At 35.5% G+C, this 140,365-nt stretch overlaps 11 protein-coding genes and 1 long non-coding RNA gene across 22 annotated transcripts in view; 6 read left to right on the top strand and 6 right to left on the bottom strand.

The window, feature by feature from the left end:
* Positions 1 to 5,163, bottom strand: part of LOC136813999 (bifunctional 3'-5' exonuclease/ATP-dependent helicase WRN-like) — a 13,318-nt gene extending 8,155 nt beyond the window's left edge. The window contains exons 1-9 of the mRNA XM_067070507.1: positions 4,736 to 5,163; positions 4,387 to 4,506; positions 4,107 to 4,173; positions 3,923 to 3,990; positions 3,724 to 3,832; positions 2,741 to 3,365; positions 2,359 to 2,540; positions 1,509 to 1,688; positions 1,147 to 1,261 (exon numbers count right to left, since the gene is read on the bottom strand). Of these exons, the coding sequence (XP_066926608.1) occupies positions 1,147 to 1,261; positions 1,509 to 1,688; positions 2,359 to 2,540; positions 2,741 to 3,365; positions 3,724 to 3,832; positions 3,923 to 3,990; positions 4,107 to 4,173; positions 4,387 to 4,506; positions 4,736 to 4,970 (1,701 nt within the window). The 5' untranslated portion in view covers positions 4,971 to 5,163. The remainder of the gene's footprint in view (positions 1 to 1,146; positions 1,262 to 1,508; positions 1,689 to 2,358; positions 2,541 to 2,740; positions 3,366 to 3,723; positions 3,833 to 3,922; positions 3,991 to 4,106; positions 4,174 to 4,386; positions 4,507 to 4,735) is intronic.
* A 6,872-nt stretch (positions 5,164 to 12,035) lies between these two features.
* Positions 12,036 to 21,446, top strand: LOC136813982 (uncharacterized). 2 transcript variants are annotated; one of them, XM_067070499.1, is made up of 5 exons: positions 12,036 to 12,290; positions 16,945 to 17,187; positions 17,650 to 18,199; positions 18,375 to 18,859; positions 19,588 to 21,446. In XM_067070499.1, exons 1-5 carry the CDS (start codon positions 12,243 to 12,245, stop codon positions 20,026 to 20,028), a joined length of 1,767 nt encoding a protein of 588 aa, XP_066926600.1. In that variant the 5' UTR covers positions 12,036 to 12,242; the 3' UTR covers positions 20,029 to 21,446. The 2 variants fall into 2 exon arrangements, with proteins under 2 accessions (XP_066926600.1, XP_066926594.1); XM_067070493.1 differs by lacking the exon at positions 12,036 to 12,290 and adding an exon at positions 16,626 to 16,821.
* A 1,548-nt stretch (positions 21,447 to 22,994) lies between these two features.
* Positions 22,995 to 71,156, bottom strand: LOC136813945 (exocyst complex component 1-like). 4 transcript variants are annotated; one of them, XM_067070460.1, is made up of 26 exons: positions 70,977 to 71,156; positions 60,380 to 60,504; positions 59,731 to 59,826; positions 59,360 to 59,429; positions 51,199 to 51,264; positions 50,785 to 50,915; positions 50,302 to 50,427; positions 49,833 to 49,934; positions 49,024 to 49,156; positions 48,600 to 48,709; positions 46,744 to 46,890; positions 46,223 to 46,313; positions 45,836 to 46,020; positions 45,069 to 45,170; positions 44,932 to 44,990; positions 44,648 to 44,668; positions 44,079 to 44,099; positions 42,866 to 42,946; positions 42,383 to 42,527; positions 41,815 to 41,898; positions 41,432 to 41,585; positions 40,806 to 40,826; positions 40,193 to 40,317; positions 39,686 to 39,808; positions 23,836 to 23,904; positions 23,301 to 23,536 (listed from the first exon to the last, which is right to left on the bottom strand). In XM_067070460.1, exons 1-26 carry the CDS (start codon positions 71,110 to 71,112, stop codon positions 23,384 to 23,386), a joined length of 2,676 nt encoding a protein of 891 aa, XP_066926561.1. In that variant the 5' UTR covers positions 71,113 to 71,156; the 3' UTR covers positions 23,301 to 23,383. The 4 variants fall into 4 exon arrangements, with proteins under 4 accessions (XP_066926578.1, XP_066926561.1, XP_066926572.1 ...); XM_067070471.1 differs by lacking the exon at positions 44,079 to 44,099; XM_067070464.1 differs by lacking the exon at positions 44,648 to 44,668 and having other exon boundaries at positions 70,977 to 71,155.
* On the top strand, positions 27,438 to 36,546 carry LOC136813937 (uncharacterized). Its single transcript, XR_010847571.1, has 2 exons — positions 27,438 to 27,512; positions 34,494 to 36,546. It is a non-coding gene; the product is annotated as an uncharacterized lncRNA (long non-coding RNA).
* On the bottom strand, positions 51,622 to 54,149 carry LOC136813970 (extracellular calcium-sensing receptor-like). The gene has a single exon (XM_067070487.1). The coding sequence runs from the start codon at positions 54,088 to 54,090 to the stop codon at positions 51,637 to 51,639; it is 2,454 nt and encodes an 817-aa protein (XP_066926588.1). The 5' UTR covers positions 54,091 to 54,149; the 3' UTR covers positions 51,622 to 51,636.
* LOC136813784 (G-protein coupled receptor family C group 6 member A-like) lies at positions 56,631 to 59,167 on the bottom strand. The gene has a single exon (XM_067070280.1). The coding sequence runs from the start codon at positions 59,130 to 59,132 to the stop codon at positions 56,637 to 56,639; it is 2,496 nt and encodes an 831-aa protein (XP_066926381.1). The 5' UTR covers positions 59,133 to 59,167; the 3' UTR covers positions 56,631 to 56,636.
* Positions 71,157 to 71,355: 199 nt separating the features above from the next.
* On the top strand, positions 71,356 to 87,042 carry LOC136813926 (protein SGT1 homolog). The gene is made up of 12 exons (XM_067070444.1): positions 71,356 to 71,460; positions 77,141 to 77,189; positions 77,687 to 77,777; positions 77,927 to 77,996; positions 78,190 to 78,260; positions 78,383 to 78,436; positions 78,690 to 78,721; positions 78,812 to 78,927; positions 79,078 to 79,174; positions 79,715 to 79,822; positions 85,932 to 86,019; positions 86,627 to 87,042. The coding sequence occupies exons 1-12, from the start codon at positions 71,411 to 71,413 to the stop codon at positions 86,959 to 86,961; spliced, it is 1,161 nt and encodes a 386-aa protein (XP_066926545.1). The 5' UTR covers positions 71,356 to 71,410; the 3' UTR covers positions 86,962 to 87,042.
* LOC136813899 (uncharacterized) lies at positions 81,611 to 84,931 on the bottom strand. Of its 5 annotated transcripts, XM_067070399.1 has the most exons (10): positions 84,792 to 84,930; positions 84,078 to 84,221; positions 83,843 to 83,986; positions 83,602 to 83,745; positions 83,361 to 83,504; positions 83,126 to 83,269; positions 82,891 to 83,034; positions 82,656 to 82,799; positions 82,283 to 82,381; positions 81,612 to 81,772 (listed from the first exon to the last, which is right to left on the bottom strand). In XM_067070399.1, exons 1-10 carry the CDS (start codon positions 84,879 to 84,881, stop codon positions 81,677 to 81,679), a joined length of 1,293 nt encoding a protein of 430 aa, XP_066926500.1. In that variant the 5' UTR covers positions 84,882 to 84,930; the 3' UTR covers positions 81,612 to 81,676. The 5 variants fall into 5 exon arrangements, with proteins under 5 accessions (XP_066926527.1, XP_066926534.1, XP_066926518.1 ...); XM_067070426.1 differs by lacking the exon at positions 82,656 to 82,799 and having other exon boundaries at positions 81,611 to 81,772; positions 84,792 to 84,931; XM_067070433.1 differs by lacking the exon at positions 82,891 to 83,034 and having other exon boundaries at positions 81,611 to 81,772; positions 84,792 to 84,931.
* Positions 87,043 to 102,397: 15,355 nt separating the features above from the next.
* LOC136813877 (protein phosphatase methylesterase 1-like) lies at positions 102,398 to 108,219 on the top strand. Its single transcript, XM_067070376.1, has 16 exons — positions 102,398 to 102,527; positions 102,689 to 102,776; positions 103,178 to 103,270; positions 103,522 to 103,579; positions 104,126 to 104,177; positions 104,275 to 104,343; positions 105,373 to 105,458; positions 105,830 to 105,920; positions 106,124 to 106,189; positions 106,311 to 106,422; positions 106,529 to 106,586; positions 106,678 to 106,743; positions 107,174 to 107,218; positions 107,482 to 107,546; positions 107,945 to 108,012; positions 108,103 to 108,219. Exons 1-16 carry the CDS (start codon positions 102,439 to 102,441, stop codon positions 108,119 to 108,121), a joined length of 1,125 nt encoding a protein of 374 aa, XP_066926477.1. The 5' UTR covers positions 102,398 to 102,438; the 3' UTR covers positions 108,122 to 108,219.
* Positions 108,220 to 108,318: 99 nt separating this feature from the next.
* On the top strand, positions 108,319 to 109,981 carry LOC136813888 (uncharacterized). The gene is made up of 2 exons (XM_067070388.1): positions 108,319 to 108,693; positions 109,034 to 109,981. Exons 1-2 carry the CDS (start codon positions 108,357 to 108,359, stop codon positions 109,564 to 109,566), a joined length of 870 nt encoding a protein of 289 aa, XP_066926489.1. The 5' UTR covers positions 108,319 to 108,356; the 3' UTR covers positions 109,567 to 109,981.
* A 348-nt stretch (positions 109,982 to 110,329) lies between these two features.
* Positions 110,330 to 140,365, top strand: part of LOC136813846 (transcription initiation factor TFIID subunit 1-like) — a 43,294-nt gene continuing 13,258 nt past the window's right edge. Inside the window, exons 1-37 of one of the 2 annotated variants that reach the window (XM_067070348.1) lie at positions 110,330 to 110,496; positions 110,942 to 111,050; positions 111,911 to 112,099; positions 112,566 to 112,784; positions 113,101 to 113,363; positions 114,103 to 114,306; positions 114,713 to 114,938; positions 118,830 to 119,197; positions 119,882 to 120,004; positions 120,443 to 120,610; positions 120,903 to 121,076; positions 121,373 to 121,477; positions 121,633 to 121,718; positions 121,901 to 122,015; positions 122,315 to 122,456; positions 122,639 to 122,769; positions 127,021 to 127,248; positions 127,811 to 127,939; positions 128,181 to 128,265; positions 128,582 to 128,678; positions 129,014 to 129,137; positions 129,428 to 129,527; positions 130,026 to 130,063; positions 130,376 to 130,512; positions 130,763 to 130,822; positions 131,137 to 131,290; positions 131,583 to 131,776; positions 132,344 to 132,396; positions 132,602 to 132,681; positions 132,886 to 132,927; positions 133,764 to 133,820; positions 134,112 to 134,204; positions 134,972 to 135,056; positions 135,303 to 135,370; positions 135,518 to 135,580; positions 135,732 to 135,788; positions 136,634 to 136,726. In XM_067070348.1, the coding sequence (XP_066926449.1) occupies positions 110,395 to 110,496; positions 110,942 to 111,050; positions 111,911 to 112,099; positions 112,566 to 112,784; positions 113,101 to 113,363; positions 114,103 to 114,306; positions 114,713 to 114,938; positions 118,830 to 119,197; positions 119,882 to 120,004; positions 120,443 to 120,610; positions 120,903 to 121,076; positions 121,373 to 121,477; positions 121,633 to 121,718; positions 121,901 to 122,015; positions 122,315 to 122,456; positions 122,639 to 122,769; positions 127,021 to 127,248; positions 127,811 to 127,939; positions 128,181 to 128,265; positions 128,582 to 128,678; positions 129,014 to 129,137; positions 129,428 to 129,527; positions 130,026 to 130,063; positions 130,376 to 130,512; positions 130,763 to 130,822; positions 131,137 to 131,290; positions 131,583 to 131,776; positions 132,344 to 132,396; positions 132,602 to 132,681; positions 132,886 to 132,927; positions 133,764 to 133,820; positions 134,112 to 134,204; positions 134,972 to 135,056; positions 135,303 to 135,370; positions 135,518 to 135,580; positions 135,732 to 135,788; positions 136,634 to 136,726 (4,761 nt within the window). In that variant the 5' untranslated portion in view covers positions 110,330 to 110,394. Of the gene's footprint in view, positions 110,497 to 110,941; positions 111,051 to 111,910; positions 112,100 to 112,565; positions 112,785 to 113,100; positions 113,364 to 114,102; positions 114,307 to 114,712; positions 114,939 to 118,829; positions 119,198 to 119,881; positions 120,005 to 120,442; positions 120,611 to 120,902; positions 121,077 to 121,372; positions 121,478 to 121,632; positions 121,719 to 121,900; positions 122,016 to 122,314; positions 122,457 to 122,638; positions 122,770 to 127,020; positions 127,249 to 127,810; positions 127,940 to 128,180; positions 128,266 to 128,581; positions 128,679 to 129,013; positions 129,138 to 129,427; positions 129,528 to 130,022; positions 130,064 to 130,375; positions 130,513 to 130,762; positions 130,823 to 131,136; positions 131,291 to 131,582; positions 131,777 to 132,343; positions 132,397 to 132,601; positions 132,682 to 132,885; positions 132,928 to 133,763; positions 133,821 to 134,111; positions 134,205 to 134,971; positions 135,057 to 135,302; positions 135,371 to 135,517; positions 135,581 to 135,731; positions 135,789 to 136,633; positions 136,727 to 140,365 lie in introns of both variants that reach the window. The other variant, XM_067070340.1, reaches the window with a different exon arrangement.
* On the bottom strand, positions 122,907 to 124,757 carry LOC136813862 (potassium channel subfamily K member 15-like). Of its 2 annotated transcripts, none has more exons than XM_067070358.1 (3): positions 124,495 to 124,757; positions 123,949 to 124,146; positions 122,907 to 123,520 (listed from the first exon to the last, which is right to left on the bottom strand). In XM_067070358.1, the coding sequence occupies exons 1-3, from the start codon at positions 124,676 to 124,678 to the stop codon at positions 122,973 to 122,975; spliced, it is 930 nt and encodes a 309-aa protein (XP_066926459.1). In that variant the 5' UTR covers positions 124,679 to 124,757; the 3' UTR covers positions 122,907 to 122,972. The 2 variants fall into 2 exon arrangements, with proteins under 2 accessions (XP_066926459.1, XP_066926467.1); XM_067070366.1 differs by having other exon boundaries at positions 122,907 to 123,265.

The raw sequence follows: 140,365 nt of genomic DNA, 5'->3' as shown, positions 1-140,365 counted from the left end.
GATGTTTTAAATGGCTTTAGAGCTTGTAAAGCTCCTTTTTTATTAACTTTTGTTTGGCCTGCCCTGGGTTGGCTAGGAAGAGTTTTTGAAACATGGGTTTGCACTTTAATTCTCTAAGGAGACCAAGCTTTCTTTTCTAAACTTACCTCGTTCTAAAACAAAACATTTTTATGATCTAAATACGTCAAGATCATTAGCTTGAAACTTTCAGTGTGAATACACCCTTAAAGCCCGGATCCAGATACGCGAAACATATTAACACTTTAGATCTTTCTCTAAACAAATTAAGATTTGTTACGGACTTAATTGTGCTGTTATAGCAAATTAATACGGAGTTAATTGACTGGAGAATTGATTTAATGTTTTAATGCTCTTTTCTATTTCCCTCTTGTATAATTTCTATGACCTCTAGTGAATTTCGTGTTTTCGATAAAAAGCAATGTAATGTTCTTGAACATTGAGCAATCAAAAATATAACTGTTTTGAACTGTGATGTGCACAGACGCTTGACTGCATTTTCTTGTGTGAGAAGTTTACAGTTTTGGTCATAGCCTGGATATCCAAGCTCAAATTTTAGAAAAAACAAAATTTACCTCAACATACAAAGTTCTAAAATTATAGAGCTTGGTCTCCCTAGAGAATGAAAGTGCAAACCCATGTTTCCTAGCCAACCCAGGGCGCAGCAAAACAGAAATTAATAAAAAGCAGTCTTACAAGATCTAAAACTATTTAAAACATCCAAAGATTACACCAAAGTCCATAAAAAAGTTTGCATGCATTATCATGACCAGCCATGTTTTCTTGGAAAATTAATTTGCCTCTGTTTTCTTCTTTTTCATGTTTTCATGTAACAGAAAGCCCTATCTTCACTAGCAACTAGAGGACTATCCTATTTTTGCTTTAGAATTTATTATTTTTGCTCCACGCCGTAAAGATTGGCCCTTAAGGTTTTAGCGAAGTGAGCGCAAGCAAGCGGACTGCATTCTCTTAAAGAGAATGCAAATCGCTCTAGGGAGACCAGGCTGTAAACCAGAACATGAAATATCAAAAACTAGACTGTGAAATAGTTTACAGCCTGGATATCCAGGCTATTTTGGTCAACGTGGTATTTTTGCTCCTTTGACAAGATTGAATAAAAAATGTAACCTTAACAGCGTTGAGGAGTTTGACGCATTCTTTGCCAACATCGTATTCATCTTCTTCTTCTTTGTCTTTGACTGGTGTTTTGGATCCCACTGCTTTGCTTTTCTTGCTCAACTCCCTGCGAATAAATAGAATAAAAGCATTATCAACCATCATCAGTATTAAAACATATTAAATTTCGCGAGATTTAATTTCGCGTTTTCGCGTAAATAAAACTCGCGAGAGATTGCTGACTCGCGAAGTTAAATCCACGTGAAATATTCAAAACGCTTAATCCGACGAAAGTAAACAGTAAACTTTTTCAGATAACCTCTAAAGAAATATTTTAGCTAACATTTGAAAGATTGTCATAACTTAATACTTACTTCTTTCTACAATTATCACAACAATCTTTATGCCCACCGCAACTCGATCCGACGTTTTCAAAATGTTTCAAAATAGTTTTTCTTCGACATCCAGTGGTCGTCAAAAACTTCTCCAGCTTTGCCAACATCTCAACTTTGTACGTTTTAAAGGTCGTATCACTGATCTCCGCAATGAAATGTCTAGAATGAAGTCAAGATTTTGTACCCAATATATCACTATCAAGAAAAGTTATCTTTCAATCCATCAAACAAAACTTAATTTTTTTTTTAAATGAGTACAATGTAAATGAGTAATGTAAAAAAAAAAATTAGTTTTGTTTGATGGATTGAAAGGTACTTTTCTTGATAATGATATGGCTCTGGTTACCCATCAAGCACTCTGACATCACCGATTCGTCTAATCTTGATTAACCAATATATCAACTAAGCCTTCTCGATCTGATCCCAGCCCCCTTCTTATAGTGAAACCCCAAATCTTAAAGCTCTCTTAAGATTTACACCTTTTTCAAGTTCAGAAAATATGAGCATACACAAATCACTAAAACTGCCTTCAAATAGGAAATTACTTACAAATTGGGATAATTTTCCATAACAATAGAAAATCTCTATTTAGAGACATCTGATGATTGTACGCAAGTGTATGAAACTTTTAGTTATGTTTTTAACATTTTGATTTGTTGGAAAAAAATTATTTAACAATAGGAAATCTCTATTTAGTAGAATTAAGATTTATGTCATTCCCCTCTCCCAAAGGTATCCCCTCTTTTTTGCTAATCTTTCTCTTTAGGAAATTATGGAAAGGTGTCATGGTGAAAATTTATTCATTTTCCACAAAATATCAACATCAAACCTGCTTAGTCCGAAATCTGCAGCATTGAAGAAAGTGATGCAATTGCTTGGGTTGCCATCTCTTCCAGCTCGTCCGATTTCTTGGTAATAACTTTCGATATCTTTTGGCGCTCCGTAATGAATGACTGTTCGGATGTCTGGTTTATCGATCCCCATTCCGAACGCTACGGTGGCTATGATGCACTGAAAAAAATGGATAGGGCCTTACAAACCTTAAGAAAAACAAGCTTTTACAAACTTTAAGAAATAAAATCTTACAAACCTTACGAAGAAAAGGTCTTATAAACGTTAAGAAGACTTCATAGAAGAAGCCTACTATTGAATTTGGTAGGGCAAAAAGAGTAATAATAACAGAAACAAGACACCATGAAAAGCTTTCTTACATCAATTTCATCAGACATGAATTTTCGGTAACATTCTTTACGAGTAGCGAGAGCAAGACCAGCATGATAGATAGCACATTTGACACCAAAAGAAATCAGGACGTCCATGACTTCACTTGTTTTCTTCTTTGTAGGACAGTAAATGATAGTGGAGCCGGTGAACCTCATCTGAGCATTTTTATCCTTCGATAACAGAGGTTTCAAGTCCATATAAATACTAGATTTTCTTTGAACTTCCATATACAGATTTTCACGGTCAAAACTTGTGCACTTCTCTAGTGGACGATACAAGTTCAAATTGGTACATATGTCTTTGCGGACCCTTGGAGTTGCTGTGGCTGTTAGGGCCAGTAAAGGAACATCAGGGACTACTTTTTTAATGAAACTCAGTTGTTGGTATGAGGTGCGAAAATCGTATCCCCACTGCGAGACACAATGTGCTTCGTCGATTGCAACGCAAACTAAATTGGTCTTTTCATTCAACTCTTTTAGAAAATTTTGAGATGCGCAAAGGTATTCAGGTGTGACGTAAACCAGGTTCAATTTTCCTCTCAACACATCGTTCTTGATGGTGGCAGAGTTGGTTTGTGCACTTCCCAAGTAACCAGCAGGGATATTCGATGAACTAAAAAACAAAATTCGGTTGATAAAATCGAGAACATGGAAAGGAAAGGACTGAAAATGATAACAGACAGTCTTGTTGATAATGTCTTTGCCAAACTCTTTAAAACCATTTCTTTACTATGAACCAAACCTTTTTTACGAGGTTTTTAAGGCTGAAAAAAAATAAGTTTGATTGTCAATTTAACATTCTCATAGCTTCCATAGCTGTGCAAAATATTATGCACAATTAGTAAATTGTCATAATAAGTCAACGAAGGTCTTAGAAGGAAAGACATTTTACTGTAAGCATAACGAGTTTTAAGATAATTATGACAAATAGGGGGGGGTAGAGATTTGAGAAGGACACAGTAAACACTCACTTCAGTGCATGAACTTGATCTTCCATAAGAGAGATGAGAGGACAGACCACAACACATACTCCTTTCTTGAACACCGGAGGGAATTGGTAGCACAAACTTTTACCAGCACCTATTTTATTGAGGAAAACAGATAACTTGAACATATTGAGATTCTTGATGATTAGATAAAGATATTAGCAGTAGAATCAACAGTTTTTACCTGTAGCCATCACAAGACAGACATCTTTTCTTTCTTCGATCACTGCTCTGATAATCTCCCATTGAGTCCTATTAAAAAAACAGCACAAATTCAATTGTCCACAAAATAGAATATATTCACTGTAGTGTATATTGCCTAAATCTGGCTAAAAGAGGATCATCATATTTGATATTCTTATACTTACGAACGAAAATTTGAAAACCCAAAGGTAGCTTTTAAAACATCCAAGTGCTCACTTGTTGGTTGGGCAACTAAAAAAATAAGACGGAAAATAATAAATCTTATCCCATATTCTAGACTAATTGTTGAAAATATGGGGGACGGAAGATTCTTTCTCAATTTCTACAGCAATACATTCATCTGCATTCATATAAATCATTTTCAAGAAAAAACTTATAAAAGACTTTCTACGAAAACAAGTACTTTATTATGAGAAAGAAGAAAAGCAGCACCAAAACACTCACTTGAAGTCAAATCAAACAGCTGAACATCATTTAAACTGTCTGTTGTAGAGGATTCGGAATGGTTCCGCATACTGACAGATTCTGGTGATTTTAAACTGGTATTTGTTTGATGTTCTTGTTCTATAATAAAATTCTTTATCATGATGATTGATAATCGTGATGAATACAAGCAAATTATTAGAGGGCAAACCCTTAGGACTCATGACATCTTTCCCCCTACTAAATAGTTTGATAAGCCCTAGACTAATCAGAAGATGAAAAACCCTTTATTTGTAGAGAGGACCTTTTCATTTTGAGTGAAAAGAATTTTAATATGGAAGAACGGAAAAGAAATCGAATCCTGACATACCATGGGTGGAGTTAGAAACATCAGAAACATCAACTTTTAACAAATCGTCATCATCAAAATCATCATCACCCCAAAAATCCTCTTCTTCTTCCTTCTTATCCTTTGCAATGACATCATCAGTGTTGTTATTGTTGTTGTTGGTAAGTTCTACATGTTGTGTATTGCTTATCATGTCTTTGGTAGCAATTTCCAATGGCCTTTGTCCATCAGGACTCTCTTCATTCTCTTCCTCCATCAAAACATCCTGCTCCCTCTTTATCTTAGTCTTGGAAATTTTCAAGGAATTTCTAAAGGATGTGACTGCAGAGGTAAACTTTTCAGCCTCTGAAAATATTTCTTTAGGCAACTTTTCTTCACATTTTGTTGATATATTCTCAATATCTTCATTCAATAGCACCAACTCTTTTTTCAATTTTGTTATTTCCTCCATGTCTAACAAAAGAATATTATAACATTATAAAAAAACATTGCATCGATCGTTCGCAAATTTTATATTGATTGAAGGGGGATAACCAGATAAAAAACGAGATTCAACCAAAAGATTCCTTTCATATTCCTTATCAGAATCTTTTCAAAGTCAATACATTTAGGTTTGTAATTTTTAGTTTCTGTTTGAAAACAATAGACTTTCAACGTGAAGAACGTGATGTGCGAAAATCTAAAATTTGAATTGTCATATATCTTCTTCAAATTGTTTTTTCTTAAAAATATTTGGTGGTTTTACTAAGGACCATTGAAGGAATCTTTGGGATAAGTTTTACTTTTTGTCTAATTATCCCTTAAATAAACTCATCAATAATAAACCACATTCAAACAGCAGCCTCGCTACTGCTCAACATTTTAGAGTAAACATTGCTTTCATATTGAAAGAACAAAGTTTCAACATGCTAAAGAAAAAGCCTTTTCATCCAACCCATACTTTTCTTCGATTTGGATGCACTCAATTGAGCAAGCACACTATTTATATACAGGTTATCAAGATTTGCAAATACATGATTTCATCAGGTAACCTTCCAGAAACAAGTACTCATTCTGAGCATGGACCTTGCCTAATTTCAATCTTCTATCAAAAGTTTCAAGTGTTTACATTATAGTTACAGATTTTTCAACCCACAAAAACAATCAATGTAAATTTTCAGATAAGAAAACGTTCAAAGTTACTTAAATAAACTAAATCTCAAATCTCATTTCTTGGATATTACAAACCTTCACTTGCTGCTAAGCTCATACTATACTTACTCTATATAAAGCACTTGTTATCCCAATTGTGGAGTACTGCTCAGTTCTATGTTTTGACTTATTCAAAGACTTGAAGAAGAGATACAGAAATCTTTTTTAAAGCAGATAAGAGGAACTCAAAATTATTGGAAAGTCTCAAGCAGCTCAAGAAATATTCACTTTAGAGATAAAGAGAGCCCTACAGGATCATATATACTTGAAAAATATTAAAAAGCATAGTACAAAACATTAATGATGGCTTCGTCTAGGACGAATGTGTGTTGACAGGTACATTAGTATAATTCAAAACAGTCGACCGTGCTAACCGCACTGACTCAACTTCAGAATCTTTTAAAATTACTTGTAGGTCCAATTGTAAACATCAAGAGAAAATTTTTGAAATAAATGTTTTGGCTTCGTTTTGGGCTGAGCCTTGTGACCACGTCCTTTAAATGAAAATTTTGAAAAAATGAAAAAAGACACCCCCAAGGATTCACCCAAGGATCAAGTGTGCAAAATTTCAACCAAATCTGACCATTTTTGAAGTCATTTATCTCAAACTCAATCTCATTTAGCTTTACAACTTGTTTTAATCTTAGTCTTTTGTTAGGAAAATTCATTAAAACGTCATTTTTTTTCAAAGGAAAATGAACACCGAGTTGACATCATTTGTCTCATTTTTCATTTTCGACGTCAGAAATTAAAACAATTTTGTATCTCTTTTCACTTAGTTAGCAGATTTTACGAGCTTTCTTATGGCATATACAACCATGTTCTACTCTTGCTTTGGTGCTGAAATCATCTGCATAAGAGTTAGTTCATTATTAGAAAATTTTAGCTTAGCAGATAAAGTTGTAATGGACCGTGCTTTAAGACTTTAAGGTGGTAGTCTTTCAGTTACAGAAAACATTGAAAAGATTTTACCAACGCCAGCAAGTATCCATTCCCTTGCTAGCAATGTAACACTGTTCTTGAATAGTCTTTTCTAATTTTATTTCATTATCATCATTTTGTAAAACATTTTCTGGAATTGTTAACTTATTTTAGAAACGTTTTTTAGTTTGAAAATTGCCAATGTCTCGTTTGAACTTACTAGAAAGTTTAGTAGTTGGTAGCACTCCACTTGATTGCAGGATGTGTGAATTAGCAGCTCACACTAGTGAATTTTGGTTAAAGAAGTCCACTCATATTGATATAATATGTTTTATGTTCCAATTCATCATTTCAGATTTACTTGTTCTCTTTCGGTCGTACAGCCTCTCAGATATGGCATGCCGAACTGGGCTCTAAGACAACTTTTCAAACTTTTCGAAAATGTGTCTTTCTTTCCTCATCTCTTCTCTTCTAGATTGTTCTTGATGAACACTTTTTTCTCTTTTGGTTAAATGGTGGGTGACTTAAGTAGCAGGGCATGTTTACGGATGGCCACCATTTGCTCTTCATCTATCAGCACTATTTCTAAACTTGTTTATATTCACTTACTGTTTTCGTCTACGCTAAATTTGTATTTTTGACAGTTGTCAATTGTGGAATTGTCTAATTGCCAGTTTTATTTTTTTGTTTTTTTGGATTTGTCTTTTTTGTTGACTTAGTTTTGTTGCTGCAGTGCTGCAAATAACGGCCGGTGACCCATAATTACCGGTCATTTCGTAGTTTCTACCGGCCATTCTGAAGCTCAGTTTTTCATTTTGTCCAGTTAAAATTTGAAGATTAGATAAATACTTAATAGCGCTTCTAATTAAAAGAGAAACTGTTTTTAAATTAAAATAGGTGTTTAGTCAATCTAATAATCCAATAGGTCAATCTGTAATAACAGACTACAAAGATGGTTCCGTCAGACCCCCTGCTCGTTGTATTCGAAAAATTACCGGCCAACTGAAATTTCCCTATTTGCAGCACTGTGCTGTGTTGATTTGTTGGTTTGCCACTTTTGTCCTTGTCGCATTGAGTTGGTGATATGATTTCTCTTTTGGTTTGAATATTAGCTTTGATTAGCTTTTTCAGATATATGAAGAATCCCCAGATTAGCAAACATGAAGAAATAGTACAAAAACTAAAAATTTGCCTCCTGAAAAATATTTAGATTGTTTTATTTTGTTTAATCGCAAACACTTGTCAAGTTGGCAAATATTTTTTCATCCAATCATCACAATATCAATTGTTTTATTTTGTTAATTAAAAATTGCGGTGCGATTGTATAAAAAGAAGTACAGTATCCAATCAAATAAAGGTAAAGCATTTTCATCTAATCAGAAAGGGTTTGAAAAAATTGCGCTTGCCTCAAATTCTTGCTTTCGATTGAAAACTGAAGATTTCGATGTAAACATTGCATGGCTGCATAGGGAGTACTTTCTGTATCGTATTGTTGGAATACGACCCTGCCAGTGCACCCCACAGTCAGGTGCTTTGTCGGTTGCTGAAATTTCTAAATTTGCGAAAACACCCGACAATTAGTGCACCCGACAGTCAGGTGCTTAAATTCCTATCTTAGTGAGAACACCCGACGATCAACACCCAACACCGCCTGATGGGCATTTGGCGACTTTACGCCCCCTATACTATTTCCTGCCATCTTCGCCGATGCCGTGGGCGTCAGTCAAATGATATGTAATGTACTTCATCGACCCTTATAGGCGCCGTTTTTTTGTTACTGGCGTAAAAAGGCCAGCGCAAATCGGATCAGCGATCACAACTATCCGGGGTTTTGTAGAAGTTGGGCTGGCAGACCATGTCATGCAACAGGATGCATCCTCTCTTATTTTCCCCCTATTTTAAACTTTCTCATCTTCTATTTGTATTCTGATGTTCTGACTTTCTCAAGTGTTTCTAAACTGTTTTATAAGTATTTTTTTTTATTTGACCGTGTACCGACCAGGTAATAATATATAGCGTCCAGTTGACGAAGTTACTCACTCAGCTCAGACAAATTGAACGTCACTTAAGAATTCAAAGACACACGTTTTTCAGGTAGGTACCGTCAACTGCTCTAACTTGGGACGATTGGTCAAAACATGGGACTGGTTGATATCTGGCCTGTATTTTCACTTACTGTTAAATCTCTTTGACAACAATTTTGTTTTGATAACTCCACCAAGTTTATCAATCACACTTCTTCGTTCCTCTTAGAGTGCACAGGACAGACACTCGCGTGTGTTCCACTACGGATTTTTTCATATTTCGATTTAAAAGCCTACTCGGTGCGAAAGAGAAATCGTGTATTTTTTAATATGCCATTCATCAACTCAAATCAAATGGCTTTGGAGGTTTGGTGAAATGGTGGCCGAATTGCTGTCCCATGTTTTGTCAGACAAACCCAAGTTAGAGCAGTTGACGGTAAAAGTGGGAAAACCTACCTTGGTAATTTTAATACCCAGAATGGTTTCTGCCTATCTAAGTACTAGTGAAGGTTGCGTGTTGATGGCATGGGGACACATTGATGAAATATCATCATATTTGTCTTCGTCGTGTTGTTGTTTTACAGTCGCTCACTCATGAATAAAAAGAATAGAAAAACGTTAATCTGTGTGAACTTCTCCCAAGAACATCAAAACCCAAGAATTGGAAATCACATTGTTTGACCAAAGAGATTAGTTTGACCAGAGAGTAATTTTGTCAAAAACGCCTCGCGCCCACTACAGGGCAGGACGGTAGTAAAAAGAACCTCGTTTTTCCGCCCTTGGGAAATCGCCACCCGCCCGTTACATGTCAGCATCCAAGACATAGCACCCGAAAAAGTGCACCCAACTGTCAGGTGTTAAAATTTCTAACTTCGAACACCCGACAACAGCACAGACTGTCAGGTGCACCGGCAGGGTCGTAAGTTTAGCCTAGCCTGACTGTCAGCTTTCAGGGACATTAAAGAATTAAAAATATGAGACAGTTAGTGTAAGTACTTCGATTTGTGAAGCGTCTTTATGTCACATAGAACAAAAGAAAATAGCAAAAGAACAAGGGAATTACCGCCTTCAATTTTATCAAATATGTTTCCAGTAGTCAGGTAGTAGCAAGCAGCTATAACCACGAAGCGCTGACTTTTAGTTTTATGACTTCTTCTCACTTGTTTCCGTAATAAAAAAAAAGTTGTTATTGTGAACTTTGAACATGCTCAAAATTCAGGTACTTCCACTAAATCAAAAACAAATTAAAAACAAAACACATGCACGGTTTTTCCCAAGCTGGGGGGGGGGGATTTCTTCGTTGATATACTGATGGCGAAATGAATAGCATGGTTTGGGCTGCCAATTCGAATTTTGCTCCTCAAAATGACAGTTGATGAATTAGCCAATGAAAGTTTGTTTTAGTTTCTATGTTCATTCATTTAAAGAAAAATAACTAACATCGCAGCTGATTGGGCCATTCTGAACCCATTTCTATATTATATGCAAGATATTCACTTTTTAAAAAAAAATTTCACCTCAGCTCAAAATTAAAGTGATGAGAGAATCACAAAAAAAATCAAGAATTGAAAAATTGGACACCCATCGGAATCGAACTCGGAGCCCTATGCATATGAGACAGACAATCTAACCACTTGAGCTAACCACGCTTTGAGAGTGGCGAGGGAAAGCATGAACTGATAAGAAAGAAAAAGGAAAGAAAGAAACGAGAAGAAAATTAATTCCCGCTTTGATGTTATTATCGAAACAAAAGGATCAGTCATGCCGATATTCCTTTCCACACGTCAGCAATCTACTTTTTATAAATAGAAAAACTAGATTGTAAGGAAGATTCTAAAAAAAAATAGCTGTTTTCTTAGACGACTACGTTTATATGGGTAACAAGCTTTCCAAAATTTAAGAAAAGTCGGGTTAAGGGGCCTAACCTCAAAATCGGAAAAGATGTGTTTCCTCTTCCACGATTCATATTTCGATTTTTATGTGTTTTTTTTGACTCGTTGTTGGACAAAATTGTTGTCGGAATACTGACGCTTTCGTCAAATCCAACATCGGACATTTTTACTGTCGGACTAGAAAGTGTCGTACTACTGACGACCTCCCCGTTTATATGGAAAAAAGCGCAATTTTTCATTGTTTACTCATTTTTATTTAGTGAGTGAGTCCTGCGCTTTTTCAACTGTAAAAAATGTGAGTCCAAAATTGGACTTACAGCTCGAACCCCTCTAGTGTAACATCAAATTATAAAAAACACTTGATGGGTCTCCTGTCTAGGCACTAGGCACCAAAAATAAAGTTATAATTTAGGCCGATGGAATTTAATGTTATGTTTACCGTAAGCCGCCCGCGTGTTCAAAAACCTGCCGCATCAAGTTGTCATTATTTGCCATTTTCTCGAAAAGTTGTCATTATTTTTCCTCCCACTTGAGCAAAGAACAAAAATTTTTGAAGTTGATATCAAAACAAACGGCCCGTGGCTTTTTTAGATTGTTAACAACCTGAACGGCCCTCTAGTAGTCTTTACCGTGTGAATTTAATTTTGTCATATTGTGGAGATAACATTATATAATTCTCTAGTGGGAAGAAAAAGATTTATGTCTTTAAGCTCGTACAAACGGGAACCAAAAGAATCAATAAAAACACGAGAGTTCAGGAGACACAAGAGGAGATTGTGTATCTATATAAGGAAAAACGAAAAATCTGGTAAAAATAAATGTTTATGGGAAAATAATGAATAATGAAAACTTGGCTGTGCATCGAATTCTGAAAATCGTCATTACGGTAAACATATCATTAATTTCCATCAGCCTTATGCTGCAGTTGAGTTTGATTTTTTTAGGTATCCAACATGACATTTCAATTAGTAGAAGGTCTATGCATAGATCTTAAAAAAGATACTGGCAGACAACACAAATAATACTACTCACCACCATAGTACTGACTTGCACTTGTGCACTTGTGTGTTTTACTGTGAAGCTGACGGTGAAGACTTATTAAAAAGCACATGGGGAAATCGAAAGTTGTTATTTCCCGCCCAAAACTGCCAGCTTAAAACTGCAATCTTTTCAATGGTAGCGCGCCTCGTAAAAACTTCATATATCTTACTGTTCAGTTTTAGCCCGTTTAGCGATACACAGAAGAAAAATTGCTCAGTAAAGTAGGAGGGTCACAATATTCACAACGAAGGAGTTTGACCAAAACAAAACAAAACTTTCAAATCTCCTGTGAATCTACAACTTTTTTTTTTATATTGAACAATCCAGGACAGTTATTAATCTCGAGGATGGGATGGTCGAAAGAAATAATGTAGCTATGATGATAGATTATATTTTCTGGAAAAATGATGTATAATATTGGAAACTGAGTTGTTATTTTATCAGCAGTAAACCAGAAACATGGGTAACTCAGTCAGAAGTACACTTGGTAATCTTTGTGGTGCAGAGGTAAATTTTTTGGTTTTTACTGCCCTTCCATGCAGTAGAAAATAGCTGGTGTGCAATTTTCTAAGTGATGGCTTTCCTTTCTTTTTCTTTTTAGTCAGATTTATTCAACACTATAGACATTCTAGCCAAAAAATCTGTCTCTGAATCTTTTCCTATCTTTTCTGCTACAATACACCTTTCCCGTAATTCGTAAAACTAATGCGCGCGCATTATTTTGATGCTCTCCACCGTTTGGTCTCTGGAGGTAAACAAACCCGTTTTTGCCTGCGTTCCCTTAGGGAAAGTTGGTTTTTTGAGCTTTTCTTAAGTTCTGTTGAACAAAATCCCCTCAAATTTTAGTATGCTCAACCTATTCATGATATTATACCACCCTGAAAATATTTTGCCAAAAGAAGGTCGCTGTCAAAAGTTAGAGGCTCAAATCCCAATTTCCCTAACCCCTCGCAGGCAAAAATGCGTTTTTTACCTCCCAAACAATTTTATACACAACGGTGGAGCGCACATTTTCCCGGGCCATTTCTGAGAAATTTGAATTACGGGAAAGGTGTATCGAATGTAATCGAACGAGATCGAATAATTGGGATTCAATTGTCGAACGCAATCAAATCTCAATCGAACAGCGGATTCTTGGGTAATTTTCGATCGTGTTCGATTGCCTTCAAGTAACGTTTGATTGTAAATTACCTTTGATTGATCTTCGATTATGTTTGTAATGCAATGGCAGTTCAATAGACCTTTTTTAAAGAGGCAGCCCTGTTGAATAATTATGTACTCCAGCATAAAAACAATGATACAGCCATGCATAATTTTTAAGATATGCATGATACAGTAATTATGCATGGCTGTATCATTGTTTTTATGCTGGAGTACATAATTATTCAACATGGCTGCCTCTTTAAAAAAAGGTCTATATATTTTATTTATTAGAAAAATCAAAAAAAAATTACTTTTCATTCTGTGCTTTTTTCAGTCTCTCCTTCTCAGTGTTTTTCAGGTTTTTGTCTTTTGTTATTCACTCCTTTTTTCAGTCCAATGTGTCTTATCTTTTTGTTTCAACTAGTTTATCATATATTTAATTATTGCAATTATCAATAATTATGTCTTATGATTACGATTATGTTCGTAAAGTTTGATTGCGATTAAATAAAACTTGATCACTCTTTTAAAGCTTTTTTAGCATGGACAGCCGAGCTCGTAAGTACGGTACAAGAGTGAATGAAATTGAATACAAATGAATCAATCGAATGTAATCAAACATTATCGTTAAAATCGCAATTATTCGATTGTGTTCGATTGCATTCAATTGATTTGGCGTTCGATTTATTCGATTGACACCATCTGGGTACACCCTCGTAACGTTATGAAAAAGTGTCACAATTATAAACCTTTTGTTGAAAAAATGTGTATCTTTTCATCTCTGAAACATTCTTTGTCTTCGGACATGAACATGATATAGAGAATTCCCAAAAATCATCACGCATAAAATACTTGAGATTTCTGAGCCAATCAAAATATAAGTACAAAAAACTGTATTTGGTCTCTCCTGGCAACGAAAGCTCTTGCTGAAGTCATCGCCATCATCAAAATCAGAAAGATTGGATTTAGCAAACAGGTTTTCATTGCCAGATTTCCAGGCTATAGTCATTCTTGGATACTTTATGCTAATCAGGATACCTACAATGTTAAATAGACCTTTTACTAGTTAGGATACCATTTTAAAATTCCAGTTATAATAGTTGTTTAGGAAATACTATTGAATAACAAATTACTCCAGCATACATTACACTCCTTCAGCCAGTACAAACAGGATCAATTATGTTGTCCCTATTTCTGCCTAGTTAGGTAAAAGCTGTGTTTTAAAAAATAAATCAATTATATATATGACACTATCATTACAAAAATTTATGCTGAAGTTATTAGTTATTCAAAAGACCATCTCCCAAACAACTATTAAAGGGGCGAAATTATTACGTAGTAGCTCCACCCAACTTCTTATCATTTAATTATTATCTATATAGATTTTGCTATACCGGTATCCAAGCGTCAAGCTAGAAATTATATACACAACCACTAGGCCATTTGACGTTTTTTGATTTTGTAACTTACCGTAACTTTATGTAATGCTGACATACCTTGTCTAATTCCTTTACAGCAAATATCTGGTCTGTGAAGTAGTTAGTGGTCTTCCCACGTGACGTCCTACAAAAGTATTAGCTTGAGAGTTAGGGTTTTATTTGCGTAATACAGTCCAGATAATTTCTAGCCTGAAGCAGTGAAGTAATTAATTAAATGCAGAACAGAGTCTATAGGTTGTCTTGTTCTCCCAAACAACTATTAGACAAATGCATTAGGACCAAAATTAAACACATGTAAATTGATTTATTATCAATTTGGAGTCTTTACGAAATGTTTTCACCGCTAATTATAACTGGACTTGAAATGGCATCCTAGGAAGAGGTCTATAATTAAAAACTCTAGCAATAAAACAATGACAAATTAATACATAATATAAGACCTGGTCAATTGAACTCAACCAAACTAATTGAACAACATTGAACGATTAAGGTTCAATAATAATTTAAATCTCATAGTATTCCATGCAGCAGGGGCTAGCGACTTATTCTTGATAAACAAATATCCAGGTGAACCTCAAGTCCAGGAACTGCCAAAGTAGAAACTTTTCAAGAACGATGCATAAGAGGTAAGGATTGGATATAATCGGACTAATTGAACTTTTTACCAACCGAACTAGTCGAACTCATATTACTTCCAAAATGTTGAGTGTTCCATTATTAATTGTTGGATGGAGCTTGATGGAGCTCAATTATTTGGTTCAACAAGTTGCAAACGTTCAATTGATCAGAGTCATTATAAGTGTGACTGTTTCTTTCTTATTATTGTTTTGATGCTTGAGTTTTTAAAAAGGTCTATCAGTAGGCTGTTAAATGCATCAAAGCTTCATTTTTTTGATACTGAGATGGATAGATAGTTTGTTCTAATAAGCATAACTTCTAAAAAATCCATTCAGGACTTAGCAAATCTGTTTAGGGTAAAGAATGATGTTACCTAGTCTCGTCAAATTCTCAAAATTGAACTTTTCTTTTAGCTTTGAAACGTTCATTCTTTCTTCTTCTTAACGATTAAATTATTTTTAATATCTGCAATTAATAAGTCTGAAAGTCCCATAAAAACCACTAAAAAATTGGGTTTGTGTCATTAAAGCGGAGCCTGGAAAGTGTTCATTGAGTTGCAGGCAATCTAAAGTATTTTCCAAACTTTTTGTAGCTGACTTCTATTGTTTTAGGAAGTCAAGTTTGATTTTTTCGAATGTTGAATCTGGATTTTGCTGTTCTAAATAATGTTTTCCACTTTCTAGAAATAGTTTTAATGAAACGCTGGATCGATTCTATATTCCTAAGATGGTGTAACTCGATGTCATTGCTAAATAAGAGAGTTTTCGTTATAATGGCTTTCGTTCATAAGTGGTTGTTAGGTGTTTAACATTTTTAATGAACTTAATAGAAAGCATTATGTTTTGTTTAATGACAATTCTTTGGATTACATAGTATGTCATTACCATGGTTATTTTTCCTCTGCTTTAAGATGTCGTGAGATAGTTTAAAAAGTGAAAGGTTTGACATTTCAGGGAAATGTGAGCATATAACATGGCCTTCTAAATATAACTTCAAAAAGTTGTGTTTTTCCTGTAAGGTTTGCGAATTTTAACTTTTAAATTTGAGTTTGACATAGAAGGGGACGGGTCGAAGTCGTCTTCTACTATTTGTTTACATTTTGGTGGAAAAAAGATTTTAGAAGCAGTTTACTATTTGAAATAATAACACAATCGATGGCCTGATTGTTATCATTTCGAGTTACACGTTTCTGTTATGTTATCAATCAAAAGTCTCTTTGTCATCTCAATATTAGCCATGTTAGATAATCACTTATCTTTGTAGACAAAAATATGTTAAACGGGTTCTGGCTTTTCCTTGATCAAATAAATGAAAAACGCTGTTGTCTGTTAACTTGACCTTGTCCTTTCTATTATACAAATGAGGCCATACCATCGCATTGATTGTGAGGATATTCCCTCAAGTTCATAGTTCCTTGTCATTATCATAACCGCCCAAATTGATTTTTAAAAGAATCTCTTTATTTCCGGGAATCTTTTTGCGAACGGAAGTTTAAAGAAAAAGATGAACATGCTTAATTGCACGTGAACAATATGCACTTTTGCACTTTGATTCATAACAAATAAATGCAAAAACTTTTCCTCTTACATGTCCTTGCCCGAAATAGAATCGATTGTTCATTAAGAAGTGATCAAAGTGCAGAAATCAAAAATAGGTGAAATGCGTTCAAAGTAGCAAGTTCACAACATTTTGTACATTGAAAGAAAAAAATGGACTCTCGGCCTGTGTTGAAGCGGAGAGACTTGAGGGTTGATCAGCAGATCTTGTCTATTATTAATTTGGTCATCTTTTTGTCCTATGGCCTACTCAAGTGTTCCAATATCTTTCCAACATTAAAAGTAAGATAAAAACTCTACACTTAAGTCTTGTCCGGGCATTGTCCAGGGAAAATAAATATTCATATTATATTTTCAATTAGAAATCCAACTTTGGTTATTTAATTAAGTTTGTTTTTATTTTAGGCATCGAAAGAATTACCGGACGAAGATCAAAAACCGGTCGCCAAACCGAAAGAGAAATCTCCAAAAGCCGAAAAGAAAAAGGAGAAAAAACAAAAGAAAAAGAAGAAGAAAAAGAAGGGCAAAGGAGGAGAGTTGGGAAAGATCGATGAAGATGTGGGGGAGAGTGACGTCATCACTGACCCTCCTTCGTCATCGTTCGTCGATGAATCTTCAGAATCAAAAATCGAAAGTTCAACGAAAGAGGTGCGCTATGTTTTTGTTTTGTTTTACGCACTATCTATATATAAATGCATGCTTGTATAACGTACATCATTTAACCCATTCGTCTTTTCATTTCGAGGTCTCGCCTTTCCCAAACAAAAGCTTTGGAATTCTCCAGAAAAAACTTATTTTGCCATTAATTCGATGAGGACCGTTTGAAATTGTTATGATTTTACTTAATTCCCTATAACTTAAAATCTCCTCCATTTTCATAATCTTTAATTTACTTAAACAAGTTAAATTTGTATCCTTACTTCTCCATTAGTTATAAATGGATACTTTAAAATGTCTATTAAAACAAACGATCTCTACACTCATCAAAAGTTTGCACATAAATTGTTAACAATTAAACTGACTTCACTCACCTTGCACTCACTAACCACTAACCTCATGAAGGAATTTTATGGAATGAAATACTTATGCCTAATTATTGGCATTGTTTAGGAATATGGGGCAGATCAAGTGGACGAGGAAAACAACGTCACGTTGGAAAAATTATCGACACTTGTCGGAAATGGTGACGTCATTGCTTCTGGTGGGGAGGAGGACGCTCAAGAAATTCACGTCGAATTCACGGATGATGAACTCGCTGATTCTGAAGGCAGCCAATCAGAAGACGAAAAACAACCAAGTGACCGGCTGAATACCCAATTAGAAAAAAGTCGGGAGAGTGTGTTGGATAGTCTGGATGGTTTCACCAGGAACGATAGTACTGGTAGTCAGTTGAGTGGATTTTCGGTTATGCAAACAGGCCCTGTGTACGAAAACGTTACGCAAGTAGTCCCTGAAGAATTGAACATCCAATATGCGGACGATATATTTCGAAATTGTGCTGCTCGCTATCAAATCTTTGTGGTTAAAACACATGATTTCAAATCGACTGTAGATGCCTTCACAAACATGGTACCTTTACTGAAAGAAAATGCAGAATTGAAAGATTATTTCGAAGCTTATGGAAAGTTGTTGGAGCAAGAAAGTGAAAAAGATAATCAAGGTCAGATTCACCAAAAAGCTCTCTTTCGTAACTAGAAGTTGATAAATGTATTTTTAGATGGTTTATCATCCATTGTTGTCAAGCTCCTCAAAAATTAGTTTAGAGGCTAGTAACAGTAGAAACTTTAGTGAATATTGAGGTTAGTAATATGTTGATATTTTTTGTATTGCTTTAGTTGAGATGTCAGACGTGAACGTTTCGTTGCAAACTCTTCGCGCCAATGGAAACCAGCTCTTAGATATCATCGATAATGTTCGGCCGCACGTAGATCGCTTGATCGATGACGCGTCCAATGTTGACGTCATTGAGTATGTCAAAGGCAAGATGGTAGAAGGTGTACAGTTGGGCATCACATCAAAGTTTTCTGCACCAGGCAAATATCGTCGTAACATGAAGCATTTGCGAAAAGCTTTGTCCAACATTGATGCAGTTCAGGAAGAAGTGAAAGCTATTTTAGAAGATGATGTTTTTCTTGATCGAAATGAGTGTTCAGACAGTGATGAAGAAAACGGGCCAACCACGCCACCACAACCACCATCAGATAATGAATCCGATATCGTTCCCATGGTTCAACAAGAAGACGTCCCAACAAACGATATCTTCCACAAACTTGACAACATGTCTGTGGAAGAATCTCTTGAGTTGAGTGGAGAAACGAAGGTAATCATCCTTCCTTCCTCTACTCTTAATTCTAAATTGATCAGAAATTACTCTCCAGCTGAGCCCTTTCAATGAGTAATCCATTGATTTTATTATTCTGATTAAATGAGGGTTCATTAAAATAATTCTTAATCCCTAATGACTACTAACAACTAATCCACCTACAATTCTGGAGGTCTCTAATAACTGTCACATTAAAATTCTCTTTAACACGCGTGAATTTTGCCTTTCTAGTAATTTTTTTCCTGTACTTGGTCGGAATTTCTTTAAAAAATTGGCAAAATTGGCGCGCATAAATAATCATCCATAATCATGCACGCTACAATATGCACGTTTTAAGTCTAAACAAGATTCTATAAGATCCTGCATCTCAATATGACCACAGTTCAATCTATATAAAACTTTAACCACGTCATTTCACAATGTGCCCGAAAAAGCGAACAAATCTTTATATAAGGTAAATCCCCAAAACTTGTTATCAAAACTGTGCTTAAAATAATTTGAAAGAAGATTACGATTGTTGTTCGATCTAAAGATATTCAATCCCCAAGATGATTGAATAAGTTTTTGAGATTTGAATATTAAGTATACAAGTCATAAAATTTGGCATGAAGTATGAGGATTTTACTTTACATAAAATTTGTCCGTTTTTTGGGACACACTATGTATTTATAAGCTTTTTACAATACCATTTTACTGAATTGAGTTATTATTTTTCTCCTTCGCAGCCGGTGGATGGCAGTCAATCACCATCTTATGAACGTAAATTGATGACGTCAGACAACAAAAAGGCAAACATGACCCTGCTGGAACAATCTATCGAAGCTGAACGTCAAACGTCACCAGAACCTCAAACTATGACGTTCGTTATCGAAAACATTCCGGAAAACGGTAAAAGTCCGGTCAACACCAGTACTCCGACCGATAAAAATGCAATCCAACAGATAATTGTGGAAGAAGAGGAGCACAATACTTTGGACTTTGGTAAATACATATTGGTTGACCCGAACACAGGAGATATTGCCGTGATGAGGAATCGTTCACGGAGTTTAGACAGCCTCGTTTCCATACAATCTAATCGATCAAGTATCTCCAAGTTTGGCAGTTTTGAGTTCGTCACAGACTATGAATTGACAATCGCTGAGAAAAACCAACAATTGAAAAGTTGATTTTTGAGGAGGTATAGTTTTTAAATGGAATCAGTATGGAATTTTGTATGTGAAACATATGCGATGTTTTTCGATAGTGGTGGCGGTGAGTGATTCCACAATGAGAATTGGTGTCTAAATGAAACTTCAAATCTTCTTCAATACAAAACTTGTTGAATGGAATGGGGGAAAGGGGCCGTCATATTTTAGAACTCTAGTTCTTTATTTATCTTTGTATTAAATTTATTCTTTATATTTTCATCTCAAAAGCATTTTTCATGCACCGTTCAAATGTTCACCATACTCACTCACTTTTCAACGTGAATTCACAACACAAAACATTCCTCGAGGATTAAGGTCGGTCTCCACTTGCGCGCGCTGCAATCGCACTTTTTGGCTTCAATCCTTTTTGCTTGGAAAAAAGATTACGTCATAAAAATGTAGCGCGCGCACGAAAAAAAAGTTGAACACATTTCAACTTTTTTCAACCGTTACGTCAGATCGCGCCAATGGAGTTGCTTCATTTTTCTTTTGGCCAATAGCGTGGAAGCTTTTCTCGAAAAGTGCGATTGAAGCGCGCGCAAGTGGAGACCGGCCTTAAGATATTGAGCTTCGCAACCCTTATACAATGAGCTGAAAGATTAAACTCGGTATTATGGGTCACTAGATTAGAGTACGACTAAAGCAGCCATTCAGTTCTTTTCTGATGAGAATGCTTTAAATAGTGTCATCATAGAATAGACTTCCATTTTTCTGTATTTGATATTAGAAACGCACGCCATTATACATACAGCTAGCTTATTAATTAACAATTTATAAACATTTCTACCTTTTTTACTTTCGGTCATAAGAGTTTATATAAAATATATTTTGGGGAATTATTTTCATATTTTGTCTAGTTGCCAAGGGTATGGGATATTAAAACTTTTTATGCAATAGTGAATCGTGAATCAGTCGTTCAATTATTGCGTTCGACGGATAAAGAGAAACCGAAAGGGAAACACAGACCACTACAAAACCGCAGGAGATATAAGGAGCACGAATCCGTTAGTGGATACCAGTAACCTAGGGAAATCTCAAAAGAGAGTATACAGGTACCCTATTTCGCAAAAGACGAATTGTTGCCCCGCTTCTTAGTCTGAATAGCAAAATCGCATACCCCTGTAGATATACTTCCCATAAGAAACTATTTGCTAGAGGATGAACCGAAAGCCTGGTTCTTCTTTGAGGAGTGGTAAAATTATTTCCTTGCTCCAAGATAGATATCTATATTCACAGAAGTGTTTGTCCGAGGAGTTTACTTTTCTTTCAAATGTGGAACCCTTCTAAGGGGCTGCTCATGGGTTACTTGGGAAACTTTTTAACTATTATATGGACATGCATGTACATAGAAAAATAACCTTTATATTTAGAAAATAACGAAACGATTGAATCTTTAACTTTTTGAACTTCTCCTCGTCTGTTTTTTTGTTTACCCAGGTTAAATATTTAAGCTTCATGCATTGTAGGAGATCGAAATTGCTAACTTAACTTGCCCTATTCTAAGAAATGACTTAACCCTTTAAATGCTACGGTTCTTTTTTCCTAAGTTTTTTAAAGAAAATCGCTAGTTCAAACTTTAAAGGCTTACATCTCCGGATCTAGAAGGAGTTAGAAGCTCGTTTATAGCTCGTTGGATAGGTTAGAGTCTTCTTTCTTTTTGGCACATACGGCGACACCCGCTGCTAGGACCTGACTGACGGAAAGGTGCCCAGTGGTAAAACTTCAAATCAATTCGCTCGAGGACAGAATAAAGTAAAGCAGGGTTAAAATTGAAGGTTCTTTGATTACTCGTTGACCAAAAATGGTCAAAAAACTGACAAGATCTCAAAAAAAGAATTTTTGTCAAATTTTTGCATTTCTTTTGACTTTTTGGCTTAAATCTCCCTGGAAAAACTCACTTTTGAATTTTTTTATTTGCTTGACCATGAAGCACAATCAAATTCCTACGAGTTAGATCAAAAGTGACGATTTCTAACTCAAGCTGGTGTAACTATGGCCATCATAATGTTTAGACATAAAAAATTTCACGGCAAAAAATTTAAAAAATGAGACTTACCAATTAGGATCTTAGGATCCAAAAGCTTATGAATGGTCCGACTAGGCTGAGAATATAGACTGAAAGCCGTTATACTCCTCCCAAATCGAAATAAAATAAAGCACCATCGAACTTTCTCTCTGAGTTTCACCAGTTAATATGGAGATATTGTGAAAAACACGTTGCAGGGCATCCCAAAATCTTTGAGAAATCTCATTTAAATCCAACACAACTACTTTTGAATTCTCCATCTTTATTAGGAAACCTGATAACAAAAATAGTTTGTTACACCCCTATGTCACAGACCCGCTGGGACCCTGGGATGTTTAAAAATTGCACTCAAAAACCATCCCCACTGGGTTTTTTAACCTTGGAACAATAGAATTTCTATCCCCATTAGGATTTCAATAGGAATTTTTATCCCCACTGAGGGAAAAGGTTCCACCGGGTTGTGCAGACAGGGGTTTTTTGTTAAATCCAATCCTTTTATAGATCTGATTGACACATCTTAAGACCTCAATAAAAGTTTATGTCACCAGACCTCAAGTACAATGATAGTCAGAATATATTGGCATTTCTGGGTATTTTAGCGTTTTTGCAGAATTTAAAATTCGTGCGAGAAAGACTTTTTCAGGCTTTATACTTTTTTTAATCGGATATTTCGATTTGGGTGGGGAATAACGGGTTCCACGCTATATTCTTAGCCTAGTAGGACCATTCCCACGCTCTCGTAAGTTTTAAGGCTCATGTTAGAACTCAGAGTTTAAACTCTAAATTCAAATTAAGTCAAGGCACTTAAAAACTTCTCGCAGTTTATAAAATTTTGCTGAGAAATCCCCTTTGTGACAAATATTATGGCAAACATTGCAGCAAAGATTTGTTTATGAAAAAACTTCATACTTCTATTCTAAATTAATTTTTTTTATTTCAATAAAAGTTCATATAGATATTTACAAACTCAATTTTATAGTATCAAAAAGTATTAAAAACAAAAGCGTAAGCCCAGGGTGACCAAAAAAAAGCCAACAGGAAGATTTTTGGCAAAAAAAGGAAAACATTTTGTGGGAAAAAATGACATTAATCGAATCAACTTTTCGAGACTTTTCGCCTTTTTCACGAAAATAAATTCATAGATTGGCAATTGTTTTAAAGAATTTTGAAAAATTTTTTTTTTTTTTAATTTTCAGGGTCATTCCAACCCAGTAAATAAGTTGGACCCGTTCTTAATCAAAACAAGAAAATGAAATTTAATAAATTAACCTACTCAGTATATGTAAAATAAGATTATTTTAAAAATATTTAATGTGATTGTGCGATATTTGAGAAGAATTCTAAGATTTGTTTGACAGTAACAGGGAGGATGATACTTGAACCTGGATAACATAATTCCACAAGTTCCTGGTATCGTTCATATTGCCGTACAAATGCTTCTTGGAAATTGTGCCAAAGCACCTGGAAAAGTTATCGAAATTAAGAATTAAGAAAGAGGAGAACCTACTAGAGACTAGAAAAGAATTAAGAAAAGAAACTGAAGTTTGTTTCACAAAAATTGACAGTCCACACATTTGGATAATTTTAGGTAGATGATTATAAAACATTAAAACCTTAGAAACATTTCGAAAATGTTTCATTTTTTCCTTCACAAGCACGCGGACTGCCAATTGTTTCGTAATATGCTTTAGAAGAGAACTGAGAAAAAAGAACTAAAACAGAAAAAGAAACCTAGCAAACCTAGCAAAACCGTATCATACCTGGTGTAAGCCAGCTTCGGTGACGTATTTTTCAATCTTTTTGTACAAAACTTCGAGACCTTTCTTTACCTGTAGAGAGACGAATGAAATAGATTGCATGCATTGATTCGCACTGATATATAGATGCACTGCAGAGTGTTTCAGAAGAAAGACAAACAATGACTTCATTCCTTTCCTTATATATTTTGATTTTCTCTTCTCAATTTTCATCAAAGTTAGAATAAAGAGATAGGAATCGACACAAAAGCCAAAAAGAAGATTGCTTTAATTGGATTGATTTTCGCGAGCCAAAAAATCCTGAAATTTTCTGGATTTATTTCTCCGAATAGCAGCATTTTCAAATATTTTGCGTGGATAATCAGCCAAAAGACAGTTGAAAATGGCCCTGAAAACGCCAATTTTTGTCATAAATAGCAAGTTTACGCAGAGTATTTTGAGCAAATAATCTTTCGCGAGATTTGTTTTCACGAAATAGGCTAAGATTTGCGAATTAAATCCCGCGAAATTCAATCCGATTATATTAACTTAAGAGATACATAGACTTGGGCAGCAAAACCAGTGTTTGATAAATTTCCTTGGGAAATACGAGAAATTGAGTTGTGTAATTATCCTAGGGATTGAATCTGGTTATTTTCCTAAGGAAATGCATAAAGATTATCTGATAATTTTCCTTGGTAAATTCAGGAAAGTGTTTATGTAATTTTTCTTAGGAAAATCAAGACATTATTTATGTAATTTTCATTGGGAATACAAAAATTCTTTCAATATACCTTTTCATAAATTACGTCACGAACATCACTTGCCTCGTTTTGAAATTATTGCCATGGTGATTAACTCTCAGCGGATTTTATTAAAACAAGAAGCCCGTTGAGCGTGAAGGCCCAGCGAAAAGTAACGTGTTGAAAACAAGCGTGCAAAACAACAAGTATGACCCCGTTGACATGGATCAAAGTGAAGACAGGAAAAAAATTTTCAAAATCACCGCGGTACTTCTCATTGGTTAGACGCTTGAAATTTTATTGAATGGTCTCCTACCAACCGTGCCTACACAGGCGCAGGTTCAAATTTCCAATAAAATTCTAGCCTGTGTATCCAGACTCAAAATTTCAGAAAAAAAATCTTACCTGGTGTAACTAAAAATGTCGGGTACAGTTTGTTTGATACTGCCTGTGAGTGAACCTTGTTGACAGACTATTAAAACCCAGGCAGACACACATAATTAACTTACCATATAACCTCTTTTACAAACTCAGAAAACTTTCAAAACTACTCTAAACTACATCAAAACAGCTCCTTTCCAGCGGCCATTTTGTTTAGAAATGAGCCTGTGTTTTCATTTTCATTTGTTCATCTTTTTTCACAAGGTCAGCTTTTTCCATAAATTATGCGCGCCCATAGAAAAATATAAAAAAATTCCCCAAATATTCTGCTTAGTGAGTGGGCACTTTTTAACGAATTAGGTGCACTCACACACATATGCAGGGAGAAATGTCTCTGCAGGCATGTTAGTTGGACCAGACCGTAGACCAGAAAAATGATCTTTAAAGAACTAGACGGTGAAATAGTTTTTATGGTCTGGATATCCAAGCTAATAAAATTCATGTGGTTAATGTGAGTTAACAGTTAATGCGAAGATCCAGAAATGACCATTTTCACTGTTCATGCCTTGCAACCATGAGAAATGTTCAATCTAGTTTGAATTTACCCATGAGCTGCATTTTAGTGTCCATTAACAGATTCCAGAATCAGTTTATATACTTTAAATAATTACCATCAACTGCTCCAACTTGGGACTATCTGAAAGAACATAGGACAGCAATTCGGCCACCATTTCACCGAACTTCCAAAGTCATTTGATTTGAGTTAAGGAAAGGCGTATTTAAAAATACGTGATTTCTCTTTCGATTTTACAGTAAGTGAAAATACAGACCAGATATGCAACAGTCCCATGTTTCGACCAATCGTCCCAAGTTAGAGGAGACAGTTGACGGTATGTGAGTCGAGTTTGAAAAATCAAGCCACCGTCCGTTTAATGCGACAGATCCAGAATTAATCATTTTATTTTCCGTAAGTTGGTCTAATATCGACATCCCTCGTCTAATTCCGGCACCATTTTTTAGAGACAGGAATAATATGAAAGCTTGAATCACTTATTGAAAAAGAATAATTCCACTCTTACCATCAAGCAAAGAAAAACAGTTTTAACCTTTCTATCAGTTTCAGCTGATAAAAAGGGTGTCAAAATTAGACGAGGGATGTCGACATTAGACCAAGTTACGGTAATGTGTAGAATCATGAAAAAAATCTTGCTCAAATTTACACATGAGCTGCATTTTAGTCTCCGCTAACATATTCCATAATCAGCTTGGAATAATTCTGTGTCGAATTTGAAAAATCAAGCCACTGCACCAATCGTCAAACGAGACAGATCCAGAAATAACCGTTTTCACACGCAGCCTCGTGGAAAAAGTACCAATCTTGTTCCAATTTACACATGAGGTCCATTTTAGTGTCCATTACCAAATTCCAGAATCAGTTTACTTTTAATAATCATGTGTTGAGATTGAAAATCATACCACGTCCCACCACTGACCGTTGTTAGCGACAGATCCAGAAGTGACTGTTTTCTTGTGTAGCATCAAGGAAAAAGTTCCAATCTTATTCAAATTAACACATGAGCTGCTGCTCAGTTTATTAATTTCGCTTAGCGAAGTATTACGATAGCCTTTCGCGGTGGCGGCGGCGGTGTCCTCGGAAAAAAAATTAGAAATCGAAAGTACTCAATACGGTGGATGAACTCACTAAGTTTAATTTAAACTTGCACGCTCCGTTTAACCACGGCAATTTTCGCGGTTTTTTTTAAGATTACGTCATATCTTTCATATTAGCTCATACTAGTTTGGTATTGTGGAGGTAATGAGATGATCAGGTTATTCATTTTGTCTATTGTATCATTAGCTCCACAGTCTGACGCGTACGGCACCATACTTCTGGAAGAAGGGAAGGCAAGGGATGCTCTTATATCGGATGGCCAATAGTCACTTTCATTTTCTAATTTTATTTTTTTATCCACGGATCGCTGATAGTCACTTTTCCGGGGGTTAGGTAGGGTCAGGGTTGCTAGTAACGGCTTGTCACTGTGCCGGGTGCATACTCGGCGCCTTGGGCCCCGCAGGGTTGCTAGTAACGGCTCGAATTTCAGTCAGGTTTAAAAAAGGGGTACTGTTACCCATATTATAATAATATTACCCCCGTCTTTTGCCAGTTCGGTATAATATGTTATGAATTGCGTGGTTTTGCTGTGCGGCGATGGCTCAACGGATAGAGCGCTGGCTTCCAAATCTGAAGGTCTTTCTTTGGTGGTGGTTCGAATCCCACTCGGTGCGAAAATTAGACAGGTCGAAATTGATGGACAAATGATTGACAGGTATGAAAACTCAGTCAGAAATGAGAAACTAAGTCTCAGAAGTCAGACAGTCAGAAAAGAGATAAATAGGATAAGAGATAGGAAAGAAAAGAAAAGAAGGTGAGGTGACTTTTGGCCATCCGATATAACATTTTCCGGCTTGGAGGAATTTCAATTTTTAGAAGCGTTTGCAGGTTTGCAGCCATCGATTTTTAGCAAATTCCTTGTGTTTACACTTCTTCTCAAAGCAAAAATTATTAACTAAGAAATAGTAAGTATAGAGTTTCAACTTTGCTTTTCCAGTTCCACATAGAGTTATTTTTCTAGTGGATCTGTTTAAAGCACCTTTTTCGCCTCTTCACCTAAAAAGTGATTGAGGCATCTTTTCTTTTTTTTTTGCCACTTTTTTTCAGATTCATTCACTGCACTGAATCTGATTGTGGTTTTTTTTCCCGCCCTTCAGATTCAAGGTCGAGACTCACCTGTGAATCTGATTGCGGCAACCCGTGGCCAGGACAGGTGTGGATTCTGTGCCTGCGACCGATCGAGCTTGTGCGTATCGACAGCTCATAAAGAATTCAACTGCATTGTCAGTTAAGAAATACACAAAGCTGCGTTGTCAGCTCAAAAATAATTCAACTGCGTTGTCAGTTATCAAATACATAAAGCTGCATTATTGTCAGTAAGTACTAGTATATACTAGAATATTTTATTTTACCAGATATACTTTGTCATATATTTAGTTAGAGTTAGTTTTTCTATCTGTGACTGTACTTTGTACTTAATTGAAGATGATATCTGTTGCATTATATCGTGCACGCATAGGAAGTTTTGCTTTTACAGCTCAGAGAAACGTTAAATGTGTCGCTAAATCTATTATTGTTGGTTCAGACCTTTCCAATATAATGCATTCTCAAAACTTTTTAAACCTGTACGTTTCATAGCACTTTTTACCCTCCTATGTTTTGCAATTCCAAAATCGTTTGAGCTAACAGAGCTTTACACACCTCTAGATTTTCTCAATCTTTCAAGAAATGGAATTTTCGTTCAATATCCCAATGTAGCGGGAGATCCAAACAAACCTTACTTTTTTCAAAGTTAATTACACACTCTTATTATCAGGCGATGTAGAACTTAACCCAGGCCCAACTGTTCAACAGTAAATTTGGCAAGACGGCAGGTATACAATGTTCCTCAAATTGTTTTTTTGCTATTTGCTATGCTCAGTTGAGAAAATTATCGCTATGGAAGACTCATGATTTGGATTATGTTTTAGATCAAGGCGATTTGAATTTCAAAAAGTTGGGAATCACAGGACAGTCTCCATTTGTTGAAGAGTTTTCTAAGACAATTGACATAGGAGGTAGCACTTGTGCACTGAATTTCAACATTTTTGAAGGCTATTTTGAGACTGGTAATATTTCAGTAAATTTTGTTCAGGAGGAACTCTTATTACAACATTCTGGTGCAGTTTTAGTGATAGCTGGAAATTGCTTAGCTGTGATGCACTATAACAAAAATTACTTTTTTTTTGACTCGCATAGCAGAGACTCCGAAGGCCATCAAGTTGAAGGCAGTATTGGAACTTCAGTTCTTTTAAAGTTTGACAACTTACAAGAAATTAAACAGTATATAAGATCTGAGTATAAGAACGTAAATCTTTTCAATATCATTTATCTCAAAACTGATTTTCATGATCAGGAAAGTATAAAAAATACTGTATCAAGGCAAGTATCACGCAGACAAAAAAATTGTTCACATAAGAGATCAGTTGAAAAGATTAAAGGTACTGATCAATATAAAGATTTATTGGAAAAACAAAACGCTTCTAAGAAAAGATCACGTGAAAAAATCCAAGGCACGGATAAGCATGAACAGGTAAAGAAGAACAAACGTAAGCATCGGGAATTAAATAAAGGATCAGAAAAACATGAGCAAGAAAAAGAACTAAAACGTAAGCATCGGGAATTAAATAAAGGATCAGAAAAACATGATCAAGAAAAAGAACTAAAACGTAAGCATCGGGAATTAAATAAAGGATCAGAAAAACATAATCAAGAAAAAGAACGAAAACGTAAGCATTGGGAATTAAATAAAGGATCAGAAAAACATGATCAAGAAAAAGAACTAAAACGTAGACATCGGGAATTAAATAAAGGATCAGAAAAACATAAGAAAGAAAAAGAAAAAAAGCGTAGAGTCTACAAAGCTAACAAGAAACTTAATGTAGGAAAAAGGGTTGACAACTTCAGGCAGAAAAAACAAGAGGGCCCTTCCTACATCTGTGTAATGTGTAACCGCTGTATGTTTAAAAAATCTGTGTTTGGTTTTGATGAACAAAAGTTCTCATTGATCAACTTTGAAGAAATAGCAAATTTTAATCCTGTAACCTCGTTTGATGGTAATTTCTACGTATGCACAACCTGTCATAGAAAATTAATGAAGGGAGAAATCCCATGCCAGTCTGTTACCAACAAGCTTCAAATTTTTGATCTCCCAGATAATCTAAATGATATACGAAAACTGGAAAGAATTTTAGTGGCTCAAAGAATTTTATTTTCTAAAGTTATGATAATGCGTAAAGGAGAATTCCCTAAATTGCAAGGTGCAATATGCAATGTTCCCATTGAAACACCAGGTGTATGCAAAGTACTTCCTAGAGGAAGTGATAGTAGTGGTGTAATAAATGTTGAATTAAAAAGAAAGATATCCTACAAAAACCCTGTTATTTCGCAGCAAGTAAGACGACAAAAAGTTTTTGAAACTTTGGACTTTTTAGTGAATAATAATCCTTTGTATCATGATATACATATTGATATGTCAATCATCGACCAAGTAACTAATGATGAATATGTTGAAAGGGTTTTATCAAATAATGATTCCGTATCAAGCGCTTCTTCCAATGATATAAGATTTGTAGATGATACAACAGTTACTTTAATTAAGCCTTTTGAAGAGCAATTAGAGAATGAATTTGATTCTGATGATCCACTCAGTGCGTATCGGACACCAACATGTGAAACAGTTATTGTATCAGAAGTGCCAAACATTATTTTAGATGATGAAAATGCAATTTTAGCTCCAGGTGAAGGTCAAACCCCCAATTCATTAACACAAGATGAGTTCTGTGAAGAGCTAGCCCATCCTCATCTTTTTCCTACTGGGAAATTTGGTTATAACGTAGAGCGAGATATAAAATTGTCGCCAACAAAGTACTTTAATCAGCGTCTTTTAAATTACACTCAAAAGTTTGCTTCGGATTCAGATTACATTTTTTTTGCTCACAAAACTTTACTACAGCTTAACCTTAGAAGTAAGATCAATATCGCAATGAGAATTTCAAATTCCAACTTGACTGCGGGACTATTAGCAAATAATTTTAATGATACAATTCAAAATTGTGTAGCATCTGATAATGCATACAAGTTTATGAGTACTATAAAAGGAACCCCTGCATACTGGCAACATATGTTATCTGATGTTCTTGCAATGGTTAAACAACTTGGTGTCCCAACATACTTTATGACTCTCTCTTGTGCAGATTTACGGTGGGAGGAATTTGTTACCATTATCAGACAATTAAGCGGGGATGCTGATACTGATCATGAACTTCTTGATTACCAATCTAGATGTGCCCTACTTAATAGCAATCCTATTGTGCTTGTGCGTCAATATCAATATAGAAAAGAGTTGTTTTTCAAAGAGATAATAATGGATGGCCAACTTGGAAAAATTACATACTATGCTCTCAGAGTAGAATTTACTTTCAGGGGTAGTCCACATGATCATTGTTTGCTTTGGGCTAAAGATGTCCCAAAACTTGAAGATGGAAAAGAAAAGTATATTGAACACATAGATAGTGTTATTTCTGCTAATGTTCCTGATAGGAAGAAAGTCCTGAATTATGGAATTTAGTCACTAAGTATCAAATACACTCCCATTCAAGAACGTGTAGTAAATATCGCAAAAATGAATGCCGATTTCAATTTGGAAAACTTTTCTGCAAGCGTACTATTTTGTCTGAACCGCTTCCTGAAGGGTTACCTGAAACTGAAAAACATGATATTTTGGTTGCTAGAAATAATGTGATCCAAACTGTTCAAGAGTATATAGATACAAATTTGCATCCTAAAAAGAGAAACATTCTGGATCCTGATAAGCCTGAGTATATTGAAATTGGATCTATTGATACAATTTTGGATTCTTTAGGGTTAAATTATGAAACGTATGAATATTACTTATCAATCTCACCAGACAAAGATCAGCATTTGTTTCTAAAACGTGACCCATATTCTTGTTTTGTCAACAATTATTTTGCAGAAGGCCTCCTAGCATGGGAGGCCAATATCGATATTCAGCCAGTTTTTAATGCATACAAGGCAGTTACATACATGTGTGCCTATTTTTCAAAAAGTGAAGATAAGTGTTCAACTGCAATGCAAGAAGCATTAAAACAGGCCAAAGATTCAAATGACAGTCAGTTTGAGAAAATGTCTAAAATTGCCAAAGTTTACAACTCTAATAGAGAATGCTCAATCCAGGAAGCAGTTTACTTAACAATGCCTGAACTGTGGCTTAGAAAATGCTTTCCTGCTATTTCATTCGTTAACACTAACTTACCTGATCAAAGGTACAGAATTTTCAAGTCAAAAGAAGAAATTGAGGAATTGCCTGAGGATTCTGATGATCTTTTCAAACGAAATATGTTAAACAGATATATTGACCGCCCAAACACAGGGCAATTCAATACTATGTGTTATGCCACATTCTGTGCAAACTATACATTAGACACAAAAAAAAATACAAATGATGAAAATGATTGGCAGCCTACTGTACTAGATGATCAACAAGTGCAGTGAATCATCAAGAACCCCAAACACTTCCAAAATCAGCCAAATTACTCAACAGTAAGGAAAAACTTAAGCTTCGTAAAGTTCCAAAAGTTTTGAGGTACTACACTCCTAACAAAAACAAACATCCAGAAAAATTTTCCCACCATATTCTAATGTTGTTTTACCCATTTAGATCAGAAGAGAATGATTTGAAACTTGATGGCTCATATGTGTTGAAGCTCAATTTAGATGAAGTCAATGCAGTTGTTAACGAGAACAAGCAAATTTTTGAACCTGATGGTCATCTTGTTGATTTAGTACTTCAAAACTATCGCAATGACCTTATGCATAATCAAGATGCCTTTGCTCAACAAGAAAATGATGAAGTACAAGACCTAATGAGCAACTCATCAGACAGTGAAAATGATGATGAAAGTCATGATATCGAACAAAATTTTGCACCATTTACTCAAACAGTTCATGGCTTGCAAACTGATGACCAAATCAATACCCATATAAGATCTTTAAATTCTAAGCAAAGAGATATTTTTGATATAGTACTAAATTGGGGAAAAATGTATGTGCAAAATTCCAAGTCCAATAATCCTGTACTACTAGAACCATTGAGAATATTTTTAACAGGTGGTGCGGGCGTAGGAAAATCTCACTTAATTAAATGTATTTACAATTGTTTGTCAAAAGTCCTAGCATATAAAAGTGATGAGCTAGAGAAGCCACGTATTATTAAATTGGCCCCAACTGGTATAGCAGCTATCAATATATCTGGCACCACAGTACACACAGGATTGAGTATTCCAGTTGGAAAATTCAGAAATATGGCTGACAAACAAAGGACTGCCATTAGAAATAAATTACATCATGTAAAGTTGATAATAATTGATGAAATATCTATGATTTCGTCGCAACAGCTTTTGAACATCCATACAAGATTATGTGAAATTTTTGGTGTAAATGACAACACACCATTTGCAGGGAAAAGTATCATTGTTTGTGGAGACCTCTTTCAATTACCTCCAATTTTTCAAAGTCCAGTATTTTCAACTGAGGGACCTATTATTGGTGCATTCAAATTATGGCACCTATTCAAACTAGCTGAATTAGATGAGATTATGCGTCAAAAGGATGACTCTGACTTCATTGATCTCTTGAACAATGTAAGAGTAGGTGAATTGAATAGTAATGATGAAAGTATGATTAAATCTAGACTGATAACACGAGAACACCCTGATTATCCAATAGAATCATTGCATTTGTTTGCAGAAAATGCTTCAGTCCATCTTCACAATATTCAAAGATTAGATACTCTGCCCTCGGAAACAATAAATGTAGAAGCTATGGACGTTTATCCAAGGGATTTTACTGAATCTCAAATTACCAAGGTTAAAAACCTGCCACTTAACGATACAGGTGGCTTATCAGTTCTATTTGATTTGAAAATATGTGCAAGAGTAATGCTAATTAGTAATATTGATATAGAGGATAGGTTGATCAATGGTCAACTTGGAACCGTCACTGAGGTAAAATTCAGAAACAATAAAGCAGAGCTAATTTATGTTAAACTAGACGATAAGACGGCTGGAATAAAAGCTCAAAGTAAAGACCAATATGCTAAGGCCACTGAAACTGTTCCCATTGAAAAGAGTGAGGTAAATTTTCCCTTTGACAAAAAAAACCCATACACTTCACCTATCATTTCTCGGACACAATTTCCTCTTAAGCTAGCTTATGCTTGTACAGTGCACAAAGTTCAAGGATTGACTTTGGATTCAGTAGTCGTTAGTTTTGACCTTGCAAGGCAAAGAAAGTTCAATGCTGGTCAAATGTATGTTGCAATGAGCAGAGTGAAAAATTTAAATGGTTTGTACTTTACTGGTCAATATCGACGTAGTGCTTTTGTCTGTAGTGATAAAGTTAGTGAAGAATACACACGATTGCGTCAGAACAAAGTTGAAAGAGTTGCAGATATTATGAGGTGCAGTTCTAATTTAAATGTTTGCCTATTGAATGTAAGATCTTTAAAACGACATGCAGTTGATATTCAAAAGGACAGATTTTTGTATGAAAATGATTTGTTATGTCTGACAGAGACACAGATGAGTTATGAGCATTCTGAGGAAGACAAACAAAGTATTCATGAAAACTTCCTTATTATATTCTTAGTCATAATATTGACCAGCATAAATTCAACAGTGTTACTGTCTGTCATTCTCCTTCTTTTATTGACATTGATGAGTATGATCATTCATCATGCTTTTCTCTTGTAAAATTTAGAAAAGCTGAATTTACTGAAAAGGAATTTTGTGTTTTGGTTCTCTATAAAAGTTCAAGAATTCAACGTGATGTGTTCTGTTACAATCTTGCTCAATTTATTGAAAGATACACAATTGATATCATTTTAGGAGACTTCAACATGGACGGCTTTGAAATGGAGCATGATCAATTGTTGGCTGACATTCTCCAAGATTATGATTTAGTTCCGAACTTTCCAACACATATCGATGGGAAAATGCTTGATCAAATTTGGACACATAAGGAATTGGTGCACGAGTATGGTATTGAAGTTATTCGTAAATGTGTGAACTTATCCGATCATGATGGAATCAAATTATCGCTGACTTTGCTAGCTTAGAATACCCGTCAGAGGCGATTCCCGGCGGGACAAGGGGGGGGGTTGGAAACTGGGGTGGTGGATGATCTCAACTTTCTGATGATTAGTTTTGAGTGGTCAAAATTGCAGGAAGTAAAAAAAATTATCTCAAATAAAAAGGGTATAGTATCCCTTTTCTCCTATAGCAAATTCTACCTAACTTAAAATTAATCATCAGAAAATTAGCCAACGATTCGGATACATTTGCTTATGTTGTCATAGGTGCTTCTTTATGAACAGTTTGAATTGATCGAAGGAAATTTTTTGTGATAGACTGAGTAAACCAGGAATACTCTTTAAAGCAATGATGTTATCGAAAATCTGTTAATATGATATCAGTACATGTTTGATTCTGGATAAAATTAACTTTGTAATTAAGGATTGAAGCTTAACTCTGTTGGAAATATGCAATTAAGGTCATCCCACCACCCCGTCCATTCTTATGTAAGTTTTCTGACGTTTAAAGACTATTCTTAAAAGACATTTATTCTTCTTGGGAGGAAGGCTTTTTTCTGCATTAACCAAAAGGAGGGCTCTGTTGAATTTGACAATTGCAGATGAAGTTGGGGAGGGTCTGAGAAATGGGTCAAATATGTGAGTGTCTTTTATGGATGGTCTATGGTAGAAAAAATCTATAGACAAAGGACAATTAGTTTAAAGATGCCTTTCATTAATTCATTTTTGATTACTATCTCGTCAGGAAACTTACATACCTATGGGTATGGCATTTAATGTATTATTTTATTTATTGTATTATTTATTCCTATTTTTTATATTTATCATTTTTCTTCTGTTTTTCATAATTATTAGTTTTTTTAAAATTATTATATTCAGAACAAAGTAATATTTCTACCATTTTTTAATAGGCTTTTGTTAATTGTTTTATTATTTTCTTGTACTCTTTTTGTTATTCATTTGCCTACTCAAAAATCAAAAAGACTGTCACAGAGTTAAAAAATAGACGATATGGAAAAATATGGAATGAAAAAATATGGAAGTACATTGCAAGTGAATTGATTCATCTATATATGTATGCATTTTGGTTGATATTATAAGGATAATTATTGAAACGTTGAATAGTGGTATAAGTGGATATATATTTCTATTTTGGAATTATTACAATTGATGTAATCGCTTATCCTAATGCAGCTTGAATTCATTGGATCTCAAAATATCCTAAATCGTCGTCATTTTCAGTCTTTATTAACAAAGAGTCGAATGGTTTCGAAAATGTTCATTACAATCACCAACATTCGATACAATCGCCAACATCGATACTGCAAAATATGCGCTTAAAGTCATTGTATCATATTATCGTTTCATCCGATTTCCACAATATGCTGTATTTGCTCATTGGAAACATAAAATTTCATGATTTTCAGCATTTCTATAGTAAATCAACTGTCGCGCTCAGCCACCAACCGACCATTGATAATACAAAAATAACAATTCTTATCGCGATTTCCATGATTCCACTGTGACTTCTTCGACGTACGTATCCTGACTTGACCTCAATCTTCGAAATGTCTGATGATTTGTTCCTGTTGGAAAAAAAACGTTTTGGTATGTAAACTTTGTATGGTTTGATTACTCGAAATGTGACATTTGTGTAAACGAAACACTGAAGACTAATTTTTATTATTTTGGAAGCCGGAAATCCACCGGATGTGAAAAAAAGCCAAATTTGCACAATACTTGTAAATTTGTAAATTGCTAGCTATTTTCTATGAGCTATGTACTATCGAAATTTTGGAATTACGAATACTTGGAAATATAATTTTTAGATTCATGAAATCCAAACTCAAGTTACCCGTTTTGCCCCTGTACTAACCTGTATTCCCCTGTTCATTAAAAAACGAAGGCAGATTTTCGGCTATAATGAAAGAAAACTTTTCTACGAATTGCTTGGAATCTCGAATCTTGTCTTTTCAAGTTCAAAATATTGGATATTTTCGACCGGAAATGACGTAAAATTTTACCTTGCCTTTCGTTCTAAACTCACTCAAATTAATCTTATTAATTTTCCGCATTCCTCTTCAAGTTTTAATTCTGTGTATTGTTCTCCAAGGATTTCAATGTTCTTTTCTTCTTCGTCTTATTTAAGGCGAAATTTTCGACTTCTAGTCGTCTTGTTTATTTCTATATCAGAAGCCATTATTTCCTAAAAATAAAGTCTTTTCGAAAACAATAAACTAAAAATAAAAGTGATTTAAGGTAGAATTTTCACTCATAAAACGTTATGAAAACTTGAGCAAAGACTAAGATATGGCAGAATGTTGAAAAAGGTTTATAAAAGAAAACCATTACAAAATATCTATCTGGTTTGAAAGTCTCTTGACCACTAAAGCAAAGAAAATGTTCAAGAAAGTATGAATCAACCTCCTCGCTTCGACCGCCATCTTGTTTTGTTTTGAAAATTGTTTTTGAAAGAGCGCGGAATCAGAAAATATATCTTTTGTAGCCAGTATCCGACTTGAGCAACCTTTTCCCTCTCCAAACGGCAAAATTAAAAAGTGTGGTACTGGTTTTAAGCGCCGTTTCTACCAAAACGGACGGACAGACAGCGGAAGGACGGACGGAAAGTTGCAAATGAAAGGCCCTATCGCTAGCGCTGGGCCAACTACTTTCTATTTATAAAAAAATCATTTAATGTCTCAAGGGACATAATCACCATGGTAATTGTTTGAATACAAGGCAAGTGATGTTCGTGACGTAATTTATGAAAAGGTCTATTACGTAATTTATGAAAAGGTCTATTGGTTAATGTTTCGGGTTGTTTTTTAACCTCTCAAGGATTCATTAATCCTAACTTTATCATTTGGACTATTAATTGGTCAGCCTAAGCTGAGCATTCAAATAGGTAAAATTTTCTTCCATCATAAGACGGCAAAAAAAAAATCCGATTTTCCGATCTCACTTTGATTTCTAAACTTTCTTCCGATCGGGTTAACTTTTTGGGTACTTTTAGCGTGCGTTGTTTTTACAGATCATAATGTAAGTTTCAAGATGGCGGCTCAAACGATAGTCAGATGTGATAAGTCAGTGTTGTACCAAAGTATTTCCAGTGTAAACCTGTTGCAAGCTTCAATTTCTGTCATTTATTTTTTTAACTCGGCAAATCAAACACATGATTTTCATCAAGGGGATTCTTTTTCTACATCCTTTGAAGGTTTAAAGCCGTTTGCTCAAGTTTTTGTTTATGTTGAATTTTCTGATACTTTTTATTGCTGCTTTTTAATAGTTTTTGCAATAAAAACATATTTTTCTTGTTTGCCTCTAGGGGGATTGATGGTGTCATAATGTTATTGGAATTTGATAAAGTTTACAAAAGTTGAAAGTACAGCTACTGTATAAATTTGATATAAAGATTGGATGCAATCGACTGCAATCGTGCTTTTTTGGACTTGGACGTGTTTGTGATAAAGGCGAATCGCAAAAAACTGTTTGGTTCCCGTCATTTCTACTTTAAAAAGTGGGAGTCGTTCGGCCGGTCAGTCGAAAATATTTTTCTGTTAAGAAGCAGCTACTAGTATACATCTTGTTGAAACTATGAAAGGGAGTTCGTGTAGACTGATATCCGAATTTTAAAATTGAGAAACCGTGGATAAACTGGTGTTTTGGTTTACTCTCCATTAGCATGCGGTTCTCTACTTCGATTTGAAAACTTTTAAACACAGAGCGTGCAGAGGTTGACAGTGGAAATCCAGCAAAGCAGCGGAAAAGCTTTCCGACTCTGCAGCTCTACCTGCTGACCGTAAATCAGATGGCAGGAACCAAATGATGACATCACATCTCCTATTATTGGACGTGCAAAATTATGACAAATGGTCTTTGGATTTGATCATTTATATTAATATTAATATATACAGTTCTAGTTGAAATTGATCAAACTATTTTTCACGCAGTTCCGGACGCAGATTGTGTTTTTCGTTTTTCTAACCTTTTCTAACCTTGGCGCACATTTTGACTGAATGATGGAATGGAATGAATGGCGATAACAGTTTATAGATATCTCTTATCAGACTTGCAGAAAGCGAGCTGCCGTCAAGTTACACAACATGCACACTCTCATCACAACTTGCAAACTCTCGTCACAACTTGCACAGCCATAACAAACAGATCAATCTGGTCTTCGCATTTGACATTGTTTTAAAGTTTAAAAAACACTGCCAGTGCTTGGCACAGAAGAGAGGACTCCCAGTTGAAATTAATTGCTACACCGCTGCCCTGTTGAATTTATTTATTATGGTTGTGTGTTTATTCCGCCAAGGCAGTAAATCAATCGCCCAAATTCATAGACCGATCAAAAGCGAGTTTAAATCAAAACGGGGAAAAATGAGCTTCCCCGCATAGTTATGAATTTTAAGTTTTGCTTTCGATTATCATTTGTACAAAATTTATTTACCCAGACTGGAGGGGCCATCCATATAGTACGTACACAGTGAAGGGGGAGACGGGGTTTAGCAAAAGCGTACATCTATTGTTTAAACAAAGTCATTTCTATTGTTCTCTGCGTACAAGGGGGGAGGGGGTGTCAAATATTTGGAAAATCTTTGCGTACGTACTATATGGACAATGCTAAAGAGAAGTATACTTTGAGCTTCTCCAGGGGGGGGGGGTGTTGGAGGAGCTCTCAGGCTCGTTTTACATAATTTTAAATCAAGTTATCAAATGTTTCACATTTTGTACATTATTCAACATATTTAGTCTACTCTGTTTCAGTGCATCTCTTACATCTGTTAACCCACTTATTAAAGCTATCTAGCTAAGCTCTATTGGCTGACCTTCCAGCCTCGGCTGGTTTATTTTTTTTAAATTAGCCTACTAATTAGGGTGAAGCTTTCGAAGAGTTCAAAATAAACTTTAATTGGAATTCAAATTTAAGAAAGCAACCCGTCTACACTACTACTAAGGATAAAAAGTGAATTTTTCTTGAAGGCTTACTTCTTTTGGGGGATAATCTTTGAGGACAGCACGTAATTCTTGTTGATTTAGTTTAATTTGATATCCAATATCTTCCATTCTGACACCAGAGTTGATGCACGATTCGATACCTTGAAAGAAGCGCTACGGAGAAGAAGTAGAAGTAAATAAAGTGACTTCAATGAGAAAATCTTCATGTAGAGTTTATTTCGATGGAAGAAGCAATGATTTGTTTCATTTAATATCCATACAGGGGGTAGATGAACCTTTTTAAGCCAAAAGTTCTTGGAAATGTGTAGACACCCCCTGGAGAAATGGCTAAATTTGCAAAAAAAACTTTGAAAAATCCTTCTTCATCCCTTAATAACCTTGAGGGTGGACGAGTTTAAAAAACAGTCTTTAACCCCCTAGAACTTTTAGAATAAATTTATGCCCCAAGGAAAAATGAAAAAACTTTCTTTAAACCCCCTGGAAATATTCGTCCACCTCCATGTACATACTTCACAAATAGAAGAAGCAATTTCTTACACTCATCCGTTCAAGAGGTCGACCGAGGCGTGTTGCAATATATTGATTCATGGCGTCTTTGTACATTTGTTCCGCTTGCTTCTTCTCGTCATCTAACGCTTGGTTCTTCAAACCACGGATTGAACCTAAAAGTTCAGTTTTCGGAAATCAGTATAGTCTATACTAGACGTCACCCGCCGGAAACCCAGGCTCTAAACATTCGATTTTTTGACGTCACTTTTAACTTTCGAAGCTCCTGCAGTAGCAAAATAATCGAATTTGCGTCAAAACACTTGAAAGGCTTCTATTTTTCAAAAATCGTCAAAGTGAAACTCACTAAGAAACGAGATGAAAAATCCCGGTTTTTAGTGAGGTGCTCGCTAAAATCAGTACCGCTAAATGTAGTCTGAATCGCAGACATCTACAAAACCGCATAGTCTATAAGGAGCACGAATCCGTTAGTGGATTATATAAATGGTATTTTAAAACAAACTAGAAAACTGTAATAAACAAAATAACTTATAAGGTCAAATAGATATATAAATGGATAGTCTCAAGATATCAGATAAACACCGAATAAAAATATTCTTCTTCATCTTCATTAACTCTTGATGAAACAAAACAACAAACTTACTGTGAAGGTAATGATAATTCTCTGCAAAGGAAAAAAAGAAGAAATTAATGAGTATTTACATTTTCAGGTGCACTTTTTCGAGAAACAAAAATTGGCCTTCTTTTCACGAATCAACCTAATTTGCTTTCATTTTCTCTCAGGGTCATATCATACCTTTGTAGTCCGGAGGGGGTGGGGTACTAAGTTTACGAGATATCAGAGCCAATATTCAAAAATCGACACTGATAAAGCCTGCATTTTCGAAGATTTTGCCCTTTTTTGCCGTTTTTAATCTCCCAATTTTCGAACTTTGATCCAAAGTACGAAAATTTATAACCCTGTGAGGGAGTCAATTTTTTTATATTTCGTAATTTGGAGACCCTGTCAATAGTTGTTTTATTGACCCCGAGTAATTTTCAAAGGTATAAAAAGGGACCCGAAGCAAATACCCGACGCCCATTTTGCTACAGTGCTCCCCCCTCCAGGATTTTTAGTCAATTAAACAAGAAAAAAGAAGGTTCTCTGAAAAGTGTTAGAGGGAAAAAGAGAAAATTAAGGAGGAGACGGCCTCTTATCCGAAAAATATTAGAGAGGCTAGTCTTTGGAAGTTTAATGAAGAGAGACACATCTTTGATAGTTCATCTTACCGAACATGACGATTTCAGGGGGAGGTTTATCATTTTCCTCAGCAACTTCTTCAATTTTGACAAAGAGGACGCGAATAAGTTTACTGTAAGCTTTATCGATTTCACTTCGCCGATCTGACCCTTGAAAAATCTTCTCTGAAGCTTTGAAAAATCGCTATGGAAAATAGAAGAAAAATTAATTAACTTTTTTTCTCAAGCCTTGGCAGATCTTCATATTTTAGGTTAAAACCTGCCTTAAAGGAAGGGATCTTGGCGGAAAGAAATTTAGACAAGCTCATCAAATTGCCTTGAATAGTTAACAATATTCGTCAAAGCTAATCAAAAGCAAATGTGTACCACACATCTGAATGTAAAAGTTCAAAAAGAAATCATGTTTTATGAACCTCGACAGCAAGGACGTCGGGAAGGATCCCTGTCCGTTTCTTCTTTTGAACTTTCTGTTCGTTGATTTGACGACTAAGTCCTTCCTATAAAGAAATGATAGAACTGGATCAAATAAAGAGCATGTGATATTCATTTTTAGTCAGTAGAAACACACGAGAAAAGAAGATTAATAGTTCAAATTACAATCAGGTACGGATACGAAAAAAGTATATCCCCCAGAAAACTTATCTGATATTCCGGCGCGGCGGATTGGCGGACGCCCACGTTAAAGCTAAAGCTCGGGCCAATTTCCCATCGGAGAGGAATGAAAGTCGGCCTTTGATGTGCCGCATCCCCAGTCGGGTTCAACTGCCCTTGCACGTAAAGCTAAAAATATTTCAGTTGGACCCAGCAATCCCGAAAACGAGGGCTGGGTTACCAGACCTCCCGCTACAAAATCCTTGACGCGGTCTTGTAAAATTTCGTAATCTAAACCTTTCAGATGTTGAGAATTCCTTCAGAGACCTTCAGAGCTTTAGCGTGTCGGATGAAAATTTCTGCATTCATACATAAAAATGAACGACGTACCACGTATTTATCAAATAATCTTTTGGTGAAGATGAGCCATCCACCGAAGAGCGTTCCCAAGAATGTGGGCGGTGCACCGGTTGTGTGGCTGGTCACCAAGTGCGACGCTTGGTTTTGGATGCGGTACATGGCGTATAATATATTACTGTAAGAGAAAGAGAGATTTCGGACCTCACCTGTAATAATACCTTAATTGCATTAATTTAGGCGTGGATTTAATTTGGCGATTGGCGATTTAATTTTCTAAAATTAGGTTCTAGTAAACTAAAAATTTCCGTTATATTTTACTAACAAATGCATATTATCTATAGAAATTCTACCCTTAAAAGATCTTTGTTAAATTTGGTGGGGATTTAATTTGGCGTTTTCTGCCTAATTTCGCTAAAATTCGCAACATTTATTCCCCGCCAAAATCAATCCACTTAAAGTACAAACAATTATGAAAGGGAGAGTAGTAAATATTTAAGTTATAAATATGCTTACTGTGGGTGGAGAGCTTCTCCATAAGTGATAAGATTCTGCATTTCAATCTCCATGAAACCAAAGATGTTTTTCATCATGTCCCTGAAAGTAAGAAGCTCTGTTCTCATCTTTTACGTTGAAATTGAAGCGAAAATACTTTAGAGATTATCAGTCAGGAAGAAAAAACATTTTTTTATTCTGCTACTGGCAGTTTCATGCAACTTTGGTGACAACCTTAATTTCTTCCTGACTGACATCGCTCTACTTATGTATCGAACACTGTAAAAAACTGAAGAAATACTTTAGAGATAATCTAATTAGTACAATTAATTTATAAGGGGATGGATAAAAGAAGCTGAGCATGGCGTTGTAAGTCTACAGGCCTAGCAAGCGTGCAGCAACTTCGATATTGCGGCGTCTCATCGTTAGCTTGAAAACAGGGAGAAAAGTCAAAAATAAGATTTTGGCGAGAAAAGTAGCACAAAGAACAAACATTCCGAAATTAGATAACAATGTGTGTTAATATTTATTAAAACTACGGAAGAAAGAACTTGCTCCTCCGGACTTAATTAATGAACATTAAAAGAGTTTTCTTGGATAAATGAGCTGATTCTAAGAAAAAACTGAAATGTATATGAAATGGCTTATAGATTATGATAGTTCAAGTGATTTCAAGCTTTATATTTTAAGAGATAAAAAGATGGTATAATTCTGAAATTCTGAATGCTCATTTTGTTATACAATTTTAGCTCTATATACAATTTTAGCTCTATAAACGATTGTATAAAAAATTATTCCAGCAAAAGAGTTTTCGCTAAATTTCCCCCAAGTGTTCGTCAGTGACGTCCGTGGATTTTTGTGAAAATTTGGAAAGGTTGAGAAGAAAAGATATTTAGGGTCCCACTTATGACAAAGTGTAAGGGAAGAGGGACAGCAATTTTTCAAGAACACATATTGGTGAACAGAGGTTATATAAATACTTTAGGAGGGGATCTAATTTGTATTTGTGTCTGGTACTCAAACCCAGGTTGATGCCGAGGCATGAAAAAGGATAAAGAAACAAAACAAAATCATCAATTTTCTACTAAAATTCTTGCTATGATGTGGTACATTTTGTACTAGCGTCAATGCAACGAAAATTGAGCCCCCAAAAAATCGAAGTCGCTGCACGCTTGCTAGACTCTAGATTTAGAACGCCATGGAGTTGAGCTATTAGTAGATGAGTTAGACATACCGGACTTCATCTTTAGGTGTCCTGCAACGAAAGTGGAGATTAATAGCATTAGATTGAAGGAAAGGTTAGTCTTATGGTTGTACAGTCAGTAAATAAGTGTGATTTGAATGGGTTGTTCCAATGAAAATCCATACAGGAAGGTGGACGAACCTTTTCAAGTCAAAAAAAAATTCTTGAAAATGTGTGGAAACCCCTGGAAAAATTCTTTTCACACCTTAAACGTAACGGTGGACGAACTAAATCTTTACCCCCTAGAATTTTTCCAATAAAAAACAAATTCTTACCCACTGGAAAAATAAAAAACACTCCTTTAGACCCGCTGGAAATTCTTCTCAGATTACCCCCTGGAAATATTTGTCCCCCTTCCTGTAGGGATATAAAATGGAATGGCCCAATGTCAGTAGAGTCAATTATGGTAGTTACTTAAAATTATTATTTATTGTTATTAAGTTTTATGGTTTTATGTGGATGGGCAGTGGTTTCATGATTGGTTTCAAGGAATGTGAGGTTTTTCATCAGTAATAGTGGATATCACAAGCCAAACATAAACAGTCAGATGGTTTGTTTACCTATGCGGTGCTTCCAGTTTGCTAAAAACAAAGAAATGGTACGAAAAAGGATGACAATTTATACTAAAGGGTGTGGTTTGTGTATCGTGTTGTGTGGCGTGTGTTGCGTGTTGTTGCGTGTGAGGGTGTGGTGTTTTGTCGGTGTGTTTTGTCGGTGTTTTTTGAATGGTGTCGATGTAAAATTTTGAGAATTGTTTGACGATATCAGCTATTAAAGGTATTCAAAAACCTTCATAACTGAAAATAACATGATTGAACGTGGAGAGAAGGTGTTGGAGACTTACTGCTCAGCGAAACGTTGTCTGCTCATTAAGGCCCCGTCTACTTCATCTTCTTCTTTAGGCTGGAAAAAATATCATGAGATATTTAAATTTGAATATTGGCTTTTTTTAATGGACAATTCGATGATAAATATGCTTACGTCAGCGTTATCACCAGGCCATCGAAGATGGAAGAACATCTGACAAAATTCTTGCTCTGTCATCACGTAAGGTTCGATCTCTGACAAAACCATATCGAACACCTGCCATGAAGCAAAGGGAATTAGATTAAGGAGTTTCATATCCGAGGAAAGCTCTAAGGTACAATCATTGACAAAACCTATGGCACAAAGCACTAAAATAAGCATCCCCCTCTCCCCCTAAACAATGTTGTTGGGACGAGCTAAGGACCGGCCAAGCAATATTTCTTTCCCACCAACATTGTTCGGAGAGGAAGGGGAGGTTATTGCAATGTATCTAAATTTGACCACCGGAAATGTGCCATAATATATTGGCAACGATGGAGATAATTGGCGATACGTTTCACACCATAACACAGGAAAAAGTATGGAAATCACATGCTTGGTAAAACTGATTTCCGAGCATGTGATCCTGCAAAAAATCACATGCATGTGAAAATGCAATTCACAAGCCATCTTTTCTCAACTTAAATTGAGTGTCTGACTAGATCTAAAATCACAAATAGGATTGTTTGTCTTTCTTAGAGAGAGAGGTTTAATACCCTAAAAGTAACTCACTTCTATTCTATTTAACAAGTGAGAAAAGATGGATTGTGAATTACATTTTCACACGCATGTGATTTTTTTGCAGGATCACATGCTCGGAAATTGGTTTTCACACGCATGTGATTCACGGATTTTTTCCTGTGAAAGTGTTAAAATAAAGACTTAGAAAACTGTTATAATACCTGGTCAAACTGTCCGGAATTGCCAGCAGAAATAAGGGAAGATTCTACAGAAGCGGTGGAATCGATGGACTCTTTGGAAGTGGTTCGTTTTAGTTTGCCTTCTTTCGAACTTTTCAGTAAATGAAGAGATGATTTGCTTCCACCGTGTGATGAGCCAGTTTGCAAAGCTTGAAGAGATCTGTTACCTAAAATCACAAACATTCGATTCAATGTCCACAAAGTCAGGTCATTCACGAAGTTTCGCTTGCTTTGACAGAAAATAAGATTATTTTTTCTTTTTAATTGAAAACAGTACCTCGTGGAAAGTCAAATTCGCGATAATGGACAAAGAAGAACATTCAAAGCTGAATTACTAGAAAATGACAAAAAGAAAACATAGAAATTTACCTTTCACTTTCATAGAGGCTTTCATTTTAGCGAATTCTAAATATTCTCTGAATTCTTTCTCGTAAGTTCGTGTGAAGGATTGTTCATAATGCTGCCAAAAGTGAAAAAAAGCATATTTTGTTAAGCGTGGTTCGAAGTCTGATGAGGTGATTACTCCACAGTGACAGCTTGATTTAGGAGTTCGACGACCCTTGGCTCTTTTCTCTAAGTTCAGTGATTACATGTTTTTGTAAGCATTGTACTTACAAGCATATCAAGGCTCAGACATGGCAAAAATTTGAGCCTACGAAAAATATACTTTCCTGAATTTGACTCAGGTTTTTGGCTGGGATTTTACGGATTTTCAGAATTTTCCTAAAATTTGGCATCGGTTATAAGCATCCTTATAAGCATATTTCAGGCTTGCCAAGCATCCTAAGCATCTCCCCATCTTCGAATTTTTGTATGCTTATAAAAAAATATGTAATTTACTAGTTAGGTCTTCGATTTTTGGTTAGTTTTTAAAGAGAATTTGAGTTTACCGATTTGATTTCCAGGTATTTGCTGTTATCGAGATCTTTGAGCCATTTCATGAGCTCAACGTAAGGTGTGAAGTCGGTGTGAACAGAATCATGAGGTTGTAAGGAGAGGTCGTTTGCTGGTTTGTACGAAACATGGTCAATGTTACTCTGAAAAACGAGAAAGAAGAAAAAATAATTACAGCAATAACAGTTTTCCTCAATTCATGATATGCACCACTGGAGAGTCTTCTGAGAACTTTTTAAATTTTCCAGCCAATAAGTCAATTAAACAATAACAAGCAACATGCTGAATGGACCTACCTGATGATGAAAGTTAGTTAGCAATGCGAAAAGAAAAATGAAAAAAATCAGTCAGAAAATATAGCATTTAGCGAAAATACACAACACAATAAATTCATCATTGATTGTTGATGGGGGGAGAGAGAATGGTTGTAGGGAAAAAATAAATAGGAAGTTCTGGTCGCAAAAATCAGTTTTATTGACAATTGAATCATGCTTGATGGTGAGCATTGTTATCAATAATGTTTTTGTGTGAAAAACATAGAAATACAAGGAAAAAATCCAATGAAAATCTGCAAAAACCGCGATTACCAGCAACCGGAAAAATTCTCAAAAATCGAACTCAGCCATTTTTTGAGCATTGCTAATACGCATCTTTCTGCAAAAAATCTGAAAAAACTAAAAATGAAAATTCGAGAGAAATTCAAAAAATCGGTTTTCCGGCATATTTCCGGTATTTTCGGCCGGAAAAAAATGTTTTTCGAAAATCAGGCTCTGTCACAATTTAGGTATTGTGATTTTGCATCAGTGTGCAAAATTTCATGAAAAAATATAAAGTACAGCTCGAGAAATTCAAGAAATACCGTCTTTCCGGCGAAAAAAGGTTGTTCCGGCGACTTTTAAAATAGTTCCGGCTTCAAAAATCAATTTATCTGAAAATTGAACATTCTTGATGGTGGGCATTGCTATTGATAATGTTTTTGAATGAAAAAACAACCAATTATATGGATAAGTCCAATGAAAATCCAGAAAAACGGCGATTTCCGACATATTTCCGGCATTTTCGGCCGGAATAAATTTTTTCTCAAAAATCGGACTAGACCATGTTTTGACCATTGTTAATAAGCATCTTTGAGCAAAAAATCAGAAAAAACTAATGATGAAATCTCGAGAAAATGCCGAAAAACCAGTTTTTCTGGCAAATTTCCGCCATTTTCGGCCGGGAAAATTTTTTTTTCGAAAATCGGGCTCCGTCACATTTTGGGGCATTGCCATTTTCATCATTGTGCAAAAATTAGAAAAAAACTAATGAGCCAATCCCGAGAAAAGCTGGCAACAGACGAACGAACGAACGAACGAACGAACGAACGAACGAACGAACGAACGAACGAACGAACGAACGAACGAACGAACGAACGAACGAATAACGAACGACGAACGAAACGAACGAACGAACGAACGAACGAACGAACGAACGAACGAACGAACGAAACGAACGAACGAACGAACGAACGAACGAACGAACGAACGAACGAACGAACGAACGAACGAACGAACGAACGAACGAACGAACGAACGGACAAGGGTTAATTTAAAGGACTACCTTAGGTAGGTCCAAAAAGAATAGAATATAAAATTGGTTGGAACAAAAACAGAAAATTTGCATAATTTCGTGAAGTTATTGCAATGGTGCATATCATGAATTCGGGGGTCAGATTCCCTTTTGACTACCGCCATATCGGTAGTAAACTCTTCGCATCCCTATTTTCTCGCGTTTATCATATCTTTTATGAACGATAACATCGTCGAAAAACATCTTCGATGGTCAGTACATGGCTTGATGTGAAACTACTTACATGCTGTGAGATGAATTTATCGAGATGAAGATAGAAGCGTTGTGCAAAGTCTGTTTTTAATGTCATGATGCGAGTTAATTGGTCTTGTACTGCACGAAGATCTGTGATACCTGTCATAGAAAAACAATCAAAAAGTATTTATTTTTCAAGAAACAATTTTCAGAAAGTTGCCATAAGAGAATTGAGAAAACATTATAATTCTGGTGATAACCAATTCTAGTGATTAATGGATTTTTTAATTTTAGCAAGAGCTAATTTCAGCGAATGGCAGGATAAATGGTTCTCTTCTGCGAAAATATGAGAATATGAGCTCTCTAAAGAAAAAATTAGGCGCCATTTTGGAAAATTACGAAAAAAAGGAACATATTTTCGCGAGGTAAGACTAAATTCTAGCGAAGCTATTACTATTAACTAAAATACATACCTGATTTGAAAGGTGTATGAAAAGCTTCTAAAAGAACTTTAGCAGCCGAAATGCATTCTGTAATTCCAAGTGGATTGTACAAGTCTCCTTCTTCCAGGGAACTAATGTGACGCTGAGAAATGTCGAGTTTACCCTAAAATCGACGAAGAAGAAATCCAATTATATTATCCGTTATAATTTGTAAAGCGATTCATAGTTTCTAGTGGGGTCAAGACCCCCCCCCTTAGGTAAGAAGATCCCCCTTAAGTGCAAACCCCCTTAGGAAATTGATTTAAAATTTCACACCCCACCCCTAAGAAAACAGTATAAATGAAAAATTGAAATTTTGCTTAATTCAATGAAGATCCCCCCTTATCAATGAAGATCCCCCTTATCTAAGATGACCCCCTCTTAGGTAAGAAGACCCCCCCTTAACTGGCAACCCCCCTTAGGTAAGAAGACCCCCCCTTAACTGGCAACCCCCCCCTTAGGAAAATCATACTTTTAACACCCCCCTTTCTTTTGGTTCATCAAAACCCTAGACCCCCCCTGAATGTAGGGGTAGAAACTATGCGATTCAGATAACGATTCAGATAACGATTCAGATAAGTAGTGCAATGCAGTCTCTGTACATCGAATCGAATGTATCCTTAACTTGAATAAGTTTTTTGTTCCCCTTAAATTTACAATGCCCTATAAACCTTACTCCATAACTCAAAATTTCCTTAACTGGAACAAATTTACCATGTTTGAGCTATAGAAACTCCACTGTAGTATTCTTTGACAGCAGTGATATATAATAAAGTGCAAAATTTGCGAGGTTATCTTACGACAATATATTTGATTTCTTCTAGTAATTTTTTGTTGTTGATTCTTTCGATTTCCATTCGATTATCTTTGAATTCCATTTGGTCCATCTGCTCGCTGACACGCTGGTAAGAAAAAGAGAAAGTAGTATATAGTATATCATAACCTCCTTCCAAATTTCTACAATCAATTGTTTTATGGAGCAAAGTCGACTAATAAGAGGTTTAGAGAGTAAACGAATTTGTGTATGTATCTCTTGAATTAAATAGATCAATTAGAAATTTTATGAATAGGTCCTGCATCGTCCTATGACAATAATTATGTATCGGATTTAAAAACCATTTAAGCCATTAATTTAAGACATGAAAAAAGAGTCCCACATAGGGTCCCATTTTATCGAACATAAGCGGTACAAAACCGTCGACCTAAAATCTCCACTAAGCTGAAAAGTAAAACAGTTATTTGCAAAGTTGGTTGGAATATCGTTGGTACCTTCAGACAGTCATCATAGCTGGTCAACCGGTTATCAAGGACGTCCAACTCTTCCACGCTTTTGTCGATCAATGATAACAAGTCACGTGCTTGCTGCTCCGATCCCATCAATGACGTAATGTTAATCTAAAAAATAAGAATTCAACGCCTTACTCCCTGGAATTTATTGTTTAATGGCTAATATTAAAGAAAATCAAACTTCTCTGTGAATTTTTGTTCCAAAAAATTGTCTCGTGATTAGGAAATTAGAACTAGTTTAAATTAGAAATTTGAGAGCAAATTAGCCGTTTTGGGTCAAAATATGAACAAACAAAAATGAATCTGCCAAAATTACTGTGGAAAAATATTTTCCCAAAAAGGCTATCTTGGAGTTGCGTGCTGGACCCCAAAATCCCTTTTTAAAGCACTCCCAATGGTCATTTTCCATAGTTTTGAGAAAAAAACTCAATTAGGGGATTTCCAGCATCTTTGAATTTAGCTTACATATTCGAGTTGCTGAAGTTCAGAGGAGAGCTGGTCAGTGAACACTTCAACATTATTCAAGGCATCTTCAACCTTGCTGAGAATGGCGTTTAAATCCTTCTCTTCTTTGGGCGTCAACTTTTGGTAGTCATCTGACAACAGAAAGATGCGAAAACAATAAGAAACTCGAGAAGATGAACATAGGGGTGATAAATGGAAGTTATCGCACAATGGGTTATTTTTCCTTATTTGGCGCCCCTTCAAAGAGAGCAATTAATCGTTAATCCCACTCTCGAAGGAGCGCCAAAAATTGAGTTTTTGCACTCGTTATCATGTGATTACATATTCTTATCGTATAGGAAAAGGTTTTGGGCCTAAAAAATCATGCAGTTTCTATTAAAAAAAAAACAAACTTGGAGGGAATGAAGACCTTACCTTGGCCTTCGTTGCTTCCGATAGTGGAGACTCCTTTTGCTCCGTCGAACAAACGATTCGATAAATCTAGAAAAGACGAATCAAATTAAGATCAAATTCTTTAGCATGGAAAATCAATAAATTATGAATTATGAATTTATGAAGGAAATGCGTAAATAAAATGGTGTTCGAAAAAGCGTCGGAATTTTCGGCCAACATTGTTCCAATCAATGAAATCGTTTAATCAACAGGGTTAAAATAAATAGCGTAATTTTTTTTATTTAACGATTTTAATGTTTTCGGTTAAAAACCGAATTCTACAATTCTACTGCATTCTAAGAGAAGCAAAATATATTCTAGTTCTATAGAAACAACATTTTTTATCCTTTTCACATGAATCGTGTACAAGAAGGTAAAATACTAAAATATAATAAGCATATCAAATGTTTAAAAATTAAATCATTCAATTTTCATTTCAAGAGCTTTGAAAACATTTTGTTGAACATGCAAACGCAATGCTTCTCGATTATCCTTCTCGCTGCTGCATAATAAACTCCACGTTCTCCTGGCAAACATAACCACTAGAACGTACACATTACTCACTTCAAACATCAAAACAACAATGAACAAACGCATGGTGTCACTTATAGCACTGAAAAACAACAAGATAGCGATCACACATGATTTGAGGAGCATGAATATTGCACATGATAAAATGCAGCGAGATTCACCAAACTTGTGCGGTAGATGGCGTCCACGGAAGGCTTGAACAGCACAAAAAATGATTTGGATAAGATACAGTAGAGTCATAGAGCCATGCATTATGCCAGTGTAACATGTTTTCTCTTTGTAAAACTTGTAATCGTTTTTGACTAATCTGAGTTGTTCATAAGGTTCAGTGATGGCTACAAGAACCATAATGATACCTACAGACGTGACAACACTGCCAATGACATAACCAATGCTGATGGACTTTGTGATTAATACCTCCTGTTGACTGATGCGTCTTTTAGATTTGAAGACCTTCACTAAAGCTTCGGCTTTGATTCCCAAAATGGAAACCAGGGCTACAATTAAGGTGATAAGTATAATAGGACGGTACGCACATGCGGCTTTGGTGGGTTGGTGATAATAAAGGATCGGGATGATAAAGAAAATAAGAAGATGTACAACCAACTGTAAAAGAGAAAATTGAAAATTGCTGGCTTTTACCAAGGCATGGTTTCTATTTCGAATCCACGAAATGATTAGAAGCATACAGAAACCACCCAATGCAAATGATGTTATACAAAGTATTTCATAATAAACGTTTCCTTCTAACATGAACAACTGAAATTCAATACACGATGTCCGATTTTGTATAGAGAAACCGTCCGGACATTTGGCACAGGGTTGGTTTCCACGTCCACTTTTCATCCAACCTTGTTGACAGTTTACGCAAATCCAACAGCATTGTTTCCCGATGTCAAACACCGGATAATAACCGGGCTCGCATACCTCGGAACAAATAGATTTGGGAATACTATCAGACCAAATGGTTGTAGAAAACATTCGAAGTCTATTCCCTTTGGACCATTTTCCGATTTTCTTGAAGAAGGTTTTACTGCTTATGTTAATGCTCAAGATTAAGAAATTGTTTGCGACGGAATTTCCAATTTTTGTGAAGCCCACTCGTTTACTGTCCATCAAAAATTGAACATTGGAAAGATGTTTTGTGTAATTGGTATGGTCGTACTCTTCGAGGCTCCCTTCAGAGGAATCGTACTCAAGGAGTGCATGAGCATGCGCGTAGACGGCATTTCGGACGAAAGCAGACACCAGCATTGTAGGGAGGTACATGTCTTTGTGTTTCTTATACCATTTCCACGTCTCAAGGTTTTCTTCGTAGTACTTTTTCATCCAATGACTTCCTTTGTGAGGGCTTTCTTTCCAGAAGAAGTTTTTAAATTCCACAAACGTGCCAGCATTAGGGACGGCTCCGATGGAACCTTGGACCACTCTTGGATTCAATTCATCCAACCATTCTGCTGAACTCGTTAGATCAGAAAAAATCCAAGTCACATCGAAAAATTCAATTTCTTCTGCAATCTTGAGAACTTCTCCTGCGATTTCACTCGAAGCAAAGAGAATAAAAATATTAGAATTTCGCTTGTTCTTCGCGTGGAGAAGTTGTTTTGTGATTTGTTTTTCATTCAAAGGGAAATCGAAGAGCAAATCGAGATCAATACAAATCTTTCTTTCCGGTAAAAGAGTGAGCAGTTCCGTTCTTCCGTACAACCCATACGAATTGTCTGAGGCGATTATGGAGATGTAAGACCATCCGAAATAAACCACCATGTCTACTAACGCCTGTACGAAATAACGATCAGACGCTACTGTCCGGAAGAAATTAGGATATCGGTCACGGTTTTCCAAAACAACACTGGTTGCTAGGTAACTGATAACGGGGACACCTGTGAAAGAAGTCAATTCACTCAAAAACTTAGCACCAGCTGAATTGTCAGGTCCGACGACTCCCGCAGGTAGCTTTCTACGGTTGTGACATGAACATAAATTAGTTGAGTTGTAACCAAGGTTCGGGTGAGGGTCCAGGGTGAACTTCAGGACCCAGGTAGCCAACATTTTTGTGTAGCTTTCACCACAATCGTCGAAAACAGTGGTTTGGATTGACAAATGCGGTGGCAAAAATTCATCATTCACTTTCTTAGTGGTATATAGAATGGCTTCTGCCATGATCAACCCATAAATTCGTCGTGATGTCCTATTCAAAGAGTTTTGAAGCGATGCAAACGCCAATAAATTGAACACTGTGGAATTGGCCTTTTTGGAAGACGCAGTATATTGTCCGCTTGTGCAAACTTCACCGGAACCGAAAACTGAAGGAAGCAAGATTATGAGATAAAGCAAGGCCATAATGACAATCCAAATGTACCGTCTCCTTTACTTCAGTTCGCTCACTTCACGAACATACATTTGGGTTTTGGGTTAAAATAATTCAATTTCTTCTCGAAAAGTGATAGAGAAGGGGTTGCATAACAATAATTTCCATGTTTTCTTTAAATTAATTTTTCTCTTTCAATAGGTACAAAAATAATAGCGATTATCGAATGTTAACGCTAGAAATATGAAGCAATTAGTACCCTGATGTGCCATATTACGATTGAATTAATAACAAAAAGTGAGAATATTGAAAAAGTTGAGCAATTTCAAACAATCCTCTCTCAGGTGCCAAGGGATAATTTCTTTCTCGTTATCTTCGATTTTCGATAAAATGGCAGCTGCCATTAAAAAGTTCTTCAGTGAATTTCATTTAGCTACTCCTTGTTATAAAAGAATCAGGAGTTAAATTCTCCACTCTGGATGTAAACAAGCTAAGAAGAAAGATCCTCCAAATCTTCAAATTTCCGTTAATAATCATACTGTACACACCTTTTTTTAACAAAAACATTAATTGCTAATTTTCTGGATGTTCTTAACTTTTAGTATTTTAAGCCTAAAAATGTTTTGAAGTGTTCCTATTTTTATAAATTATGGAGGCTGCGAATTCTTTAAAATGTTCTTAAGATGTTCTAAAACTTTTGGTCTTCGAAGCCTAATGTTTTTTTATCCGCAATTACCATCGCAATTATACCAAAAAGTGCTATTTTTCTGATATATCTCAGTTATTGTTCACTGTTTTTAGAGGTTAAATACAGTAAGTCATTTCAGGCCTTTTCGGTAATATTCTCCGGCATAAACTCCTAAGGAATTTATATTCCAATTTTTTTCTTCAAATTTCAAGATATTAATATAATCAAAATAATTTCTGAAAATCTGGGGCATTTCTAATCATCATTGACGAAGGTGAAATGGTAATTTCATTCCTTAAGGAAATTTCCATACAACAAGTGATACTTTCATGGACCTACCTGGTTATGTATTTAACACATATATAATTGATATCTACGTGACGTGACCATTAAACAGTCATTCAGAACATAGACAGTGACGATCTATTAAAATTAGCCGTTTGTTTCTTATAAAAAAACGTTTAGAAACCAAAATTTCATGCTCTTGAAATATTCTTTCATATTCAAGACTTCGTGAGCAAAAAAACATCTATCTCATCAAAAAATTGAGTAATTTGGCTAAGAACATTGATGTATGCTTATTTATAGTGATTCTTATAGATAAAGATGCGTTTTTTGAGCTGAAAAATTTGTTTTTCAAAAAATCTGCTTGAGCCATCTTTTACCTACTTTCATGCAAAAAATCAGAAAAAAAACAATGATCCACTATTTTACAAAGAAACCGTTTTTTAGCTGTTTTTTAGCTGTTTTTTTGGCCCAAATTTGCCCAAAAACATTTTTTTTCGAAAATCGGGCTCCATCACATTCGAGGGCTTTAGTTATGTATCTTTGTGCAAAAATTCATAAAGAATGAAAGAGCCAATCTCGAAAAAAGGCAATACCTAAGTAATTGATAATGTGCTGATAAAAAAATATCGAATCTGGCCAGTTTTTCTATAAAAACACGCCAAGCAGCCAAAATTTCATGTCTAAAAACACATATTCTCCAAAAGTAAGCCCTGATGAGTAATTTGACTAAGAACATTGATGTATGCTTATTAATAGTGATTTTTATAGATAAACATGCGTTTTTTGAGCCAACATAATTTTTTTGCAAAGATCTGCTTGAGTCATCTTTTACCTATGATGGTACCCTACTTTCATGCAAAAAATCAGAAAAAATTAATGATCCAATTTTTCACAAAGTCCAAAAAACCCGTTTTTTAGCCGTTTTTTGGCCCAAATTTGCCCAAGAAAATTGTTTTTCGAAAATCGGGCTCCGTCACATTTTGGCCACCACCATTTTGCACCTTTGGACCAAAAATCAAAAGATTCCTATGATTCAATCCTGAGAAAAGTTGGTAACAGACGAACGGACGAACGGACGAACGAACGAACGAACGAACACAGGTTAATTTATAGGACCTCCACCCCACCGAGGTAGGTCCAAAAATGAAAACTTTGCTTTTACTACCCCTTACAAAAGTTGAAAATTACTATTGGAAGCTGTGAGTTTGAAAAAAAATACCCTGATTTTTCTCAAAATATAGTAGTTAAGGCTTCCGAAAATCATAGTTAGGTTTCCTTCATCGAGTGAGCCCTAAAAAGTGTCTTGCTCCTGGGCTTTATAGTTGGTTCTTATATAAAAACAAACGAGTAAACTGTAAAAAAGGTGTTAAAGGAAAGGGAAGGGGAATTCTTTTAACACTTTGAGCTAGGGCAAAGGAAAAATATTTCTCTGCAAACTCGATTCTGAAAGCCATAATCTGAAATGTATAACAGCCCAGAAAATTGCTCACAAATGATTTCGTCAAACGGATAAAATACCAATTCCGTAGCATGTTTCTTCGGTGAATTGTATTTTTTTTGTTGTGCGATTAAAACCAAAAAAAAAAATTTCCGAAATAAATATCAAGTGATCGATTCAACACTTAATGCGTTGACCTGTAATCCTGTATCAAATGCAGCGTTGGCAAATCCAGCGGGTGGGAAGGACACAGTACTCATTTTTTTGTCAACTCTTTTCACTGCATTGTTATAAATGTCGTCCTGAAAACGTTTTTTATCATTCAACTTCTTATCGAATAAAATATCAAAAAGTTTCGGTCCAAACGTGACAACAAAAATAGCGAAGTTGCCAATACAGAGAAAAGTAGCAATGAAAGCAGCAGCTAGCGTTTTCTTTTCGGTGCTGGCCACCAAGAAGAAGAAGATACAGATGAAGAGAAGATTGATGAGGATGGCCAGAATGATGCAACGCGATTCGTTGAATTTGTTGGGCAGATGACGCGCCTGGTATGCTCGTGAACCACACAATATGAAAGCTGCCATGATGAAAATGAGTTGTAAGTAAATAAGAGTTTCATTGGCACATGCCATTTCTTTCTCGAAAGTATTTGGGTGGTGTTTGATGAAGACGTGGAGGTCTTGGAACGAGATGACGATCAGAACGAGGGAGACATTGAAAGCGACTGTGGAGAAGACCATACCATATCGTACCGACTTGATGATCAACACGTCTTGACGGGTTTGTCTGATGGACGCACGAAACGCTTTCACCAAGAGTTCAGCACGAATGGAGAGCAAGGCCACAATCACTAAATACCCATTAGCAGTGATGAGAGGTTTATAAACACATGAATAATCGTCGTTCTCTGTCAATTGCAAAATGGCCGTCGAAACTGGTAATATGAACTGGAAAGATAATTGGGAAATTGAAAGTTTGAAATTGCTGGCTTTGACGACAGGATGTGTCTTCTTGAGAGACCAAACAATCATACAGAAGAGAACGAGGATGATTGTCAACACGACTAAAGGGAAATGAAAATAGTTGGTAATCGTATGATCTGTGGCTTTTAACCATCGAAAGGTTAGACATTCAGTTTTCATTTCGTTGGACGCGCCTTCGGAGCATTTGGAGCAGAGTTGGTTTCCAGTCTCCTCTTTATGGAAGCCGTCCATACAAGGGACACAAATCCAGCAACATTCTTTATTTACATTGTAAACAGGATATAGACCTGCTTCACACGCTTGTGCACAATTGGAGTTGGGTGGACCCGCGCTGGTTGCCCACTCAATGTCCTTTTGAAAGATGAAGCCTTCTCGCTCATACCAATCGCCCACAACTTCTAGAGACTTATTTTTAATCACATTCATGATGACAAAGTGTGTTTCTTTAATGTTTCCAAAAGTGTCAAACTCCACAACTGCCTTATCAATCTGAAATGAGGTCTCTTTCAGAAAGTCATTGACAAATAAAGAGCTATTGAAAGGAGTCAAATCACTAAAACGTTTCACATATTGTTTAATGTTGTGAGCGTAAGTGAAAACTGCCTGTCGAATGAAACCAGGTACATTGAAAACTGATTTAAAGTGAGACGATGGTTTCCATTTTAAATCATTCTCCAAAAAGTATTGTTTGGCCCATTTGCTTTCGAAGATGGTTGTGATATTCCAGAAGTGTTCATAGAAAGGTTTATATTCTCCTGCGTACGCCAGTGCCGTGAAGGAACCTTTTACCACTCTATGGTCAATATCTGTCAACGATTCACTCAAACTGGACCCGTCCGTGAAAAACCATGTTAATGAATACAATTCGATACTCGAAGCCAACTGTAACACTTTCTGTGTTGCTTCATTCGATGCGAATAATATGACAACCTTCGCTTTGTACATACCTTTCACCTTTCGAAGAATGGACAAAATCTCCTCCGTTTGATAAGGAACTGAAAATAAAGCATCAATATCAGTACAAATGTTATTTTCTTTGAATAAACGGTGAAGTTCATTACGGCCGTGCCAGCCATAAGAGTTATCTGAAGCGATTAGCGATACATAAGTCCAGTTGTGTTTCTGTAAAAAGTTTACAATCATACTGGCGAATTTCCCATCATCTGGTATGGTGCGAAAAAATGTTGGGTAATGTTCCTGGTTATTTAGCTCGATACTTGTGGCCTGGTAACTAATCATAGGGATATTTAACGATGAGGAGATTTCGGCAAACAGTTTGGAGCTTGCAGAACTGTACGGTCCCACTGTGCCAAGCGGCAAATCGTAAGGCTTACACTGGCAATCACTCGTGAAGGAGACTAAGAGATACTCCAGAATTTTGATATAAACATCAGCCTGTGCTTCACCGCAATCATCAAAAATAATATAACTCAGTCTAGTGTCATTGCTTAAAATTTTCTCGTTAGCCTCATGAACAGCATATTTGATAGCTTCAGCTGCAACTAGCCCGAAGGTGTTGATGGATGAAGAGGCTGTTGATCTCAATGGAGCGAAACCAATGATATAAAAACGATTGTTTGGTTCGACGTGCTGATCAAAGTCTAACTGTTGGAGACAAAAGTCGCACAATGGTAACATTGACGAGTAAAGGAGAATGTAAAAGTTCGCCAATTTCATTTCGTATAAACTAGCAGTTTCAACCCTCGAAGTGGTTGTCGAAAAATGCAATGCAATGAGAGAAACCAAAGAGAAATCTCGAAAAGATTTCTTTGGAAAATTTAAAAAAAATTTAATTAAATATATATATCCTATAGAGAACCTTTATCGAGGCCTTTCATAAATGAATAAAAAAGAAAATTAAAGCTGAGAGGAAGTGAAGAGAATGAGGTTTGATAAAAAATTACCTTCTTGTAAAAGCTTCTGGCTCACATTTTGAAATTTTGGCTTCTTCGAACCCGCGTACCGATTTCCCAACTAAAATGAAAACCCATCATGTTTGTAAAAAAGAAAAAAAAGAAACAGCAGACACCATCAGACCGATAGTTCAAGCGAATAGAGAAGAATGAAAGTCTACTCCATTGATCTCAAAGCCCCGAAGGGGCTAGATACAAAACTCCTGGATGGGAAATGAAGCCACTTATTTCCCATCCAGAACACGTGACCCGTGTGTTTTTTTAAACAAAATTTCTAAATGCAAGGCAAATTTATAGCTTTTTCTTGCTCAAGAAATTTGAAGATTCCTCTCTAGCTCTCTCAAACTCAATGGTCTACTCACCATCCATAAAGTCTCAATGAATTCTTGTTTGTCATGTTGTCTTGAAGCTGCCCAATGATACACTTTCTCAAAATGTAAATCGAACTCTAAAATGTCCTGAAATGAAACAAAAAGAATCAGCTTACCTTATAAACCACATGGGAAAGAAAGGGCGTCAGGGGTAAAGAATTCTAGAAGGGTGATTTGCATAAAAATTATTTGGTGTTTAAAGAATTGGTTAATAGTAAAAAGCAGTATAACAAAATATAACAAAACTGTATCAATCTTAAAATTATAAGGCTCTAAAGCTTTGCACAAAAAATATAATTCAGAGCAAAAGATTTCGCGAAATTTTCATTTACCTTTTGTCAGTTAAAAAAGTTAAAATATATACACTTGAAATATATAAGCTTAAGCTTAATTAAGATTAGGAAAAACCACTTTTATACCTTCATTTATTGAGGAAAAGTTTGAAAAATTCAAATTGTTAAAAATTGCATAATGGATGAGATAACTTTTTAAAAACCACGTGTTGCTTTTCTGGGCTTAAAAAACATTAGATTTTTATTTGGGTAAAATGTTGTGCAGATTATTCAAAATTAAGTCATCTTTGACACTTGATGTTTACCTTTTTTTAAGAAGTTCAAGAATTACCAAGAAGCACACAAACCTTTTTTTCACTGATTCCATCAACAGCTTTCAGATCACTTAATTGCCAGCAAAATTTCTTTTTGAAAAACTTCTCGGACTTCTGAATTTGATAGATACGCACTTGAAACGGCTTCTCCTTAGTTACTAGACAAAAATAAGAAACATCAGGTAAAAGGTGAAGTATTCAAAACCATTGAAAACACACATTAATTTCCTTCCTCTCTTTATTATTTAAATGATGGTACTCATAGCTTACCAAAGTTACACAAGGTAATTTTTTTCTGAAAAAGTACAAAGACAGGTTGTCACGTGTTGGCTTTTACAAAAATCTAAATTCCAGTCTTGGAATTGAAAAAGTTAAAAACTCCTTTCTTTCGACACTTTTTCAAAATTTCATCAAAAGCATCAAACAGAGGTCTCACATCATTGCAATATCAACACATTTTTCTTGTATACACCCCCTTCTCACAGACCCAGTGGGATTTTTCCAGCTAGTGGGGATAAAAATAATGAAAAGAAACTCGATGGGGATTGATATTCCAATGTGTGCTTAAGACTGGGGATTTTAATTCTATTGTTTTTGAGCCAGAAAATTCAGTGGGGATTGAAAAAATAGCACAATAATTTGCAGTGTGGATTAGGGCTCAGGCTTATCTGATTATTTTCAGCTTAGACAAAAATTAGAATATAATTTTCCTATAGGAACGATATTTCCGCCAATTTTTCCAGTGGAAAGGGTTCCAAGTGGGTCTGTGAGAAAGGGGTATTTGTATCGACATCTACAACGACAGCAAAAATTACATAAACCCATCTTTAGTCACAGCATAACATGCTTGACACCAAAATACTGTCATCTTTATCCTCAAACACTGAAAGATTGACCCATCAAAGATGAGTAGTGATTTTTTGATTGAATTATTAAAGATCCTTTATACTGTCTTCAGCTGCAGTAAATTTCTGATAAAGATTTTTTTATAATGAATGGATTTAATACTTTTTAATTCAATGCGTAAGATTGATATTAAAACAGAATCAATTTATATTTATTTGTAAACGACCCATCAACAACGCAATTTTAGCATAAAATAGCTAAATAAAAACAAGGGGAAGAATGAAATCATAGTGTCCTCCCCCCCCTTTATAAAGGGGGGGATTCTGATTTTGGCCCTTTTTTTAAAGTATGGGGGAAAATGAAAAATTTGAAATTTGCTGGGGGAAAATAAAGAGGGGGAAAACCATAAATTTAGGAGATTTTGACTGGGGGAACTTCACTGATCTCAAGGTGATCTTGTTGCAAAACCTGTTTAAGCAATAAAATCAGCAAATCTTTTGGGATAAACCAACTTTTCAATACAATTTCATTTTTCCAGCACTTTCAAGGCTATTTTTTCAAGCTTTCCAAAATTTCAAACTTGATTTAAGGCATTTTTATGTTAACCATATGGGGAACCGCAAAATCTTCAAATAGCTGGGGGAATTCAAAAAAGAGGGGGGAACCGAAAAATTTTGAAATATGGTGGGGGAAATAAAAGAGGGGGGAATGGAGAAAAATTTTGATTTTTAGTGGGGGGGACCAACCCAGGAGGACACTATGGAAAAGTCACAGAACTTTGGTGGGGAGCAGATTCTGAAAGCCAATGAATTTTTATTCAAGTACATTAGAAAGCTGATTTACGGTGGATTTCAAGAACTTTTTGTAGGGAATCAGATAACATCAAATTGAATCTCCAAAATATCCCCCGAAAATCTCTACACACTTCAAAATTTGCGTAATCTGGGTTTGGAAGCACTTTTAGCTGTCTGCTGATGGTCCATGTGACTTTTTTGAAGCAAACTTTTGACCTGGAGTGGTTTATTGGTGGGTTTTGGCCACGAAAACAACATTTTCAGTATTTCTATCTTTGCGTAACGGTAAAAAATGCTCGAAAAAATTGCTATTTTGGCAGATATGGAGCAAAATTCAAGATTATGTATCTTTTTGTACTCTGTATCAGAGTGTATCTCAAATCAGAGTAATGTAAAGAGATGGAAAAACAGCTTTTCTGATTACTTCAAAGTTCAACGATCACTACTATTGAAAATTCTATTGTAAAAACGTTGATTAGGAAAAGACGGCTCGCCATACAAATCGTTGTCTCGGGAATTGAATGACAAAATTTGTTTGGTTGATATCATTGATATTCTGGCTGCTGTTGGCAATCGGTTATTTTGTCTCATTTTACATTTTCAAGTTTTAATTAATTGTCTTGGGAGGTTCACTGCGTAAAACACATCAGATTAATGAGTTGAGCTGTACAATTGAAACTTAGTTATCCTTAGTTGTCCCGCCTAATTCTTGTCAACTATTGACAATGCGCGGTCAACCGTGGTCAACTGGTTGTCCGACTGTGGCAACTTTGTATTCCTTATTGACATTTTTCATTGCACAGAAAACAGTTATCCTGTCAAGGTCAACTAAGTTTTACATGTACGGAATAACTAGGTTGTCCTTCGATTACTCGGGCAACAGTTATCCTGTCAAAGTCAACTAAGTTTTACATGTACGGAATAACTAGGTTGTCCTTCGATTACCCGCGCAATATTTATCCTGTCAAAGTCTCAACTAAGTTTTATAAGTAATTTTATATGGTACTTAATAAATAGGTTGTCCTTCAATTGTGGAAAACTCACTGGCCTATGTTACCCAATAATAATGCACCAGTTAAAGATTGAGAATCTAAAAATGTTTGTCTTACAACAAAACAAAGGCGCGCAAATGACTCTAAAGATTTGGTGGAGCAGAAGAAAAACAAGTTGAACATGATTTGACTTATCTAAAACTTTCTGAAAGCTTGCTTAGGGAACCATGAAAAAAGTCTAATTGCAATACTAATGTCTAACGTTTTTTGTTTGACATTGTCAAAGAAAGATTCTTGTCCTATTTTATGAGAGGGACCCAGTCTCCCAGGCCGAAAAGTATAATTTATAACACCTTATTGATATTCAATCTCCAAGAAGGATAAAAAATATCCAACTTCATCCGAAACCCATTGAACTTTAGTAGTGAAAAATTTTTGCCGTATCGAATAAGATCACGTCATTATAAACGACTCCAGTTTAAACAAACTTCGGCTCTCAAGACAAATATTTGATTGATTTTAACAAAATGTGCTTATAAAAACATATTTTTAAAGATGAAATTTTTAACTTAGACAATAATTTGTTTGTTTTTAAAACAAGTACTTAATAAAAACATCTAAAATTATAAGCTTTAATTTGAAGAGAAATACCCCCTAGATAATCACCAAATTATCAAAGATATCAAATTTCCGTCGAATACTATCATATTTGGACTCTCTAGACAATAATTTCTTTCGACAGCATGTTCTTATAAAAAGTTGAATTTATGTGTGTCTGCTGGAAAATATCGTAATGATATTGAAAAAAGGTAATTTCATGGTAAGGGAATTCCCCTAAAAGTTAAAAACATCATTTTAAGCCGAATAGAATTTTTCTAGGAAAAACCTTTCCGGCCATATTTTAGAAGACCTTATCCTTTAACGTTAAGCAAAAAATCAGGAAAATTAATGAAGCAATTTTGCCCTATTTTTAGGCCATTTTTTGACCAAAATAAGATAATTTTTTTCTTCAAAATCGGTCTCCGTCACATTTTGGACATTGAGATTTTGTGTCTTTGTGCCAAAAATGAAAAGAATCGAAAAGTCATTAAATACATTCTATAGTCAATATAACAAGTATGATTTCCATTTTCAGTATATCTTTAGGATATTTCGATAATAAAATAGATAATCTAAAAAAAATCTTTATGTTTTAAAATCAAGAAGGTTTACAATAAAAAAAGCAATACAGGGTGTCCCTAATTAAAGTATCGAGTCGAAACACAACTATGAGTAGAAAGTTTTATGTGCGTGTTCACAAAATTGTATTTTAAGCTCTCCCTCTTTTTTCTTTGTCATTACGATTAATTTATACGTTGTAACTACCTTTTTGTAATAAGCTTGCGTGATGGAGAACGTTCTTATATTTTAGCGATAACACACACAAACTTTTCTACTCAATCGCATGTTCAAACTCGATACTTTAATTAGGGACACCCTGTATTTTTCAAAAATTATTTAATTTTTACAGGACTTATTTTTTTGTAAATTTTTGGGAGGATTAAATTTCGCTAGTTTCGTGAGAAGTGGGCATTTTTCGAAAATCAAAAACCTGAAGACTTAATATCGAACAATAGACCAATAAAAAACTTTGAAACAGTTGAGATTTTGTTAAAAAATAGAAACTGTAGAGCTCTTATCAAACACAAATAATGAAGAATAAAGTGTATTTAGATATGTTTTGTTTCTAAAGATGTCGTAGGGGAGGGCAAATACTCAGTGAAAATAACGAAGCAAAAACTTAACTTTCGCGAATTTCGCGAATCCAAAGGTTTTTAAAATTTTCTTGAGGATTAATTTTTGCAAATTTTCGGGAAAGCTCGCGAAAAATAATCCCCTTAAGGTACTCAGGCACGCACTCATGGGGATATTAAGTTGATGAAAAGTTCTATACACTTTTAATGAGTGCGTTGAAAGATAACACCGTTTTTAATAAAAACGAGATCTCCACATTGCAAAAATAAGCACAAATCCCTTATTTCTTATCGTGGAATCCTCCATAAATTTTAGATATTTTTAGATATTAATGAATGGTATCCTTTTACCTATCATCTGTCCAAATTTTAAAACGGCCGCTGCTTTAGACATAAAAACTTTTGTGAGTTTCAACTCGCAAAACACATCACACTTTAGTTCTTATAATTAATTTTTCACTGATTTTGCTATCGCGGATTTGATTTCAAAGAATGCCGATTTGAATAATACATATACAGGGTGTCCCTAATTAAAGTATCTCTCCCTCTTTTTTCTTTGTCATTACGATTAATTTATACGTTGTAACTACCATCAGTTAGGCAGTTACGGAGAAGTTGCCTTAAGATGTTCTTAACGATTCGTATACTTTCTCTTTTTTCGGTGATATTTCAAAGGCAGAAAAATTTGTTCGGCAGTTTCATCAAGAAAATTACAATTAACTGTTTGAACTAAACAACACCATTCCCTTTGGGACCCTGTGTTAACACATTTATAATTGTGGAGAAATTATGATATATTCAATTGCATTCCAATTAAATCTCTTACAGAAAAACTTTAATAAAAAGAGATTTTAATTGGCAGAAATTAAAGGGGGAAAGAACTTGACTTGACTTGATTTGTCACAAAATCTTGTAACACGCTTTCATGCAAACTTTACAGTAAGCCAAAGTGTGAAACAAAGGTAAGAAGTAAAGACTTGGCGATGAATATGCGTCAATAATGCTAAAGAGGCCCTGCAGTGATCATGTAAGTACACTTTTTTAGTTATTTTTGGAATAACCTGTCTAAAGCACATAATTTCTTTCTTTCTTCAAGTTATTTTCAATTTTAAATAAAGATAAAGGGCAATCAATCTGTTTGATAATCTTGTTTAAGAAGTAGAGTATAATCTTATCATTTTCTCTCGACAGAAAATCGAAAAACGTATTGTTATCCCAGCGGAGAGAACTGAAACATCAATTCTCTGCAATGTCAAAGATGTGTGGAGAAAACTTATCACAGAATGAACATCGCCTCATCAGAAGACAAATAAATAAATAGTAATAAGAAAAGGAAGTAAATATAATGGCCCCCCAGCGGTTTGCATAAATGCGTGAATGGGCATTTTCGGTTGCGTGAATGCGTGAAGATTGAAAAAAAAAATGCGTGAATGCGTGAATTGAAAAAACTTGCGTGAACGTGAAAATCCACTTTTTGACTGCGTGAATGCGTGAATCTGGGCTATTTTGTGCGTGAATTTTCCCTTTTTTCCACTGATTGTTCCCCGATTCTCCAATGTTTCCCCGATTTTTCCCAAAAATTTTCCGATTTTCTGAAAAAATTCCATTGAAACTGGAGGAAAATTTGGGTGAATGCGTGAATTTCGAAAAAAAATTGCGTGATTGCGTGAATTGTGGGTCCGCTGGGGGGGGCCTCTATAATAACAAATTTGTTTCATCCAAGCTAGCTGAAAGTCCTACCGGGTCTATGAGAAAGGGGTGTCAAAAATACTAGTTCTTCTTCTTTGCGAGTGTTTATATAAAATATGCTGTGTTCAGGAGCTATAAAATTCTTCATTTTTAATTATTTTCTGGACGGTTACATGATCAAATATTTTTGATTTTATAGGATTACTAAATAAATTTGACATAGAATAGCATAATATTAAGACAAATTAGCATAAAATATAAAAGAATTTGAAAATTTTGGCGAGTCTTGTAATCAAAAATTTTGGACGAGTCTTGTAATCAAAAATTTTAATAATTCAAGTGAATCTTTAATAATAACCTATTTTTCTTTTTTTTAGCTACCTACTCCACAAACGGAAAGTGGCAGCAACTGCTATTGCAGAAAATCTAACAGAGGAGGAGAGGGATATAATCAACAAACTGTTGCCAGAATGCATGACCGATGAGGAGAAAGAAGATGCGGGTGAAGGTGAAGGAGAAGTATATAAGACTCGACCTGTGCCTGAAAAGACCTGACCTGAACCGACCTGAAAAGAAAATTGGACGAGTCTTGTAATCAAAAAAAGAACTCATTGAAGCGCGCAAGAATTCCGAGGCCGCCAACCGAAAGACGGCCGTCGCGCAAAGTGCCATGAGAATTTTTATTCAACTAATTTTTTTTTTTTTATTTATTATTTTGATATTTATTTTTCGACTAACATTTTGTAAAAATATATAACCTACAAGCTGTAAAATATTTTCTAAAGAATTTTTAATCGACTAATTTTCATTTATCTACTAATATTTGTAAACCTGTAAGCTTGTAATATATTAGCCTACAATATGTACAATACTTTCTAAAGTAATTCAAGAAATGAACTATTACTAAAATTGAAAAACTGACTAAATTTTATCTAAGTGTCCTACTCAAATGATTATCAAAGTAAAGTTGCATTCAACGAGAAAAATCCAGAATAGCATCCCAATTATCCTATGTTCGATTGATTCAGATTGATTAGCATAAACTGGCACACTAGGTAGTACACCTAAAATGCTTTATTCTTTTAAAAAAATTCCGTAGACTCGACCAATCCATTTCCTTGTTGTATCTGGTTGTCCTGCCCACTAAAACACGGTTGAGCATAGTTGACCTGAGTTATCCTGTTTGATCACTCGACACGAGAGAAAGTTGTATATAGTTGACCTAATCTGTTTTCTAGTTATAACATGGTTGTCTCGCTTGGATTCCTAAGTTATCCGTGGTAGGATAACTGTTTTCTATAGTTATAACATGGTTGTCCCGCTTGGTTTCTTAAAAGTTGTACGGATGGGATTCCGAAGTTATCCATGGTTGGATAACTATGGTACAACAAGAGTCCGATTTACGAGGTTGAACAGCTTGTGTTCAACTTGGTTGCGCGCCCTGTATTACCGTGTAATTCCTAGAGTATCCTTAAGATAACATGAAGATGAAGATTGAAGATGAGAAAAAACCTAAGCCACGAATCACGGATTGAAACAAATATATGAAGGGTCAGGAAGGGTGGGATTTTACAGCAGTCCATCGAGCAAGACACTGAAAGGCCAAGGATGCCAAAAAGAAGGGCCGTTTGAAATGCAGCAACCTCATTGGTGGAAATTTGATAAACAGCTGCGAAGGAGCGCTCATAGTGTGCAGAGGGGTCCAGCCCCCAGCACTTTTCAGGGGGAGGGGGGCTAAGGAAAATAGCTCTAAAACAGCATCTAATATCATAAAAACCAGAATATGATTCTTCCAATGGGAATCAAAACTATAAAGTGCACTTACAAACATCAATTTGTCAGATCTAACAAAATTAATAACCACACTGTTATCATTGACAATAAAACAAACGATTTTCTGTCAAGAGCCTTGCAAACATTCCAACAACTTCCATCAAAATGATCTATCACAGCTCAGTCTACCATTTTTAGCGTGGTCCGAGGATTGAGCCGAGAATGCTCACAGAACGCCCAAGAGCTCCTGCTGGTGAAAAACTTCAATCTGTCAATCATTTTCTCAAGAGAAGAGTACGCGAAGCGATTCTAGCTTTACGATAGTGCCGCAGATCATCAATGGATAGTATTTGATTATCATTATCCCTTTATTTTCATTCCTAGAACTTTTGCAAATAAAAAGAAAAACAGGAAAGTTGCATTTTTTACTGCTCTATTCACATAATAAATTTGAAAGATCTTCTATGTGGTGTTTTTTTGCAAACTTCAAAAAACTGATTTTTGTCCTGTCTTTGCAGGACTTTGGCTTAAGTGCTTGCGAAGTCCAAACATCCATTTCCCCTCATTTTTGTATGAAGAGTTAGGTGTAGATTGCGCCGCAGGCAAAATTTCTTTTTTCAGTAGGGATAAAACCAATGAAGTATAAGCCTGAAGGGCTAGAATCGAATCTCCTTGGCGGGATTTGAAGCCAACAAATCCTACCAAAGTTGCGCGGCTTTGAGCGGCTCGCCTGGTTTATACACAAATGACAGATTAAAACTAAAATTCACTGCTAAATTTCAAGAAAAAAATATCAATCGTAAACAAAGGAATTGCTAGATTCAATCTGTCGTCAAAAATGCGGCCCATTTTTTAAGGCTTCACTTGCCTGAGAAAGGTTAGAGATTCTACTCTAGCCCTTCGGGCTTTAATGGATAAAACCTTCCCCACAGCATAGATTTTTAACATATAATTTAAAATATCTTCAACCTATCAGCTCCGCCCCCAGTTCTATTACACAACACTCAGCCCCCCTAGCAAGCTAGCCTCTGCTCACAGAACGCCCAAGAGCTCCTGCTGGTGAAAAACTTCAATCTTTCAATCATTTTCTCAAGCGAAGAGTACGCGAAGCGATTCTAGCTTTACGATAGTGCCGCGGGACATCAATGGATAGTATTCAATCATCATTATCCCTTTATTTTCATTCCTAGAACTTTTGCAAAAAAAAGGAAAAATAGAAAAGTTGTATTTTTTACTGCTTTTTTACTGCGTTTTTGAGCAAACTTCAAAAAACTGATTTTTGTCCCGCCTTTGCGGGACTTTGGCTTAAGTGCCTGAGTGCAGCATAGCATAGGGTACAAAGTCCAAACATGCGTTTTCCATAATTTTTGTATGAAGAGTTGATCTATACTGCTTGAAGCATAATAAAGTTGTAAAATTTTAATGATGGACACTCGAGATAGTTACGAGGAAATTTGCATGCGTTTCATGTGCTGTGTGTAAAACTGCTTATAATTTGGCTGTTTTATAATTGAAAGGATTGCAATGTTTATTGAACTTCTAGTTTGATGGATGAACTTGTTTGATAAGAATGATACCAAGAATTTCATTCAAGGTTTGTTTTGATTATTTTACAGATCTGGTGTCGACTTTAGAAGACACGTGTCGATATTACTAGACGATTCTACGGTAGGTACTGTTAGGGTGGACAGGCCAAAATTTTCCCCTCAATTTTTAGAAACCAAACTAATTTTATTTGAAAGTCCTTACCTTTGTGAGAAAAATGAGGGGTCATTTATTAGAATTGGTTAAGTATTCCCAAAGTTATTCCATTTTCAAAACACAAAAAAATCAACTTTTCAAAGAATCGCCTCCTTACACCTCGCCAGCAAGAAATAATTTTTGGAAGCACCAAAATCGCGCCAAAAATGGCGGATGAAATCTAGTCTTCCGTGTGGCGGGGTGTGGGGAGTTTTGCCAGTGCGGTCTGAAAATCGGCCCGACGACTAGTAAACTTTAGCTTATCGCTAATGAGCTGGAAGTGATAGCTAAAAACAAATTTCACCACTAGAAAGCTGAAATCCTTAGCTTTCAGATGGTGTATGGTGCTTAAATGAAAAAATCCGCAATCTTGTTAAAAAATCGCAATTTCTTCTTATTTTTCGAAATTCCAGATGGCCTGTAGATTTTCAAATAAAGCACATTGTAATAGATTGTAGCCTAATCTTACCCTGCCCTGGGTTTACTAAAAAAACCGTGATTGAAAAGATGAACCAGCTCAATAGCGACAGCCATTTGTTTCAATGTAGGTCGAGAATTTTCCGGTGCCGGGGTCAGCGCTAAGTCTCGTTTTCACCTTGACGCCGAAAAACATGAATATCCTTTGGAAAGAAAATAGATACCTGGATGCAGTTTTTTTTACTTGTTTCCCTGATAATTCCTGATTGATTTTGAAAAAAGAATGAACAGATTTGGATGATTTAAAGGTAAGTACTAATGCATTGAAGTTCATTTTTGTAAATTCCTCCTCGTTCCGTGCAAAAAATCCTGACAAGTGCGCACCCTAGTACTGTACGACTCGTAGTACTGTAAAAGCTATGCTTTTCATTTTTGGATTTCCCTGGATTTCCAGAAAGCTTACTCATTCATTGTCAATATATTTTTTATTTGAAAACAATTGCTTCATTGAATAAAAAGATACAGTCAAATCTTGTAGGGTCACTTTTCAAAAAAATTCTGCTAAACTTGATTTTGCATTTATTCCTGTTTTGATTTCCCTATGCAAACGAGTGTGGGTATTGTTTCCGAACAAATAAAAAAATACCTGCTGCACAAAGAAAAGTGGTTTTTTTCTCTTTCTTCTTTCCTCCCCCCACTTTCACCACATTAACAACAGCGTACAAAGCTTCTTCGCTTGGGCGAAAAATATCTTGCTGAAGGCTGTGCCTGATAGCCGCCATGTTGGCTCAATGTTTTGATCGTCTAGCTTGGCGCCCTATAGATTTTTTTCTTGAAAATATTGTCACTCACTTTAATTTTGTTTGAAAAATTCGAACGCAAAGGTTGAGAGAATGTGTTCGGGTACTCAGCTAGGAAAAAATCCCCTTGTGGTTGTCCCGCGTTAGAAATTAGATTGAGTTTTTTATAAGTTTTTGCCCGCTTAGCACAATTTTAAAGATAAGTTCAATGTAGGCATTCTAGAAGTTTCACTTTCGATTTCAGTCAAGTGCTAAAACCGAAAATCACCAAACTTCAGAAATGGAAGGAGGAAAAACTGTGTCTCAAGAGGAAGCTGCAAACAAGTTTAAGTATGTTCTAATTTTGAAACTTTTTTATTAGATTCCTGCAGGTATGATAAAATTTGATCACTAGTCTCAGAAGCAAGTCTGGAAAACAAGGCATATATAACATTCTTTCCAGGCCAGAAACGACTCTGGACACCGCCGTACATTGTACGGTGGGGCTTGATTTAAATGTCCGGTGGGAATTAAAGGTTAACTTTGAAAAAACCATATATTTTCCCACCGTACATTAAATTTCCCACCGTACAATAGTACGGTGGGAATGCGATCGCGAAAGACAAGTTCTGTGGTCAAACTTAATGTACCAAAGAAAGTTTTTCCGACTTAGAAGTTTTTCAGTAAGTCCGACCACGGTTGAATATCTAAAAATTTGCATGCTTTCTGAAACTGAAATCAATTTGGTACGGTGGTGAAATAGGTTAACTCGAAATCCACCGTACACCCCACCGTACCCACCGTACACCCACCGTAAAACACCGTACAATAATGTATTGCGGGGTCCAGGGTCGTGGCCAGAATGTTCTAGAAAGTCAGTTGAATGGCCAGTTGGCCAGTCAGTCAAGCGCATCCTGGCAACTGAACGGGGTGAGCATTTGCATGGGGTATTCGTCACCCAGTGCAAATGAGATAGGACGTCTCAGGCTATAAGCAGGAAAATGAATAAAAATGAACTTCAAACTGAAAACGGGAAAAAAGGAAGAAAACCGGGAACTTTATTTTTTCGTTAAAAAAGTTTCCTCAATCTTCGAAGACAAAATTGACCCATGCCCCATGGAAAAAAAATTTCATCTTTGCAGTTCTTCAAAATGAAGCAAAATATTTCCAACCCGGTTCAATTGCGTGGGGTATTCAGTGCTATTACATCACTTTTGTTTTCGACCCCATGCATTTGCCACCAATCGCAAGTGAAAAATACCCCGTTCATTTGCCAGGATGCGCCTGACTGCCAGTATTAGCTGCCTTTAAAGGGATCTGCGCTGGGGCATGAGAAAAAAGGCCAGGCCCAATTGATAGCTTGGTTCGTGTCCTCTGACCGACTCTAAATTTTTTAGAAAAAGTGTTTCACTTTGAGTTGAAAAAAAAATTACCTCCTTTTCACATGACAGTGTAGCTGGAACCTTGATATTCCAGGATTAGAAAAAGCTATACCTGTTATCTTTTTTCTTTAAAGAATCAACAAGCCATCAACATCGATAAATTACACACATTCCCTCAGAAACTTTTAAAATTATCTGCCATTATGACTTTCTTGAAGCCGTTCCGAAATTAACCAATCGGGTTGGGTATCGGAATTCCTATGGGAGTTCTTTTCCGAGATTTGTAAAATAGCGAAGTCAGCAAAAAAACTTTTCCCGGGGGTTTGAGGATTAAACAGAACTGTTATCATTCGTTTTTTATTTAACCGTATATTTAAATTTGCGCTCAAAAATACTTTAATAAATAAGTTAATAATATTCAAATATACTATTTGTATCTCTCAGAAACTAAACACTTACAGAACGACATAGTTTATCATTTAGACTACCCCCGTGTTTGAACCATTCTATCGTGGGCGCAAAATAGGGCGGAAACTAAGTAGCACCCTCAGTGCAAGATTGCCGCCTCATCTTTATTCGCCCGCACGAAAACGAGCTAGTCATTTTTTTCTCGCGCGCTCCAGGGGAAAAGGAAAGTGATCTATATTCTTTGAAGAAAAAACGTCAGAAAAAAACCCAAAGACCAAAAGATGTATTTTGTTGTTGAGAATCGATCTTGTGAAGATGAAAAAATTTCTGCTATGCGTTTTTTTCGGAACGCTGAAAAACTCTAATTTCGATCTCCCTTAAGGTAAAGAGGTTGGGAGATTTGGGCCAGCGAGGCAAAAATCGCTAAAAATCCTCAAAAATCGAAGCTCCAGCCTCACTGCATGATAACTAAGGTTCTTTTTTGACTGGCTGTTATGATTCTTCTATAAACAACATCCACTTTGCGCACTCAGAAAATGTCCCCCGGTGTAACCCGTACTTAAAAGCAAATATTAAAAGCAACTAAAAGCAGAGACTCCCAGCTGTATTCCTTTAAGCACACGCCGTGAACACCTTAATCTCCACCAGACCTAGTTAATTGATATAATTGATAATCTTGAGTAATCGATAAATAATCGATAAGTAATAGATGGATTACATATTGATTAACCGATAGAATCTATAGGTAATCTGACCTTCAAAAAATCTTGAGTATCGATCAGCAATCGATTATTTCCAAGCTATCGATTACTTATCGATCACATATCAACTACATACAACCTATCGATTACTTATCAATCATGTATCGATTGTTAACAATCATTGATTACTTATCGTTCATGCATTGATTACTTATCAATTATTTACTTATCTTCGATCACGTATCATTATCGATTATATATCGATCGTGACCGACTATTAACTACATTACCGGCCCTTTTTACGCCAACCCTTATTCCACCAACAAGCCCAAAAATAACGCTAATAAGGTCCGGCGTAAAAAGGGCCAAGAAAAGGTATTTAATGAAGTGAAGAAAATTTCTGGAATTTGCCAAATCTCATACCGATCGTATTACTTTGAATAAACGCCCGCTTTCGAATTAATAATGCTCCTCCAAAAAGGCAAACCATTCAATAACGACCCTTCTCTAAATAAAATGGTAACTATGGTTTTTTTAAACTTTTTTTTGTTAAGCCTTTCAGAGGGTTTGAGAATGCTTCAGCCGAAATTTACCGTATACTTATAAAAAAAATGGAACTCTAAGATTTTTTGAAAAATTGTGTGTGTTTGATCAGGTCTGGATACAACCCTGTCGACGCATCAGACTTTAAAAACACCGGACATGCAAGTCTGGTGTTGGATGAGGATACTTTTTATTTAACACCAGATAATCTCAACACACCGGACTATGGCATTACTTTGTCCAGTTTCCAGAAGTTCGAAAAATTAACACCGTAACTAACAAGAGACAAAAGGTTTCCGGTGTGGCTGAGGGATACTTTTTGGCACCAGTGAACTGGTCAAACATACCCAGTCAGGGCATCCTTGGTCTTTAATAATTTTAGCTCGGATAGAATAAAAGCATACCTGATCAACACAACCAAACCTTCTGTCTTGCGTTCACTCTTTCCTTCCCTACAACTTTCGTTTTTGGTTATGTAAGTTTTAAAATCCACAAGTAATGAACCTCTTATAGCTTTATCTGAATAAATCAGGTTTAAAATTTACCGTATTCTAATGCTTATATAATCTAGATGAGGAAACAAATATTAAATTTGATTCTTTTTTTTTCGTATTTCTAAATTTCACGATAAAAAGAGCTATTTACAAATTGTTTTCTTTAACGGGCGTTGTCTTTAATCAACATTGACATATTTAATGATGTCATAATCAATACCGTGCATATTTTGTCAGCGCCGTGCATATTTTGTCAACATCCTTTTCATTGGATAAATACCACTAAAATATACAAGAGAAGTAAACATAAATTTATCGCCCGCGAGCACGGCTTAGCTAAGCAAATTCTAGACATCTGGGCTCTGTGGAAGCCATTATGAAAATGAGAAATTTGAATAGCCATCAAACTAAAATCATTGAGAACAGGCTAGAAGGAGCTACCTATAGTTCAACTAAATAATTTTAGTATGATTGACAACTAAGGCACATGACATCGTGAGAATTAGTATACCATAAAAGTCCAATTAATTTTTGATCCAGTCCTCTATTTTAATCTTTACCTAATATCGATTAAGGGAAGCCATCCAAACTTAAACTTGCCACAAAACAAAATTTTTAGGATGACAAAATGGAACATAAACTTGTTTCGGGAGGGGGGGGGCTAATAAGCTTTATTTAACTCTCTTATATTAGAAGGCTAGAAATTTTTAATAGGAATGTAGACCAAATTTGACAAATAACCCCTCAAAATTTAAGTTTGTCCTCCCTCTTTCCAATGCAAAAGGATTGTTGGACTGTAGGTCCTATAAATTAACCTCTGTTCGTTCGTCTGTTCGTTCGTCCGTTCGTCCGTTCGTTACTAGCTTTTCTCGGGATTGGCTCATTAGTTTTTCCTAATTTTTGGCACAAAGATGCAAAATGGTAATGCCCAAAATGTGACGGAGCCCGATTTTCGAAAAAAATTCATTTCCGGCCGAAAATGCCGGAAATATGCCGGAAAAACCGTTTTTTTGGCATTTTCTCGAGATTTCATCATTAGTTTTTTCTGATTTTTTGCACAAAGATGCGTATTAGCAATGCCTAAAACATGGATTAGTCCGATTTTTGAGAAAAATTCTATTCCGGCTGAAAATGCCGGAAATATCCCGGAAATCGCCGTTTTTGCAGATTTTCATTGGACTTTTTCCTTATATTTCGTTGTTTTTTCACACTAAAACATTATTTGTAGCAATGCCCACCATCAAGCATGGTTTAATTGTCAATAAAAGTGATTTTTGAAGCCGGAACTTTCTAAAAATCGCCGGAACAGCCTATTTTCGCCGGAAAAACGGTATTTCTTGAATTTCTCGAGCTGTACTTTATATTTTTTCATGAAATTTTGCACACTGATGCAAAATGACAATACCTAAAATGTGACGGAGCCCGATTTTCGAAAAATATTTTTTCCCGGCCGAAAATGCCAGAAATATGCCGGAAAACCGTTTTTTTTTACATTTTCTCGGATTTTCATCTTTAGCCTTTTCTGATTTTTTGCAGAAAGATGCGTATTTGCAATGCTCAAAACATGGCCGAGTTCGATTTTTGAGAAAAAAATTTTTCCGGTTGAAAATGCCGGAAATCGCTGTCTTTGCAGATTTTCATTATATGTTTTCCTTGTATTTCTATGTTCTTCACACAAAAACATTATTGATAACAATGCTCACCATCAAGCATGATTCAATTGTCAATAAAACTGATTTTTGCGACCAGAACTGTCTATTAATTTTTCCCTACAACCCTTCCCTCTCCCCCCATCAACAATCAATGATGAATTTATTGCGTTATGCATTTTCGCTAAACGATATATTTTCTGACTGATTTTTTTCTCCTCGCATTGCTATCTAACTTTCATCATCAGGTAGGTCCATTCAGCATCTAGCTTGTTCTTTAAGAATTCATAGAAGTCAAGAAAACTCACTTCAAAGAGGGGAATTTTTTCTGGGACACTTGGTAATATGTTATGTCTTACTAAACTAAGATTAATGGCAATGTCTTGAGTATAAGTCCTTTTGCTAATCAGGATGTCATATTGAATATACTATATTATGAAGACTTAATGATCCACTGCATGATCAGAACTTGATCTTCTCTTTGATTTAGTAACTAAGTAACTTAATTAGAAAAAGAAATACAGTACAGGGTATTTATCAAGCATTCTTTTGCCACCATCATGTGGCAAAAGTCAATTTCAAATTGATTTTTCAAACTCAATTTTCTAAGATAGAAAAATTATGGTAAAAAAAACTTGAAATTATGAACTTGATGTATATTACAATGAGTGTAACAAATAGCAAGGTTGTTTTTTTCGAAATCAATTAGAGGGTAAATATTTTCTTTGTCACCCATAGTGGTTGGAATTTTATACCACTGTATTGAAAAATGGTGGTAAGGAAAAGTGCTTGAAAAATACCCTGCAGTAAGATAAAAACTTTTATAAGAATAGGAATTTTGTTTATCCCCATAGCCTTGGCAATGAAGCATTTGTAGATGAAGATTTCACAACCTCTATAAAAGTAAGTTTATTCAGATTATCTTTGAATTTATAATTCATCATTGACTATATTGGACAGCATCATGGATACCCCAAAATAAAGAGGCCTGTTACAAAGTATCAATCATCCCTTGTATCAATTCAGTTCTTTTTATCCTATCAAACTTCTTCTTGGATTTGTCTGTGGAAAAGCTTTCATGTTTATCTGCAACTTTTATCAAGAGATTTCTAATAAATTATATTACTTAAAATGCCAGATTTTACTCATCCACTAATCATGATTAAATCTGCTATTCTGATCATCAATTTATCTTCAAACACATTTTGAAGATTTCTTGCTGTTGTTTGATTTTGTTTTTTCAACAAATTTCATCATAAGTCAAATTAATCAAAAATCTGCGAAATCATACCCATCAAAATAACAACTTCAACTTCAATAGCACTGAAATCGTATCTTCAAACAGCTTCAAAACCAATAAAGTGATAGGAAGGAAGTTGACTTCTTGTTGTTTTTCTTAGTGCTACACTGAAGCATTGGAATTGGACAAAGAAAATTTTGACTACTATTTGAAAAGATGTAATGCTTATATCAAAATAAGCAATTTCTCAGGTAAAATACCATAATTTGTTTTCTAAGGCAAGCAATTCTAAAATATCTCGAAAATAATTTTACATCAAAAGATTGTTGACGATACCTCAATTCTATACAATGCAAGAAATCAAATAGCTTTTACTTAGAAAATAAAATTTGTTTTGTAGATGCACTTTCCGATGTTAACCACTCGATTCAATACAACACAGAAAACAGCAAAGCTTGGCAGCGAAAAGGGTAAGAATGACTCATTGTCATGAAATAGCAGGGAAAAGTGGAGTGTCGCTAATTCTGAATTATTATTGTGAAGAAGAGAAATGGCGGTATAACATTTGTTTTATTTGGATTTTAAAAGCATGGAATAAGGTATAGTTTTAATCATATTCGGAGGAAATCTTCAGGTGAATAAATTAAGACATTTTTATTTCAGCCTGGTGCTATTTTCAATGGAAAAGTTCGAAGAAGCTTTGGAAGCTTATCAAAAGGCTCTTGAGCTACATGGTATATCTCCAAGCTCTTTCTTTTTATGTTATTTTTGTTTTTTCAACATCTTCATTTTGATTTTTCTCAGGCTTCTCACGGGTGCTTGCGAGCTTTGATTTCTTTTTTGTTTTCAATTTCAGGACCTAATGAAGATATTCAGAAATGCATAAGAAAATGTGAAGCAGAAATAAATCGTGAGTTTCTTTATCTAAGTCGTTGTCTTCTTTTATTCGTTATGTGTTTGATATGGACATCAGTTTGATATTTAGTTTCTCCGTTGGGGCGGTGACCTTCTCAAAGTGTTACTAAAATTAAATCACTTGATACTGAGAATCAAAACACTAATCACGACCGTGTATTTGTCTTTAGCTCAAGCTAAAATGACCTCAAGAAGCCCATTCAAGGTTGATGACTTTTCTTCTAAAATTGTGTTTACTTTCTTACTAGTTACAAAACAAGGGAGTGCTGATCAAACGAAGGTAAGAATGATTCCTTTACCTTAACTAATGAATCCGGTAAGATTGTTTGATTGACGAATCAAAGACAAGCTTGTTGAGATTATTTCCTAGATTTCCATTGGTTTGTCAAGCTTACACCCTACGAAGGAATCGACAATAAAAGACCAAGGACAAATGAAACAGCAAGAAGCAACTCAGCCGGCCACCGCGCTCAAACCCAAAATAAAGTAAATCTTTAATTTTTTTTATACACGTATAAAAATCATAGAAGGTTATTATGTGTAAAACTTGCCGGATAAGAAAACTCAAGAATATATAACGCAACTTTTCTTAAATGAAAGGCACTGGATTTAATCCATTTCTCTTTTGTTATAAAGGCATGATTGGTATCAAACAGAAACACATGTGATTTTAACTGTTCTCGCGAAAAGTTTGAAACAAGAAAAAGTACAAATCGAATTTCAATCGAAATCTGTAAGTTCATTTTTCTGATTCATTTCACAACGCTGTTGTGCCAACCTTGCTTATGATCTAATATACTTACGTAGAATTCAATCATTTTATATTAGGACAAAGCCATTTTGTCGCTGTAGAATAAAAAGTCCATTTTTGCTGTTGACATATATAACTCTTTCTTTTATCACATAGTCCATTCAATTATCTCAAGAGCAAAATAATATTGTAAAAAAATATACAAAATTTCTTAAAATTAATGACGTCTTAGGAACCAAAAAATAAAAAAATAAAAAATTTTAAAAATTGGCCTTAACTCCTTTTTATTCTATAGCAACGATTTATGGATTCTCTCACCCTCGTTATAAATATGCATCACATAAATTCTTCATATCATCTTTAAACTGGGAAGTTGTATCACTTTCTTCTTATATTGGTCAACGATTTTCCAACCAAGAAACCAACAAAATTGTCTTTCTATATGAGGGCTAAGCATTCATTTTAAGGGAAAAGGGGGGGGGGTGTGGTCAGAAACTGTGAAGATTTCAATTAACTTTTCAGCTGAGTGTGACGGCAAAATTACCAAACGGGAACGATTATAGTCTGGAGTTGGATCTAGCGCATGATATTGATCCGAAGGATTCCCGTTTTAAAGTCCTCTCCACAAAGGTATTTCTTTTTCATTTCACTAAATAATTTTCCAAGAAATGCCCGCAATCATAAGAGGGCCCTTTGAATTCGTTTTTGGACCCACTCCGGAGGTCCAAGATTTTTTTGATTTTTTGCATAAAGATAGAGGGCAAGGTTCTCTAAAAAGTGATAAGCAGTTTTTTTCGGAAAAGTTTTTTTGGTCGTAAAAATAGGATTTTCTTATTTGGGGAAATTCCCTTATGTTGTTTTTAGGGAAAAGAGCATTTCTCGCGATTGGATTGATATTTTTCTGATTTTTTGCAATTTGATGTAAAATTGTAATATTTAAAATCTGAAGCCTGATATTCTAAAAATAATTTTCTTGGTCAAACTTGGGCCAAAAAGTCCCTAAAAATGGGGTTTTCTGGAGTGGACTAAGTGATATTTTTTATATATGTCCTATAGATATCTTATTTTTATAAAGTGATATAAAATGGTAATATTTAATTTCAGATGGAGCCCGATTTTTGAAAAAAATATTTTTTGGGAAAATTTGGACCAAAAAGTGCCTAACATGGGTTTGTTTTAGACTCTATTCACCCCAATATCTACGAGTATAAGTCATACGTCTTTAACTATACTTCACAGGTTGCTATTAATTTGAGCTGTGATACTTCAAGCTAGTCACTGCACTGTTCTTACTCTCTTGCCATTTGTCCTATTTTTATCTGATTCTCATCATTAGGTTCAGCATGTTGCTTGTTCTAATTTGATATACATTTGTCAATCGATAAATAATTGTGGTGCTCCACAAAAATGTTTCTCTGTTTGAACTTGATTTTCTTGACCTCTATAAGTTTTTAAAGAAGGAATCCTTTTCCATTGAAAAAAGGAAGGATAAACTCATTACATCAAAAGTTATCCTCAATCGAATAAAAAAGTTAGTTCCAAATTTAAAAGATCTATCAAATTTTTATTTCAAAATTGGCAGTCGCGATTTAGCACGATTTAGAGCATTTCTTAGTAATTAAACGCATAAATTGTGAAACTGGAGCCTAGAAATGGTTTTTTAGAATCTTCATCAAAATGATTTTCATTTGTTTTTATCAAGTTTATATTCAGATTTTTGGTTATAGTCAATGTAAGGCTGGATTATCTCCAAACCCATATTTGATGTATTTTCATGAATCTTACCAGATTTTTTGACATTTTCCGACGAATTGTGGAAGTTCGACTTTACTTTACATAGCAATAGATCACTTTGAAAAAAAAAACCAATACTGATGTATCGTGTGATCATGCTTCTTTTTGATTTGAAAGGCTGATTTGAACGTTTTCGAGCATTTTTTGAAAGTAACTTTTTTATTCAATGGAGTATAACTCGAGTATTTTTTGAAAGTAACTTTTTTATTCAATGGAGCATAACTTTTGATCTAAAGAACCAAATTTTATAAATGACCCATCAAAATGGTTAATCTATCTTCTTTTTAATCGAAAAGAATTCGTTCTTTTGAAATGTTTATATCTCGAGAAATTTCACCTGAAAGAGAGAAACTTTCTTGTGGCGCACCCGGTAGATAATATACAAAATTTCAACAGTTGCTGTTTGTCAGTTTTTTTCAGGCACTCTAGAGACCTCAGAAATGGTCGAATTTGACAAAAAAATTGCTATACTTGTTCCTTAGGGGAAAACTTTGGGTGTTTTTTTTTTTTTTCAAACAAATTTGATTTTTTTGTGTCTAGCGAAAAATTTTAAGCCGAAACGAGACTAAAACTTAGGACTGGCTCAAAAATGGTTGGATGTCGTTGAAATTGGGCATTCTGAACAAAAAGGAAACTTTTTATTTTTCTTATGTTCATTTTCTCTTCACATTCACAAGTAGTTGATCTTCTTTAATTGGAGCATCTTCGATAACACTTTTGAGCGTCTATCGAGCACATTCTGAAATCTTTTGTCCTCATCAAACATCTTTGCATTCTTTTGCGACACTTTAAGAGAAAGAAGACGTTCACTTCACAATTTGTCCTATGCTATTGATATATTGGCCCTTCTCGTCCTTAGACCTACCTATCAAGTAAAAGCAAGCAAGCAAATCGTTGTCCGTTTTCCTTGGTCAAGTCTTATTCACTAGCTTGAGAGTTTCATTTTTCGAACCAACATGAATACTTTAATAGTTTTAATTTTCGCGGGGATTAAATTTCGCGGTAAAGCTCATGCGCAAAATTTCAAGATTTCGCAGGGACTCAATTTTGCAGATGACTCTATTGTGAGATAAAATTGACATTTTTTAGGAATTTAATTCAAAAAAAAATTCGCTGATAACACCTTTTGCGATTTCAATTGGGACTTATTTTCGTGGATGACAAACAAATCCGCGAAATCCTCGGGAAAATTAATCCCAGTATTTAGGGCAGTAACAGTTCGTGTTTTAAGGGTGATATGAAATTCAGGCTTATCGAGTCAACAACTGACAGGATAGAAAACATTTTTTTACTTACTGTTAAGGCACAACATTCGCCTGCACATCTCTTGGCAAAAGCCATGCATGCGTTTGGATCCCTCGAACCATTTTTACACTTGAAAACTGCTTTACGGCACTAAAGATTAATGAAATGCAATGAAATTTATTGCAAAAACTCTTTTCAAACCTTTTTCTTGCATCAGTTTGATGATGCACTAAAGTTTGATTAAGAAAAAGAAAAGAAGAAAATAAAGTGTCTTGTACTATTATTAAAACATTAGCAGTTAGTCTCTGAAGATCGCCATCCTGGATGACATGAAACGTTTTCTTTACTCAGTGCTTTGTTAAATAAATATAAAGGTTTTCCAGTTACCGAAACATTGGCAGTTAGCAAGAATTATAGTTCTTACATCCATAAAACACGAGTTAGGTGTAGGTCTTGGTTTGTTTGTTGGTCGTCCACCCATACATTCTTTAGCACACATTTTGACTTCTTCTCCGCACATCGAAGCATCACGAGTTGCGTTAAAACATTTCATGTACGACTTTCTGCACTAAAGTTGAAAAGAATATAGTTTGTTAAATAAATATAAAGGTTTTCCAGTTACCCAAACATTAACAGTTAGCAAGAAATGTAATTCTTACATTCATAAAACACGAGTTAGGTGTAGGTCTTGGTTTGTTTGTTGGTCGTCCACCCATACATTCTTTAGCACACATTTTGACTTCCTCTCCGCACATCGAACGATCACCAGTTGCGTTAAAACATTTCATGAACGACTTTCTGCACTAAAGTTGAAAAGAATATAGTTTGTTAAATAAATATAAAGGTTTTCCAGTTACCTAAACATTAACAGTTAGCAAGAAATGTAGTTCTTACATTCATAAAACACGAGTTAGGTGTAGGTCTTGTTTTGTTTGTTGGTCGTCCACCCATACATTCTTTAGCACACATTTTGACTTCTTCTCCGCACATCGAAGCATCACGAGTTGCGTTAAAACATTTCATGTACGACTTTCTGCACTAAAGTTGAAAAGAATATAGTTTGTTAAATAAATATAAAGGTTTTCCAGTTACCCAAACATTAACAGTTAGCAAGAAATGTAGTTCTTACATTCATAAAACAAGAGTTAGGTGTAGGTCTTGGTTTGTTTGTTGGTCGTCCACCCATACATTCTTTAGCACACATTTTGACTTCCTCTCCGCACATCGAACGATCACCAGTTGCGTTGAAACATTTGATGAACGACTTTCTGCACTAAAGTTGAAAAGAATATAGTTTGATGAATAAATATAAAGGTTTCCAGTTACCCAAACATTAACAATTAACAGTTAGCAAGAAATGTAGTTCTTACATCCATAAAGCACGAGTTAGGTGTAGGTCTTGTTTTGTTTGTTGGTCGTCCACCCATACATTCTTTAGCACACATTTTGACTTCCTCTCCGCACATCGAACGATCACCAGTTGCGTTAAAACATTTGATGAACGACTTTCTCCACTAAAGTTGAAAAGAATATAGTTTGATGAATAAATATAAAGGTTTCCAGTTACCCAAACATTAACAATTAACAGTTAGCAAGAAATGTAGTTCTTACATCCATAAAGCACGAGTTAGGTGTAGGTCTTGTTTTGTTTGTTGGTCGTCCACCCATACATTCTTTAGCACACATTTTGACTTCTTCTCCGCACATCGAAGCATCACGAGTTGCGTTAAAACATTTCATGAACGACTTTCTGCACTAAAGTTGTAAAGAATTTAGTTTGTTGAATAAATATAAAGGTTTTCCAGTTACCCAAACATTAACAGTTAGCAAGAAATATAGTTCTTACATCCATAAGACATGGGTTAGGTGTAGGTCTTGTTTTGTTTGTTGGTCGTCCACCCATACATTCTTTAGCACACATTTTGGCTTCTTCTCCGCACATCGAAGCATCACGAGTTGCGTTCAAACATTTGAAGAACGACTTTCTGCACTAAAGTTGAAAAGAATATATAATGTTAGATGAAAATAAAGGTTTCCCAATCATCCAAATTATTAGCAGTTAGCAAGAAATCCGTAATATGGATGAAACATGGTCTTTTTATATTAAAGATAGTAAAAGGACTACACGCTTTTTTTTTAGTAAGAATGGTCTAAATCCATTTCATCATGGAAATTGTTAACTTTTTTGGGAAAATCATCCTAAAATCTCCTTACAGCATTCTTAGGTTAGGATCCTAATTCTCGCTATATTTAACGTTTAGTACATACGTCTGAAGCATAAAATGGCATTTTTGTGAAAGGAATGAGCCTTTCTTGGGGGTAATTGGTAATTTTTAATTGAAAATGCTCTAAAAATGTTCATTCTTAGCTTGAGTAGCAAATTCCATGATGGTGATATTCTTAGCATCACTCCTAATTTTTTGGCCATTTTCATCACGGACATTCTTATAAAGTGTATTCTTATAAAAAAAAAGCGTGTAATTATCGATAACCCGCAAAACACTGCTGTGATTGATTTAATTTTTCTAATCTCAAAGAATAAAAAAGGTGTCCCTTGTACCTGATGAGCGCACTTTGTAGCATTTCCAACTCCTTCCACAATGGTTAGCACCAAAAGGAGGCTGGCAAAAATGAAAATAATCTTCTTCATCTTCTTTACACTTTGTTCTTTCAAAGATATAAGTTGACTAAGGTTACCCTTCCAATCATTCACTGCTTTTATATGGCACCTCTACTCTTTTGTAATAAGACATTACAGACATTACAGACAAAGGAATATTCCTTTCTAAGTTCAGAATATAATACAAACCTTTTATTAAAGAGCAATTTGAATCAATTTAGCGGGTAATTTTAAGTTTAATCTGAACAAACGTTTGCAAGTTAAGTTTGACCAGCTTGTTTGTTTTTTTATCTTGATTAGATTAAAGTCACCTGTTTTTTGTTGACATACGAAATCTTAAATTTATGCCATCTTACACGCACGTTCAAAGACTTGAGTTTTAAGAAATTTTAAACTTTTTGTATTAAGATATTTCAACATCATTAGACATAAAGTTTAGCGTTTGTGAAGAATGCCGTCCGCCAACCTGGTGGCAGATTCACGTAAGCCATAGCCTTAAGCGCGATCCTTGTCATGCGTGAATTATCAGAATCTGCTTGGAGATTATTGTAACAGGTCTGTGTAAAGAAAATAAAGCAGTACATATTTCTTTAGATTTTTTTAAAACGTTGACTTTCTCTTGCGAATATTTTCCATTTTTTCTTCCTGGTATGATGATTTTTGTCAGTCAATTAATACAGCGAATCCTTTCTTTCAATACCACACAGAGATGCTATGATAGAAACACTTTTTTAGGCTTCCAAACTTTAAATAAGTCTAAGGTCTGTCCCAAAAAAATGGCAGTCTGGTCATTTTTAAACGTTTTTCTTGAGGAAAGAAACATAACTTTGAACCGGGCTGATTTCTAATATTTCTTCATATCTTTGATATCTCTTTTATATCGAAACTGATAGATTTTGCCTTACCTAAAATATACAACCTGGATTGTGTTTCAACCATCCCAAAAACTTTTCGATACCATCCAGTTTTTACAACAAGAGACAAAATGCAAAATGCAAAATCAGAAACAAAATATTTTTTAATTTGATGAATCGATCTTTTTTGAGTCTAATGAAATTTTGTTTCTTCTGTCGATTGTAGATTGAGATAAAGATGAAAAAGTGCGAAGGTATCCGCTGGTCTTCCCTGGAAACCGACAACGAATCTCAATTCACGAAGAACGCCAAAGGTTGGTTGAAGAATTACTCTTTACTAAAGGTTTTGCGTCTCCACTGTTAAGAGCATGATTGTTTTTCTCTGAGACAGTTGTCCTAAAAATTCAAACTCTTGAGAAATTAAGTTTATGACAGAATCATCTTGAACAACATGGGTAGAAAAAAAATGAGAACAAAAGTCACTGCTTTTCCTGTACCTCACACCTATTAAAGCCAGAACTAGACGATGCTATCGTCCGTTTAGAAGTTAGTAAACGCGGGAAAGAGTTAGGGCGTCAGGGCGGTTTACGGGAAAAAAGTGGCGGTAAAGTTTTGGAACACTGTAAACATCTGCGCCACTGCTTACTCCGAGGCTTATTTCACCCGAATTTATCACGCCTCTCCTAAACTATTCCCTTTTTTAGTGATCTTGTGTAGACGATAGGATCGTCTAAGATCTAAGCCAAAACCATCATAAATATTGGGAAAATCAGATTCCCCAAACGGTTTTTTTAAACTTTTTAGGTTTCAAAGGTAGCGGCAATAAATTTTAGTCTCCCTTTTCCGAGAAATATTGTCAATTTTCAAAGTGAAGGGATTAGTTGATAGTTTGGTAACCTTTTTCCATCGTTTTGATTACAGCTACAAAAGAAAGAACAGAATCGACCAGTGGGGCGACCTCTGCGGTTGACGTTCACAAATATCCGTCCTCCAAACATATGTACTCCGATTGGGACAAATTAGCCAAACAACTTCAAGAAGAAGAGAAAACAGAAAATATGGAGGGTGACGCTGCTTTAAATCGTTTGTTTCAACAGATTTATTCCGATGGTAGCGATGAAACTAAGCGAGCCATGAATAAAAGTTTCCAAGAATCTGGGGGTACGGTGCTCAGTACGAACTGGAAAGACATTAAGAAAGAAAAGGTGGAAGTCAAACCCCCTGATTGTATGGAATATAAGAAATATGAGTATTGAGTTCAATGAAATGGGTTCTTTGTAAATTTTTCAATGTTTATATCGATATCGCTATATTATAAATATGCTATTTTCCGTAAACCACGTTCTTTCTCCGACTTGTTCTTTCTTGCATTCATTGACAGAGAGGTCAAACTACTTTAGGGCTTGGATTGGGCAAGCCTCGCCACCAAAGTCAATATAATAAAGCCACCAATACGGTTTTTACTGACCCTGTTTTTATCCCGTATCCCACCTCTAGAAGACCGTGTAACTAATATTATCCCGCATCAGTAAGATTCTAGCGATTCCATTGGTCAAAAGACATCACGTGGAGGTGGGATATATACCGTATCTGTCTTTCAGACATTGCATATTGATGAATGTGCTTTAGAATGTTTTGATCAAGATTCGAATGTTTTGTTTTGAAAAGACTTGAAATCGAAATTGAAATGGTCGGGGTTGAGAAAGTGCAACAAACATAAAATCTTCAAAGTTATTTTAATTTTTAATTTTCTTGAGTTTATATGGATACAGCAAGACTTTTAATTGCGATGTTATAAAATATAACTTTCACGGATCCCACTTTCACTGTATTGATTTACTTTGTAGCTTTTTGATGTAAGTATCTACTTAGAGAGTTCTGAAAGTTTTTCGTGCTTTTGAAAAACATGCAAAGGGACTTCAACGGGATAAATCCGTTGCACGATCGTCTCGAGGTGGGATACGGGATATACAGGGTCAGTAAAACCGTATTGGTGGCGAGGCTTGCCTCTAGGTTGAAAATAGACCTGCCAGACGATCTTCCGAGATGATGGGCTAATTTCTAGTTTTTCCTGCTGCCCCCGGTGGTGCTAGGTTTGCGGGATGACGGGTATGTATGAATTCCGAAAAAAGGGGATAAAAACTTTATAATACCAAAATTTCGAAGCAAAAACTCATATGGATTTCCGATACCGAAACAATTTCAGAATTCCAAAATACCGAAGGAATTTTGCCTTAATTCCGAAATTCCGAAGAAAGAAGGGTCGATTTCTGCAATTCCGAAAAACCGTACACCCCCCACTTGTTGGGACTATTTTATGAAAATTTAGGCTTCTGAGGGTCAAGATATGGAATTTTTTTTTTCATCCTTAGGGGGGCTGGAATTAGAATTTTGTGATTTTTACGACCCTTAATAATTTAGAAGAATTTGAAGAATTTGAAGATCCAAAAAAGGGACCCTTCAAGGGCGGCACCATACCGTACCCTCCTTTTGCCTATGTACCCCCTCCCCTGCTTTCGGGTTCCTGGCTGATATAAGAGGCTAAGAACCAATAACCGTCTAATTTGCAATTGTTCCTGGCTGATAAGAACCGATGATCGACTAATTAACTTTAACTGACAATATTTTGCTGAGTCTGCAAAATTTTAGAAAGCCATAATGGTAGTCAAGCTACGATGAAAGGACCGTTCTTGGTTTTTTTCAGGGAATCCAGAATCCTAGAACTGTAGAATCCGGAATATGAGCTGATTCTACTTAAATATATAGATAGATAGACGTATAGCTATATGATATTAGTTATTTTTGCTTGTGAAAAACAAAAGAGTTTAAATTTTGCTGGAGAAAATACTTTTTCTATGGGTTATAAGTTTCATCTCAAACTTTTGGATTGAGTATTGGGCTCTTCCAGAAAAAATTTGATATAGGGGGTGGATGGACGGGAATTTTCAGATAAAAAAAGCACTCGGAAATCCAGTCAATTTTTCAAAGTGCTTCGGAAATTCTGCTCAATTTTTTATTTCAACCCTTGGAAATTCCACATAATTTGTCAAAGTTTTGAAAAAGGTATCGGAAATTCCAGATTTTTGCACCAAAAAATTGATTTTGTATCGGAAATCCAGGAGTTTCAATTGCTTTTGTATTGGAAATCCAGGAATTTCAAAAAAGCATTTTAGGATCCTCGAACACGCCCGGATGCCGCCCGGAATATTCCGGGCGTAATCCGGGTGTTCCGGGCGCTAAGATCTATTTATAAAAAACGCCCGGGCGGATAGTTTATCCGGGCGGCATTTTTTGAAAACTTTATTTTCGATGTCTCAGCCCTCTAATTCACTTTAAAAGTCATCTGAGAAATCTCTTATGAACCTCCTTATTTTACCTTGATTCTTAACCAGTCTCTATACTTAGTATAAATCCTTGCAATCATTAGCACAAGGTTTCGGCGCCCCGCGATTCGTTGTAATTGCACAGGGTGTTGAAAATGAAAATGACGTAAGATTTTACTGTAAACAACCGATATTCAAGTGTATTTACAAGACCATAAAGTATTTAAAGATTACCATCCAGATCAATTATTTACCTAAAATACATTTATTTAATTACACTGAAATTACTAGCAATCAGGCAAATCCTGCATTTGCATGACGGGGTGTGCATTTGCAACGGGTTTCCCAAACCCTAGAACGCGTCAGGCAAATAAGCCAATTTTAACTTTAGAGTAGAAACGGGGGAAATGAAGATGAACGGGGCTTTCATTTTTTCTTTACGAGATTCTTCATTCGTTAATAAAGGATTGTGACCATTGAAAGAAAATTTCACCCATTCAATCTTTTTTAATCAAGCAAAATATTTTTGATAAATTTGAGCATTTCTAAACGCCCGCGTCTAGATCGTGCGATTTTGCTACTCGATAAATTTGCATACGGAACCCACCCTTACCGCTTTCTTTATGGGAACGGCCTATTGTGTTAGGTCCATATAGAATACTATTCAGTGATACCTGACAACCCTAAATACACCCCTGCATCAAATTCATATCCATATTCTCTTCCCAAAGATTAGACTTACTTAGCAGCTTCACTGGATTAAACGAAGCAGATACGATTTGTCAACATCACAATCAATACGGACTGCTTTCACTAAACTCAAGAGGTGAACAGCGTAAGTTACATTGTTTGTATGAAACAATTATCTCATATGTTGAAATCTAGATGGATTTTGTGCTTCCCATCAATTAGTGTGCGTTACTTGTCACCGTAACTTCGGCAATTTATCGACCGACTCTTGAGCGACGCTCAATTTGTCTAGTTTCAAGCTTAACAAAATCTACCTTACCACTAGCCTCGATCCCTGCGTATTATCATCGTTTTGATTCTTACTGGTAGCGCTAGATAGACCAGGGTATTCTCTGGCCTCAATTTAGCAAGAACGTAAATAAAGCCTGGGATACACAGGGACAATGTTGCCGTACCACCCACGGATCTTTACACTCATATAATAGTAACTTTAATTTTCATTATTTATTTAGTGTGCCACCGCCAATGTTACCGATTGTTATCATTATGTATGAGCTGTTCGGGGAGAGCGTGTTGCTTTAGAGTCACAAAGAAGAAAATAAGAGCCACTTTTTTATTAAATTTAACAATGTATAAAATGATATATGCTACGGAATACATACGTCATTAATCAAAAAAGTGGCCAACAAATAAAAATGAGGCCATTGATCATTAAAATCAAATTAATAAAATATAGAGTGTAACTTCGTTGGTCTTTCTTTTTGGTTTCTCTTTCATTCTGGGCGTTGTTTTCATTCTCCCAAACACACACACCACTGTCAATGCCGCCCCGGTGGAGCTTTTTCCTTCAGTGTAGATGGAAATTTCTATCTAATCGTAGTCACAGTGATCTTGCGTTGGAACATTTGTAAAATCGGGATTATTTTGGCTAATATCCCTTGTATCTCCTTAAGTAGTGCTTATAAGGAGATGAAATTTGGTATATAAAGTCTCCTTATAGCAATGTAAAAGTAGGGAAAAAAGTTTTTTGATACATCAAACTGTTTCTCAGTTATTGGGCACTTTCGTTTTCGAGAGACCCCCTCTATCCCGTCCTCATCCCGGTTGAGATGCCTCTAAATCGGAATCAAGATAATTCTGGATAGGAAAGTGCTAGAGACTTGAAATTTTCACAGAATGTACTTATATTTGTTCTCTAAAGGATAAAAGAAAAAGAAAGCATTTCTTCTCAGTTAATTTCCTAAAATTTGACTAAAACAAGGAAATTTGAATCCGATTAATCCAATCAAAGATCGCCGTGAGTGTCCCGATTGAGATAGAAACTCTATATACCAGCTCGAAGTTTACAGTGGGAATGGTTTTGCGGTGCAATTTTTCCACCATACTGAGGGTAAAGTCGTTTGGTTCTTTTCAAGTTTGTTAAACTTTCAGGTTATTTTTTCCACTGACGACGATTTTTTTGCTAAATTTTCCAGTGGGGCGGGGGGGCTCCACCGGATCTCTAGAGGGCTTCCGGATTCTCGCCCTCGCCAGTGATAATGAATGTGTATCATCATTACGATATTACGACGTTGGAAAATGTGGAAAATACACGTCTCCTGTATGATCGCAATTGTGTTCCCATAAAAAATGAAAACTGAAATGAAAAAAGAAAAAGAAAAAATAGCGAGAGAAGAATTGTTGTGGTTCATCTAATCTAGACCACCGGAGAATTAGAAATAAGCACGGAGTGTCAAGATCAGGGTTCTGAAACACTGTTATCTCACGATGCCCGTATTCTAAGTTTTATGTTCAGCATCCGAAAATCGAAAGTATGGCCGCGCGAACGAATTCCTTTGCCACAACCTTGCGGCTGTTACATCAAAGCATAAGAAGAACGATTCTTGTTTTCCAAATTAGAATACAAAGACAATAAAAAAGGATTACCTGGTACATCTTATTGAATTTGATTCATCTTCTTAATATTGATTCTAAACAAAAAGAATGGTGTTAATTGATTGTAAAACCATATTGACAAATCTTAAATTTTCTGATTTTCCAAAAATCCAGTGTATGTATTTACACCGGGTTTTCGCGCTACTTTCGAATTCGACCCGTTGCAAATGCAACGTAGCGGACCCCGTGCAAATGCAAGTATTTGCCTGGCTGACTAAATGTTGAATTTTACCCATAATGCAGTTTTACTATTAAAATAATTATGTGAAAGCATCAAAATATTTCAAGTCTTTAAATTGCCTTTTTAGGCGCCCGGAGGCCGCCCGGACTGGCCCGGGCGGCATACGGGCGTTTTTGCAAATCTATTAATTTTATCCGCCCGGACGCGCCCGGATGCGCCCGGAGAAATCCGGGCGTGTTCGAGGGTCCTAGCATTTTGCCTCGGAATTCCGCTGTCGTCCACCCCCCTATAACGGACTTTAACTGGAAGAGCCCATTTTAATTTAAAGGAGGAGGGAAACTTTTGCATTAGCCATCATATCTAAATAATAACCAGGAGGTTTTTCTACTTAGTATATAACATAAGTGAATGTTTGACTGAAACGATATAAAGAATATATACAATGAAGGTGATATATCTCTATCTCCCCCCTTAGAGGTTCAAAATGTCTAACACAAAGATAAAATATAGAATCATCTTATCTCCTACTCCTTTCTGTTATGATCCATCGAAAAAGAAAAAAAACAAAACAAATGAAACAGGGCTGGATCATTCTTTCAGTCCCTTTTTATTATGCAGGGCAAGAGCGCAGAGGTCTGTGCTGTTGTGGGTGAAAACAGCAGTCCAGACGTAATTAATCGAACAGTTCGATTACCAAACTAATCGAACTTTGTCGAACTTAATCGAACGACAAAAGCTTGATTAAATTCTTTAATCAAACTTTTCAAAAGTTGCTAAAATTGTGAGTATTCGATTAAGTTCGACAAACATATTAAGTTCGACAAAGTTCGACAACGAGAAATGTTCGAAAAAAAACTCCGTTCGATAAAGTTCGACAACACGAAAGGTTCGACAAATTCGACAAAAAACTCTGTTCGATAAAGTCCGACAACAAAAAATGACCTCCTTTGGGTACTACCGTGGACGGTCCCTGGGGGTCACGGCCGAGGTCCGGGGGTCCAATTGGTGCCTACTGGTCAGGGGGATGTGAGGGTACACGTCTGCACCGTTGGGGGTCCTTCAAAGTTCCTCAAAGTGTTGTCAAAAGCTGGCAAAAATTACGAAAAATGACCTCCTTTGGGTACCAGCCCCGGTGGGACCAGTCGAGGCCTCTACAGCCCCCCACAGCCCTTCGGACCGCTTTGGATACCCTCTGCCTTGCTTTCCCTCAAAGCCAGACCCCTCCATCAGTTATCCGAAGCCTATAAAAGGCTTGGAAAGGCGGAAAGGCTTGAAAATTGGTCAAAATTGGAAAAAAATGACCTACTTTGGGTACCACCACTGCGGACGGCCCCTGGGGGTCCCGGCCGGTGTGCCGGGGGGTCAGATCGGTGCTCACTGGTCAGGGGGATGTGAGAGTACACGCCTGCACTGTTGGGGGTCCTTCAAAGTTCCTCAAAGTGCTGTCAAAAGCCGGCGAAAATTGCCAAAAACGACCTCCTCAATTGAGAATGTTACACCCCTTTCTCACCAGCAAAATTCCCCCGTGGGACCGATTGAGGCCTCTGCATCCCTCCACAGCCCCCGTATTCCTTCGGACCCCTTCGGATACCCTCACCCTTGCTCTCCCTCAATGCCAGCACCCTCCATCAGTGCTCCGAAGCCTTTAAAAGGCTCGGAAAGGCTTGAAAATTGGAAAAAATCGGTCAAAATTTGAAAAAATGACTTCCTTCGGGTACCACCGTGGAACGCCTTTGGGGTCCCGGCAGGGATTTCCGGGAGTTCGATTGGTGCCAACTGGTTAGGGGGGATGTAAAGGTACTCCCCTGAACCGGTTGGGGTGCTTCAAAGCTCCTCAAAGTGTCGTCAAAAGCCGGCAAACATTGGAAAATTGGCGAAAATTGGGAAAAATGACCTCATCATTTGGGTACCACCGTGGACGGCCCCTGGGGGTCCCGGCCGGGGTTCCGGGAGGTTTGATCGGTGCCCACTGGTCAGGGGGATGTGAGGGTACACGCCTGCACCAGCGGGGGCGCTTCAAAGTTCCTCAAAGTGTCGTCAAAGGCCGGCAAAAAGTGCAATCGAATTACGCGCAAGTGGAGCGGCCTTCAGTTGCCCGGGTTTTCTCAAATTTTTGTTCGATTAAACTTGACAAAGTTCGATTAGTTCGATTAAGTTCGAATAATGTAATTGAACTAATCGAGCTGTCGAGGTCTCTTTAAAAAAAGTTCGATTTCAGTAATCGAACTTAATCGAACTTTGTATTTTGAGAAATTTGTGAGTATTCGATTAAAGTTCGACAACCGAACTTAGTCGAACATTAATCGGCCAACAAAGTTCGATTAAGTTCGACAAAGTTCGATTAAAAATACCGTTCGATTAATTACGTCTGGGACAGTTCTCTGGCTGAACTAACGTCTCCAGGGTTGCCGAACGTTGAAGTCGGAGGCGGAGTTTGTACGGGCAAGTCATGAACAATGGAATCCCTCGGAGGACATTGGGTGTCGATGGGGTGTCTCCTGGAGTGGATCAAGATGTTTCCATTGGGCCATCAAGTTTTGCTGGTTGGATGTATTTGAAGTCATGAATTGGATGGCGGTGTGCAGTCTTCTGGACAGCTGGGACGAATTTGCGTAAGAACCGTCGATTGCGATTTGTTGGCAGACCAGAGCCGTCCATTCGAACTGTGTATTTGTCCAATTGATGAACTTCAACAACTTTGCCTGTTTTGTCCCATTTGTGTGGGTGGGGTCCAAGTTGGTTCTGGACCCTAACATGGTCACCAATTTTAAGTGGCGGGAGTTGTTTGGTGTGTTCGGACCAATCGTTCAGAAGCAATCATATGGCGATGACGTAAGGCGTCTTCTCGTTTGTTCAAAGTGTCCATCCATGTGGGGTGGGGTCAGTAGCGTCCAAGTTGAATTGGGATGAAATCTTTGACAGGTTTTCTGAAGATGCACATCGCCGGTGAGAGTCTGGTTGATGGATCTGGGCAGTTGCGATTGCAGTAGTGCTCTCTGTAGTTTATCTGTGTCCAAACTACTGTTGGGGCCAGTCAGTGTTGTCAGTGATCAGTCGTTTTGCTGTCTTGACACCAATTTCAGCTCTGCAATTCGAATGTGGGAAAGCTACCGAAGAAAATCATTGATGGACTCCCCAGTTCCTCAAGAATGTTTTGGTGGCGTGTGATTTGAATTCTGGTCCTTCATCTGATGCTAGCTCCTCGGGAATACCAAAAGTGGAGAACTGTTTGCGAAGACAATCTATCAGGCCTTTCGATCCTTCTTGAGCGCGGTCAATGGTTGGCCAATTTGAGTATCTGTCTACTGTTATCAGGTAATGTTGGCCTTCATACTGAAAGAAGTTCGGCACAGATAAGTTGAAATGGATATTCTGGAGATGGTGTTCGATATGGAGGTGAGCTTGGTTGCGATGGAGCGTCTCGGTTGCAGGCATTACAATTGTCCAGACAGTGTCAATCGAACAAATCGAACGCCGAATCAATCAAACGCAATTTAATGCAATCGAATAATTGCAATTCGATTCTCGAACGCAATCAAATTGCAATCGAATATTACCCAGGATTTACTGTTCGATTGCTTCGATTACGTTCGATTGTATTCGATTACGTTCGATTGTGTATTTGATTACGTTTGATTGATTCAATTGTGTATTAGATTTTATTCGCTTTGGTATGGTACTTGAGCACTCGGCCGCCCACGCTAAAAACCTCTAACAGAGTGATCCAATTTGATTTAATCGCAATCAAACTCATCGAACATAATCGTAATCGAACATTAATCCAATGTAATTGACAATCAATCGAACCAATCGAACATAGTCAACTATCAATCGAACATTACTCGAACGCAATCGAACACAATCGAATATTACCCAGGAATAGGCCGTTCGATTAAGATTCGATTATGTTCGACAATCGAATCGCAATTATTCGATCGCGTTCGATTACGTTCGATTGGTTCGATTGCGATTTTTGTTTGAAGTTGTTCGATTGACACCGTCTGGAATTGTCGCGTTGTTGTTGAATATCTTTGGTGATACCTGGCCAGAATGCTGATGACTTAGCACGGGATAGCATCATACCAGTGCTTTGGTGGACTGCATGAAGGGAATCCAGGGTCTGGGCCCTAAGTGACGGTGGGATGATAATCCTGTGGTTGTATAACACGACACCATCAACGTAATGGAGACAGATAAAAAATACTCATTCCATTTAGTCACTGAGTATAAGTCAAACATAAATAATAACCAGGAGGTTTTTCTACTTAGTATATAACATTAGTGAATGTTTGACTGAAACAATATAAAGAATATATACAATGAAGGTGATATATCTCTAATATCAAATACCTGACCAATATCAAAGCACCAAAATTTCAAAACAAATGCAACAGTGCAAGAACTACAGTAAGTTGGTCTAATATCGACATCCCTCGTCTAATTCTCCATTCCGACACCCTTCTAAAATTTCTATAATTAAACTCTCTGCCCCTAACTAAGTCCTAAGATCTGTTTCCCACCACAAAAAAAGCCAAAAAAACAGGTAAATATCAAATATAGCCAGTTTTCCAGAGTTTTCAATGGTTTTGCCCCTGAACTGTAGATATTATCAAGGATTTGCCCCTGCCCTTGAAAAGTGAGCAATCTCTGCCCCTCCTCGATCGAGATCTCAATGATTTTTTTTCTACTTAGCTTGGCATGTTATCGTCTCGTCCCAGCTCACTCTTACACTTTGATATTCTGAGTCTACACCTACTTTTGTGCTTTCCACATTTTCACCAGTGTCTTAAAACATCTTGCGCTAATGTTTTTAACTTTTTATTTTATTTTATCCTTTATGTTTAAAATCACGAAAATGTACGAAATGTATTATGTGATAATTCAATAGAACTAGAACTAGAACATTTCTGCCATACTCTGAAAACTGGCTCAGCTCTGCTCGCAGCTCTACTATCTTGCAAATTTTGTTAATCAGGTTTGTTTTGAATTTACTTTGTATTTTTATAATGACCAGCCAGGTCATTCATTTGAGAGCTAACGTAAGTTGGTCTAAGGCAAAGGGAAGTAGTTACAGTCAAGAACAAGTGTAAATTAGGATTACCTTCGGCCAATCTCTCTTAACTAGCAGAGTTGTATCCTAATTTGGAGATTTAGGTATCCTAGATGCTAGATACCGTCAACTGCTCCAACTTGGGACGAGTGTACGCAACATGGGACTTGTTGATATCTGGCCTGTATTTTCACTTACTGTTAAATCTCTTTGACAACAAATTTGTTTTGATAATTCCACCAAGTTTATCAATCATACTTTCCGTCATAACATGTCACGATAACTTTCACTGATAGCGCGCCCTTTTTAACTTTTGTTTTCATTTAAAATGACTGGACGCCGAATGGAGAATAAGAGAACACCCGCCGCGTAATTGCCTACCGCCTAACCGCCTACCGCCCGATGAGATTAACAAATAGTGAGTGTGTAACTTGCCGCGTGAGTGACGTCAAACGCTCACATTCGCGTGTGTTTTCCACTACGGATTTTTTTCATATATGATTTAAAAGCCTACTCAGTGTGAAAGAGAAATCGTGTATTTTTTAATACGGGGTTCATTGAACTCAAATCAAATGACTTTGGAGGTTCGGTGAAATGGTGGTGGAATGGCCGTCCCATGTTGTGTAAGATAGTCCCAAGTTGGAGCAGTTGACGATAGGAGAGCAAACACTTTGACCTGAATTTTTGAGGTTACTGTTATGCTTCAATCCGCGTTTGGAAAACTATGCAAACCTTTTCTTCATCGAGATTTGCACCACCGACCAAAATTTCAAGTAAATTTCTTTGGCAGGTTCCTCAAAAATTAACATCCTTAATAATCTGCTGTTCAGAGCCTAAAATTTTGCGAACACAAGCTAAAGATTTGTTTTTCTTGTTTTCTTGATTTGTTTTAATTTAAAAATGGTAGCCGTAAAAAAGGAAGGGGCCTGGGTGATTTTCGCGCGAAAAAAGCGTTTGCGTATGCTACAATCTCCCTCGAAATATATTGAGATTTTTAGTGTATTTTAACGTTTTTAAAGTTTTAAAGTTCGGGCGAGAATTGCTATTTTAGCACTTCCACTTTCTTCCATTGAATATTTCGATTTTAGAGGGGTTTGGTGGCTTCTAGGCTATATTCCAAGCCTCATTCGAGCAAATTTGAGCTTTTAAATCCTGAGATCCTAAGTCTTAAGTCTAATGTTAAAACTCAGAGTTAAAACTCTACTTTCCAATTGCAGTTTAAGGCGCTTAAAAATCAATTGTGGTGTTCAAAATTACACCGGGAACTCCCCTTTGTCTCAAATATTTAGTGGATGATTGTAGTTAGCACATTTGAGTGGTTTTGGGCTATAGTTTTGCATTTCGCAAGCCAAACTCAATGAAATTCAGTACACAATCTCATTTGCTTATTATTTACATCTTGGAAGTGGTAAGATGGCGCGGATGTCTCTGGTTGGTGAAAAATACAGGTTTTTTGGTTTTTAGTATCCTAATTAGGATTTTGATTGCTATTTTGGATACTTTTTGGACCTACCTGGAGGTCCTATAAATTAACCTTTGTCCGTCCGTCCGTCCGTTAGTTACCAGCTTTTCTCGAGATTGGCTCATTAATTAATTTTTTCTGATTTTTTGCACAATGATGCAAAATGGCAATGCCCAAAATGTAATGGAGCCCGATTTTCAGAAAAAAAATTTTTGGCCAAATTTGAGCTAAAAAACGGCTAAAAACAGGTTTTTTGGACTTTGTGAAAAATTGGATCATTATTTTTTTCTGATTTTTTTTATGAAAGTAGGGTACCATCATAGGTAAAAGATGGCTCAAGCAGATTTTTGCAAAAAAAAATTTTTGGCTCAAAAAACGCACATTTATCTATAAGAATCACTATTAATAAGCATACATCAATGTTCTTAGTCAAATTACTCATTGGACCTACCCCGGTGGGGTGGAGGTCCTATAAATTAACCCGTGTTCGTTAGTTAGTTCGTTCGTTAGTTACCAACTTTTCTCGAGATTGGCTCATTCAATTTTTCTGATTTTTTGCACAAAAGTGCATTACTATAAACCCTCGAATGTGACGGAGCCCGATTTTCGAAAAAAAAAATTTTCCGGCCGGTAGAACCGGAAATGTCCCGAAAAAAGCGGTTTTTGAGATTTTCTCGAGATTTTATCATTAGTTTTTTGCGATTTTTTGCACATAGATACACATTAGTACTGCCGAAAAGGTGTCGAAAACCGTTTGCCGAAAAAAATTTTTTTCCGGTCTGTAGAACCGGAAATGTGCCGGAAATCGTCGTTTTTTCACATTTCCGTCACATTTTTTCAACTTATTTAATTGTTTCTTTACAGAAAAATGTTCTTTATGATGATGCCCAAAACTTAGCATCGTTTGATTTCCAAAAAAATCATCCTTTGAATCCGGAACTCCTTAAAAATCGCCGGAACAGCCGAAAACCGGCGTAAAACGGTTTTCCTTCATTTTTTCAACTTATACTCAACAGACTTTCATGATTTTTTGCACAATGATGTAAAATGGCAATGCCCAAAATGTGACAGAGCCCAATTTTCGAAAAAGAAATTTTTCCGGCCGCTAGAACCGGAAATGTCCCGAAAAAAGCGGTTTTTTGAGATTTTCTCGAGATTTTCTCATTAGTTTTTTGCGATTTTTTGCACATAGATGCACATTAGTACTGCCGAAAAGGTGTCGAAAACCGTTTGTCCTTTTTTCACATTTCCGTCACATTTTTTCAACTTATTTAATTGTTTCTTTACAGAAAAATGTTCTTTATGATGATGCCCAAAACTTAGCATTGTTTGATTTCCAAAAAAATCATCCTGTGAATCCGGAACTCCTTAAAAATCGCCGGAACAGGCGAAAACCGGCGTAAAACGGTTTTCCTTCATTTTTTCAAGAAAATGTCACGGTAGAGTGCGACTGTTTGAGTTTTCTGGAAACCTTATTTATTAAGCTGTGCATTTTTCTGTCTGATAGTGGTTTTTATAAAGAAAAGCGTTTAATAGCTTTTTTATTTCTTTTTCAAAAATCTTTTTCAATAGTGTTGATAGTTTCTCTCAATAGATATGCTTTCATTTTCTTTATTTTTTGTATTTTGACCAGTTATGTCTTATGTGTTTCATTGTTTCAATGTTCACTGATTAGTTTGATAACCAGGTAGGTCCATAAAAGTATCGCTTGTTTTTTATGAGATAGATGTTTTTTTTTGCTCATGAGGGCTTACTTTTGATGAATATTGTGTGTTTAGACATGAAATTTTGGCTGCTTGGCGTGTGGACCGGAAACGAAAAATTTTTTAGGGTCGGTCTAATAATGAAGGTTTGGAGGATCACTGATAGATCCAGAAAATAGAAAAAAAAATAGAATTGCAATTAATCTTATCAAACATTATCGTAATCAAGCTAATCAAACATAATTGAATCTCAATTGAAAGTAATTCAAAGGTAAATGAAGACAATCAAATGATACCCAGGAATCAGCCGTTTGATTGAGATTCGATTGCGTTCAACTATCAAATCGCAATTATTCCATCACATTCCATTACATTTGATTGGTTCAATTGCAATTTTTGTTCAAACTTGTTCAATTGAAACTGTCTGGTTTGAAAAACTCACCGTTGCTTTGTTTTTTAATGACCAATTATTTAGGTGTTACTCGTTAAAAGACGCTGGAATGGGAGCACAGAAATCCGTTGCTGAAGAAATCTCCTTCATAGGAATCAGAAAGAATGTATTCAGCAAATGGGTTTTGGCTGTCAGGTTCCCAGTCTACATTAATCATTGATACAAATTCTGCAGGTTGCTAGTGCGGTTCGGGTTGGTTCGAAACGCAGGACACAGGACCCAGAGAGCAGGACACAGGACGCAGGTCAGTGCTGACAGGTCAGCTTTAATTGCTGTAAAAGACAAAGAAAATGTTTGAAAAACACTTGTAATCGTTAGAAATATCATTCTGAAGGTATTTTATTGGTCTAGCACCTTTTTAAAGGTCAAACTCTATCCACATGCTTGCCACGTGCTTTTGCATTTTGTGACGTGTATAACACGGACCTGTAATATTTGTATTATGTATTACACATAAATCACGCATGTATAGTAGCAGTTATCTTTTCAATGTCATTGATATGTTATACACAAAATACATGTGTTAAAAATATTTATCTCATCTTTAAACAGCCCCTGACAGGAAAATAGCTATTTCACAATCGCTATATCATATCTCATTATATCTCCTGCATCACCTTGGGTATGATAACAAAAATTGACTAAAATAGTGTCAAAGGTTTGTATTTTATTAATATATCAATATTTTTATTCCCTATCTCGTATTTTTGATGAAAATGACGTCACTGTTTTCATATCTCTAAAACAGCTCTCTTGGAGCATTTAGTGTTTTCAAAATATATAAATCTATATCTACTTGCACAGTCAGCATCCTATTGAGCATGAAAAAACATTTTGTTGTAAACTGATGTACACACCTTGTATTTTGTGCTAGCGTTATCATTTACATAATTTAAATGTCATTTTGTCAATATTTAGGATTGATGGCTTGTCATTTAAAAATCTTTTAAATGGCGTATTTTGTATAATTTATAATTTTTCCATTGCGTATAATGTTTTTAGAAACATTATATACATTATATGTTACGAGTGTGTTACAATTTTCAGGTCTGTAGTTTGTATGACCTGTGTCCTGTGTCCTGTGTCCTGCGTCCTGTCTCCAGCGTTTCAAACTAACCGTTGCTAGTGTGTCTACTTTAATCTGATTAGATTTCGCGAGATAAAATTTTGTAAACGAAAAAAATTGCAAAATTTTCTGGATTTAATTTCGCGAGTCAGAGTTTAAAAAAATTTTGCTTGGATTTAATTTCGCAAATATGCCTGAAAGCAGCTGAAAATAGCCATTTTTGCCACAAATGGAGACTATGGACTGGTTTCTCCTCCGACAATGCAATGTACAAAATTTTGTGGTGGATTTAATTTCACGAGTCAGGAATCTCACATGCTTTCAGAAGTTTTAATTTTGCAAAAATGGTAAAAATTTGTGAAATTGCAAAATTTAATTTCGCGAAAGTTAATCCTATTAATAAAGTAACTATATCTGTATTATGACATACCACAAGCTGCCACAAGTTGGTATGATATCAGCAACCCTGCTCTTTTATCTCCACCCATTTTGAGTGACAAAAAATAATCCCTAATTGAGACTAGATTATTTATTCAACAGTAAACATAATTTTCTTTTCCAACAGGCATGTGCTTCCTTCATGAAGCTTCTTAAATCTGGTATATACGGCAAATGAGGAGATTTAAGTGATTTTACCGACAAAGAGGAAAATTTCAGGCTTTTTTGTGAAAATCTGGTATGGTGGCCGTCGTAACTGCCGTACCCATTGCGTCGTAAGGCGGTCGGTGTACCTGCTGTAGCTGGTGCGTTGTACGTTGTACCTTTTCAATCAGCATTTATTAAAAATTCTTTTTCCATCTTTCTTAATCCTATCTCTATTATGTATGTTTTGACTTTACTTGAAAATAATAAAGATACAAAAATAAAAAACAATGTCTGCAATGCAAAGGGATATCATGAAAAGCAAATTACCACCTTTGCCAAGTAAACCTGTTGGTCAAGCATCAAGATTTTCAAGTCTGTAAGTTTTTGTTAAAAAATTCTTGAAACATATTTTGATGTATTCTATGTTTAATTCTAATTCTGTCCTTTTTAAAATAACCAAATGCTGTATAAAATGCTACCTGGAATTATTTATCATCATCATCATGATAAGTAAAATCATTAACTTTAAATTTTCAGTGTTCCAAAAAGAAATGTCAAAGATTACTCCCCATCCTCATGGGAAGGATATTTTGATAAACAGCATGATGTCAAAGTTGGAGAGAATGTATTTTTTCATTTTATTTCGACTATTTACTAACTTCTTTCGTTATCTGTCGTACCTGTAAAATGAGTGACCCTGGAGACTAACCTTTGATAAGTTCTTTGTTAGGAAGTAGTGTAAACCTGTCTGAAGACTAATGCATTCACTTTTAACTTTCACTTACTCACACTCCTTTAACCCTTTCTCCTTGGAGTGATAAGGAGTGCTATGCACAACTTTTATTAGTGAAGTCTAAATTTTATTGTGTACAACTGATCACCATCCTCAGAGATTTTTGGAGGTGTGTCTGCGCTAATCCCAACCTCAAATATGCTGCCTGTAGATACAACAACTTCTCTGATAAAGTAGATGCTATGTGTTTAAACTTAGAGCTCTAAACTCTTATCTGAATTTTCTATTTAAAGACATTTAGGTTATATACCAGAGGTACAGATGGACCAGTAGTCTTACTTCTTCACGGTGGTGGACATTCAGCACTATCATGGGCAGTCTTTACGGTATGTTTTGAAGCTTTAGCATCTTTTGATATTGGTTGATAAATTATGGTGGGTGAAGTAATGATAATATTAATAACAAATAAAATGTTCTTTACTACACCCATTGTCCCACAAAAATTATTCTTTTTCCATCCTTTTAAAAATATCTTGTTTAATAAACAGGTTCGATTATACATTCTCATTGAAGGTTCTTCAGATTGAAGATTCTTCAAATAGAGTCTAACCCAAGCACATGATCTTCTAATTTTTAGAAAACCCTATGTGATATGTGTGATTGCCAAGTTGCTGCTATTGATTTTCGAGGTCATGGTAAGTTTTCAACAGGGACAAACTTTCTAGATAAATTAATGAATCTGTATAAAAACATTATGGCAAAGCATTTTTATGACTTTTGTTAGCTCATCCTTTGTTCCAAATGGTACATTGCTTACTTTTTGATCTTATTACCACATTCCTTAGTTTAATACTCTTATCAATGATTCTTTGGTACCTAATAAACAGGGAGGGGTTGGAACAATTGGTTTTTGTGGAAAGAAATTGCAGCAGGGTTGGAATAAAAATGTCTTCGGATTTCCATTAATTGATAAATAGGAAAAACTTGATAGGTCTGAGAGTATTGTTAAAAAAAGTGAACAAAGCAAATTTAAAAAAAACTTGAACTTTTTAACAATAGAAAATTTCAGACCAGAGATTTATTTAAGGTAATGTTGATAAATATTGAAGCATCGTTAGAGCTTTTGATTCTTATTAATAAAATCTCTTGCTCTTAATCATCAGTGAACTATTTTCTTGGTTAAAATACTTGATGTGAGTTCTCACTGTTTCTCACTTAGTTATTGTCTTTTTTGTTTTTAGGAGACTCAAGTACAACCAATGATACCAACATGGCAGCTGATGTAATGGCTTAGTATGTAACACTTGATGAATAAGGATAGTGATAATTTGTAATGTAAGGGTACAATATAATGTTACTTTACAAATGCATTTACTTCTGTTCTTTTTAGTGATATCTGTCATGTTATACTGAATTTCTATGACCAATCACCACCTCCAATTGTTATGATGGGCCATAGGTATGTGTAAGAATATTTTTTAATGTAGTAATTATTTGTTTTTTTGAAACTTTTAGTTTTTTGACCTACCCCGGTGGGGTGGAGGTCCTATAAATTAACCCATGTTCGTTCGTTCGTTAGTTAGTGTGTTAGTTACCAGCTTTTCTCGAGATTGGCTCATTAGTTTTTTCTGATTTTTGGCACAAAGGTGCATGACCATAAACCCTCAAATGTGACGGAGCCCGATTTTCTAAAAAAAAATTTTTTAGGTAAATTTGGGCCAAAAAACGGCTTAAAAACGGGTTTTTTGGACTTTGTGAAAAATTGGATCATTAATTTTTTCTGATTTTTAGCATGAAAGTAGGGTACAATCATAGTTAAAGGATGGCTCAAGCAGATTTTTGCAAAAAAATTTTTTTGGCTCAAAAATCGTATTTTTTATCTATAAGACCACTTTTAATAAGAATACATCATGTTCTTAGCCATATTATTATTATTATTTTTATTAATTTTTTTACGATGAAAATGTCACGGTGAGGCTATGATTTGAGTTTTCTGTAAACACTTATTATTTTTTGTTTGGCTGAAAAACGAATCTTATATCTATAAGAATCACTATTTATGAGCATATATCAATGTTATATAGCCAAATTGTTTTTTTATTATTATTTTTTTCTAACAGAAGAAAATGTCACGGTAGAGTTCGACGGTTTGAGTTTTCTGGAAACCTTATTTATTAAGCTGTGCATTTTTCTGATAGTGGTTTTTATAAAGAAAAGCGCTTAATAGCTTTTTTATTTCTTTTTCAAAAATCTTTTTCAATAGTGTTGATAGTTTCTCTCAATAGATATGCTTTCATTTTCTTTATTTTTTTGTATTTTGACCAGTTATGTCTTATGTGTTTCATTGTTTCAATGTTCACTGATTAGTTTGATAACCAGGTAGGTCCATAAAAGTATCGCTTGTTCTATATTATGTTTATTCTTCTAGCACTGAGGTAGCACACAGCTTACAAAAGATCTTTCTTTTTCCTATCGGCTTTTTTTTTAGTATGGGAGGTGCAATCGCTGTTCACATCGCTGCAAAAAAGATTCTTCCAAATTTGAGTGGCCTTGCTGTTATAGATGTAGTGGAAGGTTGTGATTTTTCTTTGTTATTATTTGTAATTATTTCAGACTAATTTTGCTAAGGAAGCTTTTGAAAGTACGACTGTTATTTCAAAATCAGCTTTTTAAAAAAGGGGTTATTACATTGGTCATGCCGTGTACACTTATATCATGATTTATTGGATCGTCTGATTTATTGGATATTTGTTTCATATAAGTTTTTTTGACATCCATCAATTACATCAAATCTTTGAAAAACTGGACATGTAAATCTATCGAATTCTTTCCCAAAACGAGATATGTTTCCATGTTATAATGTAACAAATCAACTTTTCATCCAATGAACTATGTTCAGTATTGTTTTATGTTTAATATTGTTTTAACATCTAATTTTCATTCAGGGACTGCACTAGATGCACTGTCTTCAATGCAAAGTTTTCTTCGAAGTAGACCTCAGAAGTTTAGTTCTCTGAAACAAGCTATTGAATGGAGGTAAATGCTTTAGTATTCAAGGGATAGTCAGACGGTTTGAGATATTTAGCCTGCATAAACGTACGTTCTGTGATCCTGAGTAGGATATTAAACTTTGTACTTTTAAATCTTTGTACTGATAATTTTGTCAAAAGAGTGCTTAGGTAAAATCGTAAATTGCATTTGAAAATTTACTTTAAAGCTATCTTACAATTTCCTTTCAGTATAAGGTCAGGGCAGCTGAGGAATCTTACTTCTGCTAAGATATCAATGGCAGGGCAACTAAAAAAGTAAGTATCGCTGTTAAAATCTTTGATAGAAAACATTTCAGATCTAGCAATTTTATCAAACCAAAGTCTTGTGTTGATAAGTATTTTGTTCCAGATGTTATATATTTTCATCTGATTTTAGGGTTGAAGGAACGAGCAGTCAATCAAGCAATGTATCCTTAGATATTGTTGAAGAAACAGAAGAGGAGGTTGAAAATGAACAAACCTCATTTTCCTCAACATCAATAAGCGAGGTATATTATTCTAAGCTTTTTCACTTTCAGAAAAATTCCCATTTTAAACTTATTTAAGTAGCAACTTTGTTTTCATCATTTATACTTTGGTCATTTTGCTTTTTAGGAACAGTCAGAGTATACTTGGAGGGTCGATTTAGCAGAAACTGAAAAATATTGGAAAGGTATGGAAATTCCTTTGCTGTTGTACATGTTTTTACTTATCGATTTTGATGATTTCAAATGATGTGCTGATTTTTTCTTCTCTCGTTGTAGGATGGTTTGAGAATATGTCATCACTTTTTGTTTCTTGCCCAGTTCCAAAGCTACTTTTACTAGCAGGTAAAGATTATCTGTGGCCGGAAAGCTCAGTCGGTAGAGCATTTACCTTACAATGGTTGTTGGTACCTTCCGGTTCCCCGGTCACCCCCAACTCAGCCAGCAAATGAGTAGCTTAGATTGGGTAATCTGATCTATGCAGTAACTTACTGGAAGCTGTAGGTGTGGCCCTCCATCTCAGCATTTGAACTCCCAGGTCTAGTGTAAATAGAAAAGACTAGACTAGATAGACTCCCTTGCTCTCGGCTCTGCCAACAGCCACCTGATGAATATACTTTTACTTTTGTTTTACTTACCTAAAGTTTATGCAAAAGAAAACATTAAGTCAAGAATTAAAAGTAATGTTTTATTTGCCAGTGCAACTTTAAATGTCAGTTAACATTAATATATGGTCTTCTTTCTTATTGATTCAAACATGCTTTTACATTTCTAGGAATAGATAGACTTGATAAAGATCTGACAATAGGTCAAATGCAAGGTATTTTTAGTATTTAAAATTTTTGGTATTTTATTTATTGAAAATGTATAACGGGAAAATGAGGAATAGGGTATAACCTTTAAGACATTGGGCAAAGGAAGAACTCTTTATTTAATGTTTTTAAAAATCTATGTCTTATGTTTTATCCATTTTTGTGTTTTCGCATCAAGTAATTTATGATATTGTGATATATCAGACAGTGAACTCGTTGGTAAAGCAGAATTAACTGGTCCAATGAAAACTTGTGAATCTTCGTATTTTAGGGAAATTTCAGATGCAAGTTCTACCTAATTGTGGACATATGGTTCATGAGGATGTACCAGATAAGGTAAGCATTTGATCTCGTAAACTCAGTGGCAAAGTTCTGTCTTAAATTCAAGCCTGAAGCTGTCTTTACAAATATGATACTTCACTTACGACGGAAACGCATGATTGTAAGAAGATAGGGTTAGAGGCCCAGTGCAGTGTGCCTAACTGTAAATAAAACTCTATAATAGAATTGACAAACAAATGGAATGATAAGATCTATAAATTGTAAAGATGTAAGATTGTTTCCTAGAGGTCAATAGACCTGAGAAATACACTTCTATAAATAAATAAATATTGTGTGAATAGTTTAAATGTTCTAGGGTTGGTTGGTAAATTTCTTGAAGTCGGTAGAATCATGTTCTATTTCTAATGGTACTTTAACTTTGAATTAAATTTCTTCTGTAACGATTTTCTTAGGTTGCAGAAATCCTTACTGCCTTTCTATTGAGACAAAAATTGACTGTGGCCAAAAGCAATTTTGAAAGGTAAGCTTACTTTAAGTTAATAATTAGGAACATTACATGGTCCACCTCCAGTGATTGCTGGAAATTTTAACCTTTTTTTTTTTTTTTCAGACACACACCATCTTGCTGACATATTCTGGTTCATGTTTTTATTTTTTTTTCAAACTTTATAAAAATTGTACATAGTGAAAAGATTTTTAAGTTATTTTCTAAAATTTCCTGAAATTAGGTATCATCTTTTCTCTTTTTTTTTCTCATCAAACTTTGCCCATATGCATACTTTGTTTGTCAGTTATATTATACCCATGTTGTTAAATCTCATTCCTTTTTATATTAGAAGAGATAGAAAAGTATAGTTGAGTAAAATGGCAGCAAAAAGGAAGAAAACATCTGATGGGAATACCAGTGCAACAAATAGCAATAAGTCACTGACTGCAACCGATGATATTGAAGATTTTGAAAACGAGAGTGATCCTTTCTCCAAGCCATGGGAAGGATCTGACGCCATTTTGGTTGTGGAAAACAAGAAGTTATATGTCCATTCCAACATGCTATCTTTCTCTTCTCCTGTTTTCAAATCCATGTTCAATTCTGGTTATTTCAAAGAATCGAAAACTAAAACAGTTGATTTGAAAGGCAAAAAATATGCAGATGTTGTGAATCTATTGAAAATGATATACCCTCAATTTGAAATTGACCTGTGTAAGTATATTGGTTATTTTACTTTATTCCAAAGTGATAAATTCTGTATCTTTCCTTTTCTTGGTAAAACTTTTTCTCCAAATAAATCACCTACCTAGGGGTCTTAAGATGTCTCTTAACTTTGAAAAATGCATTTTTCTAAAGTCTGCTTTTCCCTAACTCCAAAAATGAAGTCCGAAAAAAGGATCCCTAACTTTGTGAAAAAGGGTTGGCTCTAAGATAAGAGTTGGTTAGGCTGGAAAGTGAAAGAGTGGCTACTGCAGCACTAGCGACTAATTGACATGGGCAATGGGTATCAAATACGGACAATTCTATACTTATTATTTAATTGTTTCTCAAGGGATGACAACAATATCAGAGCTTCAAGTGATGATGACACTGATCGAAGAATACCTCATCAAATCATTACGTAAAAGAATTGAAGACCACACCCTCTACATTGCCAACATCAAAATACTGAATGGTGGTTATCAAGAAGTTTGTGCATTGGATCTGATGTTACTGGCAGATCTGTTTAATTTCAATGATACTATAGACCAATGTGCGAAATATATAGGTGCTCGATATTATTATACTGACCATTCCAATGAATCGACTTTTTCTATGGATACGGACGATGAAGACACCGAGGACAGCCCGTCAATGAAAGAATTTTTCCAAGTCCATAAATTAACAGATAAAGCCAAATTAAAAATCATGGTCAACATTGGTAAGAAGCATTTAGAGTTTATTGAAGAGGAGAGAGATGATATGTATAAAGAAATGATGACTAAGCGAACGCGCGAACATTCCTATTTGAAAAGTGAGATGTGTCGCAGGAAAATGGAAGATTTGAAGATAGTAATGAATGAAATGACGTTATTGATTAAATGAAGATTAATTGGTAGGTTTACTTTTATTCAGAGAAGCCTGTTCTTTATGGTGTTTCCATCTTCAACCTTATGTTGCTTTCTTTTAATCGAACGAAATTGTAATGATACGTTTTTGCTTTATCTGGGTAAAAATAATTTGAAATTATTTTGCAACCAACTATAACATAGAAAACGTGAATCATGGAATTCAATATAAATGCAGTATTTTGATGAGAAGGAAAAACAAATTGATGTGAACAAATTCTTAATTTATGAGACAATGCGCAAGGAATCATTTTACGATCAATCAATCTTTGCTTAATTTAAATGGTGTTTTTGTTGCCTATTTATGGGCTGTTTTTTATTTCACTTTTGTATATGATATTTTTGTATAGGCTTTTTGTAAACTTAGTAATCATGAGATGATGTATATACAAGCAGCCTTTTTTCAACTTTACCTTCCTCCTGAATTTAAACTTTAATACGTCCTGGTATAATGCTTCTGTTTAATGGCGGCAAAATACATAAACAAATAAGTCAGATGCAGAAAAAGTTCTTGAAAGTTTAAATTAAAAAAAAAAGGCAATTGTTTGTCCAATTTTGTGAGAGAATTGGGTCAAATTAGATGCAGTTTTCGATAAGTGTACCAATGCAAAGGCTTCAGGAAATTTCCGTCATCCGACCTGCACACTAGATTCCAATTCCGTGATTGTACTGCTTTTGACGGATGAATGTTTGAAATTATCCTCGAGAACTAAAAATAATCCACATCTATTTCCCTTAGAAAAGTAAAAAATGACAAATAAACAATAAATAAAAAGAAGAATGACTTAAAAGACTGGATTACACAATGGAAAGTAGTGGAGACGAGGAAGGGTCAGGACTTCTCTCCAATTTCATCTTTGGTAATATCGATGAAGATGGCCAGTTAGAAACAGACTTCATTGATGACGTAAGCTTATCTAAAATTATATTTTCTTTCCTTACTCTAAACACTTTAAAAGAAATCTAATTTGATTTGATTCCAGAACTTAATTCTTGATAAGCGTAAAGTCAAGATTACGTCATTTTTCATATCGAAAACACTCGAAAAAACGGGAATTTGACTAATAAGTGTTACTAACAATAGCAACACATGGCGTCATGGGTCAAATTCCGGTTTTTTCGGGTGTTTTCGATAGGGAAAATGACGTAATCTTGACTTACGCATTTCAAGAATAAAAGATTTGATCTGTCTTCAAAAGTGAACCAGTATGTCAGTATATCAGATATGGTAAAACCTGAACACCGGTAATGGTCCTTTTTCAATTTCTTCAATTTTTTCAATTTTTTTGGAAATATAACATTTAACTCTCCAAACCCTTATCTTTAAATCAACTTTTACAAATATTTTATAGGATGCAAAGAAAAGTCTTTCACAGTTGGCGAACTTTGGTATTGCTCAAAGTCTAGTTCGTGATATCGGTAGCGATTCTTCGTCCAAACAAGAAGATGTCTCCTTTAATGGTAGATTCATTTATTCAAAAAGCTTTACGATTATCGAAAGAGAAGGCCGATTCACACGTTCTGTATTTTGCTGATGTTTGTCGTTTATACGGACGGCATGAAACTTAAAAGAGATAATCAAATGGTTTAAGTTTACTCTCGTATTCCTGATTAAAAATGCTAAATCATTTTGCCTAATTATTTTCCTAGTTGCGATATTCAAGTTGCAAAACTATATCTCAACTTTGAAAATTAGTTAGAAAAAAATTCTGTGAGGTTTTACTCAGGGCCATTGAAGGTGTCTGTAGGTCAAATATCTCAAACCATCTGATTATCCCTCTCCAAAAAGCAAAGTACCGGGTGTCCCAAAAAAAGCTATTTTTGTTAAAACACTTCGAAATTTTAAGTTTTTTTTGGGACTCAATTTTCATCGAGCACTTTTGGCGTAAATAAGAATTAGAATTGTGGGTAAGTTAAAAGAAAAACCACAGCTAAAATTATCCCACACACACGATATCTACAATGGGTGACGAAATACTTAGCACAAAAAGGAAATCGAAAACCGGGGTGTTTTGAAACCACAATCGATTTGCAAGTGCTCTAAAGTAGCTTCGAAGGGTAGAGTTTTAACTCTGAGTTTTAACGCTAGACTTCGGACCAAATAAAATGGTCCAGTAGGGCTTGAAATATAGCCCACAAAACCAATAAATCCCTCCCAGATCGAAATAATCGTTGAAATCAAGTTGAAGGCCCGAAATTGACATTCTCGCTCGAACTTCAATTTTCGAAAAATGGTAAATTAGCCAAAAGTGCCAATATGTTATGGCACTGATTGTAGTAGTAGTAACATCAAAAAGCATATATAACTTTCTCTTGTGTAGACTTCCAACAGCAGAAAGCACAGAACAGTATCGATTACAGCGGGATAGATGAACTTGCAGATGAGGTTGAACATGAGTTTGCTAAACCATTACCATTGAATTTGATGTCGAAATCATCCTCCTCTTCCACGAGGTCTGAAGATGATGATTACGATGAAGAAGGTTCAAGCTCTGATGGAAAAAGTCCTGGTAAGTGCTTTACCTCCCATTTTGCAGATTCAAAGAGTCGCGATAAATAATATCTCATTTTTTTATTCATAATTCCATGGTCGATAATACTTTTATAGCTATTTTTCTATCCTTATTCCTGAAGTCCTTTCAGTGACTAATTCGTTAACCCCTTTCAAAAAAGTCTTAACACCCCATCTACTTTCGAATTTTAAATGCCAAAAAATCAAAGGGTGACGTCCTACTTTTGTAGGTCCTCTATCATATCAAACAGGTTCTTTACTCTTGTAATTCGATGCACCTGATATATGCTTCTTTGTACTTAAGGAATTGAATGTTTTGAAAATCCATAAAACTCTCATTAAATGCTTATGTTTCATTTCACATTTCATTCATTTTCACATTTGACTTCGGTAATGCACCGTACACAAAGTAACATTTCATTAAACATTTTCAACAATTCTTGATTATTGCTACCCTTTCACAGGTCCATCAGGTTTGCAACAAGCATCGACATCAGGGTTCAATTTGCCCTCAGTTGCACCCAAAGCTGAAACAATGGCTTCTAACCAAGAAACAAACGTCGACGAGTTGTTTTCTCCATCAAGTCCCACACCGAAATCTGTAACTGACACCTCTACTGAGGAAAATGAGGGGACCAACCAGAGGTTAAGTGTGGACGATCGAAGGATGAGTGTCGAAGAAGGTTTGCTAATTTGATTTTAGTTGAGAAAATGATCCTATTTCGTATAAAGGAAAAAGCGTCTCCATATCCCCATAGAGGATTTTCAGTTTGACCAAGCTAGTTAACTTCCGACATTATGAAAGCAATTATTCGACTGTGCAATCACCTCTTTGAACTCGAACGTTCGAATTTTTGTTGGATTTAACTTTGGCAAAGCCTGAAAAACATAAATAAGAACTAAAAGTCCAATTAAAATTGAAGAGTATGCGAAGCCTTCATCTCCATTGTTGCCTCAGGCTTAAACAAAACCTTTGATTCGTTTTTTGTTCATTTTTAGAAAAGCCGCCAGTAACTGGTTTGGCCTCTTTGGAGGGGAAAACAGTCTCCGATCTCTTCCCTGATTTTCGTCCTGGTAAAGTGTTGAGATTTTCACGTCTTTTCGGACCCAAGAAGTATGTCAGCGCGCAATGGAAAGGTTTAAAAAAGAAGAAAAGGAAAAGAAAACTGGCCAGTGTGGACGCAAACACATCAAAACCAACAGGGTTCGAATTACGTTTTGGACCAACTCCTAAACCTGAAGATTGCCAACCTGACGAAACGGTTAGTTTAATTGAATTTTTGTTAAGCTTCTTGCCAAAGCATCTATTAGTCTAAAGCTAGACTATTAATTAACATGGGTTTTACTTTATAAAGTGCTCATACAGTCAAAAGTTTCCATGTTTCAGTAGAAAACCCCTTGTAGATGTCTGCTTTTTGATTGTTCTAGTAAATATTCCAAGCCCTACGGTTCTTTTCTTTTAACTTTGTGACAGGACTGCTCCTACTTTAAGATTGTGGAAATTATAAGACTAATTTTCTCTTTTAAGATCGTAATATCTGAAAAAATTAGGTTCTCTTATGACGGATTCTCGAGCTCGACTTGGAATTCAATTTACTGTCTAACTGATTTAGCCTCGTCTGCGAGTTTTCTTATTTTCTAACCAAAACCTTTGACCTGAGCAATGAAAAACTGTCATTCAATCCTTAGTCTGAATCGCAGACCTCTAAGATATACTTCTTATAAGAGTATTAACAGCCTTTATAAGAAACCTTTTTCGCTAGAGGATGATCAGAAGCCTCAGGATCTACGGAGTATCAAGCAGCCTCTATAAGAAACTTTTTTTGCTAGAGGATGAGCAGAAGCCTAGGATCTGGCGAGTATCAAGCAGCCTCTATAAGAAAACTTTTTCGCTAGAGAATATGAGCAGAAACCTATTAAATCCCGTACGGCTTAGATAACTTCATGCTTAACATCGCTATTATTTTGTAAACTAAAGAACATCACTCACGTTCAATACAGATCATTCACACACAACCATTACCGTTATGGGCGTACGGTGAACAATACCAATCCATGCTGATTCGACCAGAAAATGATGACTCGTCACAAACAGACGACAATGAGAGCCCATCATGGTTGGAAGGTCCAGCTCAGTATTGGTACACTAAACACCAAGATTTGATCCAGAAGGGAAAATTCAATTATGGATTCAAAAAGAAAACGGTAAATTTTATCCACCCTTTAACTTAATGCTTAAACCAAATTTATCTGATCGAATACCTTATCGGGGGAAAAAATGTGGCGGGAAAGTGACGAAATTTTTGAGGGGGTGACGAAATTTTTCCCCGACGAAAAAAAAACCCGACTAAATAAAACTCCGACATTTTTCCCCCGATAAGGTATACCGTTGTTACCAGAGGAAGGTGAGTCTCAAACCGAGGGTCTTCATCGATTATTGAAATGATTTTATCAAATGATATTGCTCAAGGCCTTAAGATCTTATTGGTATAACAATTTGACACGCCTTAAAACGAAACAGGATAGTGCAATTCGAGATTTTTTGGCGCGTTGTTTGATTAGAGTAAGTATGTGTTGGATTCTTCTTAATTTCCACTTTTTCTTCATGCAGGAAGAACAAAAACTGGAGGAAGAGAAAAAGAAGCAAGCAGCTGAGACCATACCTGCCGATCAATTCAACTTAGTGTGTCTGAAACAATGGGAAGATGACATCATTTGGTCCAGTAAAGATTACCAACCCAAAGAGAATTCTGAAGCATTGAGGAGTCTTGCAGGATGGATCCCTTCATTGAATACTCGAACCATGAAAGCTTACTTACAACAATGTGCCAATAAAAGTAAGATACGTTTTTTCGGCCTCTCACTAAAGTTGACATACTTACTTAAAGCATAAAGCGGCATTTTTGTGAAAGTTTCGAGCCTTACTGGGGACAATTGGCAATTTACAATTAAAAAAGCTCTTCTGCTGTTAAACTCCGTGATGGTAATATTCTTAGCATATTCTTAATTTTTCGGCCAATTTCATCTTGGATATTCTAATAGAGTAATATAATTTTCCTATAAAAGAAGAAGCGTGTAGCTCAATTTTCTTCTTCTTAATTTTTTTATAACAACCATCATAATGCCACACAACATTTAGTATGGTTTATTTTTCGAAACTAATTTTTTGTTGTCAAAACTTTCTAAAATCACGGAAATAACCAATTACAGCTGGTAAATTTTCTTAACTTTATTGGTTGGTGGGTTTATCTTTAAAGCGGGGATACTCTTTTTTTCAAACTTAAAACAATAGTTGAATTCGAATACTAAAAAGTTTTTTACTGGAAGCCGAGTACAAATAAAAGCTCCCTAAAGACAGACCAATTTACATTTCTACAAAATGAAGACGCGTTAATAACTTTTCCAAATATGAAAATTAGGATAGAAAACAGCTAATGAAAAAAAAGAGCGATTTTACTTTGTACCTTCTGATCATTTCCAGCGCATTTATTTCATGAATAGTTCTTATTGGTCAAACTTAGTGTTCAAAATGAATGCATTAGGTCTGTTATACATTCTAATGTCCTGTATAGTTACTTTTATGGCTGTTAGAGTTCCTCGAAATGAGAAACGTCTAGTAATATCCGTTGGTATTTTTTCAATATGTCAAAACTCTACAAATCGATCAGAATTCAACTTAGAAGCTGCTAAGCTCAAAGAAATATATCATTTACTACCGCAAAAAGTATTAGATGAAGAAGTAAGGGCAAATAGAAAAAAGAGCTATAACGAAACTCGACAATTGGATTTTGTATCTTTTGATGTATGCAACAGCACTGAAAAACTTGTCGAAGTTTTATTTACCATTCTTCTTGACCAAAAGTTTTTCCGCTACGAAAAATCATCATCGAAAATTCCTGTGCAGAGAATTTTCCTTTTACATGCATTTGTTCCTGAAGAAATGTCAAGAATCATACGAGAAACGACAAGTTTGAGTCAGTTTGTTAAACTATGTTCACCAGTGAGCTGTGATGAAAAATATTTCTTTCAATTGTCCGATGGATATTCAAAATATTTATTTGATTTGGTGGGAAAATTGCAATGGAGAAACTTAACAATGATCCTAATCGATAGATACAACTTAAACTATCCTTTCAAAGAATATTTTGAAAAAAGTTACAATCTTCTGAAATCCACAAAAAAGTTTTATTTGCGGAAGAAGATATTCAATATTCCTCGAAAAGGTTCTTTTATCATTTCGCTGGCCCGCAAAGTTTTCCCTACACTAAGAAAATTAGCATCTAACAAAACAGTTATAGTTTTATTTCAAAGAGAGACTTTTAATGCCGTAATATTATCTCTGTTGCGACGTTTAGAACGACAAGAATTCGTCATAGTACATGATACATTGGGTAGAGTTGATACTTTTCAAAAGAAATGGTTTTCAATTGAGAATCACGACCGTTCCTTATTTTCAGGCGATATTATGAATTCTGCTGACTTAGAACTAAGGGAGACTGATGCGGCTTATTATGGAATAACATCTATTGCACATTACAGAATTCTTCAGAAGACAGCGTGGCACGAAGAACAACACCATATTTCAATAGATTTAGCGGTAAATTTAACCAGGGGGTTACTTTCTAAAAGTTCGAATTACATTTTACCGCTTTCCAAGTACATCTTCAATAGTAAGAAGACAGTTCATCCAGATATGAGACCAAAAATTTCAAAACAGTATTTACAATCTATCCTGAACAAACCCCTTCCGTACGAGAATATCACTTGTTTGCCAGGCTTTAAACGAAGATATGGCTTGATAAACGATTCTAGTGAGATTTTCGATGAAAAGCATGGTTGGAAATGTCAGTTATGTCCAGCGAACCATGTCAACCCAAATCCTGAATCAAGCGATGAATGTAAACCTTGTATAGGTGCTTTCAATGTTGATGACGGCCAAAGATTAAAATGTGTTGATCCCTACACAAAAAAATTCTTCCTTCCTGATGGAATCATGCTTTTTAATGCAATGGCAATGTCAGCTGTAGGTCTGGTTTTAGGGATTTCATTTTTTCTAGTCTTTGTGAAACACTGGTCAACGCCGAGAGTCAAAGTGTCTGATGCTCTCCTTTCGATATTCCATCTTTTGATATTGAACGTAACAATATCATCGACATGTCTCCTTCAAATATTTCCACCTTTATCTATTCATTATTGTATTGGTAGAAACTTAATACTGACCGTTTTCTATACACTGAACTTGGGTCTTACTTTAACGAAATCCCAGAAACTCTTAAATGCATTTCTTTCGAAAACTCTGATTAAGCACAATGATACAAAATGGACAATAATGTGTCAATGTTTCATTCTAATTTTGTTGGTTTTAATTTCTAATGGATTATTGGTGGTTTTATACACAATCAAACCACCTGAAATTATTTTTCACATAGACGAGAAGAGACTAAAGAAATTATACTTTTGCAACACAAGCTATCACAACACGATTCTTGGAGCACTTTTTATGGTTTATCAATTACTTTGTTTAGTACAAGCTTTTCGAGGTCGACATTTACCAGGACCAATGAACAATGCAATGTCTTTAGTTTATGGTACAATGATCACTACCATGACATTCGCCATAAGTTTCCCGATTAGTTATTTTCGAGATGTCTTTGAGAGAGATTTCATTCAATGTGTAATGGTTTTGATTAATTGCATTGTCATTTTGTTGTTTTTGTATGGGAAGCCATGTTTCATAATTATTTTCAAACCAACGATGAACACGAAAACTTATTTCAACCAGAAACGCATGCTGGAAATGTCGCTGCATAGTGCCGTAGATGAATAAGATAATTATTTTTCTATTTATGTAGTTTTTAAGTTTGTTATATTATTTCTTTATCAGTTTGGAAATTAAACTTGATGTTTCAAAGTCAATAAGGTTTTTTGGACCTCGGAGGTCCTTTAAATTAACTGATGTTCGTTCGTTCGTTCGTTCGTTCGTTCGTTCGTTCGTTCGTTCGTTCGTCTGTTATCTGTTATCAACTTTTCTTGGGATTGGCTCATTTAGTTTTTTTCTGATTTTTTTGCACAGTGATGCAAAATGGTGATGCCCAAAAAGTGACGGAGCCCGATTTTTTGTGCAAATTTGGGCCAAAAACTGCCTTAAAGTGGGGTTTGGACTTTGTGTGAAATTGCTTCATTAGTTTTTTCTGATTTTTTACATAAAGATAAAGGGCAGGTTCTCTAAAAAGTGGCTGAAGCTCTGTTTTTTTCCGGAAAATTTATTTTGGCTGTAAAATTGGATTTTCTTATTTGGGGAACTCCCTTTTGTTATTTTTAGGGAATATGATAATTTACATGAAAGAAAGGATTGTTTTTTGTTTGTGCCCAAAACTTAGCATAGCTCCTTACCTCTAAAACATCGAAAACAATGTGTGAAACAAGCTTCATCATGTTTTTCAAGCTTATATATCTCTATGCTATGTTGTTGCTTTAATTAAATTTCGCAAAAACGCGTGAGATTCCTGACTCGCGAAATTAAATCCTCCATTTTCGGCGGAGAAACCAGTCCAAAGTATTTTTCGTTGGGACATTTTCATCATTATTTAGCATCTTTCCGACTATCTTTCTCAGGTAGGTCCATTCAGTATGTTGCTTGTTTTATTTGCAACAGTTGACAAATTGATGTTAGAGACCTACAATTTCTTACGATCTTTTGTCAGATAAATTTGAATGTTTTCATTTAGACAAGGCATCTGCAGAAGCCTTAGCCAGTACCAACATCATGAAGAATTTCGAAAAAGTTCTCCCAACACTCAACAAAGATCCTAACAGTCACAAAGTATCAGACTGGTACAGTATATTCCCTATCGAAAACAAAGAACTAATCTACGGTCGTTGGGAAGATAAAATCATTTGGGATACTGATGCTGTAGACTCTATACCATCGCCACAAGAATTCAGGCTAGATCCGAATGATGAGAATTTGATTTTGAGTGTACCAGAGGACAAATTGGTTAAGGATACAGGTGTTACAGAGCAAACACCGAAGAAAGAATATAAAAGTAAATCACGCTTCATGAATAAAAAGGATAAACACCAACACGAGCATGAGGTATTTGTTTATTGCATATTTTTCAATTTCTTTTCTTCATTCTTCTTCATTCAATCCGTTACTGAAGAGCTTTTCACGAGAGTATTCATATCGTGCTTAGTAATGGGCTATTCCAGAAAAAATGTGTACCCCCTATGTTGATGTATTTTTTAAAAGGTGACCCTCCGGGTTTTTTTCCAATTTTTCAAGACCCCCTTGGATCTTTTCTCTCATTTTTTGGACCGCCCTGGATTTTCGATCTCGTTTTACTGACCACCCTGGATTTTTTATGTTCCAGACCACCCTGGACGTCACACCTTCTCAACATTGGGGGTACAGACTATTTCTGGAATAGCCCAATGCAAAGAACCAATGTCAAAATTTGTCGCTCAGAAAACTAAGAATCTGTTTGTTAAGTTTACCTTAAATTTGATATTGGCTCTTTTTACAATAGTGAGGGGGCTCATCTGCATGGAAAGGGACCTGTCTTTCGTCTTTGAGGTTAAACAGAAAAACTCTTCAGCTTGACTGATTTAACTTTGCCCCCTTTTGATTTGTGAGACATGTATTCACTCCATTCACTTTTTTAGGTAACTAGTCCTTAAATGTCTTATGCGTTTCTGTTTGTTTTAAGTCGTTTTTGCAATAGAAATATAGAAGATTAAATAAGACAACTTTAACATGACATTTCATTATTTCTTACAGGAGGTTTTGACTGGAGGCAAGCCAAAGAATAGATTCAATCTATCAAATGATGAATATTACATGCCAAAGCAAGATCTTGCTGAAAATCAAATTCAAGCGGACTTGAGCAGTCTCTGTATACAGGTAACAATCATAACTGAGAAATCTTCATTGTGGTAAACTTTTTTTGAAGTAACACTGAATCAAGAGAAGACACATAATATTTTAATAAACAGAAATATTACCAGGTTATTTTACAATTTTTTTCTAGACATTGCACATATATTATATACAGAATTTTCAGGTGAAGAGCCAAATGTAAATTTTGGAAATGCCAGAAATATATCATTATTATTGTTATTATTATTATTATAACAGAGGCGTATTTTTCACTAGCATCTTAAAGCATTTTCTAAATATACTCTAAAACCATCGAATTAAAATTGTTCTTTGAAAAACTAGCTGTTCTTCGAAAAGTTTCGTATTTTACTTAGAAAATAAATATGTCTTTAAAATGTATATATGCTGACATGGCTTACTTACTGATTGGTAATATAATTGTTCTTTATCACACCTTTTCAGCATTCGACACCAGCTGTGGAATTACAGCGTCCCTTCTTCCCTACTTACTTCACACCAGCTGAGCTTCGAACCTTACATCGTCCACCTTTAAGCAAAAGGAAACTGACTGCCAAGAGAGGATTACAAGTCATCCATTCCTGTCATAAAAGATTAAAAAAGAAAGCAAAGGTAATGCGGTCAGAAAACTAAGTCTAAATCTAATATCCATAATGACGTTTAGATAAATGTTGAAATAGTGCTGTGTACCAGTCGAGCTCTCTACATGCAAGATTTCGGTTTAACAACTTTAGTTTGATAAATTAATTCGTGTCAAGGCTGTTTGTATGCGTTTATCGGGAAATATGACAGTTGAACACAAATATTGAATCTTTTAACTAATAAAGTAGTCGCACTGTAAAAGCCTTAAAATCTACAGAATAAAAGATATATACCTATGTGCACCATAAACTTGTTTTTGTAGGAACGTGAAAAGGAGCGACAAGCGTTTGGTGGCGGTGAGATGTTTTTCATGAGGCAACCGGAAGATTTAAGTGGGCAAGATGGCGACCTCGTTTTCATGGAGTACTGTGAAGAGCTCCCTCCCCTTGTCTGTCAAGCGGGAATGAATACACGTATCAGAAACTATTATAAAAGAGTACAACCTTTATTTCCCTTTATTTCTATTTTTCTCTTTAAATTGGTCATTGTTTATGTTGATGTGAAAATTTAGGAATTATATTTCTTGCTGTTGATCTTGTCGATGAAATATCGCATGAAAACAGTTGAAAAATGACTAGTGAATTCTTCGGCAAGAAATTTTTGTAAATTTTTCTCTGTTATTAGTTCAACGCCTAAACTTCAGTTGTCCATCAAAGATGTGAACTTAAACTGTAATTATATCTTACGCCTTTTGCGGGATAAAAACAAACGTCACATCTTTTCTTGTTTCAGAAACACGGCAAAGATTCGAACACACCAACTTTGGAATATGGTGAAATGGCTTTTATACATCCTTCAACTTTCTTAGGACAACTTGCTCCTGGTCAAGTTTTACAGGTACAGAGTCCTGATCCTTGTACAGCATAATATCAAACGCAAAGTTAAAATTATATGAATGAATGAATGAATGAATGAATGAATGAATGAATGAATGAAGATATTGTTAGTTTTCTTACTCTGTTATTTCTAAGCATTCTTTTTTCTTCAACCAGGCAATCGAGAACAATCTTTTCAGAGCACCGATTTACGGACACAAAACAGCAACCTCTGATTTTCTCATGTTCAAAACTCCACAAGGGTTTGTACTTTTTCAAAACATTGATAAAAGGTCCAGAGCAAAAACACCAGACTCTATAATAAAACAAACCCTTTCTAGCATTGAGTCAGCGAACTTTCAGTAAATCTTAAAGATACAGAAGTCAAGTAGAACTGAAGGGACTATCCTAGTTGTGTTAAATTCTGGTAAATTTCTATTTTTAGATTCAATGTCCGCAAAGTGCAAGATATATTTACTGTAGGACAATTGTGTCCGAAATACGAAGTTCACGGTCCGAATTCCAAGAGAGCAAATAATCATATTCGAGATTTCCTTCAGGTGTGTTAGTCATAGTTCTTTTGCAAAAATCTTGATTTCTACATGATTGATTCTTATATTAGTCTCCCCAGTGTAATTGATATCATTATTTGTTTGTTTGGTGAAAAATTAACACAAAAAGTGCTCGATAAGACAGAGCTTCCAATAAAATCATATTTCTTTTGCAAGTTGAATTTCTTCAAGTTCTCATAGAAATAAAGTGGTCTCTTCGATTGTTTTTTGTTTTTTTATTTCGAAACAAAAGTCTTCATACTGTCTAGTCTTCGTATTTCTATTCCTCACACTTTCCGTTATTTTAGATGTTCATTTACCGGCTGTTTTTGAAATGTCCCGATACTCCACGTCGTATCAAAATGGAAGACATCCGAAAAGCGTTTCCAAAACATTCAGAAAGTACCGTTCGTAAGCGGTTGAAGTTATGTGCAGACTTTCGTAGAACAGGTAAAATTTTGGAATCATGTCTCGCAATGTGCTTTTATTGTCAGTCTTGAAATTGTAAGATATCAAGAGATGAGCTTAACCGAATTTTACTGTACAAGTATTGAAGGTAATAACACATAAGAACATATTCACCTTTCTTGTAAGTTTCTAAATGTCCACTTTGTTGATCAAAATCATTCTAGGTGTCGATTGTAACTGGTGGGTGTTGAAATCAGATTTCCGTTTGCCGAGCGAAGAGGAAATGCGAGCCATGGTCACACCAGAACAAACTTGTGCTTATTATCAAATGCTGGCTGCTGAACAAAGACTTAAGGTAGATCTGAAGGGAGATTTTGTTTATTGCATGGTTACGCACTTTTTCAGCAACACGTTGATTTTAAACTCGACAGAACTTTTCAACGATGATAAAAAGGTTTTGTAACACCGCGCACTGTCTTTGGTTATTGCAATTTACCCTGCTCTGCTTTATTCAGGGGCTGTTAAACTCGTCATCATGCTTGATTTCAACTTCGTCAGTTATTTCTGTGTCTTCCTTATATTATACGCGCCTTTCTCGCATCTTTTCCTTGAACTCATATTCAATTGGAATTCTGAGAAAGTTGAAAAGAAAGAGCCAACCAAAGCCAGATTGATAAACTTGAAGAATAGATCTGACGTTGCGAAAACCACTTTCTCTAGATTACCGTCGTATTGTAATTTCATCGTATCATATTCAAAATCACCAAATCCGATTGTTGACGTCATAATAAAAACGGAATAAATGGTCTCAATATATCGGGAATCGGTTAATATTCTCATTTCGGTGTAAACTGAAGCATGCAATAGAATGCAAGTTATAAGGGTTATCCATTCTATTAATAAGCATTTCGGATGAAAATATCGGATTTTCTGTTTCTCGCGACGTAGTATTCTCTGTTCAACTGTTACAATGAGGAGTTGTGTGGAATACTTGATAACGCTCACACAAAGTGATAGAGCAGCCATTGTAAGAGGGACAGTGAAAATAGCATAGATAATCGTCATTATTTTTCCCAAATCAGTTTTCGCTACGAATCGTCCATAGCCTAGAAAGAAAGAATTTGTTAAAATATCTTTTTTAAACACCCCATATAAACTCAAGAACCTTGTATAATAATTTTAATCCTAAAAGTATTGAAAGGCTCATTGTCAAGGGTTAAAAGGACGGCATAAAATGATTGGTGAATAGCACCAATCAGGGTTTGAAGAATCTGCTTGTAATGAGGTGGGGTTTCAAATTCTATTGTTTACAGCCTACAAATCCATTGGAGACTTTTGAAATGTTACAACTTCTCCTGGTGAAATAAAATGACGAGTGTAGTTTAATAGGAATGAAACTTTACTGTTTTTCCCTCTCACTTGGGTATAATTTTCGACCCGAAATCATTATAAAGAAGGCCACGCCTGTCTATGCCACAGAGTTGATGTGTTGTCACTGTAGAATTTAAACTTTAAAATGTGTTTGCTTACTCACCTATAGTTGTGGCGACTGTCATCGCATATTCCGTCCACATGAAAAAATAAGCTCTATTCAATTCACATTCTCGTCTCCACACTGGCACTTTGCATTCCACAGAGCAAGTAGCCGTTAAGTTGACCAGTGATGGAATCTCGTGTGTTTCGTTCCTGTATTTTATTAGTTGGTCACAAAGTTTGATGCAATTCACTTCTCCTGGAATTTTAAAGAATTTACTAATAATACAAGGGAAACAAAAAGCCTAGTAGAATTTTCGAAACACTATGCAATCGTTCCATCGCTTTCGTGTTGTTTTATAAATAAAAAGCTAGTAAATTTCGACTCAGCAAAAAACTATAATAATATCTTATAATACTTGATTTATTCACTTAATTGTCTAGAAAAGGACTCCAAATTAAGATTTTCTCAGCGATTTCTAAAATGTGAGGCTAGAGTTGGCTAGAATTTGGTTTTGACCAAAATGTAATGTAATGTAGATTGGTGAAGATTGGTTTATTGAGCCGTTTGGCTTGTACTTTTGTTTTGAATGTAGAAGCTTGGTACCTTGTTGTTGTTTCGATATGATGGTTTTTGTTGTTGTAGCACAGTGTTCAATGTAGAAAAACAAAAGACCACCCAACAGCATCAAACTCACACTTATGAGGCAGAAAACGAAACATCTCTTTAGATTTTGTTTAACCAGAGACGTTAGTTCTGCCAGAGTCAATATCTGGTTTTCTACAGACATTTTTCCAAAACTTTTTCTCTCATTTTATGCAACCATATTGATATCAAAATTCATTCCGTTGGAACACCTACGTATCTAGTTTTCACTGTTCTGTAAAAAAACATAACATGTTTGAAATCATAACTTATCAATTTTTATCAATTTAATATAATTCATGAAAATATTTTTTGGCTTTCTTTTTTATATTTACCTGATAAATTGAATATATGATTGATTGAATCTATTCATACATACAATTGATATTTTATATAGTCGAATTTAGCTGTTTGTTGTTTTGATGAATCTCTCCCTAGGGATTTTCCACTATTTATGATTAGATTAATATGATTTGTCCTTAAATTTCCTTAGTTAGTACGGTCTAATTGTGTAAAGATTCGGTTTAAAGGCATAAAAAGCATGAAATGATAATTTAAAGTGAAAAATTTGATTCAAATCTCAGATCCTAAAAATGGCAACAAAATTTTTAAGGCCCTCAAGAGAAGAGAAGAATATAAGAGAATAAGAATATAACATTTCCATTTTATCTCCAGGATGCAGGGTACAGTGAGTTTATAATTCTTTATCCCTTTAATATAAAAAACTTCATTATTATCTCCAGGATACAGGGTACGGTGAGAAGTCACTGCTTGCACCCTATAATTCTTTATCCCTTTAATATAAACTTAATTATTATCTCCTTGATGCAGGGTACGGTGAGAAATCACTACTTGCACCCTATAATTCTTTATCCCTTTAATATAAACTTCATTGTAAATTATCTCCAGGATGCAGGGTACGTTGAGAAATCACTATTTGCACCCTATAATTCTTTATCCCTTTAATATAAACTTCATTATAAATTATCTCCAGGATGCAGGTTACAGTGAGAAGTCACTGCTTGCACCCTATAATTCTTTATCCCTTTAACATAAACTTCATTATAAATTATCTCCAGGATGCAGGTTACAGTGAGAAGTCACTGCTTGCACCCTATAATTCTTAATCTCTTTAATATAAACTTCATTATTATCTCCAGGATGCAGGGATACAGAGTACGGTGAGAAATCACTATTTGCACCCTATAATTCTTTATCCCTTTAATATAAACTTCATTGTAAATTATCTCCAGGATGCAGGTTACAGTGAGAAGTCACTGCTTGCACCCTATAATTCTTTATCCCTTTAATATAAACTTCATTATAAATTATCTCCAGGATGCAGGTTACAGTGAGAAGTCACTGCTTGCACCCTATAATTCTTTATCCCTTTAACATAAACTTCATTATAAATTATCTCCAGGATGCAGGTTACAGTGAGAAGTCACTGTTCGCACTCTATAATTCTTTATTCCTTTAATATAAACTTCATTATTATCTCCAGGATGCAGGGTACGTTGAGAAATCACTATTTGCACCCTATAATTCTTTATCCCTTTAATATAAACTTCATTGTAAATTATCTCCAGGATGCAGGTTACAGTGAGAAATCACTATTTGCACCCTATAATTCTTTATCCCTTTAATATAAACTTCATTATAGATTATCTCCAGGATGCAGGTTACAGTGAGAAGTCACTGCTTGCACCCTATAATTCTTAATCTCTTTAATATAAACTTCATTATAAATTATCTCCAGGATGCAGGGATACAGAGTACGGTGAGAAATCACTGCTTGCACCCTTTAATTCTTTATCCCTTTAATATAAACTTCATTATTATCTCCATGATGCAGGGTACGGTGAGAAGTCACTGTTCGCACTCTATAATTCTTTATTCCTTTAATATAAACTTTATTGTATCTCCAGGATGCAGGGTACGGTGAGAAGTCACTGTTCGCACTCTATAATTCTTTATCCCTTTAATATAAACTTTATTGTATCTCCAGGATGCAGGGTACGGTGAGAAGTCACTGTTCGCACTCTAATTCTTTATCCCTTTAATATAAACTTTTATTGTATCTCCAGGATGCAGGGTACGGTGAGAAGTCACTGTTCGCACTCTATAATTCTTTATCCCTTTAATATAAACTTTATTGTATCTCCAGGATGCAGGGTACGGTGAGAAGTCACTGTTCGCACTCTATAATTCTTTATCCCTTTAATATAAACTTTATTGTATCTCCAGGATGCAGGGTACGGTGAGAAGTCACTGTTCGCACTCTATAATTCTTTATCCCTTTAATATAAACTTTATTGTATCTCCAGGATGCAGGGTACGGTGAGAAGTCACTGTTCGCACTCTATAATTCTTTATTCCTTTAATATAAACTTTATTGTATCTCCAGGATGCAGGGTACGGTGAGAAGTCACTGTTCGCACTCTATAATTCTTTATTCCTTTAATATAAACTTTATTGTATCTCCAGGATGCAGGGTACGGTGAGAAGTCACTGTTCGCACCAGATGATGACGACAATGAGGCAGACGCGAAGAAAGTAGATGAAGAAATTCAAACAGCTCCCTGGAATACTACAAGAGCATACATTCAAGCTATGAAAGGAAAATGTTTATTACAAGTCACCGGTGTTGCCGACCCTACCGGTTGTGGTGAAGGTTTCTCTTATATACGGATACCCAATAAACCGATCACTAAGGTAAGTTTTATTTACGCCAAGGGAAAATTTGAGATTGTCTTTGAAATCTCTTCTGAAATTGCTTCAATGTTGGTCAAAATAGATATTATTAAAATAAAACAAACCTTGAACCGAATAAGCTCATCTTCATGATTTCGACATTCAAAATACAAAAAGAGAGAGATTTCTGAATAACTTCTCTATCGAGTCATTGTGTCAATAAGTTTTGTTTTATTTGTTGTTATCAAATTGTGTATCGGGCAAAAATAGATCATAGATATTATTGATAAGTAAGAATCAACTACAGGCACCCTTTGGGCTCCCATCGATGTCCTTTGATGCATACTTAGAATAGTTTCAAATACTTAAGTTGAGGCCAACAACCATTCAAAAGAAAAGCATAGATAAAAAGGTATATGAAGCAGTTTACGGTGTAAGTCTCTATAACTCGAACATACGCTAGGAACAAAAAGTTATGAAGACTAAAGGTTTGTTAAGTTAGTCAAATGGCCATGGAACTTACTTGAGTTAACAAGGCTTCAAGCTATTCACCTTTCTAAAAAATACATATTTTTCACCGCAGGATGAGACAGAAGAACAAAAACAAGCGAAGAAACAAAAACTTGTGACGGGTACTGACGCCGATTTACGACGTTTAAATTTGAAACAAGCGCGTCTTTTACTCAAAGATTTTGGTGTCTCGCAAGAAGAGGTAATAATCGTAACAGTTCAATTAACAGCGACAAAAGCTACAATAACTTTGGAGAATCATGCTTTGCTAAGATAGAGAATTTTTTCATTGACGTATTTCCTCGAAAGAGCCATTTGATAGAGGTGTCTATTGAGGTATGAGCACTAGGCTACTACTGACTACAAAGTTATCACTTTATCCATCCAATTATATACCATTGTTATGGTAACTCCAAAAATATTCATCTTGTATCACCTTTTAGATAGAAAAACTGTCGCGTTGGGATGTTATCGATAAAGTGCGAACGATGTCGACAGCTGCTGCCAAACAAGGAACTACTGAAGTTGGTAAGTTGGCTATCAACAGCTATGATAAAACAGTGTTTTATATAACACCATACAATATAACAATAAACTCGAATGTCTATCTTTAACTTGTACTAGTTTTGCATCGATAAAACAAACCTTTGTGAATTTTCGAAAGCAATTTCGTTTCTCGTGATTATTCGAATTATGGACACTCCACCCTACTCCAAAACTTTTTTCTTCTCTAAATATCGTGTATACGAATCCTCTCTAGCAGTCTCTAGTATAACCACCTTCGTTCGAAATGACTTACAAAAGTATGGGTATTATTATAATTGATTCTTTCATTCATTCATAGCGATGAATAAATTCGCGCGTGGATCTCGTTTCACGGTTGCCGAACATCAAGAGAAATATAAAGATGAATGTCAACGTATCTTCGATTTACAAAACAGGTAAAACAATAACCCTCTTCAAACATCCACAACTTCATTAATCATGCTATAGCTCCTAGAGACTTTATAGAGCCTTGCAATGTCAATTGTTATTGTGAATATTCAAATAAGGAATACTTGAATTTTCATTACATCAATCAGCTCAAATGCCACAGGTTTAATAATTTCTGGAATTGAAAATATCTTGTAGTCCGTAACGGTGACATTGTGGAAAAATTATAATACTTTAATTCAGATAAATGATAATTAACTCATAACCGTAGACTAAAACCATAGACATTTAGCATGGTTTGAAACGTGAGGAAGCCTGCTACTAAAATTCCTCCATCTTTCAGAGTGCTGTCATCAGACGCCATCTTATCATCCGACGAAGAAAGTAGTGGTGAAGAGGGCAGTGACATTGAAGACCTTGGTAAAGACTTGGAAAGCATGTTGTCCAATAAGAAAATATCATCAGAAGTATGTCATTGTTCTCTTAGCGTCACCACTTTTTTCCTAGAGTCTTAATATGGTGACGTAATTCTATGAAATCCGATTCAGTTAGGGATCGCAACCAGGAGAGTTTCCACGCTTGCCGAGTTTTTTTTTGTGTTTTTTCAAAATCATGTTAGTTGAAAAAATATTTAGACTATTTTGGCCGTGGCTCCTTATTTCGTTAAGTATTATCTATTGGCATTTACGTATGTAAACCCTTGATATGTGACTTGGGAGCCGTGAGTAGTAACTCAAACCTTTTCAAATAATTTTAGGAACATGAAGAAGAAGAACGAAGGGAACTTCAAAAATTGCTGAGTCAGGATAAATCAGAGAAAGACACCAAAGTTGCAACCTCAACACCTAAGCTCAATGGTATAATCAATTGATTACGTTATAGATTTTACTTTTATCTTTTGTCCTTTTATTTCAATATGATACTTCTTTTGTAATGATACACGCTTGTTTTTTTAAAAGGACCAGTTAAATTTGGCGGAGTCTGAGATTGTTTTTAAATTTTTATTATTCCTAAATCTGAGGCTGGTGCTCTTATAAAATTGTTCTTATAAATTTAACAAAAACGTGTACCTCTATTTTTCGGTATGAACATAGTTCACTCTTTCTAATTCGATCTTCAAGGAATCAAGAGATTTCTTCGAACGAGGGAAAGATTCGATTTATAGGATTCATTACTTTCCGCTCAGAGGGGACCATTATTAAGTTCGAATTACAGACATATTCGAATTTAGAGGTTCGAGATAGAGAGAGTTGGCTGTATCAAAGTGTCCACTTTTTACAAAACATATATATTACTTATTTTGTCTCCTTTCACTAATAAGCGTTTCTTCTCATTCTTTTATTTTTTCGAAGCAGCTCCGCCAGAGAAAGAAGACACCACTCCGATATTCGAGGTAATAAACGCTTTCGATTTTTCAGAAGTTTATTGGAAAATCTTCAATTTCGAAAAGATTGAGATTCAAAAGTGTTGTGTTTGGGAAGTCATTCTATGATTTCATGAATTCCCTAAAATTAAGAAAGTAGAATTCGAGAAATTCCAGTGAAATATATTTTTTCGCTCGTTGGGGGGTACCCCCTCAAACATTCTAGGCGCGATTCCCTATAGAATAAATTGATGATACTTCTTTCCTATCAATAAATATTATCAGTATGTAGGTACGACTTTTATTTTTATTTTATTATTCTTTCTGCCGCCTTTTCACTAGCCTGGAGTCGGTAAACGGTTGATGATCCATCGTACGTTTAACGAAGGTGGACGAGAATTCGTTCGAACGGAAACCGTCAAAAATCCAAACGTCATCGAAGCTTACCTGAGAATTGTCACAAGGGATAAAAACTACAGGTAAGAATTAGTCTTTTCTACTTCAAAAAGTTTATTTGATTAGTGCTAAAGTATCTAGTGCATATCAATATGAAATATGGTTAAAATTGACAGTCATGGACCCTTTAGAAAAAAAGAAATAATCAGTTATTACTTCAACGGGGCTTTCGATCTTAAAGGGTCACAACATCTGAGGCTGAGTGTGTCGCCGTTCTAGTTCGAATTGAACGTGAAACAATCAAATTAATTTTTAATTTCTCTAATGTTTCAGAGAAGTTTTTGCGAGTCAAGATGAAAAACACAAAGAAGATATGCGGCGTGAACGAAGAAGGTACCTATCAATATTTGCTCTCTCAGCATAGACAATGGTGTAAAATATAATGGGATCTTGTTTTTTTTATGAAAATGGCTTTGCCGCCCGTTCGCTTGACATTCAAATAGATTATCATGTGTGGTCCATTTTGAGGATGTGCCTTTACTTTTTTCGATTCTTTGTGGCTTTTGATTCTTTCAACAAAGCGATCTAAGCATCGTTTTTCAGAATACAAGACGCTGTACGTCTGACTTGCTTTGTGTCCCTTATGACTCAAGCATTTGGAGTCGATTTTTAAGAGAACAAAAATTATGAGAATAATGCTTTCTTAGAATTCAAGAACAACTTCGACGTATCAAACGTAATGAAGAGCGTGAGCGATTACGTCAACTTCAAGAGAACATCAAATCCGGCGATTCGACTGAACTACCGTCAGCTGAAGATCAAGCCAAATTGGATGCACTTTCTGATAAACCAACTAAAGTGGTGAGCTTCAAAGTTCTCCTCGCAAATCGGTTTTAAAACACGGTTTAAAAGGGAAAACTTGGCCAGGGAAAAGCGATAAAGCTTTTAAGAAAGAGACGAAGTGACCAAAGATTTTCAAAAAGTAACGAAGACTTTAATTCACATCCAATGATCTCTGTAAGGCGTGAAACAGACTGAATTGTTATAAAATTGACACTTGTCTCCACGTTAATATATGGAGCACTCTGTCACCAAAATGTAGATTTTCCCCTTAAAGGTAGCGATCATTTTGTTCTTTTTTCTTTTGTTCTAGATGAGGTGCGGAGCGTGTGGAGATTTCGGACATATGAAGACGAACAAGATGTGTCCGAAATACACAGAAGCCACCAACTATACCAGTCCTGATGATGATTTCAATACTGATGAAATGTCTCAATTATCTTCACAAGACAACCTCATTAAAGTGGAGGGAACCAAAATCACTTTGGGAAAAGCTTTACTAGAAGCGTGAGTTATTGTTTTTTTCTTACCAACCAACATTCTTATCCGACACTAGACGTCACAGGTTTTTTTTCTACGCAGTAACGATCATTTGGGGACTTTTTGACGTCTCTTGCAATAACGAAAAAATCGAATTTGCGTTAAAACACATGACAAGCTTTTTTTCCTGAAAATCACCAAAGTATAACTTCGAGAAACCGAATAACGATATCTGGTTTTTGGCAAGGCACTCACTTCATCTTTTCTTATTATGTACGTCAATTTTCTAGTTTGATTAGTGGCTTCGCGTCACTCTCTATAAAGAGTCGTGTTTTATGTGATTAGTAATCGAGGGCTTAAAAGAGAGAGTCTTTCAAATGTTTTCATGCGTTCTATGGGTTCTACAATCAGCCGGTCCTGCACTGTATGGAATGAATGGAAAAAAAAAAGCATTTGAATGAAGATCCCTTCGATGTGTTACGTTACCTTAGATGACTGAACTCAAAACTCACTATAAACCAACCTATCCGAACGTCACCCAGGGTGTGATTTACTCCATTATTTACCCCTAAAAATTCGTGTTTTCTGTTTTAGTCATGAAGATATGAAACGTAAATCGTTAACAATAAGAATTCCCAAAGATAGCGGTAAGCTCAGTTCATACTTTTGTGTTGTGGCCAGATTTTCTTTTTTTTAGCGGGTTAATGAGGTCTTGAAATGACATGGTCTGTTTTATGTAGTTGCTTGAGTGATTTCTGAAGTTTAAAATTCAAGTGCTAATTCATGAGATAAAATCTGAAAGAAATTTTTCTGTAAGTTGGTAGTAGGAACTTTATTTTATTGCTTTTTTAGTCATTCCAGTGGCGACTCCGCCAGTGAAGAAAAAGCGGCGCCCCACAACCTCAACACAAACTGACGCAGACTACCTTGTTGTAAGTAGGCAATTTCCCGCCTCACCGCCTTTATTTTAATGAAAATATTTTCGTGAAAGTCTCTTTGGATAATTTTTTTTAACCTTTAATTAACTGGAAAGCTATAAGGACTTGTCCATATCACTCAATGCGCGAAAAGATTCATGGGAATATTATCCTACATTATTTTTTTTATCCTTTTGTTCAATTTTTTTGTTTCCATAGCGACACCACAAGAGTAAAAATCGACGAAGAACTAATCCAGTGGTATGTCTTTCTTACACTCTCACTATCTGTACTTTATTGACTACTACAGTACTAAATATAACCCAGTAGTAATTATAAGCGAACAAAGTCGAGGGCGACCTGAAGGCTCTATTTTCTTTAACTGCAATCATGGAAAAATTTTTGAGACAAAAGGGATTTCCCTGTGAAATTTTAAAAACCATAAATGATTTTTAAGCGCGTTAAACTACAGTTGGAAAGTAGAGTTTTAACTCTGAGTTTTAACATGAGACTAATGAATTTAAAAGCACAAATCTGCTCCAATAAGGCTTGGAATATAGCCTAAAAGCCACCCAACCCCTCCAAAATCGAAATATTCAATGAAAGAAAGTGGGAGTGCTAAAATACCAATTCTCGCCCGAACTTTAAATTCTGAAAAACGTTAAAATACACTAAAATCTCAATATATTTCGACCATGGTTGTGTCTACCCGAAGGTAGGAGGGCTACTCCTTTTCCTTCATTTCTCCACTTACCCATGACCCGTCTCTTTAGTTATTGAACATCAATTGTCTCTTTGGTTATCGAGCATCAATCAATTGTCTCTTTAGTTATTGAGCATCAATTGGAGAGACATAAAGTACCATTTTGGAATCTTTTGTTCTCACCCGGCTGGGTTCAGCCCTCTGTCCGGATATTTTACCATATGCTACAGCGACGAAGTAATAAGGATACCTATTCGTTTTTTACATGATCTAAATGAGGAATGTACATTCTAAAAATACTTTGAAAATTATATTTTAATGTTTACATTAGTTAATGACATCAACACCTGTGTAATAAAAACCTGATATGAACTTTATCACATTCTCTTTGCAGGTTGCTTTCAATGTGGTCTTGGAGAATATCGTGACTAAACTCAAAGAAGCACCAGATGTATGTATTTTTATCCCCCAATGACTACTGTAAGACCGATTAGCGTGGTTGTCTGCAACATTTTTCTATAAGGAGCACGAATCCGATAGTGGATATCAGCAGCCTATTCTTAAATGACCTGAACAATTTCCACGGAGATATTCTTATATTAAGACGTTAATTGAAATAAATGGAAAAACTTTGAATAATTTTGAATAAGGTATATATAAGTTATTACAATAGTAACGACGTACACACCACACCTCTATTAAGCTTTGTTTTGAAAAGCAATATTTGTTGTGATGATTTCAGAGTTGGGCATTCCACGCACCAGTATCTGCCAAGCTCGTCCCTGATTATTATAACATTGTGAAAAACCCAATGGACCTACAAACCATTAAAGAAGTAAGAGAATACATTTAAATTGTTTAGCTTTTTATCAGCGTTGACTTCAAAGGTTGAGGGTAATTAGTGGACTCCAAAAAACTGTGTTTTTTTCAGTTTCACTACACCATAACATTTTCCATTTATTATTTACATGTAAACTTTCTAAAGCAATAAGTTATTACCATTTAGTTGACAAGCTCAGGATGCTTTGACTGGGAGATTACTAGGCTGCACGTATCACCTCTGATATGTTTTTATATAGGGGCTGTGTATCGTGTATCAAATTCCCGTCCTAGAGTTACCCCCGTCTTTGTGTTTTTTAGGTTTACATGTAAATGTCCTAAAGCCATAGTTTTATATGAGACATGGGTTAATACAATCATTGGATTTCTCGGGATTTCTGGAAATATTTAGCACAATTCAAAAAGGTTACCCCGAAATTAGTGTAAATTGATTCTGGGGATGCGTGCAGCCTGGGTGATAACTTAAGTTTTCAAATTCGTTTGATAAAAAACGGTCTTTTGCATCTGAGGAGCTCATTACATTAAAAGTTTTATTTTTACATAAGTGTTCCCGTTTTATAGATCAGACACATATTTCATATCGGGACAGTGTCTTCCTAGTGTTATATTGTGCTGGTTAAGACAAAGAATTTTTTTTCTTTTCCCTTTCCGACCAATCTTGCTCCACGTGCCAATCCAATGTGAAAAAGCTTGTGAATTAAAATTGATGAGTAAGCAAACGATATCACTCTTATTTAAAAGCAAAACCTTTAAACATTTCAGAATATCAACAAAGGGATCTACCACACACGTGATGACTTCTTGGAGCATGTTTCATTGATCATGAACAATTGTCTTCTTTATAATGGTATATATCTTTCAATGTGACTTTTTGATGCAGTGAATCTTGTTTATAATGACCATCAAAGTCTTGTTAAAAAACAACCCTTTTGTTTTGTTGTCAACATATCGAAGTCGCCAATGAATTCTTCAAGTCTAAGTTAATGCAATTTCCGATTAGAATCCGAATATTCTTTCTATTGCCACCGGCATGCTATTTTTTGGAGATAGGCGGAGAGACAGGGTGTTTAATGATTACCAATTGCGCTTATAGGACAACATCATCCTCTGACGAAAGTTGCGGAAAATTTGGTCAATCTTGCTCGAGAAGAGCTCAAAGCGGTAAGGATCAGAGTTAAAAAAAATACTTTATCGATAGAAAATTCGTCGGTAAAGGTTTTTCCATAACTAATAGATATGCAAAGTTTCAGTAGAAATTAACACTTTCCACCCTTACAAACAATATTTAGAGGTTTTTCCGTTTTTTAGAAAGAGAAAGATTTGTGTGAGATTGAAAGAGAAATCAACCCATTGCTGGACGAAGACCCGCAGGTAAATGTTGTTTTGTACATGTTACAGAATCAAATTATCATGAAGCTAAGAAAGAAGTGTTATAGATTGGAAAGCTGGCAAGTGTACGTGGACTATGAAATTGAAGAACAAAGTCCATCAGACTTTCCCATATATCTTTATTCTTCATTAGGTTGGACTGACATTCATATTTTGTGAAGTACTATCAAGTCTCAAAGCTATACCTGAGGTATGCGTTGGTGCCATTGACTTTTATATAAACCCTAAATCCCGCCCTAAATACAGTTTCTCAGTCCCTGCAAAACAAATTCTTTGATGGGAGTTTTTGGAATCTGGTACCCTAATGGTACCACTACTAAAAGAGGGTGAAAACATTTTTATATTTCATTAAAGTGTAAATGACCCACACTGAGTAGTGCTACTATTAGGGCACTACTTCTCCAAAAACTCCGATCAAAAAGGTGGATTAACAAGACATGGGAACAATCCCAGACAAAAGTTCCCTAAAAATACGAAACAAAGGCCATTTTAATCACTTGGGAGATTCCCTAAACTGATACCACCATAGGTAATTTGGCAAATGGTCAACTTTTTCGAAAATGTTGAAAAGAAAATGTTTTCAAACATTTAGTTGGAACACAAAAGGTCTACAGACTTTGCAAAAAACAACCCGCAAATTCAGTATGGCAGGTGTCAACTAAACTACTAACAAAATCAAATAAAACTACATTAGATTGGGTAAAAATGGGTTTTTAGTGTTTACTTGGCCTTTTTCATTGATTTTTGGATTGAAGACTTTCGATTTCGATTTTGCGTAAGTTTCTGAAGAACGACCGTTAATAACGAAATTACCTTATCGGGGAAAACTTCGTCGGGGAAAGGTGACGAAATTTTGGACAAGTGACGAATATTTTCCCCGACGAAAATTTTCCCCGGCCTTAATGCGTTTACCAACTACCAGCAAGTGACGAATTTTTCCCCGACGAAAATTTTCACCGACGAAGTTTTCCCCGATAAGGTAATAGAGACCTTTTTGTTATCAAACTTTTCAAGCTTATAACTGTTCTCTCTTAGTCGTGGCCATTTCACCAGCCAGTACCTGTCAAAATTGTTCCTGATTATTATACTGTCATCAAAAGCCCCATGGATTTGGAAACTCTTAAACAGGTAATATCTTTTTCACCCATTTGTCACACAACGTTCATTTAACGTTCAATGGACAATATATTGACGTTGAAACAACTCGGTTGGGAATATCAGCCTTTTTGGACCTACCTCCGGGTACCCCGGTGGAGGTTCTATAAATTAACCCATGTCCGTTCGTTCGTCCGTCTGTCTGTTACTAGCTTTTCTCAAAGTTGACTCATTATTTTTTTCTGATTTTTTGCACAATGATGCAAAATGGCAATGCCTAAAATGTGACGGAGCCCGATTTTTGAGAAAACAATTATTTGGGCAAATTTGGGCCAAAAACTACCTAAAAATAGGGTTTTTTGGACTTTGTGCAAAATTCTGTAATTACTTTTTTCTGATTTTTTGTACAAAGAGGGAGGGCAAGATTCTCTAAAGAATGGCTGAAGTGGTTTTTCCTGGAAAATTCTTATTCGCCTTAAAAGACGGATTTTCGTATTTTGGGGAAATTCCCTTTAACCAAATAAGAAAATATAGCTTTTCTCAATGTTTACTCATAATTTTTTTCTGATTTTTTTCACAATGATGCAAAATGGCAATGCCCAAAATGTGACGGAGCAAGATTATTAAGGAAAATTTTTTTGGGCAAATTTGGACCAAAAACAGCTTAAAAGGTTTTTTGGGCCTAAATGGTTTAAGTGATTTTCGTATTTGGGGAAATTCCTTTTTACCGTTTTACATTATTCAACACACAAGCTTTATTTTTCCATTCTGAATTTTTGTACAATTATTGTCACTTTTTTCTTATTTTCATCTGATGTTAATCATTAGGTAGGTCCATTCAGCATGTTGCTTGTTCATTTTTGATAAATTTCTTAATGATAACCTCTTGTTTCTTCACCTCTTCCTTCGTGATATCTGCATATGTTGCCCGTTTTGGTTCTTTAGCGACGTCTGCTTTGTTATAGCCATAAGTTCCTCCATTTTCTTCTCTAGATTATGCAATCTAGTGTTGAAAACAGATTCAAATATTTGCTGACCTCCATCTTGACATTCTGCTTTCGTTATTGTTTGCGTTATTTGGTTACTTCTGACTCTTTGCTTACTTGTTTTGATTTTTTCCAAAAGTATTTGCGTGACTGTAACACATTTTTTACATTCGAAGTGTCGGCTTTTGTATTGCAGACAAATCTGAATTTGAATGCGGGAAGCTCCGAACAAGCATAATGAACGAATCTCTGGCATTTCCTGCATTGTAACATGTCATTATCCTTTATTATTTAATTCGTGAAGCATTTGTTGGCGGTACAGGATCCATATTTTTCAGCATTTTCAGTGGATTTTTCATCGATTATTGCCATTCTTTTTCATTCATTCACATTAGTTTTTAGATGGTAATAAAAAAACTCCTTTTGAAAATGCGTACTGATGATACATTTACTTAAGCCGTTCCTAGGTGTCAAAGCTATTTTCTCGAGCTTAGTAATAAAAAGAGTAAAATCACTTTCTCTTCTTAAGGATAGTGCAGGTGGAAATTACATTTCCTCCCTCCTCTTTCTTCCATTAATCTTTTTGGACCTACCTCGGAGGTCCTATAAATTAACCGATGTCCGTCCGTCTGTTACCAGCTTTTCTCGAGATTGGCTCATTAGTTTTCTCTGATTTTTGGCACAATGATGCAAAATGGCAATGCCCGAAATGTGACGGAGCCCGATTTTCGAAATATATGCCGGAAAAACTGTTTTTTTGGCATTTTCTCGAGATTTTATCATTAGTTTTTTCTGATTTTTCGCTCAAAGATGCGTATTAACAATGCCCAAAACATGGCCGAGTCTGATTTTTAAGAAAAAAATTTTTCCCGGCCGAAAATGCCGGAAATCGCCATTTTTCTGTATTTTCATTGGACTTTTTGGACCTACCTCCGGGTGCCCCGGTGGAGGTCCTATAAATTAACCCATGTCCGTTCGTTCGTTCGTCCGTCCGTCCGTCCGTCTGTTACCAGCTTTTCTCAGGATTGGCTCATTAGTTTTTTTTGATTTTTGGCACAATGATGCAAAATGGTAATGCCCAAAATGTGACGGAGCCCGATTTTCGAAAAGAATTCATTTCCGGTCGAAATATATGCCGGAAAAACCGGTTTTTTGGCATTTTCTCAAGATTTCATCATTAGTTTTTTCTGATTTTTTGCAAAAAGATGCGTATTAGTAATGCCCAAAACTTGGCCGGGTCCGATTTTTGAGAAAAAATCTTTTCCGGTCGAATATGCCGGAAATCGCAATTTTTGCAGATTTTCATCAGACTTTTTCCTTATATTTCGTTGTTTTTTCACACAAAAACATTATTAATAGCAATGCCCACCATGAAGCATGGTTCAATCGTCAATAGAACTGAGTTTTGAAGCCGGAACTTTCTAAAAATCGCCGGAGCAGCCCATTTTCGCCGGAAAAACGGTATTTCTTGATTTTCTCGAGCTGTACTTTATATTTTTTTATGAAATTTTGCACACTGATGCAAAATGATAATACCTAAAATGTGACGAAATGCTGGAAATTGCCGTTTTTGCAGATTTTCATTATATTTTTTCGTTTTATGTCTTTGTTTTTTTTCAAACAAAAACATTATTTATAAGAATGTCCACGATTAAGCATGGTTCAATTTTCAATGAAACTGATTTTCGTACAGGAACTTTCTAAAAATTACCAGAACAGCCGAGAATCGCCGGATTTCTTGACTTTCTCGAGTTGCTCTTGTATTATTCTGCATTTTCATACTATTTTTGTCATTTTTGAATTGTCTTATTACAATCTTCAGGTAGGTCCATTCAGCATGTTGCTTGTTAGGATCTAGTTGCGATTTCTTTTAAAAGATTTGTTACAAGAGAATGGGAATTTCTTGAAATTTTACTCTTCGAGTGATTTTTTCGCTTTCGTGAGTTTTTCGCATTATTTTTCGATATGGATTTTCGATTTTCACACGTATAAAAACCATTAGCCTATTGAATAATTGATCGCTCTATGTTGAGTAGGTGAAACGTTAAAGTTTTCGAAAAGGACTACTAAAAAGGCCAGCTCAGCTGTGTACGGATTGAAGGCCTCTTTTCTACATAATCATATACACACAAATAGCTTTGTTTACCTTTTTCACTGCCTTAATCTTTCGAGCATCTTGTGATAGAGCTCGAGGTCCCTTCTAAATAAATTACCCCCCTGATGGGACGTCATCAATTTTTGAAATGCCAGCATCAGCATTTACGTAAGCTTGCATACTTCAAAGCTTCAAAGCATTGTATTGACTGCAAGTTAGCATGGTGTTTTTACTTGCAAGGAAAATCCCTTACAAATTTATATTTTCACAATAACCCTCACTTTGATGGGTTACCATTTTCAATGGCCTTTTCAGCCCATTAATCATCCAATTCCTGGAAATATACATAGCATATTTGCAATCCAAAAGATTTTCAAGGTCACAACACTTGTCAATCTTGAGATTTTAGGGTGGGGACACTCCCCCCCCCCAAGATGCTTCCCCTTCTCAACTTCAGTTGAACTAGAGTCTGATAATGCATGTCTGTGTATGTATCTGTGTATCTGTTTTTCCGTCATTTTTGGACCTACCTTTGGAGGTCCTATAAATTAACCCGTGTTCGTTCGTTCGTTCGTTCGTTCGTCCGTTCGT

Source organism: Clytia hemisphaerica, unplaced genomic scaffold (assembly GCF_902728285.1).
Source record: "Clytia hemisphaerica strain Z4C2 unplaced genomic scaffold, Clytia hemisphaerica genome assembly, whole genome shotgun sequence".
NCBI classification, from domain to species: Eukaryota; Metazoa; Cnidaria; class Hydrozoa; order Leptothecata; family Clytiidae; genus Clytia; species Clytia hemisphaerica.
Note: the sequence above shows the minus strand (reverse complement) of the source record. Positions and strands in the feature narration are given on the sequence as shown.

Coding starts and splice junctions, on each gene's coding strand:
- LOC136813784 (XM_067070280.1), bottom strand. CDS start 59,132: ATGAAATTGGCGAACTTTTACATTCTCCTTTACTCGTCAATGTTACCA.
- LOC136813899 (XM_067070399.1), bottom strand. CDS start 84,881: ATGAAGAAGATTATTTTCATTTTTGCCAGCCTCCTTTTGGTGCTAACC. Junction 83,270..83,360: donor CTAACTCTTGTTTTATGAAT/GTAAGAACTACA, acceptor TTTCAACTTTAG/TGCAGAAAGTCGTACATGAA. Junction 82,800..82,890: donor CTAACTCGTGTTTTATGAAT/GTAAGAATTACA, acceptor TTTCAACTTTAG/TGCAGAAAGTCGTACATGAA.
- LOC136813888 (XM_067070388.1), top strand. CDS start 108,357: ATGGCAGCAAAAAGGAAGAAAACATCTGATGGGAATACCAGTGCAACA. Junction 108,694..109,033: donor TCAATTTGAAATTGACCTGT/GTAAGTATATTG, acceptor TTGTTTCTCAAG/GGATGACAACAATATCAGAG.
- LOC136813877 (XM_067070376.1), top strand. CDS start 102,439: ATGTCTGCAATGCAAAGGGATATCATGAAAAGCAAATTACCACCTTTG. Junction 107,219..107,481: donor GACAATAGGTCAAATGCAAG/GTATTTTTAGTA, acceptor TTCGTATTTTAG/GGAAATTTCAGATGCAAGTT. Junction 107,547..107,944: donor ATGAGGATGTACCAGATAAG/GTAAGCATTTGA, acceptor CGATTTTCTTAG/GTTGCAGAAATCCTTACTGC.
- LOC136813945 (XM_067070460.1), bottom strand. CDS start 71,112: ATGGCGGCTATCAGGCACAGCCTTCAGCAAGATATTTTTCGCCCAAGC. Junction 50,916..51,198: donor CGGAAGCAACGAAGGCCAAG/GTAAGGTCTTCA, acceptor TTCTGTTGTCAG/ATGACTACCAAAAGTTGACG. Junction 23,905..39,685: donor AAGATTATCCCCCAAAAGAA/GTAAGCCTTCAA, acceptor GTCTCTCTACAG/GTAAAGAAAGGTCTCGAAGT.
- LOC136813982 (XM_067070493.1), top strand. CDS start 16,693: ATGGACTCTCGGCCTGTGTTGAAGCGGAGAGACTTGAGGGTTGATCAG. Junction 17,188..17,649: donor TCGAAAGTTCAACGAAAGAG/GTGCGCTATGTT, acceptor GGCATTGTTTAG/GAATATGGGGCAGATCAAGT. Junction 18,200..18,374: donor AAGTGAAAAAGATAATCAAG/GTCAGATTCACC, acceptor GTATTGCTTTAG/TTGAGATGTCAGACGTGAAC.
- LOC136813862 (XM_067070358.1), bottom strand. CDS start 124,678: ATGTCTGTAGAAAACCAGATATTGACTCTGGCAGAACTAACGTCTCTG. Junction 124,147..124,494: donor CATATCGAAACAACAACAAG/GTACCAAGCTTC, acceptor TTAAAATTCCAG/GAGAAGTGAATTGCATCAAA. Junction 123,521..123,948: donor GACAGTCGCCACAACTATAG/GTGAGTAAGCAA, acceptor CTTTCTTTCTAG/GCTATGGACGATTCGTAGCG.
- LOC136813926 (XM_067070444.1), top strand. CDS start 71,411: ATGGAAGGAGGAAAAACTGTGTCTCAAGAGGAAGCTGCAAACAAGTTT. Junction 77,190..77,686: donor ATTTCACAACCTCTATAAAA/GTAAGTTTATTC, acceptor TGTTTTTCTTAG/TGCTACACTGAAGCATTGGA. Junction 78,722..78,811: donor GGAGTGCTGATCAAACGAAG/GTAAGAATGATT, acceptor ATTATTTCCTAG/ATTTCCATTGGTTTGTCAAG.
- LOC136813970 (XM_067070487.1), bottom strand. CDS start 54,090: ATGGCCTTGCTTTATCTCATAATCTTGCTTCCTTCAGTTTTCGGTTCC.